This window comes from Sinohyriopsis cumingii, chromosome 9 (assembly GCF_028554795.1).
Source record: "Sinohyriopsis cumingii isolate HCF-2022 chromosome 9, ASM2855479v2, whole genome shotgun sequence".
Taxonomy (NCBI): Eukaryota; Metazoa; Mollusca; class Bivalvia; order Unionida; family Unionidae; genus Sinohyriopsis; species Sinohyriopsis cumingii.
In genome coordinates, this window is record NC_142969.1 from 28,327,126 (window position 1) to 28,432,316 (window position 105,191).

The 105,191-nt window shown below is 34.3% G+C and overlaps 2 protein-coding genes across 2 annotated transcripts in view; both read right to left on the reverse strand.

Annotated features, from left to right (window-relative positions):
• Positions 1–3,244: 3,244 nt before the first annotated feature.
• On the reverse strand, positions 3,245–84,516 carry LOC149791455 (uncharacterized). Its single transcript, XM_089971362.1, has 13 exons — positions 84,486–84,516; positions 81,596–81,768; positions 61,336–61,552; positions 54,364–54,624; positions 51,816–51,974; positions 42,342–42,505; positions 38,158–38,409; positions 25,260–25,381; positions 24,520–24,680; positions 20,943–21,052; positions 17,340–17,903; positions 10,528–10,543; positions 3,245–4,431 (listed from the first exon to the last, which is right to left on the reverse strand). Exons 1-13 carry the CDS (start codon positions 84,514–84,516, stop codon positions 3,794–3,796), a joined length of 2,868 nt encoding a protein of 955 aa, XP_089827488.1. The 3' UTR covers positions 3,245–3,793.
• Positions 84,517–93,585: 9,069 nt separating this feature from the next.
• The window catches only part of LOC149791456 (transient receptor potential cation channel subfamily M member-like 2), a 67,321-nt gene continuing 55,715 nt past the window's right edge, over positions 93,586–105,191 (reverse strand). The window contains exons 9-10 of the mRNA XM_089971363.1: positions 103,227–103,317; positions 93,586–99,774 (exon numbers count right to left, since the gene is read on the reverse strand). Of these exons, the coding sequence (XP_089827489.1) occupies positions 99,770–99,774; positions 103,227–103,317 (96 nt within the window). The 3' untranslated portion in view covers positions 93,586–99,769. The remainder of the gene's footprint in view (positions 99,775–103,226; positions 103,318–105,191) is intronic.

Genomic DNA, 105,191 nt, shown 5'->3' on the forward strand with positions numbered 1-105,191 from the left:
CACATATACTTACTCAGTATTATATAAGGATTTAATCTGTACAGAAAGATTGGACACCTAAAGTAAAAGTCATACAGGTCATGTATGGGTCAAATATCAATTATTTCAGTTAGTGAGTGTCATTTGTTAGAATTTGACTTTACATAACTTTAAGTGCCAATTATTTGCTTTAGTTGTATCCTCACAGATCTATATTTGAAAGGTCATTATTTACAAGAAGTACACATGGCAAAATCAATGCTAAAGTAAGTTGATATTTTAGGACGAGAGCAACCTAATGGTGTGGTCCAACACAATCTAGATTTTATGATGTGAAGTCACAAATGAGAGCTATGCATATTGATAAATAAATCTGTTAAAATTATTCTCAACATGCTCTTTTCTTGATGCAGTTTAGTATATAGCTACCAAATGTAAAAGTTCATAGTGACTGATACTTTTTGGATTGAAGTTTCTTAATGAGAGTTCAGATGCAAACATTCAACAGACAGGACTGAATAGAATTCTGTTAAACAAAATTAGTATTATATTTTAAAACAATTTATATTTATTTTAAGATGAGTAAATGCACATCCATGACCAGTATGACTTCTGGTTTAGTCTGTCCCATCCCTTAAGAACTGACTTGGAAACCACTCAGAGTTGTGGTGGCTCAGTCAGTCTGGCATTAGGTATGTGACCAGTAGGTTCTGGAATTGACTTCCACCATCTGATTGGTCTGGAGACTATTATTATGTGTGGAGCTCACCCATAACTGAACTTATCTGACATCTTTAAGATACATGCTTACATAACAATTTTGGTAAGAAATATGAAAGTGTTCACAAGCTTAGCCAATCAGATGCATGATCACCCTAATTATGTGTTTATGGATGTCACTCATAATCTAACCCATCTGTGATCTTGATGATACAAATAAAATCTAATCAGTAACATGACTTCACAACCTCAGTCAGTTAAATGCATAATCACATCATCAACATGCTTTGATGTTGTTCATCAACCCATCCAAGGACTTGATGATGTAGCTTACACACTAAACCTGATCAGAAATATGGCATCTAATATGTGCACAATCTTTGCCCACCAGATGCAGCAATATGTGTGGATGCCACTTGAAATGCAACAGCTGTCTCAGACAGATTCTCAAATTAAATAATAACAAGGCAACAAGCAAAAGAATAATACAATTTTTGACAACTGTTGAGCATTAAAATAACCTGCACACATCAATTAGTGATTTGTGTCAATTTTCCACCATTTGTATTGATATGTGTATCATTACAGCAAAAGTATCAATGCATTGATATACTGATGAATAGCTTCACCCCTAAAAATAGCAACAACTTAGTTTGAAAAACACACATTTCAACATCAAAAATATTACATAAACATTGTTTCCAATATTATAAAATATCATATAAATACCAAAACATGATTGCTCAAATATAACTGACCACTACTGGGTGTGATAGAATTTATGGTCAACTGACAATTGCTGAGAAAATAATAACAAACAATCTGATACATGTTCGAGATATTTCAGACACTGAGACATGTCCTTGCATTTACACTGTAGTATACACATGTACAATACTAAAAATTGTTAAATATTCATAAATCATCAATTTGTTAAAAAATATGCTTATTTATTAAGTCATATTTTGGGAAAGGATATAAAAATAGACATTATATGTCCGTTTATGTAAAGGATCACCTTTCTCATGCCCAACTTAATAATATATTCAGTACCTTAAATAGCTAATCAAGATCTGATAAAAAAGTAAGACCATGTGAGCTAAGAATAACACCAATTTAGTTAGAAAAAGTATACATTTCTGCTTTAAATATATGAATTTAGCAATTACATAAATATAATTTTCAAAATTACAAAACCTCATAAAATACAAAAATATGATTGATCAAATTCAATTGAGCACTAATGGCTATAAGATAAGCTATTGAAAATGATGGAGAAAACAATATCAGAATAATCTAACACATATGGATATATTAAACTGTATTATATACATGTACGACACTGAAAAGGTTTAATATTTTAATAATCATCAATTTTTAAAAAATATGTTAATTTATTCTCTTATTTGTGAAAGGATATTAAAAAACTAACATTCCATTTCTGTTATTGTAAAGGAACACATTTTACATGTCCACTCTGATAATACATTACTTTTGTAAAGGATTCATTTGTGGTCAGTTCAGTGACTTTGGTATATCTGCAGTCCTTGATTTAATCCCAGGTGCCAATATGTAAAGTGACAATGACTGCCTGCACAGTCCAGTGGTTTGCTTTAGGTTCTATGTCTCTATTTCAAATGCAAGCCTGTCTAACTATTTGCATGTGTAGATAATGAACTTGATGTCAGTCATTATTTGATTATAGTGGGCTGTTCAATCAATGCAAGGAAATATACAAGATTTTTGATAATTAAATTTGAGAGTGCAATTATATGTACCCGTGTGACAACACCATTAGACATTTAGTGAAATTACTCCAGATTTTCATACACTATAAGCTCTGTCCACTCCCTTTCTCTCAGATGTCCATTGCCTTATATCTATTCTTGCACACAAAAGAAGGACGGGTAGCTCAGTGGTTTACATGCTGGACTCCTGACTGAAAGAGTGCTGGTTTGAATCCTACCATCAGACCAGCATGGGTCAGCTACCATGATTTGTCCTAGGGCAAGGCACATTGGTCCAACTGCCTATGGCACTAAATAACCTATTTGTGCTACTGTATCATAAAACAGAAAATGAACAAAATAACTAAAGTTTCCAAAATTGTATGATAACAATACAAACATATATAAAATCTTAAAGCTCAGTGGACTACAATCTTCATGATCCAAAGTCAGCATAGTACAGACAACAAAAGCATATGGTCATTACAAATGATAAACAGAAACACAATAATGCATACACAAGATTAGACAGCAAATTGGAATCTTCCAGTTGCTTTATACAAATTTCACCTTATAGTATAAATCATTTCTGAATCTGAGTGACTTGAGATTCTAGCTTCTATAGATGATTACAGCTTTACTATAATCTGAATCTTTCATCAATTTCCATCAAATATATTTTCTTCAACAGCAGCTTAATTTAATAAGAACTTTATATGCCTCTCTGGTTTGCTCATTTCACCTTTTTAGACAAATTCTACCCAGTTCTTGTCTGGAACAGTTTCTCCATAAATCAAACAAACAACATAGCAATGGTTGGATATATATACCTTAAAATATAGGACAAGTCTTCAAAGAGAGTAATTTTAAATTTTTGGAAACAATTGCTGGTGGTAATCAATTGTCAAAATATATTTTTAAAAAATCTTCCAAAACAATAGGCCATGAATATATCATAAATTGCAATAAAAATAGATTGTCTCCTACTGGTATTCAAAAGATATACTATGAAACAAAGCACACCTGTTATATGAATGCTGAACTGGTTCAGTACAAAATGGTACAAAAAGAACAATAGGTATTTTCCTTTCTAGCCTTAAAGTTCATACCTTGTGTGCACTATCAGGCCATTTGTGTAAGGAGCCATGGTGGCTCAGTGGTTAGTGTGCTGAACTCATGACTGAAAGGGTGTGGGTTCAAATACCATCAGATCAGCCTAAGAAAGTTACTGTGGTGTATCCTTGGGCAAGGCACTTTACTCCAGTTGCCTCAGCACTAAGTAACTTACTTGTTTTGCTGTGCCATAAAGTTAAAAACAAACTAGTTATGTACAGTTTAAGAAGATATCATTTATGAAAAACCACTTTCTACTGTGTCTGATCTCCTTTTATTATGTCCCCAATAATATTTTCAATCTTCTGTACCCTGTGTTCTATATTCTTCAGGTCTTCTTTGTATTTACCAAACATGGTCTCCAAGTCACCTTGCCCAGGCTGCTCAATTCGCTTAATTGCTGCCTGAATTTCTTTCTCCAAATTGGTATCTTGACATAGCTTGGTTAAGTCTGTTAAGATTGTTGTAATCTTGGTCCATTTGATCTGAAAGTTTGCTGTTGGCATCATGGTTGATGTGGCATGTAAAAATTTATTTCTTTCTTGTCTCAGATCATCTATCTTCTGCTTATTCTGTTTATCAATGGCAGGGACAATATTACTCAGCAGAAGAGAAGAAAGTGTAATGTCATACTTGTTCAGATCTGTGGGACCTTGTTGAGGGAACAATATGTCTCTTTCATTTCTATGTAGAATCTTGTCCCTATATTGCAGATCTTTTAGGACTTTTTCATAATTCTTCAGATACTGATCCAAGGTGCAATTTGGAGTTACAGTATAGTATCTCACAATATGCCTAAGAACTTTTGTTCCAACGTCAACCAACAAAGAATGAAGCTTCATGAAATTATTCCTGTCAAGGTCCAACTGTGCTGTCTGCATGCTGGATGGGACTGTAAAGTGAAATGTTACATAAATATATTTGATATGAGTCATATTCAGTCTACTGTGATGCACAATCTATCCTAATTAAAATATATTATGTATATTTGATTTAATTTAAATGTTTGTCTGATGTTTTAATTTTGTTATTATTTCATTACATGTTATTGTAATGTAATATTGTTTACTGGGCTTGATTTTGTTTTCATTATTACATTCAGTTCTGTCTGACCAGACCTTTTTATTTCATTGATAAATACCTAATAATAGAAACACTATATCTAGTTTCTAACCTAGATTCAGAACCAGTGACAGTTTTGGTAAAAAACTTTTTAAAAATCATTTTTATTCTTTCCCAGAGTAAGAATTACTAAATGAAGTCAAGGCCATACCTGGACGACATGATAATTATCATGTAACAAACTTCTATTCCTTCTGGAAAGATGAACTTTTGACCCCCATCCGGGAATCTGTTTTGAGTTTTAGCTAGTCTTATAACTGATGTAATTTTAAGAATTCTTCAGTCGTGCCTTAACACTTTAAAAAGTCAAGTTGTTTTATGTTGTGACCAGTTTGGGCTAATTATTTTATTTTCTTCAAATTATCTGAATTTCAAGTGATTCTTTTCCTTGGAAATACATAAGTACTCTTACAAAATAACTGGACAAAGACATTCATTGAAATCTATATGGAATTCAAAACTGGAATAATATTTTCTGTGATTCAACAAGAAACTGTTGACATAACAGCACTTCACAGTTTACAACAGACATCATCTTCCATTTTGGATTCATCGGGATTTGAACTCAGTTTCATTCAGGACTTTTTATTACTCGGACTTCTAGTTTTTAATTCTTGGATAATTTTTGGATTTGATTCATAAAACTGTAAGTTCTTTTTTCTCATTTTCACTTTGTATTTTAGGGAAATAAATTATTTGTTAAATTTTACAAAGCTTGTTGTCATCACTCTTTTCTGTTACTTATTTTAAGAGCATAGACTTGTAACAATGTGTTTTTCAATGTATCAAAGAAAATGGAGTACAATATTTGCTTAAACAAATACTTTCAGTTGCTCAACGATAACAGTCTGTCTGTGTGCACACAGGGGTATGAAGGCAATAGGTGACATTTTTTAATGGTTTTTCTTGCAGGGTTTAATGCCATTTCTCAGTGCAAGATAGGCTACATACAGAGGCTAGTATAAATATTGGAGGAAGAACCCAGGAAAACCCTTGTAAGAACAACCAACCCATGGGAAATTACTGGCAGCTTTCTTACATACCAACCTTGGCTAAACCTGAGACTTGATCCCACATGGACAGAGGTGAGAATTCGCAGATAAGGCAAGCATCCTGGGCCTCAATTTTCATTGAAGAAAATACTTTACAATTACCCTTCATACTATTTTAAGTTGTAATTCTGCTTATGTAAATGTAGACAAAGGAAATACAGGTATTTGGTTTTCACTAAGTAAATGTGTTCTGTTTTCTTCTATATGGATTAAAATTGTGAATGACTTAGATAAATGTTAACCTTAGTGCTTGATTGAGGTGTTCTTGTTTACAACTGAGGAGTTGACAAAATTAAAATCAAACACTCTGCTTCCTTCCATGCCTATTAGTCATTATTCCCAAACAAAGTCTGATAATTAACACATATCACATAAGGAACATCTGAATTATTTTATTTTTTGCACGTGCATTAGCATTCACCGTTACATTTTACAAACTCTTGAGGTCTCAACTACAAAAAACTGATCAAAATACTGAGTAAAACCCACCAACTACACTACTTAGTACAACCTGATGGGCCCTACCAAATACAATTTGATTGTCAGATTCTTCAACAGGTGAACATATGCTGGGAAACAAAGTTAGAAGAATGGGCATTGAGAGCTCATAACTGCTGATGACAGTGTGGATGCTGAAACTTAATCCAACTCATTCAACAAAAGCAGCAGGTTAAATATCACAGTAATACAGCAAACCTTGGTAATGTTACAAAAATCAACTCAGGAGAACAGGCAATCATGGCCATAACAATTCTAAATGATAATTGGAATCTTGGAAATTTATGGTTTCAGCAATATTTCTTCTCTGGACTCATGGGGTTAAAAGATTGGAAGGTATAGGACAAACTTGTTTGCTATGCAACACTCGACACTATCAGTGAAGTTAACATATACCTATAGGTCTTCCATCTGCTGTAGTTGGGTTGACAGTTACTTCTCACAACTATTAAGAAAACCATATGCTTTTTGAATTAACTTTCTGAAAATGTTGCTCCTAAGTCCTAAGAAAACAAAGTTGAAATAACACAAATCACAGTAACTTTGCTTGTTTTAAAATACAAGTTTGGTGGGGGTATAAACCTGTGTATATACTGGGTTGCAAAAAATCAAAGTCATTTAAGGTGTGTGCTAAATATGCTTAAACATGTTTAATACCACAGTCCTCTGTGTAAATATTAGTAGGGTAATGGTCTCAATGAATGGGAACTTTGGTCAAGGTAAGTGGTCCTAATTAAATCTACTAAGGCCATTTTTTTCTTATTAAATTTACTATAACCATAACCACTTACCTTCAGACACCTGAACCTATTGGCTTCTTTATACCCTAAGTGCAATTCATCACTAATTTTGGCCCAGTAACTTACTCCAGAACAAAAGATATCATGCATGATCTGATCTATTAATGACCTTGACCTTTGGATGCTTGAAACCCGAATCAAATAGCCTTATTTACACCCCAAGGGCAACATCTCCACAAATTGTACCCACGTTAAGTTGTCCAGAATTAAACATATTATATGAAAAACATTTCTTCTTTTTATAACGGTGATCTTTGGATTCAATGTTCTGACCTCATATTGGCCCATTTTTACTTAATGTGTTGGTCATTCATAAACAGATGGTTTAAAACTGAAAAAACTGGGCAGAAATCATCTTTTGTTAACCACACTGACTTTGAACATTGTACCCCTAAATCAATAAGCATGATTATAATCTAAAAGTGCAAACCAAATACTTGACTGTGAAGTGAATGTAATGTTATTGTGCAGAACCAGTTTTTGTATTTCAAAGTTATCCTGATATTTGACCTTAAGTTTTTTTCATTTCTTTTTCCTTATTCAAGTGCAAGCTATCCACATACTTGCATCGAAGTATGTGATTTAGAACAGCTACTGTGTGAAACCTATCAACCTTATTTTAGTCACAGTGACATTAACCTTTAGCCTTTTGAACCTAAGAGTGACTGGCTTCTTCCTTATTTGATGTGCAAGACCTAAGCAAAGCTATTAACTGCAGATGTTAGATGACTTGAGTTATTGTGAGGAAAGAAAATTGATAAGAGATGGACAGTGTGTGTGTGTGTGTGTGTGTGAGTGTGAGTGTGATTTGGATTTCTAATGTAGCTTTAACAATTTGTCAGTCATATCGCTACGATGTCTGCAGTGTGACAGTTTATAGTGATGTCTAGTACTGAGGCATCATGCTGCAGGAATGTAGCATGATGTCCCACCCAGTCACATTATCCTGATACCAGGTCGACCAGTCCTAACACTAACCTCTTAATGCTGAGCGCCAAGCGAGGCAGCTGTTAGTACCATTTTTCTAAGTCTTTAGTATGACTCGGCCGGGGATTGAACCCACAACCTCCCGTATCTGAGGTGGACGCTCTAACCAATAGTTCACCTAAGCGGTTAAGAGATAGACAGAACAACAACATCATATAATAATATGGGCACATACATACCCTAAGTTAAATTATGCTGCAGAAACAATGGTTATGAGGATGGAACACTTTTTAATGATACTGATTGCTGAATACTGAACAGTGAACTCATTCAAGATTTGACCATTATAAAGATGTAAAAAAAACCTGCCATATATGGTTTACATAAGACACTCTAGTCAAGTACAAATCAGTCAGGATAAACTAACTTGGCAAATGATTTCTCCAAATAACATCTTGGAAAGCTTGAAATCAAATTCATTCAAGGTTTCATGAATAAAGCTGGTTGAAATCTTACAAAAAAAGTAACATTTAAGCTGCAGACACCAAAGTTAGGAAAACATGCAGCAGAACTGCAACAATTTTGTTGTAGAATCTTCAAAATCAAGGACTCATGAATAAAGATTTGCATAATAAATTGGGATAAAGTCCATCATTTCATAAAGTTAAGTTGTGGAAATGAAAGTTGGGATGACAGGAAATCAGGGGCCTTAACTCATAATAACTCTTTTCATGAAAACCACCTACTGATAGGACAATTCATTCAGGTGGCGCTCTCTAGTTTCGTATTTTGCATAGGGTTAGGATTTTAAGGAAAAAGAATTTTCCTGGTTTTCCTCAATGGTTATACTGGCTATTTAAAAAAGACCTTGTATATCTTAGGCATAATTCAAAGAACCTTTAATTCCCTTTATTTTGGTATATGATTGATGGATGTAATATGGGGTATAAGAGTATACAGCCTTACTCCAGATGTGCACCTTTCAAAAAAGTGCTAGCTCCACTTGGTCATTTTCACTTCCTGAACTTCAGAGGTTAATTGTATAAAAAAAAACGCAGAATACTTTTTTTTACATTTTATATATTTGGTAATTCATTCATTGCACTTTCATAAGCTGGTATTGTCTAGTCTGGCAAAATTCACTTTCTCTATTTTAATAGCTGCTATGGATAGTGTACTTTAGACTAATTCAGGCTGATTTTTTAGCACAAGGGAGCATTCATTTTAGTTAGCAGTGTATAAATCTTGTACAATTTCTAAAATTACAATATCCAAAGAAATATCATCCACATTACATTAATGTAGCATAGAGGTATGCCACCATTCTCTCCATTGTGCATGTTTTAAATGCAAACAACTTCACCTTACATACGTCACTCTCTCAAAAGTACATAATAAGTGGTGAGCGCCCCCTCAGTTCTGTGTTGTCCCAATCTATATTTGAGCATTTGTTTCTTTTCCACTTTTGGTGGTGATACAAGAGTTAGATTTAGGCATTCTTTGTATGGATTTAAAGGTAATTATTTATTCTGTAGAATATAAGCTTATGGATTGGTTCTGCGTGTGTGTTTCGCCGACAGTGCACGGTGACTAATAAGACCATGGTGATGATCTGGAAGTGAAATCTGTTCCATTGCACATTGATCTGTTTACAGTCTAGCCCCTCAAGAAATGTCAGTGAACCTATGACAAGAACTGGAAAGTTCAGTACTGAGAAACAAATGCAGAAAATATATAGTAAAATTAATTGTGTTCTGATTCCAGGAGTAGTGATTGATTATATGAAGGACACTAATTTCATGTGAGATCTACTAGATAAAGTCTTTTAATAAAAACCCTCTTTTGATACAAATATCATTCATTTAGGAAAAGTAGCAATATACAAATTTCATGGCAGCCATAATTAATGTTAGACTGGTACTATTTTTATTTAGGAAACACTACATCAAAACATCTTTTCATACAGCCCTATGTCATTTCACCATCTGCTTAAAAGCATTGGTGATAAGGTTTTCAAGAACGATATCTGATGATGCTGATTTGATTTAGGACCATCTCTGGAATAATATATATATGTAAAGTTTCATTCCCTTCAGACTAGGGGGAGTAGCAATAAAACGTTAAAAATGCCTGAACTCCCATCTAAACAGAGATGCTGGTCCTTACCAGATGCAGCGCATGTAAATGGTAAATTCAATAAAATTCTCTATGTTTCTAATCAATATTGCTACTAGATGCTGCAAGAATGTTTCATCAACACAACTGTCACATGACCTAACATTTGGCAATACTGGTCCCACCAGAAACAAAGGGGTACATAAACTTCTCACTGATAAGATAAAGTGATTAGCTGAACAAATGAATCAACCAGATTAATTCCCTCTGGAGAGTTACAACAGTAATTAAACCGGTCAGGGACCAGAAGTGACTAGGTCCCCCCAGCAAATGGAAGGGTATGCCTCCACATCCTTTCAGTCATCACTTTTGAACAGGATTAGCGATAAGAACCTTGCGCTAAACATACACTGTAAGACAGGCCATCAAATAAGCTCATTTGATGTATGACCAGTAGAGCTAAACTGTACTTACTGCACTGATCCTCTCTCTGAAAGAAGTAAAAGAAAGTGAAAGGATTAGCTTTAAAAATATATCTGGATATAATATTTAATGCATGTCTGTCACTATACCATTATAAGCAAATATACATACCAGAAAAGAGCTATCTCTAGATTCTACAGGAGGATGTGATAATATGAAGGCATTTCAAACATTGTGTCATACAGTGTCATGTCTGTGACAAAAATGAAGAATCCATCCTTGGATACATCTTTTTTGGATTTTTGTATAATACATTAACTTCCACTGAGTGCCTCATTAGTCAATTTCATTTACATCTAAGTTAAAAGTTAATAGTTTCAGTCTACTGAAATGGAATAATTTCTTGAATTGTTTTTAATTAAAAAGTTGAAAGAGCAACATCAACAATTTTCAAGATTGGGTATTTCACTGACTGTTGAAGCATAGTCAAGTGCTATTTTCAACACATATTATTTAATAACAATCTCTTTCATTTGCAGATCTAGCCCAATACATAACAGCCTAAAACTAACCAAACTGGGTGGTATCACTATGATTATCTGACTCTCTTCTGAAATTTAAAATTAGTAAACTCACACCATAGAGATGAATTCAAAGGTCATAGGTAATTTCCCTTCCTTAATATTCAAACTGCTTTCTTTTGGAGTACAATCTGATGAGAGATTATCAACACTTGTATAAATTGTACAGACCTATATGCATGCATGCTTTATATCAAACTTAATTAGATCTGTTTTGTGATTTTCTGTGTTTATTAATGATGGCCCTACATTTTGGAGAATAAATTGGTATCATTTGAACAAAACTTTAAAGGTTTACATGTTAAGATACTGTCCACCAAGTCTGGTCCAATTTTAGTCTGTTGTTTTTGTGATGAAGTTGTTTAAATGTTTTTCTATTATTTTGTAATGGAGTCTTTCATGCTCTGTGCAAATAGTCCTGTGTTTTTAAGAAATTTAAAATAGCAACTGCTGATGAACACAGGACATACTGCACATAGCAAATGCAGAAACATGACAATTGGCCTAGTGAACCATTAATATATATCCATAAACAATTAATGAAGCTACCATTTCTGTAGCATTATATTGATGTAACTGTATATGAGAGAGAGACAGTAATGTGTGATGGATGAAACAAATCAAAACCACACACACACACACACGTGCATATGCAAATTGTATAGGCAGGTGATAGAATCAACAAATTAAATACTTTTTTTACCCTATGTTTTCACCACTAAAAATTCTTTTTTATGTCCAAGAAATGGTAACAAAGAAAGAGTTTCTAGCAGGAGTGTCATGAAAACTTACACTTTGGGTTTCAGTGGGCAAGATCAACATGTGTTTTGAAGTCAGCTGATTATAGGACACATGGTACTAATTCAACTCCAATAGTAAACATATGGAAACACCATCATATTCAAAATTCAATAACTTAAAATTTCTGGGTGCTGATGATGAGACCTATAATTCTCCATGCACATCTAACCTTTGTGCAAGCTTATGTGTGGAGAACACCATATGACCCGTGGCATTTTGTTTACATGCTTTTGCATGAAACACATATTATTGATTCTGCACCAAATGAATCAGGTGCTACTTTCATTATTGAGTACTCCTGAGTCAAGCCTGTAAGAATGCTAAAATTGCATCAGTAGAAATTTGTCTATATTGTTAAAAAATTAAATATAGGATAAGCTCACAAAAGATATTTTTACCAAAATTTTAATTTTAAATATTAACCAATTATGGACCACCAAACCCATAAATACTCTATTATTTCTTCACCCATTTCTAGACTGTTTCACAGTTCTTCTGTATAATTAGTACCGTGTGTCCTTAATGAGTAAGTTTTAAGTATAGAAAGCAAAACCACTGTGTTCTCTCTCTCCAGGAGGAATAATGATGAAGAGGTTTTTAACATGGTCACTATTGTTACATATTTGACATCAGATCAATACCATTTCCATTTCTGACCAAACATAATAAGCCTTCTGGTGAAAACTTGACATCAATATGACTTTCCATTCATGAGAAGTAGTGATAATAAAATATTCAAGATGTCCTCTCTTGTGTTGATATACTAGCCTTAAGATTAGTATCATTATTATTTAGGACAAATTTGACACAAGAAGTCAATGCCCATGAAAATATTACTTTTCATTCAAAGAAGATTAGCAGTAACAAGAATTTCAAGATGGCCCTTGTGGTGACCATATTGGACATCAGAAAATTGCCATTTTTATTTCGGACCAACTAGACATAATAAGAAGTCGTTTAGTGAAAACCCCATGTCAATATGGCAATTTAATGAGGAATAGTGATAGGATTTCAAAGATGTCCAATGTGGTGGCTATATTGAATTTCCAAACAGCACCATTTTCATTTAGGACCAACTAGACCATGGGATGAAATGTATGTGTAAAGTTTAATGTCGAGCCTCCAATAAGTTTTGGAGGAGTAGTGATAAAAATCTTGCGGTAAAGGTCAGAAGGATGACAGACACCAGATCGATGATGGATCATGGACAAGAGACCATCTCATAAGCTCTTCTAGTCTATGACATTAGAGCTAAAACTATGGTTGATTACAAAGTGAGAATAGAAAGACAGAAGGATTTACTGAAAATATGATTACTATAGGACTCATGTAACTTGATGCAGGTCCATAGCAAAGTCTCAGAATGCAGCTTTATATGGCCTTGATGGTCACACCTGCTTCCATCCCCATACAGACACACAGACAGCCAGACTGACAGCCTGATATCAAATATTGCCTGCGCCTGAATTCTTATACACCTTGGTAAAGTTTGCTGAAGAAACCAAACTCAGCAGGATGGTCAATCAAGGATTTAATCTCTGTTAAACAAAACAAAGTCCATGAAAGTCATATCTACGTCTAAGAGAAAATGCTCACACCAGATTGCATCAGAATTTATTCAATGCTTTCTGAGCTATGCTTCATACAAGGATGGGCTGTTGTAAATATTTCAAGTCAATGGAGAAAGGGCACAAATCAATAACAACTGGACTTGAGAAGACAAAGCCTTTATGCAAGGAAGTCAGTAACCAAATGGTATCAAACTACGTGTAATAGTTGCAGAGTATAGTTACAAGAAGTGGGAATAGATGGCATATATGCCAACTTTCTAAACAGTGGTAGTGGGTTTCTAAAACTTATTTATGTTTGAAATGTGCATGGAGGGTTGCAACTGCACATGACTTAGGTAACTGACTTTTCCTAATTAAAAAAAATGATATAATTAACATGGTATCTGGCCCTAATAGTCTTGCTATTCTGCTGTAACTTTAAATAGATGTGAAAATAAAATAATGACAGATACATTGAAATGAACTGTTCTGACCTTAGCATAATTTAAACAAATGTCACAAGAAGCTATAATTTGGTCAGTATTAATATCTCTTGCATTGCAACTTATCTTCTTATGAACGTTACTTAATCAATGATGGCAATATGGCAATTCTTTATTTTGTCTTATTTATTTAATTTTAATAAATTTCTTGAAGACAAATGCTGACCCATAATAGACAGTTACCTCCCCTGCAAGTTCATTTTTACATGACTGGATGAAATACCATGGCAGCTGTGCATTTTCCTGAAGATAAGTTGCAAAAAAAACACTTGCTACTTAATATTGCTGATACTTTGCTGTAAGCATCAATAATCTTTGAAAAAAACATTCCCTGTATTCTTTTAAAGAGACTATATTTTATTAGTATTTGAAAAGACTCCCCCTTTTCTCCATGTATGCATATTTAGGAATTTGCATATTGCAAAGCATAATCATGTATGTCTGTTTCAGTTTAAAATGGTGTTTGCATGTGACAGGGCATGACTGGGCATGCATGTTCTGAAAGACAGCTGGATGGATGGAAAAGGTGATTACTATAGGGATCCAGCATTTCAATGTGGTGCCTTAATAACAGCAGTTCAATATGGTGCCTTAATGACAGCATTTCAATGAGAAGGCCCATATTGACAGCATTTCAATGTGGGCTCTTAATGACAGCATTTCAATGTGGGCTCTTAATGGCAGCATTTCAATGTAGTGCCTTACTGACAGCATTTCAATGTGGGCTCTTAATGGCAGCATTTCAATGAGAAGGCCCTGATTGACAGCATTTTAATGTGGGTTCTTCATGTCAGCATTTCATTGTGGTGCCTTATTGACAGCATTTCAATGTGGGCACTTGATAGCAGCATTTAAATGTGGGCCCTTACTGACAGCATTTCAATGTGGTGTCTAACTGACAACATTTCAATGTGGGCTCTTAACAAAATCATTTCAATGAGGAGGCCCTTATTGACAGCATTTCAACGTGGTGCCTCAGTGACAGCGTTACAATGTGGTGCCTTAGCGACAGCATTTTAATATGGTGCCTCATGACAGCATTTCAATGTGGTGGTTTACTGACAGCATTTCAATGTGGGCTCCTAATGACAGCATTTCAATATGGGCTTTAATGACAGCATTTCAATGAGAAGGCCCTGATTGACAGCATTTCAATGTGGGTTCTTGATGACAGCATTTCAATGTGGTGCCTTATTGACAGCATGTCAATGTGTTCTCTTAATGACAGCATTTCAATGCGAGGCCTTTGTGACAGCATTTCAATGTCAGTTTTCAATGTCAGCATTTCAATGTAGGGTACCTTAATGACATCATTTAAATGTAGGGCCTTACATGAAGCATTTTAATGAAAGGCTTAGGAAAATTTCAAAATTTTTCAATGCTCATGAAAAATCTTTCTGTAATTGACAAACTGTTTCAGGATTTCTATGATCATGGGAACACTACCTTAATGACATCATTTCAATGTGAGGCTTTAAGGACAGTATCTCAATGAAGGCCCTTAATGACAGCATCTTTTTAAAGTGGGGCCTTAATGACAGCATTTTCATGTGAGGCCCTTAAGGACAGTATTTCAACATGTGTCACAGAATAAGAAATGAAATAACTTGGTTTCACCTTAGAACAATTTGATCAGTTTCGTCGTACATGCCTACAACATTACCTTGGGTGGTTAATTGTTTTTCTAGTTAAGTTAACTAGCATGATTCTCATTGTAGATCGCTTGCGTCGAGAGATACGAAAAGCATGGTATGCACAGGTATTTTACCATTACTAATACTCATTGTCCTATAGATTTAAGGCAAGTTTCTTTTCTAATTGACACATTGGATCTTCTCAAGGAGTGTACATTCTCCATTTTTGTTCTACAGCTATAGGGCTGTCAGTGTATATGTGTGTGCAGGTATATCAGGCTGTCTGTCTGGCCATCTGTATGTTTGTATGGGGATGGAACCAGGTGTGACCATCAAGGCCATACAAGGATGAACTGCTGATTTGTAAACTTGTGCACATGGTGGATCAATGAAGGATGTGTGTGGCCAATAAATGAATTCAGGAGAACTGTGGTGTTTGACAATGGACACGTGAACCAGGTCAAAATGTTTCTTTAACAAGTTTTTACAAGTATTTATATGAGTAATATGTTATGAATCTACGGACTGTACAAATGACTGAGTCATGAGTCATATGCTTGGTACAATTGCTATGTTGATTAAAATTGAGCATATTTGTTTCAACTGATGATGTTTCAACTGAGTACAACTGAGTTACTTTCATTACATGAGATTATTTGAATCTTACTTTCATTACACGAGATTATTTGACTCTCACTTTCATTACATGAGATTGTTTGAATTTCACTTTCATTACATGAGATTATTTGAATCTTCCTTTCATTACATGAGATTATTTGAATCTTACTTTCATTACACGAGATTATTTGACTCTCACTTTCATTACATGAGATTGTTTGAATTTCACTTTCATTACATGAGATTATTTGAATCTTCCTTTCATTACATGAGATTATTTGAATCTTCCTTTCATTACATGAGATTATTTGAATCTTACTTTCGTTACATGAGACTGCATGAATCTTACCTTCATTTTGAATGTGAATCATATTTTTGTTTTCCATTTTTGAATGTTTGTGTCAAGTAACTGAATGAGTCATATGTTTAGAGCGTGAAAGAATCACACTGTATTTGTAAAGTATAAAAATACTATTAGGGGCCCCGAGTGGCCTAAAGTGCTCTCCATTATGGATCACTGCCATCTCACCTCTGCCTGCATGGGTTAGAGTCTCAGATTCAGCCAATGTGGTATGTGAGAAAGTTTGACAGTAGCTTCTTGTGGGTCAGTGGTTCTTTCCGGGGTTTTCCCGGGTATTTCCTCCACCATTAATACTGGCCGCCATGTATAGCCTATCGTGTGCTGAAAAATGGCATTAAACCCTACAACAACAACATCTTATTAATTCATTTCATAAACTTCCATCTTTCATCACTTTGTGGCGTGTTATTTAATCCAAGCATCCATTCAGGTCAGTCCTGTTACAACATGGTGCCTTTAGTGATAGTATGTCAATGTGGAGCCTTAATGACTGCATATTAGTGGGACCTTAAGGACACCATTTCGATATGGGTCCCTTAATGACCACATTTCAACGTGGGCTCTTAAGGACAGCATTTCAATATAGGGCTCATAGTGACAGTATGTTAATGTGGAACCTTAATGACAGCATTTCAATATGGGGCCTTAATGACAGCATGTTAATGCATGGCCCTAAATGATAGCATGTTAATGTGGGTCCTTTACCGTTAACGACAGCATTTCAATGTGAGACCTTTAATGACAGAATAAAGGTACTACATAGAGATTTTAAAATATTTCTAGTACAGCAAATGAGCATTAAATAGACATGTTACCTCCCAGAACCGAAGGAGTTGACCTGAATCAACACAGTGAAGAGGACCATCCTTGTGTGAACTGCATCTCATTTCTTTCATCTTTCGTAGGTCTGTGATTTTGTGTAGCCCTTCATTGCTCTGTATTGGAGACTTGTTACACTGGATACAAATCTCAAAACTACAACTTGGACATAGGCAATCTGCAATCTCTTTTAGAGCTGTCAGCATGTATTCACGGATGTTGATACAAACAGAAATCTCAGGATCATCTCCTTTTGTGCTAAATCTGATCACTGTAGCCTGGATAATGTAATCGTTCAGTGACAATATGAGGTTGTGGCATTCATCAAGTTCAAACTCACAAATCCCATTAAAGAGGAGATATTTCTCTCCCATCTTGATTGGCTGCCATTTTGACAAAAATGATGCAAGCAGGCGATGGAACACACCAACATGGATGAATTGTATCTCAGACACAAAGCAAAGTGTTGGTGTCTTGGTCACATCTTCTCTTTTTGGATGTATTTTCAGATATTCAGCAGCACTTGTCTGGACCATGCAGGGGACCCAACAGTAGTCATCCTGAATTTTGAGTACAAAATTAATATAAAAATCTTAATTTGCTTGACATAATAATATCTAACATCTTTTACAAGAATGCATGTGATCAGAAAAGCAAAATAATTTATGATGATGTTTTTAGTCAAAGTAATTACATATTTTATTTTGATACTGAGTCTGATATGAATCAATTTCATTGATTTTATTATGGAAATTTGTTAAACAATTGTTAGGTAATAGTTTTTTATTGGAAAATGATTATTGTGACCTGAGGTCAAGTAAAGGACTATATAATCTTGTTTTTCTATAAATTATTCACTTGTGTTCTAAGATCTTATCAGAATCAGTTGTATTATTGTCATGTCCAGAAATTCATTTGGGCTAGAATTTGTTTATTCAAATTATTTATCATTATTATTTATTCAATGGAAATACAAAGTGCTCTTCAAAAAATACAATTCTTCGAAATTGAGACTTTTATTTATAGTGAAATTTCAAATAAGGATATATTCTTGGATTGGATTATTGTGATCCAACACAAGACTGTTGGCACATCACTACTACACAGGCCACCACTGGTACATCAACACTTCTAGCATTAGATATAATTTTGATATCCCAAAAAGTAGTAGGACTTGTGTCTGTAATTCTAGGATTATTTGGGATTTATTTTGCAATACCCTATTTTCTCTTTTTTTACATTTTCATCTTGTAACCAAGGGAAATAAATTATTTTTTATATTACTTACTTTAATTGGCAGCTCATCTGGGAAAATAATTTCTCTAATATTTCAGAAAACATTATATTTGAAATTTAAATTCACCCTGTTTTGGAATGTTCTATGTCCTAGGTATTATTTAACATCTTAGAAATTTTTACTGAAACTAACAAGCTTTCACCATGTTATATTAAATGGAAATCTTTATTTCAAATCCTAACCAGGAATAGTTAGACTCCTTGAAAAAGAATGAATTGCTTCAGCTTGCCAGAAAATAGGATCTTTTTGAGACAAAGACTTCTTTAATGAAGCAAGACAAATATATTTTGGTCCATTATTTGGTAGAAAAGAATGTTTTGGATTAAAGTTCTTTGAATTTGATTAGTGAGTCTCCATCCAGCTATAACTTGAAATTAAAATACAAGAATGAAACTGAGTTAGGAAAGCTTGAGCTTCAGAAAGAAGAACAACAAATGCAGTTACAGAAAGCAAACAAAACAACCCCAAAACCCCCAAGGTTTTTAAAAATAGTTTGGAGAAATTCATATCCAAAGTATTAGTGCTTAATTTTCTATTATGACTCTGTGGTCTTAAAACACGTAAGAGAAATGAGTGAGAAGCAACCAGCTCTGTAAAATTCGACAAATAATTTCTCTAGCATACAAAGAGAAAATGTATTAAAAAAAAGGAACTGCTGGTATTGCAAATTAATTTCCAAATAATCCTAGAATTATAGACACAATTTCTCATGATTAAAGTTCTGAATAAACTTTAGTGGAAATTCAAATTAAGTCCAATGCGTAAGTTATTTCATGTGCATGTCAGTGTTCACATCGTAATGAAGTTACAATAATTTCTAAATTTTTGCAGCAAAAATATTATACTTCTCTCTTTTAATAACAAATCTGTAAAATAAACACACAAGAACATAAACTATATACAAATAATCCCATACATTCGCTTGTTTTTTTCTTCAATGGACACAACCTGCTGATATGCCAGTCGAGCTCTTTTTGCAGCTTTGGCAAAGATTTCTTTAGCCTTCCTTTTTGACTGACTTTTTTGGCTCAATGTGCAATTGTTTCTTTTCATTCTCAATGACAGCCTTTTTCCTTTCAGGCTGGTGCTTGTATTGGCGACGGGCAGTGCGCATATTCTGACAGACAGCTACATCTGTTCTCTCATGTAAGAAATCTTTCTTCTTATAGTAATTAACTGCACTTTTTCCAGATGCCTTCTGAGCTTCAATTTTTTCATATGCAGCTTCTTTTGTAGGTGCTGTTCCAAAATGCTTCAGACCACTATTACCATAGAGCAGAGGTCACAAAATGCCAGTCCTCTAGCGTTCACATTTCTTATAAACTGACCAACTAAATTTCCGTAGACTTTTTGCTCCAGCCATTCCCATTTCCATACATTTTTTAAACCTTAATCTAAACTTCTCATGTCATGGTCTTTCTCAACAATTTGTATGTCATTTTTTGCAAGCACGCTTCTTCTTTCCATTGCCATCAGTTTCCATACACGAAGATTCATTTGATGAATTTAAACTTTTGACCAATCAGAATACTCTTTATGAGAGTCATGGGCTAACTAATATATGGAATACACTACCAGGGTCGTTGTAGAATGGGACTGAACAGACAGTTTTAAAAAAAAAACGGATCGGAGATGGTAAAAATAAATGGACTATATCAAGAAAAATCAGATTCAAGTCAGGAGAAAAGTGGAATTCCACTTTAAAATGGAGAAAAATCATGTCTGAATTAGGTGCAAGATCACTTGATGGATCTCACTCATTATTCAATTCCTCTGAGATGATATAAGGAAGTATTCCAAAGCTGATCAAATTCAGATCAGACATATGGCCTCTGGGGAAGTAACAAGGTTAGCAAACTAGGTATAAGAACACCTCATTAATATGCATTGATCTCACTCATTATTGACCTGATCCAGGAGTTTGTTTATATAAACACATTTTCCAGGTTTGGTTCAAATTAGATCAGAAATGTGGACACAAGAGTGGCACTAATGAAAGTGGACCATATGGACTACACATGATGCACAATGGATGCAGGTCCATGTCAAAAACTACCATAGCCTTACAGTCTAGGGAAATTAAAATTGGTAAGGATACAATGACAGATGACTCTCAGACATACCTTTACACCTCTGAATATAAGTATTGTATCATTGCATAATATTTTCCTTTAGTTTAATATGCCTCTAATTAATTACAGCAAATAGATTTAATGTTAAATGTAGAGTCTGGATCTTCTACTTTCTTAGGATCTACTTTTAAAAGGAATAGAGGTCAAAAATATAATACAGTTAAACACACCTCGTCCGACTTCTTCACAAAGGGCCTCGCAATAATGTTAAGCTTCTCCATCACATCTAGGAGATGCTGCTTGTGTTGATCAAACTCTAAGTGCTTTGACCAAAGCATATCTGAAAGAAAAATATCTTAAAATGTATCTCTGGCATATCAAGATGTTGCCTGAGTGTATGAGAGTCTCAAGGAAAAAAGTAAGGAGCAGCCAGAAATGTTACATACATGCTGGAACTCACACTGGAAGTCTGCAGAAAAAATGCATCATCCCCATGTTTTTTTTACAGTTATCGCTAGCTCCTCCATCATTTTGCACGCATATTTAAGTTTTCCCACAAACACAACTTCTATTGCCAGGAGATGGATCCTAATTCTGAACCTGTTATGATCACCTGTGGACTAGCCCTGATTATATTCCGAAGTCTGAAGTTGACATCTCAGATTGTGCTGCAGGAGTTGTGCAACATTACAAATGCATAAAAGCATGCATGAATTGATGGACAGAATAATATAATCCTCACCTTTTTGTTAACCTCTACCCCCAGACAATGAAGATAATGAAGAACTCTAAATGAATAATGCAACTGCATATATTAGGCCCAACAGTGAAATACCTAACTCAACAAACCAGGACTCTAGGCACTATTAAGAACATCATTCCTTTTCCAATAATAATACTAATAACGATAATGTAAAAACATGAAACAAAGTCAGAGAAACATGATGCTGTTCCCTATACTGTAATACCTTAATGATATTGTGAATGAGGTTTTGCATGCACAAACATTGTCCTTTTAATGTGTCAAGATTATTTGATGTTAAACATCGAGATGTGAGATGAAGTTTGACCTACAAGACTGACATATTTGATCTAGTCATTTTTATCCATCAATGAAAACATCTACCAAATGTGAATTACTTCTTCCATTCCTGAACGTATGCTGATTTTAAAATGAGATAAGGTACATCTGCAAGAGAATAGACTACTGATGATGCATGACACTGACAGTCAAACACAGGCAAAGTTTCTTCAAAATAGAAAGCTTCATATAAAATCCAGCGGACATAATTTCACTAAATGGTGTCAATGAAAGCTTATAATCAAATTTCATTTTAGTTATATCAATACAGAAATTTGTATAAAATTAAAAAATAATTAAGGGATTATCATCAGTGGAAACATACATTTGCACATCCAACAATCTGTAGCCATAACTCTGTTCAATTATCATAGAGATGACATGCACAAAATTGCAACAAAGCCAATGTGTAATCAACACAAACTCTGGGTGAAATCCAATATGTATTATTGAGTTTTCTCCTATAAAAGGAAAAGTCCAAAGTAAAGCATTCTGTTGATGTTGCATGCTGAACAAGTATCACTGACAATGAACCTTTGATAGGGTTTCATTCATATCAAGCTGCCTAATAAATCTATTTTAAGTGTGATAAAGAAGGCGTTGTGCAGAAGAAAAATTGTGTGGGTACGATAATAATGAGCAGGTAAATGATATAATGCTGACCTGAGTGGACGTCTCATTAATATTAGGCCTGATACCAAATTTGGTTGACATCCAATTAAAATCAGTTTTGTTTTTGTGAGGTGAAAGAAAGTAAACTGGGCCAAGACCAAGGCAATGAGTGGCTGCTGGGCAGTTTTGTCTTAAATCCCATTAATACTAATGTGACTACTATAGGTAGCCAAGAATACAGAATAATGTTTCTTGATTTTATGAGCATATCATGCTCTGTAAGATCCAACTTAATAAGAGGTTGGTAAATGTCAGGCTTGGAATTGAAAGTGGATCCACATATTATGAAATTGGATTTTTATGATGTTTCTGTGTACCTCAAAATTTTTAGTATAGCTAAAATGTATGCAGTAAAAATGGATGTTTTATCTGGTAACTACCCCAAGATGGTGTCGTGGGATGTTGCAATGATAGTTGTCTACAGAGATGCATGGCTACGAAAAGGGGCTCTCATTTTATTGGATTGACTCAGAAACACAAGAATGTCACTTTTAGTGGTTTTAATAACCAAGGTGTATACTTTGAAAATGAAAATGGTGCAGTTTTGGCATAACTGACTTTTGCTGGTTCTGTATGAGGATGAATTTGTATGCCAATAATTGTTTCCTCCTACAAACACCTTTTAGGTGACCCTATTTCTGGCAGTTATTTTGCTACAATGGATATGGGATGAAAGGGTCTACTGACAGATAAATCACTACATTGGATATGGGATGAAAGGGTCTACTGACAGTTAAATCACTACAATGGATATGGGATGAAAGGGTCTACTGACAGTTAAATCACTGCAATGGATATGGGATGAAAGGGTCTACTGACAGTTAAATCACTACAATGGATACGGGATGAAAGGGTCTACTGGCAGTTAAACCACTGCAATGGATATGGGATGCTTCAGAAACTGGTTTTGATAGATACAGGCAAAGTGGTTGGTGAAAACTAATTTATCATTTCAGCAAATGTTGATTTGTTTCACTTGAGAGATGTTCTAAAATCTGAGATTTTCAACCATTTCAATCTCACTCTAAATACCTAGATTGCACAACACAGCTATGTCAGAAAGATTTGAGCAGAGGTATCCTGATGGGTATTTCCACAAACTGCTTTGAGCAAAGCTGATTATCAGAGTGATTTAAACATTTATATTTTAAAAAAATAGTTGGCCTAACCTGAGGTTTTCTTTACACATTCTATCTCTTCAGCCAGACCATGAAGGACTTTAGCAATGAAGGGCTTTAGGAGAGACAAACTGTTGTGTGAGCTTATGTTCTTAACAGTCAATTGTATGCTTTTTGATTCTCATCAGCCACTTTTATGATGGGAAAGCACTGCCCAATGCTGTCAGACTGACAATCCAGGGAATGACAATAAAAACACTGCCTTACTTAGAGCTGGAGATTTATCAGTAGAACATGACATTTAAACTTGGGATAATAGGTAAACAACATTTATTAATGCATAATAAGAAAAGTAGGTAATGGTGACCCATATTCCTCTTCAGTAATTCATAATTATGAAATATGTACTCTGGCCAAGTTCCATTTACATATAATGCCTGCAACTGGAATTCGTTTATTAAAAAACATGTATGCTTCAGTTAACTGTTGATAATTAAGCCATTGTGTAAAAAGGTAGAGTAATATGACCTACATTTTTCTGGATTAGTTCTAAATGATGCAAGGAATACCTTATGTTCCTTGAAGATCTAATGCATAAAGCATAAAACAAAACATTTATACAATTAACCTGACTGCAGATGATACTGACAATGCCAACAATGCCAGGGGAGTCCCATTACAATAACTCTGACATCAATATACATGTACATCTGCATTACAGAATTGTAGCTTATTCTGCAATTTTATCACACAGAATGAAAGAAAAGTAATGCAGTCAGTAATTTTGTGACTATCAAAATATACTGTACCAGCAATCAATAAAATGCATTAAAAGTGTACATACTGAAGAGTTTCTGCATAGCTGGTCTTTAAGGCAGGTTGAGTCCTAGATCTATTTCTTAGATACATAAGAAAGCATATAAATTGCAAAAATACCCATTAGTCTTTTTGTGAGTTGACCTGTATCCTTAAATCGGTACCAATCATCATGCAAGTCAGGATGTTTCTTGATGACCTCATCGGATGTGATCCAGATCTTCAGTCCTTGTATAAGCCACTGTGGATCTAGGATGACTTTGGTTCCTAGTTCCTGTGTTCTGTATATCAAAGGATACTAAGGCATTGATATCAGTTGGTAATCATTTTCAAATATGAGGTAAAAGGACTACTTGTAGCAATATAAAAGCTGAATAATAATAATAATAATAATAATAATAATAAACACAAACAATAACTGGTACTAGAAAGATGGAAAATTCTGAATTACAAAACTCGAGGCTTAAAGTGCAATATTTTGAATGTCCCTCAATTAGTATTTGATGCAATTTTTACATGACTTTACATTATAAATGGCATGTTAATTATTGGTTAAAAAAGAGAAAATACACAAAAACACAAATAAAATAATAAATTAGTAGTATTCTGAATTTTTTTAAGCCCATTGAGAAATATGACAATCAAAATAAATATTCTTACAAAAACAAATCCTGTTTCGATTTAGGTTATTTCCATTATCATATACATTAACCTGGATATACATGTTTGCTGTCAAATTTCTTATCATATGGTATGAAAATGTTTATGGATTTTTGGTTAATTTCAAAGTGTCAATAAGACCATTAATAAGCCTTATCTTGAGAACCTAAAACTGACAGAGAAAAAGATATTTTTGGTACCCGAAAAAGATCACATTTCCCAACTCATGTTCAAATTTCAGGAATAGATCCAATTCCTCCTTGCTTTCAATTTTCACTGGAAGGGACTCATTTAGACTCTCCACCTCAGTATAGTCCATCACCTGGTACATAAAGAGCCTATTTTTATATTACAAATAATAGCAACCTCTCATTTCAATCAAATATTAATATCATTAAAATCTATTCATGCCTCATTCAAAGGCTAAGATGCTTTTACTACCGGAATGAAATAATGATTAATATAGTCCTGTTAGATTTAGCTGTTGTAATGCCCTTTTATCAAATGCATTTATTTTGTTTTTTAGACTTGTTTTAAAAGTAATTGTGCTCAAACCTTTAAAATAAAAAAGGGTTTTAAATAAGACACATAAGTGTGCATAAAATCACTCTGGTTGCTTTCATTTAGTTTGAAAGCAAAATGAAATAGTATTTGGCAATCAAAAAATGGTTTTCCATGTGGTAGCTAAACAAACCAAACAAATGTAAGAGCTTTTAACCATAGCTGAATGGCACAAAATGTTTTCTAGTTATGATGGCAACTCCACACTGGCAAAGTGGTTTTAGAAAGGATGTGTAAAGTATTCAAGAAACCAATATGTTACTAGGGATTCCAACAATAACATAAAAATCCAACAAGAATACAATGAATAATTTGCCCAAATTTTTGCTAAAACAAATCTTTGTGAAGTGTCATATTTTTTAAGTCAGCCATTGTTTTAGGTGGCTAATAATTTATGATAATGCAAACACATTAGAATAGTATGTTGGCTGTTACAGCTGCATCATCTCAATTGTCATGCGAGTTCAGAGGGCCACATGACACATAATATGTAAAGTTTACTCAGTTGATTTCACACACACACACACACACACACACAAACATGCATATATATATATATATATATATATATATATATATATATATATATATATGAGATGACATGGTAATCCATTCAACATACTATACTGAATTATGATTTTATTAATATCTACCTTTAAAATGGACATTTATTGTGATTAATTTTTGTGACTATTTATTATAAGTTGCTTATTAATAGCTAACTCAGTGCTGTTCAGACTTTAAAAATATGTTGTTTTATTTGCAGCGCAAAGCTTGCATGGATATGCCATCCTATTTCTGGTGTCAGTGTCAGGAATCTGAATTTTACATTCTGAAGATATCAGTTAATACAAGTGACAGTGATGCTGCAATTTATCAGTTTTGTACACTGAACTATTTTAAATAATTTTTATCATTCAAACTGGATGAAGACAATATGAAACTCATATATAACCTGTGATGACCACATAACTTGTGGGTCGTTATGTACTTATAAACATTGATGAAAACACTATTGGACTTTTTGTTGTAGGAATGCAGAAACTGTATAATTTGAATAATCCACTAGCTTTGATGCTATCACATTAACTTTTTGTGAGTACCAAGTGGGGTGGGGGTAGCTCATGTGATACCATCAAGTACTTTCAGTTTTTCAGATTCTGATTATACAGAATTAGATAGCATATAGTATATATATACATGTTCATGGTTTATGGTAGGGATCAAAAAAGTTTCAAAGATATCAGTTGGGCTTGAGTCCTAGATTATGGGGAAACTCTAGAACTGTTATTGTTCATGCATATGAATACATCTTTGTATTTCCTGCAACGTAAAATATAGTTTACAAATGTGATTTCAATAATTTCAAAGATTATCCTGTATTAAATCATCTTGTCTCACCCAAAGAGTGTAATTAATTTTTAAAACTCTAAGCAGAATCTAAACCTATAGTCCTATATTATCTACATTAGTAAAACGCTTTAAATACAAATAAGAATTATTTTTCAGTTGACCCCGCTGCAGCCAATTTAGATCAGATCAACATTAATTTCAATAAGAACCAAGTTGCATTGTAAAGAGGTGTTTTTAATGCATATCCTGTATTGATACGATCATCCATACTTAAACAAACTCTTAGCCTCTGGAACATATGGTAATCTAATGGTAATCTAATACTACTGATACTTAGTTTTAGCTATGGTGTAGAACAGACAAACATTTGACTTACAAAGATCTAGCCTAGATTGGTAGTCAGCATATTGTGTACTAAATTTGCTGATTTCCAGTGATATTTAACAACACCAGTATTACACTATGATTCAATGTCCAGTTGCATCAAAGCACCTTTATCACTCTTTTAAGATATTTAAAAGATTAAAAAACACATTTCCTTCAATTTATAGGAACAAATAAGAAATGTTAAAAGTCTGACAGGCTAGTGCTGCATACATATGGCCAGCCCACGCATAAATAAAATTGAATCTGGACTTTAAACTGACATAATTTTCAGGCCCCAAAACTGCACAAGGAGAAGCAGATGGTGCAGACATGAACAAAGTGCAGGTTGGCAGAGAGATTAAAATTTGTAAGTACTTGCATGAGACTGGGGTGGTTTCTTTCTAAGCATCTGTTGAAAGGAAGACTTATTGACAAATAAAACTTTGTGAATCAAGGAACAGCTTTCAGCTGTACATACAGCATTTTAGAGAGTAACTACCTGGTGTTCATCAAGGTAAATTTTGATATTACAGAATAAAGACAGAGCCATTCCAAATGCTTTTATTTCTAAGAGGTCAAGGTCATGTACTGAAGGGAGTACACTTGATGGGTCCCACTCTGATCTTATTATGAAGAAAGTTGTAGGGTTCTATATAACTTATTGGTGATACTAACAATCATATCCCTATTAAAATGTTAAGGTACACAGGAGTTTTTCAGAGTCTTTTATTGTCAGGTACTTTCATCTTATCAGAGAAGTCTTCCAGTAAATGTGTTCTTATTCATGGAGTAGAGTGTGGCTTTGTTAATGTTACTCTTCATCGTGTTAAGGTGTCATCAGACTTAGTTTCAGGACCTGTGACAATTGCAGCAGTAACTTCTTTGCCCATTGAGGGTGTTTCTAGGCAATGTCTCCTATTTGTTTCAGAGGGCTATTAGCAAAGCTGATGTCACAGAGGCACCAACTAGCTATTTTCTGAAAATGGAGTCCTAATGAAAAAATGGAAACCACATGAACATGCTGTTGATGAGTGGTCAAATTGTTGTTCCAATGTTGTATAGACAGGAAATTCTTAGATTAGGCCAAGAAACTCCCCTGACTGGCATTTAGGAGTAAATAAAACTTATCACAAGATCTTACATCATGTTTTATTGGCCAGAAATGAAAAGTGATGTTTCCAAATATTGCTGATCTTGTTTTATTTGCCAAATGGCCAGTTTTAGTTCTTTGAACTATCTTTTGGACATACTGTCACTGGACCATTTAATTACTTAAAAGAGAAACTTCTTTTAACAGAGGATTTGGATATAAATTTTTTGATTATCTCTCTCACTGTGTTGTAGCAAGACAATCTTTCAGTCTATCCATTCACAAATCAAATAAAGGTATGGCAAAACCAAAAAGGAAAGAACTTCACAACCTGCTGATAAAGTCCATTTCAGGCTAGGTATTATTGTTCCTACACATGCTAAAAAGAGAGTAGGTTAAATTTACCAACGACACTCCTGAGAGGTAGAAACAGAAACAATTCTGCCACATATATATATATATATATATATATATATATATATATATATATATATATATATATATATATATATATATATATTAAAGGATCATATTGATCGAAATAACCCTCAATATAATTTACTAACTTTAGATGTCCCTGTCCCACACAGTCAAAATTATGAATCTACAGCATCAAGAAAAGAACAGGTTAAAAGAGCTAATATATGATTATGAGCACTTGTTCCCAGATGCTCCAAACTGTACAAACATAATCTATCACAAAGCTAAAATTTTAGATTCTAGACCTGTAAAACAACACCCTTACAGAATGAATCCTCTCAAGCAGGTATGTCGAGAAAAGGAAATTAAATATTTGTCAGAGAATGACTTTATTGAACCAAGCAAAAGTAACTGGAGTGAACCGTTTATTCCTGTACCAAAACCATATAATAATAATAATAATAATAATGAAGACTTTGTATAGCGCCTAATCTTTAGAAGCTCTAAGTGCTTTACAACTTTAGACAACACCTATAAGATAAAAAACATATAATGAGATTATTACTAAAACAAATACCATGAAATTAGAAAACATTAAAAAAACATGCAGAAAATATTTAAGGTAGGAAACTTTATTCAGTCTTTTAAGTTTGTTCTTGCAGTTGAAATAAGTGAGTTTTGAGAGCCCTCTTGAATGTGATTACTGTGTCCTTGTGTCCAAGTTCAGTGGGCAATTCATTCCACATTGCTGGTCCCTGGTATGCAAAAGAACGCTGTCCATATGACTTTGTTTTCATAGTGGGAATAATGAGTATACGATTGTCAGTAGAGGAGCATAAGTATCTTGCTGGTATGTACACATGGGTGAGGTCAGATAGGTATGTTGGACTAGAGTCCGACAGTGAAATGTAGCACAAAGAACAAATTTTGTGTTTGATTCTGGATCGAATGGATAGCCAGTGTAGGGTACAGAGCAGCGGGGAGGTGTGCTCTGATCGTGGTACTCTAAGTATGATCTGAGCAGCTGTGTTTTGAACTTTTTGAAGTTTCTGGAGCAGATATTGAGATGGACCAGACAGAATTGAGTTACAATAGTCCAGACTTGAAAGTACTAATGAACACATAAGTGTTTTAGTGGCATCAACTGAAAGATATTTGCGAATTGAACTGATGCGTCTCAGCTCAAGATATGCAGCCTTGCATATGTTCATGACATGTTGGTGCAATGTGAGAGTACTGTCCAGAGTGACACCTAGGTTTCATACTGATTGTGTGAATTTAATGTTGGTGTTGCTGATATTTATTGTTTGAGGTAAAGGATTGGAATGAGAAAGTCTTTGTGTTGTGATCAAAATGGTCTCAGTTTTATCATCATTCATCTGCAGCTTGTTACATGTCATCAGAATTGCACCTCTCTACACCTTGGATGGTAGCATCAACTTCAGTTGGGTGGCTAGATTTGTATATTTGGGTGTCATCAGTGTACAATTGGTGAGACACTGGATGATCATCTATGACACTTGAGAACGGACGAGGGTACAGAATGAAGAGAACAGGTCCAAGAACAGACCCCTGTGGAACACCACAACATAGATCAACTGGGCAGGAGTGTATTCCATTTGCAGATACAACTTGTGTCCTGTTGACCAAGTAGTACTTGAACCACAGTAAGGCTGTATCATGAATGCCAAATACATGCTGGAGACAGCGAAGTAATATATCATGGTCTATTGTGTCAAATGCTGCAGACAAATCAAGGAGGGTGAGGACTGTAACCTTTCCGCTATCCAACGCTGAGAGAATGTCATTAACTACTTTTAGAAGAGTAGTTTCAGTACTGTGGCAAGGGCGATATGCAGATTGTACATTGCTAAAAAGACTGTTTGAATTTAGACGAGATACAAGCTGGGATGGAACAATCTTTTCTAAGATTTTTTATATGAATGGGAGATTAGAAACTGGGCGGTAGTTCTTTAAATCGTTATGGTCTGGTGTTGGTTTCTTCAGCAAAGGCTTTACAATGGCAGTTTTGAAAAATGATGGGAATTCCCCAGATGAGAGAGAGGTATTAATAACATCAGTTAGTGAAGGCAATACTGGATCTAAGCACTCAGTCAGTAGTGATGTTGGAATTGGATCAAGTTCACATGACTTCGGTGCACTCTTCATCAGGATTGAACGTACAAAATCCATAGAGACAGGTTCAAATGCTGCTAATAGTTGCTGCTCAAATTCTGTATCCCAACTGTATGGTGACGATGAGTCAACTGAAATTGTGGTGTCAAGCTTATCTCTGATGGTTTGTACTGTCACGGAAGAAATTTGCAAACATGTCCGGAAGGTCGACTGGAGAGAAGGTAGTTGGAAGTGGTGTAGATTTGTTTCTTGACATTAGCTTGTTAGTAATTTCATAGAGCTATTTGCAGCTGGAACGTTCCATGATCTTAGTAGTGTAGAGGGCTGATTTCACCGCATGGACTATTATTTGTGACATTCTTCTTAGCGACTTCATAGATTTGCTTATGAATAGTGAGTCTGGTGGAAAGCCAGAGCCTCTCAGCTTTAGGGCGGTCTCTTTTAGCAGTGCGAAGCTGGTCCCTAACACTGCTATACCATGGAGAACACTTTTGAATTGATACTCTGCACTTAGTAGCTGGGGCATGTTTGTCAAGCAATGAACGCAGGCAGTTATCGAGTTCTGTGGTAGGAAGTAAGCAAGTTGTTAGGTTTGCTTAGATGTCTTGCATTAGTTTGGTTTTATTTATCATACGGAGGTTTCTCTTAGTAGCAGATAAAGGTGGAGGGTTAAGGACTGATACATCAAGATGGCATATAATGCAGAGGTGATTTGATGCAAAGTCATGGGATACCAGGGAGGACCGTAGAATGTTATCATCAGGTCTATGAAGAATCCAGTCTAAAATGTGACCATGTTTATGGGTGGGTTGGTTAACTGACTACTTTCAGGTTGAAAACATTAATGGAATCTATGAGTTTTGATGTGCATTAGTTTCCGGGATGGTCAAAGTGAAAGTTTAAATCTCCAAGAATAATCAGGTTGCCACCTATCGAATTTCCGAGGTCCAGGAGATTCGTAAACCACTCCAAAAAGAGAGAGTCAGCCAGCTTGTTTTTTCTACTAGGAGGAGGGCGGTATAGGCAGAAAAAATGGACTGACCTTTTCTCCAGTATGAGTGTAGTTTTGCACTAGTTCAAACGATGTGTGGTCGAAACTGAATGTTGTGGTGTGGTTAAGACATTTTATCATGGAGTTCTTTGTGATGACAGCAATTCTACCTCCGCAAGAATTACGGGGGAATGACTCATCGCTTGATGTTTTTAGCCTTGTTTCTGTCAGAAAAAATACGTCAATTTTCTGGTCATTGATAAAATTAACTATTTCTGTGCGCTTTTCCAGTGGTCCTACTGACTGGGCATTGAATAATGCAATGCACAGAGGCATTTCTTGGATAGTTGACACAAAGGTTGAAGAATTAATTGGGATTTGAATTAGGTTATCTAAATTAACGGTCTAATTGTTTTTAAATTGTTGAGCTGAAATAAGGGAGATAACTGGAATTCTTCTTCCTGTTCTACGCTGGCCAGTTTTGAAACAAAGTTTATTTTTTCACTTCTGTCTACATGTAGGTAATGATGAATGTAGTCCCAGTTTGTTTAGTCTAGAGCACAATGTAGCGTGGAGAGCCAAGGAGTGATCATTTAAAGCAATTAATGAGGGTCCATCATAGCATAAATGATTTGACTGGCGAGTATCACATGATGGCTGTTTGTTCAAAAACAGCAGAGCAAGACAGCTTAGAAAAAGTATAATTGTTCTCATTTCCAAAACAAGGAGATGAAGAAACACATACGAATTTAACAGCCAATACATAATGAACACAATAACGATAATGACACAGGTAACAAGCACAAATATCATGAAAACGACACTAAAAAACAGAACAGCTGCTTCAAGCCGGTTAAGCGATAGCAGTCATCTTGTTTTCAATTCAACACTTTCTGTAGTGAACTGACTACATAAAAGTGAGCAGTATCACCAGAACACACTCATTTCCAATACCATGAATTCATGGATAGCACTAAAGAAATGTCTGCCTTTGCAAGTGGCCCCTAAAAATGCAAAGTGTTGCCATTTGGTACAAAAGATTCTCCTTCAAAAGTACAGTGCTTAATGACACTGGTAACATTTGGTATAGAATAGGTGTGATGTCAATGATGTCATTATACAAAGTGACATCTGAAATAAATCAAATGGAAACTATCCAGAAATCCTTTATTCGACTTTGTGAGGCGAATTTGACAATCAATTTCCGTAAAAGAGTTTTGCTGAGCTTCTGTTAAATTTTTAGGACATATTGTGGGACAAGATCAAGTTAAACCTGTAGAAGCTAAGGTTAAAACTCTCTGAAATCTCTGTACCTAACAGTAAGAGAATGGCTGGATATTATCATAAATTTTGCTTAAATGTTTCCATAACAGCTGAGCCTCTGACTTCAACCCATCATTTTAAATGTCTTTTGATGCAAGTGATATATAGGTTGGTGGCATATTAATTAAAGAAGCTAAAACTGGCGCAGTTCATAAAGTGTGCTATTTCTCTAGAAAATTAAATAAGCACCAGAGAAATTATTCCACTATCGAGGAGTGTTTGGCTTTAATTTTGGCTTTACAACACTTAAGAAGTATGTATCAATTCAGCTCCTTCTCCAATTATTGTATTCAGTGAGTGCAGCCCCCTAACTTTCATCAATAAAATGAAACAGTAAAGTCAGAGATTACTGGTGTGGAATTTGATTTGTAGGAGTAAAATATCAACATTAGGCACATCATGGGAAAACAAAATTTAACTGCTGATGCACTTTCTTGTGCATGGGAATTTTATATTGCTTTATTTTGCATATATTTTTGTATATTCATTATAAATCCTCTTGTGTAATTTCATTATTGTCATTTGTGTGTTAGATCATTATCAGAAAAGAAATCTTTATTGCATAAATCTTTCTTTTCATTTATGTGTGGAGGTGTGATGTATATCTATAGTTTTCGTCATTCTGAATCCTGACTGTAAATCACCTACAGCTAGATTTGGCCAACGTGAATAAGGTCTATTTTAGGATGCTAAGAATGTAAAATTGGATAGGATCTATACATAGATGTTTATGTATGTGTTGTGTTGACAATGTTGTGTTATTTATGTGTTGACAATTACCATAGTAGTAAATATGTTTATAAGTTTTAGGCTGTTTCCGATTGGACATCTATATATGCTGACAATTACTTAAGTAGTAATTATGCTTACAAATTTTGGGCTGTTTCTGCTTGGACAGTGCAGTTAGATGGGTTCCTAGAAGATCTAAGTTATTTCCAACTGGATGGGTTAGATTAAGTGAGTATCTTTTATCATGTTAAAAATCTGTCATTGGACACAATTCTGATTCTTATTTTTTGTGTTCTTGTGCTAACATCAGGTCTGCAGACAGGTTTTATGTTGTATTTTTTATATAATTTGAGAGGAAAATGTTTTGTTTGATTATTCAGTTAAAATAGAAAGTGCTCAGTGGATTAAAATATTTTTCTGGAATTGTTGTGAATTATTCATAGGTGTTCTGCTGGACAGCGCCATTTTGACACACATCATCATTGTTGGCAGACCAGTATATTTCATTCTTTGGACATCAATAGAATGTTTTCAGGATTATTTTGGATTCAATTCATAATACATTAGGTTCCTCTTAAATTTTCATTATATAACATTGATAATTAAATTGTATATTAAGTTTTACAAAACCTGCTGGTTTTTCTTCTTTTTGTTACTTAGTTTGTGACTACCGAGTCGTAACACTACAGCATTAAAGGCACCAATACATCAAAAGATAGGATACCTGTTGCACTCAATGCAACTGTCAAATTGAAACCATATGTCAACACTAAAGTCAACAGACCAAGGTGTCTTGGCAAAACTTATAACCCAGACACAATTGTAAATCTTGGATGACAAAACATTTCATCGATAGGTTGAATAACTTTGATAGATGAGGGAAGCCACATGCAATGTCAGCTAATGCTGCAACCACACACATGGGGACATTTGAATATGCAATGTAAAACTACACTTCCTTCCACCAAATAAAGTGGCACACATTCAGCCAATGGACACTGGCATAATACATGCATTCAAGGCTTACTACAGGAAACAACTGGTTAGTCATTACATTGACTGTGCTGAGCAAGGCAAGGTTTAAACTGTGGACATTAAGCACACAATAACACATGGTAATGACAGCGTGGGGTTCAGTGACTCAAACTGTTTTAGACATGTACAAGATCATACAAAAACCCGTCACTGCTGTCAAGGACATTGATGATGGAGATGACATGCTTAGAGGCCTAAAATGACACCGTCCAAACCAGGCTGAGGTGAATGGCAAGGACTACATAGGGATGGGGAATATGGAAGAGACTGGGCAACAACTCAATGACATTTTGATCATGGTATCTAGAGACGAAGTTCCAGACAATGATAATAAAGAGGACAGGAAAACATTACCATCAATCAAGTCAAGGACAGCATAACAACACTCGTTTCATACTTTCTGCAGTATTCACCAGTGATGACACAAAACACAATAGTGAAACACTTGAGAATCTATGGACCGTGGCAAAAATTACTGCAGATCAATCTGCCAAAGAATACAAGCAAACAAAGGACACAGATTTTTTCAGGAAATTGACATAATAAATGTATGTATAGTGTTATGTTTTTGATGTGTTGTATAAACTTATATTACAAATGCAAGTTATAATAAAGTGAAATAAACACAAGTCAATGGAAGTATTCATTATTTAGACCAATACTGAATATACATTACTAATACAGCTAGTAAATACTTGTACAGTATGTGTATAAGGTATGATTACATTGTGAAATAAAAATGTGCATGTTTCAAATATCTGGAAAACTCATTCATCTGGACATATTCACTGGAAACAAAAGTGTCCAGATTAATGAAGTTCAACTGTAATATATAATGGACATCTTAACTTGCTGCACTAAACCAGAGCAAGATTTTTTCAAACTATAAAGGTATTAAAAAAAGAATACTAAATGAATAGATATACTGCATAACAATAACCAGATAATAATTGTAGTTGTCATTGTCACCATTATCATTACCACCACCCCACATGTACATGGATTTTATATGGTTAAAAACAAAATGACCAGGAAGGCTTTGTCTTAGAGTTAGAGGAGTTCAGGTTATCTTTGTATTCACTTGTGCCCTCGCTGTCACCAATGTTGTCACTTTTTTTAGCATTAATGTCATTTTTATCACAAGTCCCCACAAAATAATAACAGCTTTTCTGACTCATTTTTAAAAACTGTCTACTGATAATGAAAGTGCAGTCCAGATTATACATACTTATGTAGTGGTTATAATTAAGAAATGTTGATGATTTTACAAAACTGTCCCCAAAGTCGAACTACCAGTATTAGAAAGATTTGATTACTTTCATGATTTATATATGCAATGTCACTATTTAATTACTGTAACAACAAAACAAGGACTCATTTGTTTGCTGAACAATCTCAAGTGTTCACCGTAAATATAAGTGCTTACTTACACATTCTGCAGAACATCTATTTGTCTGAAGTCACATCAGAGTAACCTTCAGAGGGGCAGTCCTTTTCACAAGATGATTACAGTGAAAGGATTATCTTTTAATTCAGTGCTATCCAACCCACATCCCACAGGCCGCATGGGGCCAGCTGTCTGATTTTAAATGGCTTGCCAGAGCTCGAGCAGCTATATATTTATTGCTTTTCAGTTTTCTGCTGCGGCCCTCAGCTTCAAGAAAAACATTTTTCAGTGACCCATGGTGTCAAAAAGGTTGGACAGCACTGTTTTAATTAGCCATACTGGTGTCATGTCTGTTGACTAAAGTCTAGCCTTAAACTATTCCACAGTTCTGCCAAGGTTGACCAAAAGGTAAAAATGGGGAGCGTCTTGGGGAAAAATGAAGCGCATCTCAAGGAAGCACAACAGGCAGAAATGGTGCATCCCTTGAGAAATTTACAAATACTGGACTCAGGAGTTTGGGTTTCTGATAGAAAAATCAGAGTCTATGTAATGTACAAGAAGGATTTTGAATCAGGATACAGTAATATTGTGGGGGACTTTTTATGTTATTTTTGGTTAGATAAATAGCTACACTAAATACATGTACCTTGATAGCATAATACTACTGCTCATAATAATACATGTGAAATAACAATGATACTAATGCTAATACTAATGCTATTAGTTGCGTAGTACATGCAATTGTCATAAACCAAGTTTGAGAATGCAACCTGCCTTTAGAGGTTACCTGTCTAAAAAGGCCACACTAGCCTTTTCTGATAGGTGGTGACTGTATTTAATACAGCTGATATTAAGCCTGTTTGCTTGAAAATGCATGGAAGTGAATGAAAGCATGATCTTTAATGGATATACATCACAGCCAATATTAGACGATGGTTTTCTTCATTTCTCATTTATTTGGCAACTGACAAATCCATGAAATAAAGTAAAAAGCAGTAGGTAATTTTTCAACCAAACCAGATATTTTTATATTCATTAATTTCAAATAATTCACAGTATTTACAAAGTCTGGTAATGATAGATTGTAGAAAATAATAGTTATTTTGTGGAAGCCAACAAGGAAGCAAACATATGGATAAACAATGACACAATGCAAATATGGTCAACCATAACGATGGAATATCAAATCGCACATAATATTGGCAAGCCCCACATTTCTTTACTTTGTGTAAAAGTTTACAACATTTTCATCCTAACTGTTATGGAAGCAAATACAGGCCACCAAAGTTAAGCAGAACATGTCGGAACTAACGTCTAACACACCGATTATGGTGCAATTAATTTTCTACAAGTGGTTGTAGAGATTTCAAATACACATTTTCCATCTGATTACTTATAAATTTGTATGGGAGGCTAAAATTCTAACTTTCAAAGAACAGTCACAGATGAAAACCCTGCAAAGTGCTTAAACTTTGTTAATCAAATGCTGGAGAAGAAAAATATATTAAATGTTCATTGATACACATGAGGCTATGTATGGTGGATGGCCATACTTAAAAGCTCACATGGATTTTGGATAAATCAGCATAAACAATCCCAATTACTTTTTCTAGTATATTATAATTTAATCATTGTTAATATGATCTTTGCACAACATCAAACATGTTTTTAAAAGAATTCTGTAATTGATCTAATCATAAAGTATACCAGTTTTCCTTCTATCTGTTTTACTTCCAACAGCTTTAGTCGGAGAAACAACCATCGGGCTGGAATTACTTGTCCCCAGTAGCTCTGAGTTTTAGCCAGCTTGAATATTTTACTCTTCAGAGCATCGATTGTAGGATCTGGCTCTACATTGCTGACAGCAAATTCATCAACCAGATAATTGCGGAGTGGCCTATTCTTCAAAACTCTGCGTATGTTGTCAAAATGTGTCTTCGTTTTCTTCTCAACAAGGCGCTAAAGAGAAAGTAAAATGGTCTGAACTGACCACTGCTAAATGCAAATTGATAACTTCAGCATATGGAATTTTAATTGTATGATGTCTACACCCTGCTATAATTCTGTATTTATACAAGACAAAAATAAAGATCATGGTAAAAACAAAAGATACTCTGGATCACATTTGTTGAAGCATCTAATTATCTGTACATATAAATCTCTCTCTCTCTACACATGCATGCATGCACACACACACACATACACACACACAACCCATCCAGGGTCTTATCTAGAACCAGTGATATCCTCCCCTATTTATCAAATGGGGGGAAGGAAATTTATTTCCCCCATAAATTTCAGTAACAGAATATTTACTAAACCATTTATATATGTTTCACTGGCTTGCTGCAGAGTATACATGTGAACTGTGATTACTAATGAATCAAACAGAGAAGCATATATTTCTCTAGCTACAAGCAAATGTGGGATGTAATACCAAAGAATCATGCACAGACAATGAAAATATTTAATATATACTATGTAACTGAATTGTAATTAATTTCATTTTATCTTCCTGAGTGGAATATGTGCATATGGTCATTGGACATCAAACCCTAGTGTAAAGGTGACTGAAATCTCAGTGAAATTCGCTGAAATATGAAAGGTATAATCTGTACCATTATGGTATTTCACAAGATTTCACTTAGATTTTGCCAAAATTTCTGAAAGTACAGTAGAACGTTGATTATCCAGCACCAATTAACTGTCAGTCTCTGTTAACAGTCCCAGCATTGTACATCAAAATGTTAAAAACAGTTACACGTACATATGTAAAAATGATTTTTTGATGACCAGGTCTACTGAATAATATTTTTTATGTACATATTCTATTATCCGTCTATTCTCATATCCATCATGATCTTGGTCTGATACCCTGATGGATAATCAAAGTTCTATTGTATCAGTGAGATTTCTGACTGAAATTTTACTGAAATTTCATTGAATAAATATCAATGAGAAATAGTACTTTGCAAATTAAAAATTGAATCTTTATTCCATTTTAATATAATTCATTTTTTCTTGCGACTGCTCCAGTGACCTAAATGTAAGAGCATCTGCCTTGTATAAAGGAGCTTGTGGGTTCAAACCCTGGTCTAGTCATACCAAAGACTTATAAAAATGTTACTAAAGGCTCTGTTGCTAGGAACTCAGCATTAAGAAGTTAGTGTTAGGACTGGTCAACCTGGTGTCAAGATAATGTGGCTGGGTGGGACATCATGCTACCTGTCTGTGGCATGATGCTCCAGTGCTAGACATCACAGTAAATTGTCACACTGGAGACGTCATAACAATATGACTGAAAAACTGTTAAAGCTATGTTAAAAATCCAAATCACACACACACACACACACACACACACACACACACACACACACACATCTTTTATTGCATGTTTTGAATGATTTTCCACCTAACTTTCCAATTTCTAATTGCTCTAATTTTATTGTTCATTGTGGGAACAATAACTTCCTTTCATGCTTTTATTATGTTTATTTAATAAACTTGAATTGGATTTAAATGCCCTCAGACAACAATATTTTCCATCTTAAAGCAGAATTCCATTTTTGCCTGACCTGATTCTGAATGTCCTCATTTCTCATCAAGTTTTCAAATAATGGTCTGTCCAGTCCCATTCAGAAGTGATCCATAAAACAGTATTTGTTCTATATATTCAGGGCTGAGCAAATCCCATAGCCCGACGTCCTGGACTAGTAATTTTTGAAGTTGGACAAGTAAAATTTTCCAAGTCGCTAGTTCAGGACAAGTGCTTTTTAAAAAAGTTGGGCTAGTCCTTATTTTCGTGCTTTAATCACTATATCTACCTTTATTTGGCCAATCATGCCCTCTGGGCATACTGAATACTTGATTCTACCCCTCTTTGTGTATACATTTACATCCTGTTACCGATAGACTGCATATTGGGCTAAGCAACCAAATTATCGGCAAATCAAAACATGTCAAACAAAAGAAAGCCAGTATGATAAATTAGCAGTGCTGTAAGCAGTTTTGTTGCAGTGAGTTTACTCAATCTAGATCATAACGAGCGGCTCACTATGATTTTAATCCAGTGAGTCAGTGTAATTAAATTAATTAAAGGTACTTTACCGACATCAGTGTTGGTTTCCTTTATGAACTGATTAAATGACAGTAATGATTCTTTAATTTATAATTGATTATACAGATGATTAACGTACACGTGCGATATTGTGTTTGAAGCAAAACAATTACGCTAATTACTGAGCTGTTTCAGTTCATATTTAAATGAGAAAATTGATGTTATGATCACTTTAGAAGTAGTTGTCAAGCAAGCTGAAAGTTACTCTGTGGATAAAATGAGTTTGCTAAATTATTTTTGCAAGGAAGGTAACAATGGCAATTTGGTGAAGGTAAATTTGTTTGAAAATGGAGGGATAAAATGTAAGACGGATACTGAGTGTGCGGTAGCTATTTCTGAGTGTGAACGAGGATTTAGTTCAATGAACTTAATCAAGACTTCTTTAAGGAATTCCTTAAATCAAAAGAGATTACAAATGCTAATGAACATTTCTGCAAATGGACCAGAGCTTGAGGACTTTAACCCAGACACAGCTATCAATTACTGGCTTAGTGCTGGTGCAGGTGGCAGAAATATACACAGACATATTTTCAAATCCATCATCTAAAACCTATATACATGAACCTGAAGAAGCCAAATGTACAACAACCAATGTTTTTGACAAATTAAATTCTTTTAAGAAATAATTATGTTGTATATTATTTTATTTTTTCTTCTATGGATTAAATACATACATCTCATCAAATCTCGGCAAGTGATTACCATTTTGGGATTTGTGAAAAGTAAGGTGGGACTAGTGAAGAGTAAGGTGGGACTAGTGAATTTTCTCTAACTACTTGTCCTGGACTTGTGGTCAAAAAAAAATTTGGCTCGGCCCTGATATTATAAATGGATTGGAGCTTACTGACTGGTCAAGAGATTGTACTTGCCCAATGACTCTTCGCCTAATGGAAACTGTTGAGAATGAGCATGTTTGCCAAACATGTTGTTTTTTTGTTATAGAGTGGGATATAACAAGTTTGAATAATGTTTTGACAAATGTGTTGCAATGAAAATGACTTGAATGCAAAGTTGATGGGAACACAGTTGGTAAATTTGTAAGAAAACTTAACACCAGGACTTGCATTTTGTGATTTCTGCCATAAAGATGTGAACTACTAGTACCAGCTCTACAGTAATGTCAAACATGTTAAATGAAAAGCAATTGGACCAGGATGATTTGGAAGTTATATAATTTCAAACTGATTCCTTCCAGAATTTAAGGAGGGACAGTGTATAGATAACTGGTGGGGAAGATGGCTCACAAATATTATTGTCCTTTAATGTTGTGAGAGATATTATTATTAGCAAAATATTCAAGTTGTGTTAGAATTCTGAGTAAAATCAGTGTAATTACATCATGATAAATTTCTGTCATGGCAACATTTGGGCCTATTCATTCAAGCAAACATAACAGCAAGAATTGGTACATTCAAAAAAGTCCAGTGCTGTACAATTCCTTATGTATCATGTATGCCATATAATAATGGTTAATACAGTGCTATAAATTGAAATCATATCCATTGTTTTATCTAAAACCTTCAGAAACATCTTTTAAACATTACTGAAATTTTGGTCAAATTTCATTGGAATTTCAGTCAAAATTCATAGTTAATTAAATGAAAAATTTCAATATTTTGGTCAAATCTCACCAAACTTTCAGTGAAATACCAACAAAATTTCACTGACATTTTAGCCACATTTTCACTAAGACACCCCAAGCCAATTGCATTTGCTCTTAAATGTAAGCATGTCTTTGTCTAATTTTCATAAAAAGTTAAACAAATGGTCTTACTTTTGGTATTTTATCACGGTGCGTTCCTACAAGAATAACAGGTGGAATTTTCCTGTCTATCTTGGGAAGACTCTTGTTCTTTTCTTCCTGGTACTGGTCCAATTCAAGTCCAACAGGTAAGAAGGCATGCGAATGAATAGAATTGAACCAATAGGTGATATAATCTGCAAATATATAAAGATTATCATTATCCCTATCATTGTTATCATCATCAATGCTGTTTATGACTGCATCACTCCTGTTACAAGTGTAAAGAAACAGTTGAGAATATTTTCCCCACCAAGGAGGAATTTCAGTAAAATTAACAACCTACATTATCCGCATCAGAACGAGTTTCTCGGAAAAGGGCAAATAGTATGGAACACAGAGTCATGCATGCACACTGTATTATGAGTATTGTACTACATCTTACTTTAAACAGGGGAGTTCCAAACAAAGCCTTAATACAGAAAACATCATTTCAGGTGGAGGAAAGGCAAAAACAAGAGTCTCTCAAAGGGGCTTAAACTCTACAGGACAAAAAGAATCTCCAGATAAGACCCTTTCTTACTTTCAAATGAAGAGCAGTCAAACCATCTATGATATTCTTCAGTGATAACAAGATCTTTAATTTATCTACTGTAGTGGACATACTGCATATCAGATTGGCTCCAGTTTCATTTAGGGTAGGGCAAAGTAAACATCATCTGAAGTCTGAATGTAAAAATTCATATCATGATGAATATCAATTCAGGGAGAGTAGTGACAACAAGATTTTCATGACAGCAATCATGAGAGACATACTGGTTGTGTGACTGGCACCATTGTCTAGGATCATAATATGTTTATTGTGAAAACACCATCTTTCCATTTAAGAGTAGTGAGAACATGATCTTCAAGATGGCCACATACTGGGCATCAGACCAGCAACATTTAAGTTTAAGATGAACAAAATATTATAAGAAGTCCTTTAGTCAAAACCTCTTTGGATATGATCAATCATGCAGTATAAATAGGGATAGCAAGATTTTCAAGGTAGCTGCTGTGGCAGACATATCAGATTGGCACAATTTTCATATTACACCAGTTAGATATAAAGAAGTCTTTTTTGTGGTATCCCCATGTTAATATGACCATCCATTCAGACTAAACAACAATAGCAAGATTTTAAAGATGTCCACTGTATGCTGACCATGTTGGATATCAGACTGGCATGATGTTCATTTAATACCAACTAGACATCATAAGAAGTCATTTGGCAAAAACCCTATATCTATATGACTTTCTGCTCTGGAGGAGATGTGATAAGATTTTTGAGTCAATGCCATAGTGGCCACATTGGATTTCAGATCGGCATAGTTTTCATTTAGGTCCAACAAAAATTATTAAAGATGTACTGAAGGATTACATTATTAAAGTGTACATTTTAGGAGTATAGTAAATGATTTAAACAAAAGATGTATTGAAGGATAATTTCAGGAAAGTGTACATTCAAAAAATAAAAACATTTGTGTTTATAAAACACGTATGCCCAAATTCCATTTGTCTGTCTCAAGCAAATTTCTGTTAATCATGCTAATGCTAACAATGATTTTGTCAAATAAGTTCAAAAATGTGAAGTTGCTGTTCATTTGTTCTACCGAAATTGTATTTGTCTGTTCTAAGTGTTTTTTTGTGCAAACTCTGGATGGACATTCAGATTTACAGACATGACCAAATTAATGGACCCCATCCCCAACTGTTTGTGGCAGCATAAAGAAATAACTATTTGAAGACTGTCTGATTTTCTTGGCCAACCAAACATATTATATACAGAACTTTGCTATTTCATGTACAATGACTTTGTCCTTTTATTTTACTGATAGCAGACAACAACAGAAGCTGCCTGTACTCAATGTTAACCATGGCTAGTCATTTTTTATATAGGTCAGCTTGTCTTGGGCAAACTGACATTAAAAGTGAACTTCTTGAAGAGCTGAATGTCTGTCATGGAATAGATTCAATTATAACTTGCATAAGTAATGTAGTAAGAGAAATGTTATTCTGTATACATATACACCTCTCCCTCGATAACTCGCAACAACAGGTTCCTCAAACATACGCCGCACTATAAGCGAGCAGCAAGTTATCAAGGGACCTCCAAAAATTTTAAAAAATTGCTCTGACATAGAGAAAACCGGGGGGGGGGGGGAATTGGCATTAGGGAACTGGACTGTTTATTGACGGAATCCTCATTTTACAATCATGTCAATAATAATTTTTAATAAAGCGCTTTTTCTAATAAAGTTGTTTGTTATTCTGTTTAAATAACATTTATTTTCAAAATGTCCAACATATGAAAGATTGTTCCAACTGGTTTCAACCACAGGAGTCTGATGTTTTATCAGTAAAGTACAGCAAAATCTCTGACAACATGAAATCACCTTATCAGTAATATAAATGAACCATTTATATGAACCAGCTTTTAAATGAACCATTTATATTACCGATAAGGTGATTTCATGTTGTCAGAGATTTCGCCATACTTTATTGATAAAACATCAGACACCTGTGGTTTCAACAACCATCACGTGTACACATAAAATATTCTGTGTATTAGATCACTGCTCTTTGTTTTCTTGATGAGCCTGGTTCCTGTAGTGGTGTTTAATATTATCCTGCCAAATCGGGAGTCCTCAGAGCTGGGAACTAGACTAACTGTTGATACACCACCAAAGAAGATTCCATTTTTTCAAAAACACGTGACATTTATTTCGTGAGACAATCGTCTACACTGAAACTCAATTTTTGTATTGCTCAATAAGTAAAATATTGATGTCATGAATTAATTAATTGGAATTAATAATGAAACTTCTTATCATCTTTGAGGATATCTCTAAATGCCAGTTCAAGAATTCTCTGAAACTCGCTTGCAAACAATGGTCCATATCTGTGAAATCAAACTCTTTATTTTATGAAGTATTCGTTTTGCTTGGCTGCCCTGTTATCTTTGATCACAGTTACGAAAGAGTCGGTTAATTTAAGGTAGTTTATGTTACATAAACAATAACATTTTAAAGTGTTCGATTGATCAAATAAAGTGAGTTCACCCGACATACAACCGGTGCCGCTAGATTTTAAGTTTGTAGGATTTTCATGCCTTTTAACTTTTGTTTTTATCTCACCTCCTTTATTTGATTGAAAAGACATAATTAACATGATAATACAAAGGAGGCCAGCTTTTAATTCAGTGCAACAATACAACAAATACTTCTGGAAGTCAGTTATCAAAACACGGTCGGCATTTAATTAGGTTCTCAGAGAAATGCTCGTGGACATAGCTGTTATGGTAGATGATGCATTTTACGTTTAATTACAAGAAGACACATTGCATTTATGGTGATTACACTTAAAAGGAACTAAAAGATAGAACTAGAACACAAATTTCAATTATTTAATTTGTATTTACTTATTACAGTACTGCCTCCACTCGGCATGAGTGACATTTTCATTGATCGAAATTTCCTTACATATCGTTAATTGCAGTGTACTAGGAATGTCATTTGGAAAGAAAATGTAAAAAATTGTATGACCTATTTTTAAATTTGATATTTCATAGTGTTGATTAAAATTTCCAGGTCCTATCTACTGTTTTCAATGATAAAACGAGCGATACATCAAAGTTTCCATTACCAATTTTAATCGCGATTTTCTTCAAGTTTAACAAATAAATATCAATTTTTGGGGTATTTTCTGGTTTAAAAAATGGGATCCATGCCTGCCCTCGCATTATAAGTGGATTTGCGAGTTATCAGGGCTCGAGTTATCATGGGAGTAGTGTAAGTTCAGTATAAGTGGAAACAATATTATTAGATGCCTTGTCCATGTTTCACTTGTAAACGAGAGATAAGTCATTCATAGATGGTATAAGTGTTAATCAGTTCTGTACAAGGCAACTTGAGTTAATGGACATTGTATTATTAGTCAGAAAATGACAACCTTCAGTCCAAGGTTTACCATTAAATACAATCCAAGTCCAACAAAAGGTTCCTTAAAAAATTCACAACTTCCCAACAAACTCATCAATTACAGTGAGAGTTGGATACAAATATTAATTCCTCATACTTTATTGTTGACCCCCCCACTCAAAAACATTGAAATAAAGCAGCTAAATGGCAAAACAAGATTAAAGCTACATGTATGTATACTGCAAAATGGGATATGTGTGAGCTTGCACATTTATATATTGTTGTCAAACCTAGAAATTACTGTGTAGTACTTACTCAGCATCCAATAATAAATTAATTTCTATAATCTCACTCAAAAGCATTTATTCAGTATTAAATGTTAAAATCATAAAAAATAATGTACTATTGGGTGCAGACAAAATTATTTGAAGAGACAGTTCATTGGCAAATATATGCAGACTGAAAGATCCTAGATGTAGTCTAATATAATCTGAACTTGATCACTCTTCCTCTGTTTCTGGTATTTAAATTATGGTGGCCAACATCAATGGAATTATGTTACACCAACTTGTTCCCAATGGTGGTTTTCTTTTTTTTTTTTTGTTCTTTGTGGTTTCCAGCATCCAGTATATACAAATATTCATGGGTTCAGATGCTGACAGATGAATTTGGGACAGTCTTTATTTACCAAATAAAGTAGAATGGTCGTCAAATTCTGAAAGACAGCTATAGAGCAAACATCTGTTAGTGAGTTGTAACCCATTTTTATTTCTTTCGGTCAACATAATGGTGAAGAATATTTTTAAGTGCAATGCCAAATTTTCGTATGAAATCCTAATCCTTTATAAGTGTCTAATATAAGCTACCTACAAGCCAAACAAGTATGGGTAATTATCTAGTAAAATGTGTAACTTAAGTAACAAGAAATATTTAATGAAATCATGAAGTTAATGGCAACTAAAATAATTTTAAATCCCATGTGTCACTTATCTAGACAGATTTGTCTCATTGTCTTTTCTTATGACCGCCATTTTGTGCAGGCCAACTCATGAAAATTGTGGCTGTCTAAAAGGTGAGGCCTGAGATGAAATATGTACATGATAGTCAATGAACAACAATGTCTATAATTATTTCAGTGGATATTTTATAATGGTGACTTTTACTTTCCAATAATAATAAACCAAAAGTATTCAGGCCCTGAATTAATAGAACTGTGCTGTTAATTGGATTTGGCAGTCATGGTTTCGATTAAAGGCAATTAACAGCGATGATCCAATACTGAACGATCTTAGTAGAGTTCACATCAAATAGTCAATTTGGCTTAGTGAATTTACATTATTTGCCCACACTGTGCCCAATAATTCCCCATGTACGCATGACATAGATGAAATTGATTGTGTGATGACTCTTACCTTTTCACCTTAGATTTCTTTAAACATAAATGCAAGCCATCCAAAAGTTGGATGAAGGAACTTGGACTGGAACAAAAGTTAAAGTTCATCTGTTTTGCCATAATGACCTTGACCTTTGATGCAAATCTGGTCTAAGTAGATGGTCTATAATTAAAATAATGCAAAATTTACTTTTCTACTTTCAGTCCTTGTGACCTTTGACATGTTCCTTTTGAATTCTAAACAAGATTCTTCATTACCTCATGTGCAAGCCAGCCACAAAGTTTATTTTATGCATGTAATGTTGAAATAATGTTATTGTTTAGGAACCATTTATCCTTTTTCTGCCACAGTGACCTCTACCTTTATATCCCAAAATAGATTTCTTCTTTACACCAAGAACAAAGTCATTCATAAAGCTTGATCCAACTGTCATGAATAAGGCAAGAAAATAACTTGCTTAGAACGATAATTGATTTTGTTGACGCATACAGCGTTACCTAGAATAGTTTATTTTGTTTTTACTTTGACTAATGGTGACTGAGTGATACATGCATCTTGTAGGTTGCTCGCATGATGTGCATGGGTATTTTACCCTTGGTTCTTGTATGTTTTATTTAGTACTTATAGGAGGCATATTGCTATGTACAAGCATAGTGATCACCAAACCATGTCAGGAGATGCTTAGACTACTTTCTACTGCCTGAGGGCTGCAAGGGCTGGTGACATAGCAGAAAGGGCTGTCAGCATAATTGACATATGGTTGTTTGAACTGGAAGTGTGTCAGCACAGGGCTGGCAGTAGCACAGGACTAGCAGCATGGTAGCATAGAGCATAACCAGCAGTGTGGCTGCATAGATATTAAACATAGCATCATGTAACTGTCAGTTTAGCAAATTAGTTAGCAGTGTGGCAGTTTTATTTGTAGCAGAGTAAATTCGTTCAAGGACATGAATTCCAGAATGTGCATAAGGATGTTGAATTATGAATTATAAGACATATGACTGTATAAACTATTCATTTTTACATCATATGGTTATATGAACCGTACTCATTTATATATCATATAGAAATCCTGCACAATTTTACAATATTGTATGGTTATATGAATCAAACTCTATTATTTTATACACACAAGGTGGTTACATATCATTTGACAAGTGTTTTTTTTTTCTTCATGTGCTCGTGAATCTAGTTATGTCTATTGTATTGTTAGGGTCTACCTGTTTATTTGTTGTCCTTTTTGATCCAAGTCAGATAGGGATCTTCCTTAAGCTAAATGTATGCAATCCACAAAGCTTAGTAACTGTACATGATAAAGCGCTCAACTTATTGTGCAGATCTCCCTATTTGTCCCAAGCTGACTTCTCTGATCTGTCATATGTGTGTATTTGCATTGTCCTGTCTTCATGGTTCACACTGAACTTGGGAAGTAGTATTAAAGGACTTTTGAAGTACAAAAATGTCATTTTCAGGGACTTTTAACAACAGATTTATTTACCTTTTAAGTAACATAATCCTTATCTACATGAATATGACCTTTAAGTAACTCTTGAAGTTAAATCATATATAAAGTAACTGTAAAATGAACAAACTTAATTAATAACACATGTGAAGATAAAATACTCAACATTTCTACCTCATGGGTACTTCATTACTGTAGGTGCTAATTTTAATGCTGGTCAAGTTCTCTGTTACTGTTTGTTTTCTTACACCAAATTAAGTACCAGTAGCTTATTATTTTCAGACAGCAAAGAAAATTATTATATTCTACTGCATGGCTGGCAGAAAAATATGCAAAGTTCTTTCGGCTTACCAAAGATAATAACTGTTAATATACTTGCCTTGTATACTGTCCAATTTTTTCCCATTCACTTCTATACCACAGCTGTCCCCTTTTATTAAATCAGTCAAATCTAGGCTCATGTCAGTTACCAGCAGGTATATTGTCCTCCAGGACATAAAGGTCTGATGAACTGTGTAGTAAAGGAACTGACCAGCAAAGTCCAACATTGTAAGATTGGATGAAAATTTCAACATGGGAATCAAAAACTGCTTACAAAACTTCCTTAAGTCCTTGTTGCTTTTGACAGTACAGTTCTCAGTCCTTTTATTTTCAGTGACTTTTTTTTATTTTCTTTGGAACCGATGCTGCTATTTCTCTTTGTGGAGATGGAAAGCTTTTTTTTTCTGCCAGATGATTTATTAAGTGTTGAACTTTCTTCTTTATCATATACTGCCCCTGACGTGTGCTTATGTCTTCTATCTATATTTTTTATATGCTCATCAAATACCAATATCATGCGTATGTTGACTGACCTTTGCGGATCTGAAAATATATATAGATACATATGTACTTTGAGTCAAACTGCCATGTGGTTAACAATATGGTTGAGGAAATCTCAACACCTGCCAATTAACCAGTACTAACAATACAAATGCTAAAACTGTACATGTATCAAAAGGCACTTGTTATTTTTGTGATGTCATTAATATTTATTTTGATATCATTTTTCTCTTCAAATAAATATTCACCAAATAGTTAACATAAGTGTTAGTGATCGTCTGAAAAAGAATCAAACCACTCAAATCATTATCAGAGCTTGTCTCATTGAAGAGGGGCTATCAGAATCATCTTGTCATTCTGACCCTGTAACCTCTGGCTTATTTTCAGTATCAGCAACGTGGGAGGTGAGGCAAAAGTCCACAACCCCTCCCAAATAATTGACACTGCATCCATGGCCAATAGCGTTTGGGTCTAAAACTCAAGAGATGAAGGTGGGGAGCTTTTGATTCTACCTCGGTGCCAACAGGTCGATCATCAGATGTCCTAAAAGTGCATAAATTTGAAAAAAATTTATTGATGGAGGGACCATTCCATGTGATGGACGTGACTACCTATGGACTGATTTTCAGCCAAGAGACCGATGCTGCCAGGACTCATGCATAGGGCTGTTTGCCTGGCTCCCTGGTCTGGTTGACACTAGTGAAGGTCAGCAACAGGTGGGCACCTTCAGTGGGATTCCAATATTCAGCTGATTTGGATTGCCCCAACGATGTGGGAATGATCATGACTGTTTGATTAAGAGGACATAAAATGAGGCACCAATGTGCTGGCAAGGCCTGCATAAAGAGACAGCCAATCCATAATCTAAGTGGAAACCCAGGGGCTGATGTTGAGGCCAAAGGTAAAAATGGTGAATTGATAAACGGAAAGTTTTCCGGCAAACTGGAAAAACTTGTAAGACGGGGTGGAAGGACGTGAAAGTATGCATCTGTCAGATTGAGACTGACAGCATACTCGCTCCATCTGACGGAGAGGTGGAATGACCTCGCCATCTACATCCTGAACTGGTCCAGCTGACGATGGGCATCACCTGCTGTTTGCGTTCTGAAAAAGAAACAGCCCTGAATAAAATGCTGGGGATTGTGGCCTTTGCATAAGCTCCCATCATTTAAGTGTTGGAATTGCAGATCTTAATCCCTTTTGTTCCTAAGTGACAAAAGGAAGTCAGTAAAAGAAATTACAGAGGGAAAGTTTGTATGAACATTGTTTCCAACTGTACCAATCACAAAAAACTCTCCACCTGGTGTCATAGACAATGTATGTCAAAGCCCTCCTGGCTTGAATGATGCAGCTGGTAAACTGGTCAAAACACTTGTTCTGGTGGACAGATCACTTGAGACAACCCAAGCATGAGGTGGAGAATGTGTGCACCATTGTGTAGGAGAAAGCCCATTTTGTGACAGAAGATCCCTCTTGTTGGGAACAGACCTGCGTGGATATCAAGAGGTCTAAACTACTGATCAAGGACAATTAAGGCCATAGTGTGGCTATGAGATATGAGCAGTGAAAATTCAGACTTTTGCAGAACCTGACTAGAAACTGAATGCATCCACTGCCCATCCTCTATGGTCCAGGACTGGAGAAATGTTAATAGGAAAGTTTGTTGTTGAATCTGGTGGCAAACAAGTCTACCAGAGACTTTTCCCATAGTAGGAAAAGGGTCTCTGTTATGGAGTGGTGATCAGTCTATTCCTTGAGGACTGTTGCTTGTCCAGGACAGATTATGTGCTAAAACATTCCTTTTCCCTTGTAGTGGTCAACAAATAAGTGGTTGATGAGTCATACATGTTCACAGTAGTGTGTCTCCAACATCCAGGAGTCACAAATGACCCTTCTGTTGTGTGGAGGTCTGGAACTTTCTCTGCTGGGCCACCTTGAATAAAGCCAGGATCTGAGTTCATGACGTACAAAGGACTATTTGTAAGAGTAAGTAAGCATTTCTTGAGAGAATTCTGGCCTGTGCTCCATACTAGCAATGAAACAAAATTGTATATATGCAGTTAAAACCTCATACTTTCATAATGCATGTGTTATGTGTTTGTACATTGTTTACATCTAGGTGTAAATAGTTAATTTTCATGAGAGAGAACAATTTGCACTATTTATATTTATTTGTATAGGGCCTCAAGGGTGATTAGTTGCATTTGATCACTTGAGTTACCCTCTTTAAATGAAAACATTCTTATTAGTATCATTATTATTATTATTCCACTATCAACAGAAATCCCTAGTCTCAGTTGAACCTGTGCTGCAGATGATTCAGATAGGCTATTTTGTTTCCATGAGGACACTTCGTTTCTATCCTAAGACATCCAAAGAAAAAGAAAGGGTAGGAAGCATCTATTGCTCCCCCTCAAGGGCTGAGTATCTATTTCAAAATGGACTGTCACCATGATCAAAAGAGTGTACCAGTGTCTTACTGATTGAGACCTTTCTTTTATGAAACTTATAGCCCATGAGGTTTGAGCTGTTGCTACGTTCTGGGCCTACCTTGATCACTCCTCCTTGGAGGACATCATGAAGGCATCAATTTGGCGTTCCCATACTCCTTTTTCCACTTTTACCACCGCTCCTTATCATAACTAAGTGCAGACATTTTTTCTCTGGGTCCCATCATTACAGTACAGCATGTGGCCTGAGAGAAATATCAACATTTCATAACACAGACCTCTCCACCAGTGGTGAGTACTTTTCATTTTCTCTGATAAGTTTAAGTGATCATCAGCCAACCATCCTTACTGACAAATTCAGCTAGACAGTAGCTATGGGTAAGCTACTGATGCTATTAAAATGTAGTGTTTTGGGGATAAAATTAATTTAATCATGACATACTTACCCAGAGCTATTATCGAACGCCCTCCTCCTGACCTGCTCTGATGTCCTGATGTAATAGCCATTTATGTAAAAGATGAACTATTCATGCTTATTTTGTGCCTAGTATATCAAGAACAAAGCGAGCTGCACAATGAATTGCATCCTACTGACAATTCTTCACTTTAAGGGAGGATGTATGCACACCAAACAGATGGTGCATTATTTTCAGCAATAGAAGAATACTAAACTATGGGTAAGTATTGCATAATTCAAATTAATTTTACACCTCAAAAAAAACTATATGTTTACAATCCTAATCTGAGACTTCTATGGTCAAATTCTCCACATCACTGGAGGTAATCACTTCAATTTTTAGCCAGCAACAGAGAGGATTTCCCTAAAGATAAGTTAAATTAGACATTCAGGGTGAGTTTGATGGAAAGACAACCATTTTTTTAAAAATAGTTGTGAGCTGAGAAGAAACACTCTGCATATTAGCTTCAACTGTTTGGGAGGCATTTCCAAGTAACAACTCAGCACTTTGTCAGCATTTTAATGTGCTGAGGCATTAAAACAAAATACAAAATTATCTGAAAGTATCAATTAAACGATAAAGGCCATTCCTTTTTAGTGATATGTAAGCAGCATTTTTTATTATCTTTGGTTCAAGCTACCATGCAACTATTTAATTGATTGTCCATCTGTCAAAAATTACATATTCCAATTTGCAATGACTAACTGACCAAATCTATGAATGGCTCAGTGACATTGTTACATAATCTCACCCAGTCAGCTGATCTGGCATTTTGATAACTCTCACTGTATATTACAAAGTTGAGTCAGCCACGACTTCTAAATTTCTCAGCAAACTTTCGATAATTTGTTTTGATAGTTCCCGTGGCTTAAGTGGATAGAACATCTGCCTTGGATGCAGGTTCGAACACCAGCTCAGTCATACCAAAGACTTATAAAAATGGTACTAGCAGCTGCATTGCTTGGCCCTCAGCATTGAGAGGTTATAGTTAGGACTGGTTGACCTGGTGTTAGGGTAATGTGACCAGATGGGACATGATGCCACATGTCTGCAGCATGATGCCCCAGTGATAGACATCACTATAAAATGTCACACTGTGGACATCATAGTGATAAGAATCAAATTGTTAAAGCTACATTAAAAATTCAAAACACATTCAATATATTTTTGTACATCAGAATTAATTTTACATTCAGTGGGAGCTTTATTGCCATAATAGTGACTTTGATTTTACATATCCTGCAATGATAATGAGCAAAGGGGAGCTCTGGCCATCCATTAATTCTGCTGAGCAAAATGAGGGAAAGCATCAATGTTATTACCTTTGCTTGCCTCTTGAAAGTCCATAATTTAGTAATTGTAATATTAATGTATTTTGTATCGCATTAAGTACAATGGTTTTCTAAAGAACACAAATAGTGTCAGCAGTGACTGGAAATTTTCTTAGCATACTACTTGATCATTATTAAACTGGACTGAAAAGTAAGTGAGAAAGTGTTAACATGCATACCTGGTTCTACTCTGTTCCATGTTCCTGTTTCATGATCTATTGTGCAGCACAGAGAATGCACTTCAATCCCAACAGTTGGTTCAGTTTTGTCTTCCCTAACATCCTCTCCAAGCAAACGTTTGACAAGAGATGTTTTTCCTACACCTTGATGCCCAATGACCATTAACCTAATGTCGTAGACCCTTTCTGTTCCAGCTAAGAGTGCCTTTCTGAACAGTTGCTGAGACCTTTCATCCAAATGCAAAATTTCAGGAGGTACTACTATAAAAATGTAAATAAAGTACTTTGAATTCACTTTAATTTGTGGTCATCCATTGATCATCTATATATTACATATATTTCATTTCTGACCAATACACTACAATAGCAATATTATTATTGATTGCAGGTGTACTGCATAGATTATAACTTTTCCATGCACTTAATATGTAGGGAACACTGTATTCAGAAATAAAGAACAAAAATAGCTGCATTTGCTGCCTAAGTTATTAATATTAAAGCTGGAGTTTTGATCTGTCTGGCTTAAAAGCATGTTGAATCACTAAGAAACATGTGAGATTATGTTAATTTACATGTATTTTGTATTTTTGTTATGATTTTTAAAAAACATGATATGTACATACCTGCCAACCCCTAGTGAGGTATAAGCATGTTTGTCCTACTAACCTGATTATGCAGATGATTACAAATCTTGTCACAAATGGGCAAAATCCATGTGGATTAATACCAGAATACAAACACTAAGCATGTCTACCTTTCGTAGAATGACCTCAAGTCAAGTCCTCAAATTCTGCAATGAACATGACGATGTCCTCAAACTGAGTACTCGTGTTCTTCTTTTAACTTGTTTGATTTATCCTTTTTCTGATCCAATATGTTTTAAGTTTAAATAGATCCCTCTCCTCAAACATTTTGCAGTTACATTCCATAGATGACATGATAAAGCCCATTTTGCATAATATCTGGTGCCATGTTTTTAAAGTATAGGCTGGTCTATCTAAATATATTATAATATAATGAAATGTGCAACACGTTTTCAAATTGACGAAACCTGTTTGTTTTCTTGGAAATGTGTCATAAATTGATACATTAATCAAGCTAAGGATTGTATTGGAACAAGAACAACATAAACTGGGTTAAACATTTAATATGAAGTATGAAAAGTCACTCTATGATATTGTGCAAGAAAAGTTTAAGTTATTGACATTAATCAAAGACAGAAACTTTAGTAAATACATCAATAGTTTTAGTGAAGGCAACAATGAGCAAATAAATTAGATAGACCTTTTTAAAAATAATATAGCAATAGCATCCACACCCAACTTCCACAAGGTATAAAAATTCATCTACAACATTGAAGAAGCCGAACAGAGTAAACAATGTTGTAATTATTTGAAAATATTATTTTGAAATTCAATAAAGCAAGAAGCCATTGTTGCGATATACAAGACATTTGATATTGCTGGACACAAAAGTGCAAAGTCTAATCATATGTGAGTTGGTGCATAATCTGTGATGGTCATTTGAGCATTTGGGCAGAGAATAACTTGGAATATATTCTATTCAGGCTTGCAAGTGAATTGTATCACCCTATTGAGAACAAGCATATGTATTTGGAAAAGGTTGGTCTAAACATTTGCATTACCATTACACTTGATTGGTTCCATTAATTCAAAATATAATCTAGATTTTAGCTTTGGTATTCAGATACCACCATATACCTATATAATAGCAGCAAACTTGAAAAATTAACCATTTATTAAAGTTTCAGCATACACTGTATATTTAAGAAGTTCAATAACATTTGGCTGCAAGGAATGCAAATGTGCATGCCTTTGAAAATGTGAGCTATGTGGAATAACACATTATGAATGCTGTAAATCACATCTGCTCACATTCAGTGTTGGCCTCGGTGCTCAACCATACCTAAAGTGTGATATCAGAGTAAAGTTGCGTAATCAGCTTTGCCAACCATGTGGATCTGTTCACGAATATTGTCATGCGCACAGGCAAACACTCACTAGCACAGTTATGGAACTTATCATCATGGAAAAAGCTGAGAACACCACTGAGAAAAGATACACAAGTCATTAAAATACGAGACCAGACTGAAGCAATTGAGGTTTCTGATCCTGGTAAAATAAAAATGCTACAAAAATGAAGTTATGGAAGAAGCAATTAGATGATTTTCCTTTATATAAGAGCACGATCACTGAATCAGCTCACACAATCCCTGCGAGAACACAGAATAAGGATTTTTAGCAGTATGAGAAAGGTAGATATACTTGTATTAGGTACTGCTGAGCCACAGCTGGTTGTCTCAGACGAATCATAGCTGGTAGCACTGGAATCAGCAATTGTTAAAGAACTCAAACAATCTATGTGAGAACATGGAATAATGATACTGAGAGACAGAAGAAAAGCTGACATAAGATGACCATGCAATGGCAGAAGAATTTGTATTAAATTCCTCCATGGTCCATGCAGGTTGATATTGCATCACTGTTGTTGATGAACCATAACCATAGAGAAATTGCATATAACCATGCTGACAAACTGCTGCATATTCAAACTAAGCAGAGATGCTGTCAAGCATAGCTTACATATGCAGAGAGGAATTGTATCAAAGTTGCATGCCATCCATATTCAAAGGTAGACATTGTTCTCATGGTTGAGTGAAGCTCAGCACCATCTATAACAGCACAACCACATTTTCAAAGTGGTACCCTTGTAGTCTTGAACTAAAACGACACCAAGAGCATTACTGATGAAATCAATAATGGTTATGCAAAGATCCTCGAGAAATTTGAAGCACACTCTAAAGAAGGTTCAGGCTGGATGCTTTCCAGACGCATGGAAATTCGTCTTCATATTTCTCAATACAAAGGGGTTCTAGAATTTTGAACTGTAATCTAATGGCAAATCTGAAACTATTATTAGTATTACACTATGAGATAACACTAGTCTCTCATGTGTCACATGCATCTGTAATTTAATGTTAAAAAAGTGCTGTTCCTCCAAAGAAAATAGTTTGAGTACAATGGTTGATACACAGGCTTATCTTTTGATAATATGTGTAGTCCTAAATTTTACAAAAATCAACTTGAAACTGCTAGTGTAAGTTGGATTCACATTATGCTATCATAAAATAAAAGAAGCTGAAAGTTAAAAGGGGCTTCTAAAATAAAACCATGAGCAAAACAATTTGTCAATGTGCACATCTTCAGATTATAAGCATAACATGCAACAAAATTCTGGAATCATTGAAAACTGTGAGACTAGTTGCATTCACAAGATTCTCTCATATACTACATCAACTTCCGCAACTCAAAGTGTCAGCAATAAATCTAACAACAACAGGCCCAAGACCAATATTGCTTGCCGGGCTTACATGACATATCATTTGATCATTTCAGTATGCAGGCTTACACAGTACTGAAGGACAATCACCCACTCATACAGTCATGGTAAATTTGACCTATTGTGTTATATCCTGATAAAAGTTCTTCTTAAAAGATAAAGGCAGTATTAATTTGCAGTCTCTTGCTTATAACTGAAGTCATCCAGATCATGAGAGATCTTGAATATGGTACCACTCCAGTGGTCTAGTGGTCAGAGTGTTCACCTCGAATGTGGAAGGTCACAGGTTCGAACCCTGGCCAAGTCATACCAAAGACTTATAAAAATGGTACTAATAGCTGCCTCGTTTGATGCCCAGCATTAAGAGGTTAGTGTTAGGACTGGTAGGCTTGGTGTCAGGGTGATGCCCCAGTACATGCTAGACTCTATAAACTGCCACACTGCAGACATCCCAGCGATATGACAGAAAAATTGTTCATGATACTTTAAAATTCCAAACACAAATGTAATCTAGAATATGGCTTTAAGAGTGGCACAAATATTAACTAATCAGATACCAGAACACCTCATTAATATGTGTAGGTCCTGCTTACTTTCAAAATTGCCCACAATCTCACTGATAATCCAATTTTTGATGAAAATCAGATCCAGGGAGGCAATAAGCTCAAAAAACACATGCAAGATCACCCCAAACATGCATGAATCTTGCTCATTGTTGACACAGATCTTGATGATACAAGCCAAATCTGATCAAAATTTGATCAAAAAAGTGGCTTCAGAGGGGTATCAATATCACATCCAAGATTGTGTCCTTAATATAGGTGGAGGTTTTTTGGTTTGAGGCCATCCAGGATGTTGATGATATAATCCTGTATTTCCATCTTGACCTTCCCCAAAGATGGAAAAGTGTCTCTGTTACTCAATAATATAAAGACCATTCAGTAAGGACTGATCAGTCTTATCTGGACAAGCTGTCAGCCAGAATATTCCTCTTTGAACCTGCATTTCTGGATTATTATAAATGAATGAAAGCTTCTTCACGAGACGTAAAGTCCTCCAGGTCTACTCATTCATACTCTGAGTGAGACCACCCCTCTTACACATCACTGCACAGGAAAGAGTGAGGTTTCATAGTATGAATTGGAACTCTAATAGGAACTGTAATGGTGTAGTGCTAACAGAAATGTGCACAATTATCTAGTCTGATGATCCTATTATCAACAGAGCTTAAGAAACATACTTAAAACACACAATTTTACCAAGGTCAGTGACATGTGAAATATGGGTCACAATGACCAACCTTTTAATGAGGGTGTATTGAATAACTGCAACCTGTTCATGGTTGTTCAAAGGATGTTTTTGGTGTGGGGGTTAATGCCATATTTCAGCACAAGATAGGCTATACATGGCAGGCAGTATAACTAGTGGAGGTAGAACTTGGGAAAACCCCAGATAAGCCACCAACCCAAAGGAACTTCGTTGGTAAGCTTTCTCACATAATACCCACACAAACCCACACAGACAGAGGTGTGAAGGCAGTGATCTGACAGTCTAAGGGTGAGCACTTTAGACAACCCAAGGCCCCTTCTCTGAATGAAATGAACATCTCTCAATTACACAGCTGATATAAATCTATATATAAAAAAGTATTTAAAAAGAAGCACGGGAAAATGTAAGTTGCCACATGATAGGGTAATAATAAAAATAAAATTCCGCTGTTTTATAATAATGCATAAATGAAAAATAACCAAACAAAAAACAAATTAAGAAAAGATGTAATGTAGAACTGGTAAAGTCATGGGTATATTACTATATTACTTTATATGTGTTGAAAATGTTACATATTATAAAATAATTACAGATTCACATAAACGCTAATTGTTGGTAGCTGACTCATATTGCGTATTGTATGTGCTATGATCTGTTGTATTTAGGTCAATATGATATCAGAATATATGATATGTTGATCACCATTGAAAGTATTCATCTGTTGTATCAGTAAGCAGTATGGAATGTGAGCCGTCTTAAGATGACAATTGTTATTATATTATGTACAAATCTCTTTATATTGGGTGCTTTTATCCTTATATGATGTGCATGCATCCTTATATGGTGTACAGACTTCTTTATATGCAGTGCTTTTGTCCTAATATAACGTGCAAAATTCTTGATATGATGTACTTTCGTCCTTATATGATGTGCAAACTTTTTTATCAGCAGGCTTTCATTTTTATATGACCTCTAAACATGTTTTGCTTTACATCTGTAAAACATTATGGCTGACCACTACATGTTTGCCCCAGCCATTCCAAAAATATTTCTGCAGACGTCCCTGGTGGGGAAGAATCTGGTTACATTCCCAATGAAGAAAAATGTTAAGATGCGCAGAACATTGTAGCCTATTTGACATTGGGATGTTGGGTATCATCACTTGAGATATTTTGGGGCTTCGGAAAACAACGTATATTCAAGTTGAAGAACATATACACAGATGAAAGACTGTAATATAAGGAAGTTTCTCCTGAATATAAGATTTTTCCATTTTACTACATTATATAAGGATAATAGCACCACATACAACGAAATTTGCACATAATATAAGGATGAAGGCACCGCATATAAGACCTTTGCACATCATATAAGGACGAAAGAACCACATATAAAGAAGTTTGATCATCATATAAGGACGAATGTACATCATAAAAAGAAGTATACAGATCTAATAAGGACAACATCACCGTATATAAAGAAGTTTGCACATTATATAATGACCAAAGTACATCATATAACAAAGTTTTCACATCATATAAATATGACAGCACTGCATATAAAGAAGTTTGTACATCATATAATAACAATTACCATCTTAAGACACCTCTGGCATTCCATACGTTAGCATATTATGTTATGGTTCTTTGTTCTGCTTTTCACTCTGTACTTCATTATAGATTCATGACTGAGCATAGTAGAAAGCTGCATTCATAACTTGCCAAAAAATTCACAAAATAAATCTAGAAAATTCATTATCATCACATTACATCTTATGAAAGAAAAGAACAAATTGTTTCTGTCAATACTATATGTCAGGATGAAAATGAAGAAAGAAAAAAAAAACAAGATAGCAAATAATGTGCAATTGAGACTTACGACTTTGTATAAATGGAAGACACAACGGACAGTCGATATGACCACAATCGGCAAGGTGTGCTATGATTTCTTTTGCAGCTACACAATGAGCCACTAAATAAGACAAGATACAAGAGACATGACTACACTGTAGTTTCTTACATTATCATCTCACTATATTATTATTTGAAACATTTTTTTCAAAATACACGACTTCTAGTCAATGAATTATGTCTTGCTATTATCAACAGTAGTCCATAAATCATATTTCTTTAAAGCGATCCAGTTGTAAACTTGTTTTGAAAGTTTAATGATAATTTACTAATAAAAACACATACTTAACTTTAATTAAATTGAGACAGACTATTAACGTTCTTTAATTGTTTTCAAAAAGCCATCACATTACTTATATGTACATTCAACAAGGTTTTTTCTTTCAGCAGCAGCATTTCTTAAAGGATTAAGAACTTAACAGCATGATATTACCTTGGCATGATTTGCCAGCATCACAGGTTTCAAAGTGGTCCAGCATGTTTCTGATGGTGTGGCATTGTGGAAAGGAACATGCCTCCCTGATGTTTTCTTCAGCCTCTTCACAGATGAATGCATGAATTATCTCCAGAAACTGGGTGAACATTTTTTTGTATTGGGCAGCAGTTGGTGGCTTCTGTACTTTTACTGGAAAATTGCCTTGTTGACCAGTCTGAAGGAAAATGGGGAAATAAAATAAAATAATTAAAATAAGAAAGAGTCTCCCTTTTGTTTCAACCTGCCTTTCAATTAGCCAACATTTTAACACTGACCTTAATTTAAAGAAACTATCATTGACTTTAAAGAGACTAGGGATGGAAGTATTGGCCTATGGATGTATATACCAATACACAAAAATGTTAATCACTATGCTTAGCTTCCACCAAGGCAGGCTAAAAGAAAAACACTTGCCAGAGAAAATACTTCAATCTTATCAGTGTTTCAGCAGGACCATGGAATAATTAGGCAATGGCTTGATGATTTTTCTTTACAACCCATTCAGAATCAGTTTCTTAGAAACAATATACTAGAGAAACAATATACTAGAGATCCTGCATTAAAATTATCACATTCTTCATCCATTTCAAATGAAATAAGTAGCTATAAATATGTAAGTCATTTGCAGTAATACCAGCATGACATGATTAACCAGGTTCACTCCAACTGTGTTAAAGTTTTTAGACTCCACCAACTTCTAATAATTTACAAAAACAGCTTTCCCACCAACTCTCCAATGAAATCTGCAGTTGTTTGATTTGATAATCAATAGAATTCATTCCTCCAACCTCAACACACATATTAATCAATCATGTAAGTTTAGACAATGAATCTGGAACAAAAAACTGGTGATGGTTAGGTCAATTATTTAGCAAAACAAATGCCAGGGTGACTTTTCCCAAATAACATCTTACCCAAAGCTACACTGATACCAAAAATTACAGATTAAATTGAAATAATGAACAATACAAATCACAAATGCCAATCTGTCTGTCTGTGCGGCTAAGACAAATATTGTCTATATTTGACTAAGATAAATATTGTCTATATTTGACTAAGATAATCATTGTCTATATTTGACTAAGATAAATATTGTCTAGATGTTTCATATATACAATCATATTGTTTTCCAGTGTATGCAAAATACAGTATTATCTGAGGTTTCAGTGATAGCTGCACACTTTGCAAAAAGTTCCACATCTTTCTAACTGATACTGCACAAGAATGCATTCAAGAAATAAATAAAAATTAATAAACTTTATTTGGCATAATTCTGGATTATTCACTGAGTTATCCAATCCTAGCCTGATATCTTTTTTTCTCCTCAGTATTTTAATCAATTTTAGGTGAGCATACATCAGCTAGTTCCACATTTGCAAAGGCTCTTTTGACAATAGTCACACTAATTAAACTGATGCATGGATTAACATCAGTCCATTTCTGCTGCAGGCATTTATTGTACTTCATCTGGTGCTGGTGTTGACAATTATTAAATTACCACAAGAAACAGATCAATTAGCCTTGAAAGGTAATGACATTATTCAATACATCCAACACAAGACCACTTGTCAACTGTTATGACAAAAATCAGAGGAAATTTTGTACAGATTTCCTTTCAGTTTTTCATTATTATGAATGAAACCTTTGTTTTCTTTATCTGTATTTACGAACATGCCATTTTCATAGCACTGTATTTTAAGCTTGTTTCATGCCATCTGAAGATAAGTTTCTAATTCAGTTTTGCAGCTGTGTTCATCAGAGAAAGCAGTATCATCAGCATATAGATCAGTTAATGATACTGTTTCCAATGTGTTGCAGAAAACTGAGGAACACTGTTTATAAAAATTAAAAAAAAGTAGTTCTGGTATAGATCCTTGTGGCACACCACATTTTATTTCTTATTTTCCGATACATGTCACTATAAAGTCACATTCTGAAATCTGTCATTTAATTAGGAAGTAAACTATTTGTGATCTGTGTAGATTTTTAATTTTTCTAAAAGTTCATGGTCACCAAGAGCAATCAACCATAACACTCACAATTAACTTTACTTCATCTAAAGCCATCAGCCATGTGTCAACCAATTATATGAGTGCATTTTACAGGAATGACTTTGCATAAAACCAGATTGGTTCTCATTGAAACATTTGTGGTTACTGAGATAAATCATATATGACTCATGCACTTGCTTTTCAATTAACTTTGAAAGAGTTGGAAGAATAGAAATTGGGTGAAAATTGTTCAATTCATCTTTGGCCCTTGCTTTGTGAAGTGGAGTTACCTTTGCAGTTTTCAATGACTGGAAATTTACCTGTCTGTAGACTATGATTACATATGAATGCGATTGTCTCTGCAATAGCAGGTGCTGCTTATTCAAAAGCCTTAGGCCTATTATATCAAGTCCTGTTGATTTTGTTGTTGTTGTTGTGGGGTTTAACGCCATTTTTCAGCACGATAGGCTATACATGGCGGCCAGTATTAATGGTGGAGGAAGAACCCGGAAAACCCCGGAAAGAACCACCGACCCACGAGAAGCTACTGGCAAGCTTTCTCACATGCCCAATTGGCTGAATCTTAGACTCGAACCGCCGCAGACAGAGTGTTGATTTTGTAATATTCTGATTCATTAAATAGCCTCCAAATTGTTGTAAGTTTTGATTTTTTTATTTTCATCAATAATCTTTTGATAATGTGTCTTTTTTGCAGGTTGAATCATTTTTGCAACTTCATTTCTCCAAATTTGATACCCTTCACTGTCTGAAGCTTTCAAGTAATCGAGGCTAGTTGATGATCGTGCTTTATTTGTTTCATTTTTAATGGTGTGTGTTGATTTACTACATTCAAAAACAAGTCTGTCCATGCAACTAAGATATCATCCATGCCTTCAAATACTGCCACAGTATCCCATGGAAACTATGTTGATCAAAAAATTGTCAACATGTTTAAAAGATCTGTATGAGCATGCTTGTTCTGCTATAATTTCATGTAAGAAGATGGCACAGTGGTCATTCAATCCAATCTTAGAAGCATGAACTTTAGAAACATTTTCTGGAGTATTCCATTCCATCCATCCATCCACCTGCATAGGTTTTTTTGGAGGTTCATGGCACAAAACAATTACAAAATTATTTCCATTGTACAAAATTATTTCCATTGTAAGCATAATATTTATTAAAAACCAACTGCTTAGGCTGATTAAGTTAAGTTCTAGATTAGCCTGTTTTCTGATTCATTTAGGAATGGTCACAGTAGTAAACTACAATATGAAATATAGTCGAGTGTTTTAGTACATACAGTAGCATTGGTGCACAGCAGAAGTCCATGACAGATTGATTATTGCTTAAATTAAGGAAAATTAGTTTGATCAATGCAAGTTGGTCTTAGAATCTTGTTCACTACGATATTCTTACCAACAAACTGAACATTTAAACAGATTGGTTTATATCATATCTAACAATGAGAAATCTGTGTCAAAATAAATGGCAGTTTTTCTAAACATGCACCAATTACATGTGGAGTAACACAAGGATCAATCATGGATCCACTCCTCTTTCTCATTTTCATAACCGATCTGCCAATGAAAATTTGAAACTATTTCACTTGCGGACTTATATGCAGATGGCATTGCTATATCAGATTTCAGACATCAAAAATCAGACCTAGAAGTCAGATAGCCTAACTTAGAACAGATTTCTGGTGTATGGAAAATGGCATGAAAGTAAATGCAGACAAGGCTAATGTATTAATAATTACTTCCAAAGAAAACAGCAAAATTGGAAAATAGGAATTTGAATATTAAGTTGAATGAAAGTTACATATAAATAATTACCCAAGACAAAATTCTGGGTTTGATGGTTAACAACAATTTGCAACAAACTCAGCATATTCAAGTCATATGTCATAAAGTTAATGCATGTCTGTGGTTATGAAGCAAGACAAGGCCATATATATCAACTAAACATAGATTAATGTATTACAAATGCTATAAACAACCATACCTAAAGTACTGTAATGCTCTTTGGGGAAACACCACTGACAAGAATAGTTGCAAATTATTCCACTTGTAGAATCAAACTATATAATGCTGAAAACATCCCAAATGAAATTAATATTAAAATGTTAATGGTTGTGAGTGAAAAAAATATGAAAATATATTTTGTGACAGGTTAGTATTATGTACAAAGTTTCAAACAATGTGCTCCATTATATCTCAATGAACTATTTCATGCTAGAAAACAGGGCAAAACTCCCTGTTCAATTAAAAGTAAGGATCTTTATATCCCAAAACCAAACAAAGAACTTGTCAAGAAAAGTTTTCAATAAGGTCATTAATCTGTAACAGAATCCCAAAGGAAAGTACAAATCTAAAAGCATTTAATTATAATCAAATTTAATGGACTATAAAGTGGAAAATGTTCAACTTGACAAATACATTAGAACTTAAGAGTATAAATTCACTAACCATCCACTTTGTTGCCTCACTGCTTTTGTACTGTACATATAATGTACCTAGCTGTAGCATGATTACCGAAATTTTCTGTTGATTATGTCCATATATAAATATAGCTTATTATCAATGCTGTGTGTGTACATACATGTACTCTGAATGTAAACATGCATATAACAGAGAGCTACCACGAGGATTTAGTTCAATGCCATTAACTGCGCCACCCTCTTTAAATAAATTTATTATTGTCACGGAACTGGGCAAGAGTAATATCAATAATATGAATATGTATATGCTGTCAAAAATGTACTCTGGTTTCGTTGCCGCGTACAGCGTCACCAGAGGGTGGTATATTTTTTCGACTTAGTTATTTTGAAATCCTGAGTGAAACTCAGACTATGCTGCACGAACAAATGGCTTGCAGCGGGGAAACTAAGTACCTAGCTGCGCATCTGTCACAGCTAGTGTACTTATAGAGCAAATTCTCGAAAAACATCACATTACACCAAGTCTTGTCAGGACGCTCACCCCTTTACAGGAGCAAATCTCCAGCTGTAGAGGTAATGAAATTCTTTATTATTCTTCGTCTATATGACAGAATTGTTTTTATACTTTAGATGTTTTAGAACCTTAATGTTTCAAAAAGACTTCTATCTGCAAACATATTCATTAAATGCAGTAGCTAACGAGCAGGAAACATATATATTTATTCTAAATTCTACGGAGAGTCAATACCTACGTTATACAACGCTATATTATAACTACTATGGTCTGGTTCGAGTTAGCTATTTGTTGCAACCGAACAGACAACTTGTATTTAATTATACAATGTTTGCATTAAACAATTAATGTATTGGGTAATGAACTCATGTGCACGCATGCGCTACATATATGACTGAAGAAGTACTTAACCGTGTCATATGTACTACATGGTTTAGTTGTATCATTTTAGCTGCCTAAATGCCATGCCGTATACATCGTTTGTTGTGGTGTCACCAGCTGTAGAGCTGCTTTATACATGCCTGCCATGCCTTGTACATCATTTGATGTGGAGTCACAGAACTCTGTGGGGGGTCCTGTGATGTATGCGCTGTGTTTGGTGACGTTGGATCGGAAGAGGGGACTGGTTTTCTCAGTGCGAGGGACCAGGTCTTAGCAACCAACGGGTCTGTGATGTGAGGGATCCTTCAGCAGACCGAGAGGAGCAGACCATGCGTGGGTGCTTCTCTGACCATTTACTAGAGCGCGTGGAACTGGAGTTAACATCTTGGTCATCAAATGGGCGCCAAGATAGTGGTAGTGTTCCATGTTATTTCCACAATTGCATTTATGTCATTCATCCCTATTGCTATGTCGTTATATGAACGATCGATAGGATCATGTCATTTATCCCTATTGCTATGTCGTTATCTGAACGATCGATAGGATCATGTCATTCATTCCTATTGTTATATCGTTATATGAACGATCGATAGGTTCATAATGTCATTCATCCCTATTGCCATGTCGTTATATGAACGATCGATAGGTTCATGATTCCATTCATTACTATCGTTATATGAATGATCGATAGGTTCATGATGTCATTCATCCCTATTGCTATGTCGTTATATCAACGATCGATAGGTTCATAATTCCATTCATTACTATCGTTATATGAACAACCGATAGGTTCATAATGTCATTCATCCCTATTGCTATGTTGTTATATGAATGATCGATAGGTTCATCATTCCATTCATTACTATCGTTATATGAACGATCGATAGGATCATGACATTCATTCCTATTGTTATATCGTTATGTGAACGATCGATAGGTTCATGTCATTCATTCCTATTGCTATGTCGTTATATGAACGATCGATAGGTTCATAATGTCATTCATTCCTATTGTTATATCATTATATGAACGATCGATAGGTTCATGTCATTCATCCCTATTGCTATGTCGTTATATGAACGATCGATAGGTTCATCAATCCATTCATTACTATCGTTGTGTGAATGATCGATAGGTTCATCAATCCAATCAAAGCTATCGTTGTGTGAACGATCGATAGGTTCATCATTCCATTCATTACTATCGTTATATGAACAATCGATAGGTTCATAATGTCATTCATCCCTATTAAGTTGTTATATGAAAGATCGATACCTTAATAATTAAACGAAGTGTTATATCGTTATATGAACGATCGATAGGCGAATAATTACACATATTGCTATATCGTTATGTGAATGATCGATAGGCGAGTAATTACACGTATTGCTATATCGTTATGTGAACAATCGATAGGCGAATAATTACATGTATTGCTATATCGTTATGTGAACGATCCATAGGCGAATAATTTTATTCATTCATATCGTTATATGAAAATATCGTTATATGAACAATCAATAGGTTTATGTTAATTCCTATTACAAAGCCGTTGTGTGAACGATCGATAGGTTTATAATGTTGTTTATTCCTATTGCAATGCCATTGTGTGAATGATCGATAGGTTTATGTTGTTCATTCCTACTGCAATGACGTTGTGTGAACGATCGATAGGTTTATTCCTGTTGCAATGCCGTTGTGTGAACGATCGATAGGTTTACGATGTTCATTCCTATTGCAATGCTGTTGTGTGAAAGATCGATGGGTTTATAATGTTGTTCATTCCTATTGCAATGCCGTTGTGTGAACAATTGATAGGTTCATCATTTCATTCATTCCTATTTCATTATCTGGTTACGATTGGTAGGTTTGTAATTTGCACTGCTTTTCTAAATCGTTATTTGAACGATACTTAACGATTCTTTTCTAAATCGTTATTTAAATGATACATAATTACATTCTTTTCTGAATTGTTATTCGTTATTTGAACGATACATAATTACATTCTTTTGTAAATCGCTATTTGAACGATACCTTCAAGACTTTTTATATTGAGGTGTAGGTCACTTTTATTTTGTTGATCAGTGATAGGAATTCACGTTTGTTTTGAAATTCCATTCGTTAAAAATTAATGTGAAGTTTTGTTTTCTTTGTTGAGTTAATTGTTGATAGTTCCATGTTAGGAACTTTATAATTTTCCTTATCTTTTGATTATAATGGTGTCAGATTTGTTATATTTAAACTGCGTTTATAAATAAACATCTTGCTTTTGGTGTTTTCCCAAATCCAGTCCCAACCCGGCTTCATCCTGTGACATTATTAATATTATTATTATTATTTTATGATCAGACAAGATAGCTGGCTTATCTCATCAATTGCTTTAACAACGATGAGAGCTTAATTGTTTAAAACGACTTACAACTGAAGGACTTGTGAAGACTTGTTTGCATCCATCTACTAAACAGTTGGCACTACTCACCACAAAATTGGTGACATCCATCAAAACAAGCTGAGACTGAAAACACTTATTTTGATCCATTTAATTAAGCAGTTAAGTATGGAGTAATTTCCTGTAAGTATCGCAAAAGAAAAAAACAATCACAGACACTGTGAGTGCTATGTTTCTGATACATTTCTCATGCTTTGAAAGAATTCCTTCTGGTACTTAATAATTGGAGATAAGTGCCTTTTATTTCCAAACACACTTGTCAAAGATTTCTCACGAGTTATAGTACTGAGTAATAATTAATGCTACTCACCATAAACTTGGCTAGATTAGGACCTGAAAGTCAGCAAATTCTGGATATATACAAATAACATTATCAAAATGTAACTCATATATTCCTTATTTGTCAAAACGTGCCTTAAATATTAAATACTTACATCATGTATACATGAGAAAATTGGACTGACCTTGACGTTGACAACAGCATGGAAATGATATACAATAGATGAAAGAGACTAACCAGTTATATAATAAAGAATGTTGTACATATAAACACAAAAATGCAGACTTTGAATTCTCTTATTATCTGGAGAAGAATGAAGCAAAACCATTTTTTCTTAGGTCAAGCTGGCAAAAGGATGAAAGCACTGAAGGATTCACAATACAAATTCAACTGTTAAGAGTAAACCTATGGAATATTGATTGTACTGAAAATTCAATAACTAAATTTTCTGAATGGTCATGATCAAACCTATATTTTTCAGTATGGACATATCCTTGATGCAAACTTCTCTAGAGAGAAAACAATACGAGCTGTATCATTTCAGTAATGAATTTTCTAAGCTCAAGCGTGTAAAAGATTGAAATTTCATTAATAAAACATTATCTCTGCTTGTCACAGTTGCAGCTAATATTAACTCCCAATAGATTCTTTTCACTAAAACATTAGTAATAAACACTAAAACCCATATACAATGTATACTTAAGTTCATCCATTTCTAGACTGGTTACCATTCCTTCTTACCATTGGTATCATGAGTCCCATAACCACCAATGATTTATCTGACAGACAGACCTATATATGGTGTGTGTGTGACTTAGATTTTTAATGCAGCTTTACCAATTTTTCAGTCATATCGCTATGATGTCTGCATTGTAGCAGTTTATAGTGTTGTCTAGCACTGGGACATCATGCCGCATACATGTAACATGATGTCCCACCCAGTCACATTATCCCGACACCAGGCCGACCAGTCCTAACAATAACCTCTTAATGCTGAGCGCCAAGCGAGGCAGCTGTTAGTACCATTTGTGTAAGTCCTTGCTATGACTCAACCAGGAATCAAACCCACAACCTCCCACATCTGAGACGGATGCTCTAACCACAAGGCCACCAGAGAAGTTGACCTATGTATGGTACTAAAATGCATAAGCAGACAATGTGCATAGTTCTGTTTGTCAAAGATTACATTAATGAATATTAGATTATACTGAAAGTACATGCATAGCAGCAACAGCATTTCAGGCACCATTTAAGTATTTGAGCTTTATTGCACACAAAAAACAATTAAAATAAATCTGACTAATTAAAAGTTACCTTGTTTGCTAATACCATTTATCCCATTATCAATTTAAGACTGAAATATATTATCAGCCTTGCCAAATTATGCAATAAATGAGAAAGAGGTCACTGTGACCATATATATGTGCATATATTACTGCAGAATAAGAGATTTAAATGATAGAAATTACTTGTAATTTCTCCAGAACATACATAATTTAAAACTAAAGTAAGGTATGTTAATTTTTTAAGTAAATAAAAGGAGAAAGAAACCACATGCATGTACTGTTAGCTTATGTTTTGTTATTAAAATAAAAGATGTGAGACATTTTGTACCTTGTGACACATTTTCTCATGAATGAGATTTGTATTTTTTTACTTTGGACCCATCGATTTTATGCAGACTCTTTGAAGCATGTGATGCTGCATTCTGTAAGCTTAACAGCTTAACAAATATACTTAAGATTGCTGGTTTGGTTGTCTGACAAGTTTAATATTACCAAATGAATCAGTGAAAGTATTTAAAAGGTGTAATCATTTGCTATAGTTTCAGTATGAAATAAACTTATCTGAATTATCTTCAGTTAATGTACAAACAATTTATCTGGTAGATCCTTTCAATCCACATGATAAATACTGCAAACTGTACCCGAATGTCATGTGTAAGGATGCAAATTTATGCCGCTCTATGGACAACACATTAACTTGGGGCCAGAGAACAATTCATTAGATTTATGGGGACAGGTGCTTGTTAAATCGCTATACTGCAATGATTTCTAATGTCTGTGTTGGGAGAGGAAGTGATTCTTAATTAAGCCTTTGTTTACATAGCCGTTAGATCACTAGAAATGGGACAGCTAACTTCAATTTTATATCGGAACTGTAAGATTTGAAATTTTCCATATCTGTTGTTTGGAATTCTATAAGTCATGCGGACCGCAATATTTGTGCCTAGTTATAAAAGGTGGTAAATATATTTAATCCTGATTGGTTATGCTAAATAAGGGGCATGGTTCCAACACGAAAAATCCTTGGGGGTAAATTGCCCTTATCGAAAGAAATCTAGTCAGTCTGCAATATTCCTGCAAGAGTGAAAATATAAGGGACACCGAGAGTAAATTTGGAAGAAATTCTCTTGTAAAACATTGGTCAAATGGACCGGATGTCTGAAAAGTCGACAGACACAATTTTGGTGGTAGAAGTGAACAAAGCTTGAGAGCACAAGGGGAAATAGCTCCACGGATGTATCCACGGAAGTATTCACTGAAGTATCTACTTACGTATCCACCTACCCACACAAAGTTTGAGGGCCGAAAAGAGGAGAGATAGTAGGTAGGTCGGAAAAAGGGAAAAGCAAAAGGACCTGGTGGAACCACCATAGTGAAGATGGAGAGGACTGGAATAAGCAGGTTATGAAGTTGTACAAGGCAATGACTTTGATCGTTCACTTGATTATATGACGAACTAATTCTATCATTTAAACCAGATTGGCTATTGATATAAATATATTTGTGTTTTAAATTCGGTGAAAGATTTATTCCAAAAAGAAGTGTATCTTCCTAATGTAATGTTTTATCACAGTTTATGTAATCGATTAAATTTTTGTTTTCCATATACAGGGGCTCATGTCATTCTGTTCTATATATCTGCTCAGATCTCTATTTATTCCATTTATAACTTTACACTTTATTTTAATATTTACTCGATCCGGGCAACAATACCAAGGGCGATCACCCTCTAGATAACAATAGCCAAATAAAGCGGACACTTTGTAAGAAGGTACAACCTCATAATACCACACCACACCACCAGTAGCAACTGCTGCATCAAGAGAATATTATCTATTAATTCGTTACATTTTAAATTGATGTAAATACAAATAAAACATTTTGTTACCAAAGAACATGGATCAAATGCATATATCTCCAGGGTTTAGCAACTGTGAAGTTGCTGAAATTATGCCCAAAGGTCATTGAATCTTTGGGAACCAAAATTAAGGTTTCAAGTGAACAAATTTGGGTCTAGTGCCATTAAAAGCAAGAATGTAAAAAGGTAGGGGTCAGCTAGTGTGTGCAAATATGGGAAAAATAAATTTCTCCAGTACATCCACTATAATGGCCGCCACAGTATGAGATTCTTAACCAGCTCCTGAAACATTCGGAAATACAGCTGTAGAGAAGAAAATATTTTCGTTCTAGGTGCTACCAGCACATAATCTAGGCTGTGCATAAAGTGTAAGGGTAACTTAGTAAGCTTAGTCTGTGGATATAAGTACAGATTTACATGTTTGCATATTCAGACAAAAGAACAGTAAAACAAATATGGCCGCTTCTTCACAGTCTCAGTGGATCTACTCATTTTTCACATTCATTTTCAAGATTTACCCAAGAGGATCTTTTAAATGATACAAAGAATATAGACACACAAAATACTGAACAGAAATATTCACCTGAAATAAATTCATCCTACCAAGACTGTGTGACACGTTAATCAAACATGGCTGACTCCTCCTCTTCAGTGCCAAGCTTTCTTAAACTCCAACATAATATGAAGAGTATAACAATCACAAAAAAATTACAACAAAAGAGAAATTCTTGGATGAGAATCTACACTTCCAGCAGGGATACTCACATAATGGACTGATCTATAAATCCGTGGATACAGATTCGGCCACAGTAACTCTATACATAACAACTGGTAAAATTCATGTACAAGGGTCAGGCTACACAGAATGGGCAAATTATGTTATCAACACTTGTCAGCAAATGGTAGATAACACCAGTTCGAAATTAATTACCTCTTGGCCAAGGGATTCAACACCCATCACTGAACCCCACAGATATCTCAAAATCCACTCAACAGTAACACAGCTTTACATGAAGTAAGCCAGATTGCAATCAACGTGGAGGAAACTCCAGGACACCAGTTTATGATAGGTGCAACAAATTCCTTTGAGTTCCATGGAACCCGTAACCAGCCTTGTACCTCCATACAGTGCTTAGTAGTGATAGGTATTCTCCAGGCCCAAGTAGAAAGGTTAGAACAGGAACTCTCTGCACTAAAATCAAGTAGTCTAAACTACCTTCAAATGGATAAACCAGGTGCAAAAATGGTGTGCAAGGAAACCCAGACAATACTATACACAAACATGTCAAAGGACCAAAACACAAGAGCATGTCAAGGCATTCAGACCATATCAAAAACAGCTATCATAAAAAAATCATTATACACACAAACAGATGCAACCTCACCAATAAACAAGATGAGTCTCTTCTATTGATATTAGATGGGCAGAGCCAAAACTCAGTTAAAGCACATACAGTAAACACTGACCATCATGTGTCTCACTCAACATCAAATCCAGGTACAAAAGTTACTGCTCAAGAAATAACCTCCAATTACCCACAGCAAGAAGCTAAATTAAATACAAATACCAAATACAGCAGTCCCCAAACTCTCAGTCAGTCTAGTCATGGAAATCAAGAAGTCCAAGCAATGCATCTGAATCCCCCACATGTCGAAATCAGTAACATAGTTAAAGACAAGTCTCTTCTCATAGGATCATCAATAATCGAAGAAGAAAGAACAAGAGGATTATATAAAACTGATGTAAAAAAAAAAACAGAGGTGAAACTATTAATACTGTTACAGAAGAACTATTGGAAATGGATATGTCACCATATCATACTGTAATTCTTCTCATTGGTAGCAATGATTACAGTAATGGCCAATCTTTAAAGGGCATTGAGGATGATTATGAAAACTTGTTGTAAGCCATCATGTCCAAAAACACAGAGTGTAAAATAATCATCTCAGGTCTACCGCCAAGAAGGGATGTATGACTCCACTAAATTATACCCTAAGTACATTGTGTGAAACTTTCCAAATACTCTTTGTTCCACAATACAGGACCTTCTTCAAAGACAATCAAGTGAACCAACAATTACACCAGCGAGACCAAATCCACTTGTCCAACAGAGGTACTGCCTTGCTCCTTATTAATATAGACTAGTACATAAGACTCAGAAAAGGGGTTAGGCATGAGTCAGAAAACTGCTTGTATTGTGGAGAGCACGTCAGTCATGTAACACAGCAATGTCTACATGGAAAACAGATCCGTTGCCATCTTTGTAACAAACTAGGACATAAGCAAAAGTTGTACACATAACAATAGGTAGAAGGCAATGATGTGCAGGCCTATGCAACACATATCCAGCAACAAAATGTGTTAGAATTTGTGTATACATTTCAACGTAATAATTATAATACTATAAACAGATTTCAGGCACTATCTGATTTGCGTAAAAAGTGCAACTTGTTAACATGTAAACAACTATGTGATATTGTTCAAGTTACTTCTCCCTCTGAGGCTCCTCAAGTGTCTAATATATCAATGTCTTTTTATAGGTATGTAAATCAGTCTCATATTGAACATTTTCATGTATCCACTACATAAGGTCATGGTACAACAGATGGATCTTGTATGTTATCTTCTTCATGTGTTTATGTAAATAATCAAGGTGATGGAAAGAAATCTGTCAAGTATAAAAACAATACATTACATACTACCTTGTCTGAAAATCAATCCTCTGTTCAAAATTGTTATGTCTTTGGCCTCCTCAAAAGAGGTCTGCAAGTAATCAACCTAAATATTCAACACATCCTCCCTAAACTGAATGAGATAAAGTTAATATTACAGCAAACTAAATCAGTCAATATTCTAGGTCTATGTGAAACCTTTATTTCTGATGATACTGATGATTTGGCTCTCCAAATACAGGTGTTCAATCCATGGGCGGGTGGTGATACTCTTCTCTATGTAGACAGTTCCATTAGTTATAGCAGACGTGTTGATCTTGAGACTATTGGGGTAGAGAGTATCTGGATCAAAGTAACCCTTGCCCAATCAAAGCCAATACTCTTATGTTCAGTTTACAGGCCACCTAGTTCCACAGCTGATTGGATTGATAGATCTGAGGTGCAAATTCAAAAAGCATTACTAAAGCAAGATTTAGAAACTAACATATTAGGTGATTTTAGCATTGACTACATGAAAACTCCACCATTAACATGGACAAGTAACTTTGAAACTTATAACTTTACTCAATTAATTAAAACCCCAACTAGAGTAATAAATAGAGTGCTACTATCATTGATCATGTCTATACTAATAAACCAGAAAACATAAATGAAATTAATGTGCCAGTGTATGCATTGAGTGACCACTACCCAGTCTGTATAACCAGACATGTTCCAAAATCATGTAAAAATGGTCAACACATTGAAATACAATACAGGGACTTTAAACAGTTTGATGAGAAAATGTTCTTAAATGATTTAGTTAGCAAACCCTTCCAATCAGCCTGCAATAAAGCTGATGTCAACAATGCCTTGGACAAATGATATCAGATGTACCATGCAGCCTTAGACAGGCATGCCCCAATTAAAAAACAAAAAGGGTTAAACACCAAACTACACCCAAGTGGATTACCCCTAAGATCAAAGATCAATTAGGCTAGACACCTAAGAGATAAAATCCAAAAGAAAAAAGACATGAAAAGCTATAGAAAGTGGAGGAATAAAACTAAGCAACTAATAGATAAGGTAAAAGAGAACTACTATAAACAGGCTATTGATGAAAGTAAGAGGACCAAGACAATGTGGAAGCATCTAAAAAAGCCGAACCCACCCAAGAACAGTTGTATTCCCAATAAAGACTTAAGAAAAATGATGATATAGTAACATCTGCACAAGACATTGAGAAAATGTTCAACAATTTCTTCATAAGCATCTCCTGTAAGAGTATTCAGAACCAGACTAACATCCCAATTGAACTTGATGCTCTTCTATGATTTATAAGAGCTAAAATTCCTGATGATACTTATTTTTCAATAGCTAATGTTAGTGAAGCTGATGTTTTTGATATGCTAATTAAAGTGAATATTAATAAATCCTCTGAACTGGATGGTATTGGTCCACTAATTCTTAAAAATTGCTGCAGCAATAATAACAAAGTCACTAACGCATATCACAAACTTAATTATAATGAGTGGTAATTTTCCAGAAACACTGAAATGTGCAAAGGTTACACCTGTCTTTAAGAAAGGAGAAAAGGAGGATCCAGGGAAATACAGACCAATATCAATTCTACCTGTATTGTCAAAGTTATTTGAAAAGATGTAGCCATTCAGATCTGTAAAATTTTTGAAACATACTATTTCATAAAGCGCAATCAGGATTTAGAAAGTACCACTCATGCCAAACAGAACTTACTAAATTAACTGATCTTTGGCTGAAGGAAATGGATAATGGACATATGACTGGAATTGTTTTCCTTGACTTCAAGAAAGCCTTTGATCTTGTTGTGCATGAAATTCTTTTGCAAAAGTTGAACTGTTACAGGTCTGATAATCCTTCTTTAAGCTGGTTTAGATCATACCTAAACCAAAGGTCTCAACAAGTAAACATTGGCAATATTAGCTCTCAAACTCCACTATTCATCCAGGAGTCCCTCAAGGCTCAGTTTTAGGCCCCCTCTTCTTCCTTATCTGTATCAATGATCTACCATTAAATAATCAATCCACAAATACAGATTTGTTTGCAGATGATGCAACCTTGTATACATCTAGTTCTGATACTGAAGTTATCCAAACAAGATTAAACTCAGAGTTTATTAGAGTTCAAAACTGGACACAACAAAACAGGATAGTAATTAATGAAGGTAAAACAAAATATATGATTTTGGGGACATCACAAAAGCTACACAAGTCAGGGAAACCAGAACTATCTCTTGCAATAAATGATCTTCCATTAGAAAATGTCAAATATGAAAAGCTTGTAGGTGTGTCCATAGATCATAATTTACAATGGGATGGCCATATTGATAAGCTTAGCAAAACACTGTCATCCAAAATTGCCCTACTCAGCAGAATCAAGACATAAATATTTACCTATGGAAACTTGCACTCTATACTACAAGTCATATATTCTTCCAACAATCGATTATTGGTCAAATGTATGGGGAAACTGCTAAATCTGAGCTTGACAGGATTGACAAACTTCAGAAACGAGCAGCACACATAATTTTAGATGCATCTACTGATCATCCTTCATAAGCATTATTTACTGAACTCAAATGGTTCACAATATATGACAGGATAGATTTTCACAAGGCAGTTCTTTTATATAAATGTCTACATGGAACTGCACCAGAGTACCTTCAGGCCTTTTTCAACAAAATACCAGTTGAGATCAATATCACAAGGAAACTTTCTAGTACCAAAACTAAGAACAGCAATTTATAAAGAGCTTCCAACACTCTGGTACAGTTCTGTGGAAAAAGCTTCCACTACATGTAAAATCTGCTGAAAATTTAGTATTTAAGAAGAGATATCATGAGCATGTATGTGCTTCTAATTGATAATGGAATTTAGAATTTTAATACAAAACATGTCAAAATAAACTGTAATTATTGCTATCTTCATATAATGTGCATTGTTATACTCTCCTTAAGAGGACCTCAAGGGAGAATATTCCCTGACTAATGAGTCACCCTCTATAAATAAAGCATTGTTATTATTATTACTATATCATCATCTTCTTTTGCAATTCAGCCAAAATGCATACTATTATGCAAACATAGTCATGAAATAGGTGTGTGCAGTAGATTGGAATGTTTTTGCTGTACAATAAAGATAGCTTCCAGCTTTAAATGTTGATTTTATTTTAGCTTTAACTAAGTGCAATTTTCTCTTGTTCATACTTCTCTCACTCGCACACACATCGTTTAAGTTGTACAGTATTACAAGTCAGAGAAAAACATCATATATATCAATGACGAGACTGATGATTTATGACTCTGTCATTCTGATGTATAGATTATATACTATTATGCGCATCCTGTGTCTTCTTTACTATCTCTTCTAGTGTATGGGTACCAATATTTTTAATAAAATTGTCCCTTCTATTTTCCTACCATCTCAATTCTGTGATAATGTATTACTGTAAATGTGAAAATTTGCTTAGTTTTGTGGTAAAAGCTCAGACTAGTAATTAACAAGAAGTGACTAACAGCAACAAGTTGGTCAACTTCATGTAATCAGCAATTATTGCCAAATTTCAGAGTGTTACTAGAAAGAAATGAATAATTAAAAACTGATGTATTTTGGAAAACTGTAGAATCAGCAATTGTATCATCACCACATATTCCATTTAAATAATATGATTAAATCAAAGTATCCCCCAGGGATGTAAAACTGGGGGTAAAAAAAAAAAAGAAAATTGGTGTCAGAACTGGGGGTCAAAAATAAGAAATGGGGGGGGGGGGGGTCAAATTGACAAATTTTCATCTGACCTATACTTTTTCAGCTTGAAATAGGATGTTGCAACTTGCACAACATACACTCTCTCTCTCTCTCTAAACATACAAATAAACCAACATGCACAATTAACAAACAAATGCACTGGCTATTCAAAGAATAATTTTATTAGTTCATTTCTTTTAGTTTAAAGTCGTACTTTTAACAGTCTCCTTATAATATTTTTGAAGCAATATTATAGACCAACACATTACATACAAGCCAATACAAAAAGTCAAATAAATCTTTTTAACCTAATGGCAGTTAATTTACTGCCTATCGTATGTGTACTATCATTGGTTTAATTTTACTTCATCCTACAACAGATTCATCCAAAAATCAAGGAGGAGGCAAATGATTTATCTTCTTTCTAATAAGTTACACTTGACTTTAAGATCTTTCTTTTATTGCAGCAAAGTTTTTTAAAAAAAACTAACCAAAATCTGCAATAACCCTTCTGACTTTGTAATCCAAATAACATGTTGTCTCGGCAAGTTTAGTGATTTCTTTGCTGTGAAAGAATGTCTTGGGTTATAATGTGTTCTCCAGATATCTTGTGGAGAACGAGGGCAGATTTTTTAAAAATTCGTAAAGGATTATTTACTTTTGCAGTCTTCGCAATCATGCGATCAGAAGTCACACCAATAATCCTAATGGATGTGATGTATTACAGTCAAGGGAATTATTTCCTCCATTTTTCATTGAAGTTAGATCCACAGTTACTCTTTTGTGTTCTGTTTCTTTCACTTTCTCTGCTAATGATTCTTAGTGCATGTTGTTTTAATCTGGAGATCACTTTCTAGTGCAGCAAGCATTGATGTTAAACATCTAGACGACATCTTACTGAGCTCGATGGAAACTGCATGAGAGCTTGCGAGATATGGGGAAGCTACTCCGTCATAACATTGCCTATGCTAGTCTGGTTCCCTGTTTTGTATGCTTCCTGCGTTGCTCTCTGCTATACGAATAGGTGTGCAACGCAGGGAGCAAACAAAAGCATAGAACCAGTCTATGCCTATGTTCAAAGTATACACGATGCCATCCCTCATCCAAAGCAGTGGATATTAAATAAATCCTGATCGCATTATGTGAATCCTTTGCGTAAAAAAACCCACACGGCAACAAAATGTGTGTGTCGATTTTCTCCAGCCTGCATCCCTGACACACAATTGTGTGTAAAGGGAAACAATGGATTATTATTTCCGAATATTTGTATTAGAATTTTTCCAGCAATCTAATCTGCTTAGCTGGGGAAACAGATTTTTTTTCTCTCCAGTGCACAACATTTATTCTTATGTGCATGGATTTTCTTATTTCATCTACCATTTCAGCAAGTGCCAGGTTTTAATAAATTTGTACCACACTGATGTGCCTGTTAACTTTTAAATGGTGATTATCAGATTTTGTGCTGACGGCAATGATGCCAAAAATGTGACCTAGATTATGCTCATTCTTGAACAAAAATCTAATTATAATCCACAAAAATATTCTCTTATCCATTCTGATGATCAGAGTTTGATTTCAGATGCATGGATTAAAGGGTTACCTGCATTTGTCTGTAACAGAAAGAAATTGTTTCTTTTCACTCCTTTGAATCATTTCATATTTTAACTGGACATATGTGACTGTTTACAGCTGCTATTCATGCAGTCTGAACATGGGTCACCAGAACCTGGACCTAACCCTTATGGTTCAAGATGGAGACTTATTTAAATAAACAGGAGTTGGTTGCTACTGTTGCCATTCAAAAATGGAGAAAGAAATCAAGATGGGAGATAACTATGTATGTGTAGGGTTTAAAAGTATGTAAACACAATCATTACTATATGATGTTTATTAAAACTTCAGTTCTAAAATATAACTATAAAGAATTGCAAAAAAACTTTAGGAAGATAAATCCTTCCAAATAAAAACAAAACTGAGAAATTATATATAAAAGATAAAATGTAAATAAATGTACTATAAAGGTCATTTAAATATGTAATCAAAATTTTATACAAAATGCAGTCACTCAAACAGTCCAATATGTTTTCACTTTATACATTATCATAAAGTTCACACAAAAAGAGTCATGTCTCACAAGGTGCGAGTCAATACACTTGACAAGAATGCATTCCACTATCAGATGAAACATGAGATTGAGAGGGTTGGGGAGGCTGATTAAGGTTAAAGGACCAAATATAGTACCTGCTGGTCATCTGGTATTGACCATACTGGGCTGATAAACATGACTGTTTTATTGCTGACTTGTAAAAGCTGACTATCGATGGAAGTTATCTTTGCAATATGACCACTGGTCATCTAAATCTGACCATACTAATTTGTCAAGGTCTAAGGGAGCATGGAGATGAGATTATAACTCTTGTAAACATCCTATATGGGCTGGGATGGTGGGGATGGCACCATGGCTGAAAATAATAAATGAACTGGTGTAGTTGTTGTTATTGCTGCTGCAGCTGTGCTTGATTTGGATGCAGCTACCGAAATTTGTTGTAGTTAGCTAACCTGTGATGAGCTTGACTCACCTGACTGGTCTGAAGTGTAGCTTGTCTTGGCCGTAATTTCATCTGACTTGTTTGTAGCTGTGCTGCCTGACCTGGGAAAAATGAAGTGAGCTCTTGAGGCTGGTAGTGGGATGTAGATTGCTGTTCCTGGGTAGGAGGTGGACCTGTGCCTTTGTTCGTTTGACTTCCATGTCCTGGAGAAAGAAGCAAGGATTCAAATTAACTTCAAATAGACGCATTGTTATTCATGTACAAAATAAAACTTTCTACAAAATAATTAAATGTAGAACAAAAGTTCTTTGAGCAGACTGACACACTAGGAATTAAATCCAAGGCCATTTCTTCATTTTAACTGCTGAATGTTGAAAGTCATCAGATATTCTTTAGTGATAACAAAATTCTCAACTGGCTACTTTGCAGCCCATAATGGATGTCAGATTGGCACCATTTACATTTAGGATCAAGAAGACATCATGATAAGTCTTTTCGTGAAAACCTCATGTCCATATGACCATCGATTTTGGGTCAACAATACTGTCAAGATGGCAGCGATATTGAATGGACACCTTTTTCATTTAGTACCAACATGGTATCATATGTTTATATGCAAAAAAAGTTGTTGTTGCCCTAATGAGGGTCAGTTTGCAACATTTTCATTTAGAACCAACTAGGAATCAGCACTCAACAGTTTCCTATTCAATGACAAGGCAGAAAGGATTGTGTTTCATTCCACACATGGGAGAGTTTACTATTCTATTCTTGACATTTACATTTTTCTTTATTCCATGTACTATACCTTCATGTATGAAGATGAAATAGGATACACCCTTATCTAATAAACCAAATCTAATAGATATGCTGATCTGGCATCTTTAAACAATATCATAAGTATAAAGGAATCTCTAAAAGTCTCTTGTATACAATAGTCTACTTAGAATTTAACTTCTCCAAACCCTATTAAATCCTAACCCTGCTAGTGCAGGAGTCATATATTTATGACAACACCTGCCTCTGTATGCAGGGACCATATATTTATGGTCAAATGGAATCCCAGTCTGTGCATGGATACCATAAAATTATAGATCAGACCAATGTCATCTAAAGATGTCATATCTTGGCCAATCATAACTCATCTGCTAATAATATCAGAGAAATAATCATAATAATAATAATAATAATAATAATAAAGAATATTTTTAGAGAAGGTAACTCAGTTATGGAACTAATCTACCTTGAGGCCTTCTATCTGTTATGTACAATATATACTGTATATACAACATGATATGACAAAATCTGGCTTGACACTAAATAATTAAGTGATTCTAAAAATCAAAGTAGCAAGCCTGGAACATATGCACAGGTATCTGTGAACACATAAACATGTATAAAATATAAAATAACATCATGCATTGAAAAATTCAACTGTGAAAATGACGAAAAATTACAGAAAAGCAGGCGACATATATTTTACTAGAACTGCTTAATTGTCTAAAGATTTCATCCATTTGAGACATTGATTATGAAAAGATGAAATGCTAGGAGCCTGCCTTATGCCACTGGGAGTGTTGTTCCATACCAGTGGACCAGTATATTGAAAACTTTTTTTTAAACAATTCCTTCTTTGGCCTTGATATAATTTTTTCTTCTTATGGACCTTAAATTTGGAGTACCATCAGTATCTCTTTGGTAAAAGATATTGCTTAGATAGACAGGAATGGATTTTCTGGATACTTTATACATCAATTTGGCCTTTCTAAGAAATCTTCTGTCATGTATTGTTAAAATCTTTATATTATTCATTGCATCCTGAAAATTGTCCAAACTTTGATCTAGAATTAAATGGCAAGCCCTCTTTTGGAATCTTAAAAGTTTTGTTATATTTGAATTAGAAGTATTATCCCAAATTGCATTACAGTAGTCCAGATATGGCTGAATATAACTTTTATAAAAGATGACCCTATGCTGAAGAGGAATGTACATTTTGATTTTCCTCTGCAGCCAAAGATAAGAATTAACCTTTTCTGAAATGTGTTTAATGTGAATAGACCAAGTAAGATTGTTATCTACGAATACACCAAGAATTTTATCATGAGAGGTCATATTAAGGCTCACATTGTCAAATAGAACCTGGAGTACGTCGCTATCTAGCCTTGCTCGTTTTTGTTGTGTTGTAACTGGTAGAGATTTTGTGTTTTCTGTACTTATGATCATACTATTTTCCTTGCACCATACCTGAAAATTAATTATAACAGCTTGTAAATTACTTTCAAGTACCATTTTGGTTTTACCCATCAGTGTAGTATCATCTGCATAGAGGTCAGTGGAAGAAATTGAAGTTCTATCATAAGAGGTGTGTGATTTTGATTTTTATCATAGCTTTAACAATTTTTCAGTCATACTGCTACAATGTCTGCAGTGTGGCAGTTTATAGTGATGTCTAGCACTGGGGCATCATGCTGCAGCTATGTGGCATGATGTCCAACCCAGTCACATTATCCTGACACCAGGCCGACCAGTGCTAATACTAACCTCTTAATGCTGAGTGTCAAGAAGGGCAGCTGTTAGTACCATTTTTAATCTTTGGTATGACTCAGCCGGGAATCGAACCCACAACCTCTCGCATCTGAGGCAGATGCTCTAGCTACTAAGCCACCGTAGCGGTCTTAAAGGTAAATCATTGAAAAACAAAATGAGTAACAAAGGTCCAAGGATATAGCCCTGTTGTACTCCACAATTAATATTTATACTTTGAGAAAGTTGGCCATTTAAAGATACTTTTTGCACTCTATCAGTTAAGTAAGAAGCAAACCAGTTTAGGGAGTTTTCACGGCACTGATTGAATTTTATTTTTACAAAATTTCATGGTCTACAAGATCAAAGCATTACAAAAGTCAACCATAATAGTGCTTACCATTTTTCCTTGATCTAATGCTTTTGGCCATTTATCATATCTTTTTATGGATGATTTAGGATTTAATTCATAATATTGTAAGTTCTGAAATTTGCATTTTACAACTTGGAGAATTAAATTAGTTGTATTGTTTTACTAAACTTGTTGGTTTCTCTTTCTTCTGTTGTTTAATTTAAGACCATTGCTTGCAGCATATATTTGATGTGGATTCATAATTTGTAATGATGATAGAGCAGTCCAATGAAATCTGGAAGATAGTGCCATCTTTCCAGTCTTTCAGGGTAAGAAGAAGTTAGATCTCAGTTGACGCAACAGATCGGTCCTTCCAAAGTACCACTTCAGCACTTGCGTTTGGTTCTACGTAAGACCTTGAGATATAGTGTCCAGAGTAGACAAGAATTTCATTACACAAGTCTAATTCCGCAAGAACGGATGCATTTTCCTGACAGACAAAAGAGGGCCGATATGAAGGATACTGACCCTTCTTATTGGAACTGCGTGTGGTTTGGTTCGAATTTGCATGGGGGAAAAGCGCAACATTTTGACAGTTGGTCGACTTCTATATGATTGAGAAAGATTATGACAATTAACTAATATTAGTCGAAGAGTTCATGAACTGTGTCCATACTGACTGCAAAATGTACCTTGATGATAGATAGATATAGCTGACGAATATTCCTTGGCCCACAAAGTGTAATTTGTGAAATTGTATTCATCTCACCAGATGGTTATTAAGAAGCCAAACTAGTCGCAAGCAACTACTTCCAAATTTCAGTCTGGTAAAACTAATAAGAATCCAAAGTTTGATCAGACTGATCAAAAATCCTTACCTATTTCTACGTGCCCATACTGCAAGAAACTGGGATACATTATTTGTTCTTGATTTAAGTTGTTTGTTTTAAAAAGTACGCAATAAAGACAGGTCAGTTCCAAATGCAGCACCAAGAACAAAATGAACTAAAACTGCTTTACTTAAATATGAGCAGTTGTTTCCTGATGTTCATATAGGAACAGTTAGGCTCTGACATAATTTTCAAACTGTGAATTTCACGCCTGTTAAACAGCATCCCTACATGATGAACAAACCCAAACAGGTATGTCAGAAAATAGAAATTCCGCATTTGCTGAAGAATGATTTCACAGAACCATGTAAAAGTGATTCGAGTTCACCGTGTTTACTTGTACAGAAACCAGATAATACCTTCCGCACGTGCATATAATATAGAAAAGTGAGTCGTGTAACTAAAATATATTCATTTATATTGCCTGCATTCATAAAATTGTAAAAGCACATTGGACTTTCTTAAAGGATTCTGGAAAATTCGACTGACGAACTGGGCAAAGGAAATTTCGGTATTCGTAACTCCAGACGGACTTTATCAACAATAAGTGATGCCGTTTGGGACAAAATGTTCACCTTGTACGTTTCAACGTTCAACGAACATGGATACATCTGATCTAGATAAATGTGTAGCTTAAAGCAATGATGTCATCATCGACAACTACACCAGAAAATATCACTTAGAGAGAATTTGGAATTCCTTGACAGACTCACAGATGCATATTTGACAGTTAATTTATCCAAAGGTGATTTACCCGTGCTTGTGTTACATTTATAGAATGTATTGTGGGACATGACCGTGGTAAACGTATATATGTTAAGGACAAGGATATTTGAATTCCCTGTGTCTATCGGTACAAACTAACTGATGTCTGTTGAGTCACCGGAAAAATTACTTTACAATCAAGAAGGAATGTATGGCTTTGATACTGGCTTTGCAACACTTTGAAGTGGATATTAGTTCAGCTCCTTCTCCTATTATTGTATTTAGTGATCACAGCTACCTTACTTTTATTCGCAAGATAGAAAACAAAATCAAATGAAAAACAAAAATAAATAGTATTAAGGTTATTAAGATTATTATGATGGAGAATGATGTAACAAGAATAAAATATTGACATCAGTCACGTCATGGAAAAGGACAATGTAATATCAATGCACGTTCACTTGAATATAAGTTCATTGTACTTTTTATCATTAATAAGATTTCATTTCGTGTAATTTTTTTTCACATGTACGTGTGATTAATAGTTGAAAATAAAGCTTTTATTGCATAAATCCTTCTTTTCCTATGGTAGCGGAGTTGTTTTAACTGCATTTTATGTAATTTGCATTATTTGTTTGTTTTTTATTTCATTATATGCTACGGCTAATTGTAATTTGAACTTGAGTATTATCTTTGCCTAAGTCAAGGACATTGTGCTTACCGTGTTGTTTATTATACTTTTCGTAATAGACTTTCTAATTATGACTACTTTTTATCTTGTAAAAGTTTTGAGTTTTCCAAAATAGAATGGTCCATTAGTTAACAGTTTTGTTGAGAAAATGTTGTGATTTGAGGTGAAATCGACGACCATATAATCATATTTTTCTAAAAATTATCCATTTTTTTATCTATGAACAGAATCAGCTTTTATTGTTGTGTCAAGTACTTCATTTCGGTTGGAATTTATTTACTCAAATTATTTAATTCAAGTGATGTTTTTCAGGAAATGCAACGTACTCAAAACTATTAGTTTGGGAAATAGAAACTAAGATTCAGAGAGAAATTCAACTAAAGATTTATGTTTGGCACATCACTACAATAAATTCCAATACAGACGCATCAACACTTAACGCTATTGATTTATATTTGAATATCACTACAAACGTTTATTCAGAATTTTAAAATTTGGGACTTGATATAGAAATTCTAGGATTATTCGGGATTTAATTAGCAATACCACAAATTCGCTTTACACTGTTCACTGCGTATTCTAGGAAGTAAATTATTTGTTGAATTTTGCAAAACTTGTTGGTCTTCACTATTTTCTTTTACCTAGTTTAAGAACAGTCGTAAAAGTACGTATGGCTGGATTGTAAACCATAAAACGGTAAATATCTACTCATCAGGTACTAAGCTGTAGATTGTTACATTTATTTGAAACACAAAATTAAAGTAGTAAAGTCATAGAGAATTATCTAAAACGAAAGAAATCCTAACCTAGTATCACTGGGATTGACATAAAGATGTGCATATATCACTGGAAAATGTAATACAGATTATAAATTGTTTCCATAAGCAATCGCATGACTTTACTCCACCAAAAATGTACAGAGAAAATAACCTAAATACTAACTTTACCCTCTATGTTGATGCCAGCTAGACTGGTGGATTGAGGTTTTGTTTTCTTGTGAATGGAACGTAATGCAAATTCATTTTTTGTGTGTCATATTTCATTTTGTTGTGAAAACTTATATATACAATTTCGTGCATTTGGCACATGACACATTTTTTCCACATTTCGTTTTGGTTTATGGCAAACTTGAAATCCATTTAAACTGGTTACCAAGTAAAATACTGAATTTATCATAGGACATGTGGCATTGTTTATGATAGAGTCACAAACTTATCCGCCAGCATATTAATCCACTGAGAGTCATTACATCTCTGTACAATGCACTATTATTCTTAACTTAATCAGTGTTCTCTTTCTGAAAGAAAGTATTATGTATTTTATGCATGTCTATTCTATATTGGATATGAGGAATATTTTCGTAATATCTTCAAAAAAGTATCCATGTCTATGTTGTTCATTATTTTGATTGCGTCATATAACACACGCACACTCAACTGGTCATTTCGTCAAGGAACGACATATATGTGAATGCGTAGTGTATAGTTTGATGCGACTTGCAAGGAAGTATATATGATATGTGAAATTCAGAAAGTTCTGTGAGATCTGATTCTTTTTAACAGAGGTCATGCATGTTCATTAATGCAGTATGCAAACAAAGTGTCCTCGATATCCACTATGGCCAAATTGAAATATGCATTTATAAGAATGCTTCTGGTAGTAGTCCATTCTGATTTAGATTTAAAAATTACAGAGCATCCAATTTTACTCACCCCACCAGGGAAAATCAAACCATATATAAAGCATTTTTGAAGTCTTTGCGAAAATAAAGAAAAGCAGTGAGATAATGAGATGAGATGCTGAAAGTCTGGGAAACGTTTTCTCTCTCTGATACATATACATCACTGGTCTATAACATTTGGCACAGGAAAAGAATACGGTGTATGTTGCTCTCACAGGTTGGAATAATTATTGCACATTAAAAAGGAGATCCAATTAAGTGTCCATTGTCTGAACTACAATCTCGATAGTCGCATCCTTACTCCACGATTGAAAATTTAGCTAATTCCACCCCTACCTACATGACTTAGAATAACATCTGTACTGAGCCATATCAAGACAAACACAAACATTAAGTAATTGCAATATACGCTGACAATTAGGCGACATAATCTAGCTTTCGTAAGCAACACACATCTTTCATAAAATGCATCACTTGATAACGGACATGAAAATATAGACCGGAAGTAGACATGAGATGGCTCCTTATACTTACATTAAGCTAATATTAAAGTCTAATAACCATTTACACTTTAAATTACGTTCGGTTATTTTTTTTGCTATTTATCCTATCCTCGTTAACCTTAGGAACAGCACATTTCATTTTCAAAAGGGAGGGCGGGAGGGGGGCTTTGATTCTTTTCAAATATAATACTTTTGGCTCCCCGATAGATAAAAAGAATATTGTTGTTATGATTTATGGACATATATAATTTGTTCTGTTCATTATATTAGCTGACAAAATAAAGTATGTTGAGGTAGCAGCAAAAGTCTGTCATAAGACAAAATTCATAGCTTCTCCCTTAGCAAATAATTTTAAGTTCTGCAAAGATGCATAACTTGACATTGATAATTTTATTAAAAAAAGGACTGAAATAAATTTCCATCTAGTTGATGCAAAGTATCAATTTGTTTTACTGAGGCTTTAATAAATAACATTACTAGAACATGTCACATGGGACATTACTCGAACGTTTGGAAAATGATGTGGTTTTGGATAAGATATTACAAATATATTCCTCACCCTAATGTCATTAAAATCAAGAGATATTCATGTGCATGTATCGTCAGACATTGTTTCTAGAATACATCGTTAAAAGTTTGGGGAGATATGAACAATATATTTTATACCTGATTCCAATGGAGGCTGAGTGGCTGTTTCGGACGTCATTAGAAGAAAAACGTACTAGAATTATTCCTGGACTGTTTGTCTATTTGCCCAACTGTTGATCTTGCTGTTATGGAATCAAAAATGATGTCACTCACCAAGTTTATGCAGTGCATACGATAAATGAATAATATATGACACTGTATGTGTCATGTCGCACATTCTATGAAATTCTTAGACGTTGGATCACCCTTCATAATCTAGGCCTATTTTACAAATACGTTAATGCGAGGGCATCTTTGGTATCAAAGTGTCATATTGAACTTATGTAAAGTTCATGAAAATTTCGCGACAAAGGCGTTTAAAGCACACATTCATAAAAACCTGAAATCGCAAATCAGTATCACATAGGTTCATAGTAAAATCATGTAAAAATAATCAGTTAAAGTGTACAGTTTTACTATTAAAGATGGCACCAAAGTAATAGATGCGACATAGCCTTGCGACTAGAAGTATAAAGTAAGAATAACACAAATCACATTACATGCATATATCATGTCCCTTGTCCTACCGGTGACGTTGAACGTTGAGCCATACACATACCAACTGAATGATACGGTGTTGAGCTCGGTAAACTGTCATCAAAATAAATTGTTTTAAAAATTACAATCTGGATAAAGAAGCAGTCTACTGACTTCTCTTTTCGCTCACCTCAACTTTGGGAGCAGAGGGCGTGACCATGAATACATGGCTACGGTATGTGACATTCTCTCTAGTTATGATATATAAGTGATCAAAGTTTCAGCAAAATAAATTCCCGGCAGAACAGAAGCTGTCCTCCAGCAATTTAGAATTCACATAATTACATTTCCCTCGCCTTGCTGGTATCTTAATCATGTGTCATGGGGCATGTCTATGATAATCGACACACACTCTAAATGCGATATAGATATGGTCAGTTTCATACAATTCTTTCCAATTGGTACAAAGTTATTTACTGAAAGATGCGTAGGCATTGCAATATCATAATGAGCCGAATTTAAGATGTACAAAATGCATCGATAATCACATCATAATTTCATCTCAAAAGACTTGATCACGCCTTGAAAATGACCTTGAGAAAACACGTATAATATCATAGAGATCACAATCGATATATCAGTAAATATAAACCATTATCAATATATGAAACAGTTACATAGCTGCAACAAACATTTCATGCCTAAACCTTCGATATACAATCGCGAAAGAGGTATCTAAAATACTGACATATCATCAAGGACACAATGAAATTCATATGTATATCTCAATATGGAGTTTTAGCCGAAACATTCACAAGAAAAATATTTATATTAGCACCTGACCATAAACTTTTGGCCAGATTACAATGTATGATGGTTCGATTGGTGGCAGAGTGGTCTAAAGCTTCCATCTGTGCCAATCTTACCTATGCCCGCGTGGGTTCGGTGGTTCTTTACCGGGGTTTTCCGGGGTTCTTCCTCTACTAGTTGTTCTGGCGCCATATACATTTTTGACACAAATGCTTGAACATTGTGTCATTGAATACTTAATATCAAAGACAAACTTTAACAGCCAAACATTTTTAAATTAAATATTTGATATCCTTAATAAACACCTGGAATTATGAAACTTGTCGGGGTAGTGCTGTTTGATAGGCGTTACATCAAAATCACAAAATTAGGTCACTTTGATTAATAGCTAGCGCTTGATTAACATTGGGCTATTTAATTTTCAATTTTTCACGCTTGAATCATTACATTACATAGTTATATAGATATCTGTTATTAACACTCTTGTGCATAAGGGTAACTTTGGCCTTTACTTCACATTTTGTTGGATTAGGTTAAGGGTTAAATTTATTTCAGAACCTATATTTTGTTTGCATGCTTTGTACATACTACCCAATCTATCATCATGAAACTTGATGTAGGAGTGCATTCTGAAAAGCATTCTTCCACTATTTCAATAATAGATCATTTGATCCCATAGTATTTATGTTTGATGTTCACACGAGACTATTCATGTTATATGCATATTATCCACCATGAATCCTGAAAGTTCGTGGGAACATTCGACTTGACAAGTACTTCACTTTTGTGGCACAAGGTTTATAGACCTATATTTCATGTTTCAGTGACTATTTTGAACTTTTGAGGTTGAAGTTCATTCGTTGATAACTGCGTATCATGTGAATCATGAAAGGTTATAATTATGTCATTTATGTTCAGCCTACGCCCTTACAATAAACAGAAAAGCATTGTGACTTATATTGTATGCTTTACTAACATGGCAAAAGAAAGTGTGTTTTTTCATGATCACATAGCTTTGTCCACACCATATCCGCTTTGCGTACACAGACGTTGTATGTAGAAGTCAATAAAATCAGATCTCCACTTTCTGACATTTACCACGTAGGGGTAATGCTCTGGATACCGTTGAATTAGCTAATGGAAATCAGCTTTCAGACAACTGAAAGTGAATCAAAGAGTTCGGCACACACTGATGCTATTGAGCCATACTGCTCAATCTCAAAGATGTCAACATATAAAACTTCATTATAATTGCTGATAAAATTAGCGATTATGGTAATAGCATAGGTCACCAGAACATAATCCCTACTCAGTCACTGTCAGATTTTCACGTGGAAATCTTATGTTAATCATATTTCTGAAAGCTTGTGACTTTCATTCAATTTATTTATTATTTTCAGACAATTGTTTTACAAAGCTATTGTTACAAACTGTAGTAAAATTACGACAGTTTATACTAGTATCTCTATCTAAATTATCTACAGAGTTAGTTATATTTTGTTCCCTCTAACAAACTGTTAGTGTTCGGTGACCAGGACCAATTTATTATCCTGTGTGCACAACAATCTGCAAAATATGTACTCTCATAACTTTTTTGACAATGTAACCAAATGTATACTAATATGGCCTCTTTGAAAACTTGAATTACAAGTATACACCTTTGCCTCTTTGAAAATGTAGTTAAACGTGTACTCCCATAGTCATTTTGAAAAACGTAACAAAATGTATTCACCAATAACATCTTTAGAAATTGTAAGAAAATGAGTACTCTCATAGCCTCACTCAACCATGTAGAGAAACTTGCTAACCATTCTATTTAAAAAAGTGCAAAAAATGGAACCATTACTATAATATATCTATTTAAAAAAGTGCAAAAGATGTAAACATTATTATAATAAAACACTACATTAACAGAGAAAAAAGAAACAACAATGTCATATATTTTAGTTTCAAAAAAAAAAAAAAAACTAGACCAGAGTATTGTAATTGCTACTTCTTTATTGTGTTTCACCTAGTGTCCAAAGGGCAGGGGAAATACTCCAGAATTGGGTGACACACAAGATGGCGAAAGAGACAAAGGAAACTTGTAACACCTATTGCAGCAGAAGTTCTTTAAAGATGAGATAACGTTATTGCCCTCAAAACGTTTTGCGACCTTAACTTTGTCATATTTAAGTTGGACGGTTACATAATTGTACTACACATTTCCTCATGAGATCAGGTAACTCATAGAAACATTAACTTTTTGTAACATATGGTTAACCTGAAATGAGCTGCACTATGTAATTGTCTGTTCCACTTCTTGTTCTCATTTCACTTAAGCGTTCACTCATTCTCTACCAGCGCATATTATAATGAATACCATGTTTTCTTAAATCAGTTTCTTTTGAAAGTAATAAATAAATCAAGGTTCTTTGAAAAAGTGTTCACCTGCATACATTGGTTTCTTTAATCATTAACTTAGCTTGAAAATATAATAAATATTCGTTGTTGAATGTTTTCTATTGCCAGTTTCATTGTTTTGTTATTGATATTCACTGCCATCATACAGTTATTATTACCTGTACTGATTTTTACCGTTGCTAAAACCAAGATAGACGTGGATGTGCATACGCTAAAGCAAAGTTGTATTCATGTTTTTCAAAATTTTATCCTTAACAATATAGCTTGCTTTGTGGATATAGGACTCAAAAAGAATCTGCACTATATGTCCAACAATGTCTTTATGTAGGCGTAATTTTTGCTTACTGATAGCATTTATACGACACAATAAAACATGTTTAGTCTTTTGCAAAGTATTCAAACATACAGAGAAGAAAGTCAAAGTAAGATCATATAACAGCATGAACAGTTTTACAATAATTTCAAAGGTAAAGAGCAAAGAACAAAAACATCAGGAATTTCACAACAAGGCATAATAAAGAAAACAACTTGGATATTCAGAATTACTAACTCTAGTTATCCACACTCAGTGAAAACAAAGAAAACCACGGTTGCGTTAAAACCACACATATTATTGCTAAATTAATTACAATCATACTCATAGCAACGTTCCTTATACAATTAAAAATACATAAAACAGCATGATAGCTTGCATACAGGTGTACAATTACCTATACTATAGTCAAATCAATAAAAATAATTGAATTTAATCGACTGTTTGTTGATTTTCTGTGCCTTTGTATCAAGAACTATGCCTAGTTCTTTTTATGCTGTACATGATTTCTCAAATAATATCTGTATTACATATTAGTCACATGCATCACATAATTGTTTTGTGTGATTTGTCCATAAATATTAGTATGTCGTATTATAAAGGAAGTCTCAAAAACGAGTTTACTCATATTTACATCATACATTTAAGTACCTAAATAAATTCCACCTATTCCCAATAGTAGCATACATTATTACTAATTAAAACATGTTATTATGGTAATATTATATCGAGGATCTAAAATAAGTAATAGTTTATTACTGGACATATATAATGATCTGAAGAGCATTCAACATTTGTGACCCTTGGTCAGTACAAGACAGAAATTATTCTGTATAATCATCTGTGTATAATGTCAACAGTCGCATCATTGAATTTACTGGTATATACCTCAGCAATTATCCAGTCTGAGACTTTGGAGGTAAAAAATGGTCTGTCGATATGGGGGATATGCATAATGAATTAATGTGAATATGATGCATTTGCCTGTACTGGATTATGTTCAGTTGGCTGTTATCATGGGCTTATTTGGATCAATTAAACTCACAGAAAAGGGGCATTCTATCATAGTGAAAATAATAACCTGGAAACATTGAATGTAAAGTCTACCAACCATCTGATAATAGCATCATCACCCGATTGTATTATGCAAGCGACTGGAAACTAAACCTTATTACACAACGATAAATTATGTGTAGCAAGTAATCATCTATCCAGGGGTTACAAATGTTGTAAGTAGCCTGACTAATAGAAAAGTAACCTTTTGCAAAATTAATCAGTAAGCAATTGTTACATATGAAAAGACATAAAGGTATTGCTCTATTGTATCATTTTGCTCTGTTAAAAAATTATTTCATATTTGCATCTGAGATCTCATATAGGATCTTATAATGTTAATTCATTCAACTACATTCCCATTTACCATTTAGTTGAATACGCATTGAAAACTAACACCTGGCACTTGGTAAATGCTGGATGCTCAACTTTTCCATTTCATAAAATTATCATATTGACTAGAAAACCTTGACTACACAACTTAATGCGTCTTAGTGGAAATGGATTACATGCATTTAACTGTTGTACAAATAAGGCTTCAAAGTAAGCACTATAACTGTCATGTAAACTTGGTAAATAGGATGTATCCTCAGACATATTTTATATCAGGACAAACTGTCTTACACAAGTGCTAATGTCAAAAATGGCATATAATTGCATATGTTCTAAATCTTACAAGCCACAAGCCTAGGCGAACAAAAAGCTACAGTTATTCAACTAGTGTCATACATTTTATTTGGGAGTAGCATAAACTGAATATTAATAAAGGTTTCATGGTATTTAGTCATCGACTTTATTATTTCTTAATATTATACGTGAGTTCACGATACTAATATATATGCATGATATATAATTATTGGGTTGATAAACTATGGTATTACTGACTTTTGAGGTGCGAAATACATTACAAAACGAGGCACATATTGCGATAATCTTGTTGCAGCATGTTGTGTGCAATATTTCTGTCAACAGTGTAGTGCAGATTGTTGATTTCTCATTCAGAATTAAATGAAGACATGGTGTGCAGGAAGTGTCAAGGCATCCAATGTCCCACACGAACGGCATCATGGCAGGAGTTAGTTCCAGATTGTTCATTCCAGACTTAGTCCCCCACCATATTTTAAATGTAGTTGTTATTGTTGTTGTGGTATTTAAGGCCATTTCTTAGCGATTGATATCTTATATATGATGTCCAGTATAACTGGTGGTGGATGAACCCTGGGAAAACCCCGATAAGAACCACCGACCAATGAGAAGCTACTGGTAGCTTTTTCACATGCCCACATTGGCCAAGTTCGAGATTCGAACCCATGCAAAAAAAGCTGATAAGGCACTGATTGGTACATGCGAGCGCTTTAAACCATTCGGCTACTCTGGGAACTACTCTATGGACTTTTTCCACTAATAGAATGTTTATTTTTGTTTCTTTCTCCTATTTTCATATAATTCTTATACACAACTTATGAGAAATAATGAACCTTCAGTGCATAGGTTTATAAATATATGCTCCCTACATAATTAAGTGATTGCAATGTAAACTGTTACATTAATGTTGTTGACTTTATTGAATATTTAATATGAATTATTGACTGTAATACCTAATTTTGCACCATCGACTAGTACCAATAATATCGATTTCGTACCTCCGACATATTCGGGGTGATTGACTGAATGTTTAACTAGTTCACCAGATCTATACCCAGGATATACAGATACATAACCGAAAGTTCAGAATACACTGAAAAAGGTCAAATGGTAGAAGAAAAAAATTGTGATAGTGATTTTCAACCAAAGTGGAAAACTCTAACATCACTATTAGATCTAATACTTAGCGTATATATCAGACACTGAACATCAGCCCATTTTCAATAGACTGAAGAAACTCTTGAAAGTTCCTAAAATCTAACTTTGTTTGAATTAACGTAGCAAATTGTCAAATGTTTTGAACTTGGATCTTGAGTTAAGACGCTTCAAGAATATAGAGGCATGAATAGAGCATCACTTACATGTTACTATCTTAACTGCTAAGACTCCACTAGGAGTAAAATGTTAACATGAAACTCAAGCATAGCTGTTATCGAAAAATTTGCTTTTTACTGGGATCAGACTGGTTGTTGGGTTAAATATGTTTGATATTTGCACATTGTTTGAGATACGTCGAAAATAATCAATCGATGCATGTCTTTCCATTTATGGTCCTAAGAGTTTATTTTAAAAAACTGTCTATTAAGAAAGCAATTAAAAGCCCACTTACACAATGGCTAAAGAGGAACTGAATCCTCTAAATGACTTAAGTTGTTTCAAGTTCTATCAAAACATTCACACCTGAGCAATTGTATGAGTGTAATATGCACACGCATTCTGCACAATCAGTATTAAGTTTTATATTTTGCACGTCGGTCAATTTATAACTTCATTTTATAGATCTTTTTCTTGTTGTCAATACTTAAACTATATATTTAAAAAGGGAAATGATTAGAAATCTATATTAAAACTGCCACGTATTTTAATATGGCCTAAATTGTGTTTAAATTCATAGTTTCATTTTGAAAAAACTTAAGATATGGACAAAGACACTTTGTCCGAGCTCGATGTGCACCAGCAACAGATAACCCATGGAATGAGCTACCTCGGTCCACATGTAACTTTTTATGTATGATATTATTTTACAAATATATAATTACATGTGTTAGTTTACGATTTTACAACAAAGTACGTTTCAACAAAGCTGCTTTATTAAATATACAGATAAATATTTCTGGTATATCACTTGTTCTCAATGAAACGAATCCTTTACAATAACACTTCACTAAAATTGAATAATTACGACTTTAACAATTGATGACTATTCAATAAATTTGTATTGATTATTGAATTAAAACTGAAAATGTTGATATGAACTGAGAACAGTAATATACGTTTCCAGTTTCTCTTTTAAACACTCAAATAATTTAAATGCCGAAATATAGTTTATCACAGTCATATAAAATGTGTTTTATAAACATAATCTATATTTGTTGTGCAATCTATATTTGTTCTGCTCTACCGTTTAATACTGAATATTGGTTTGATGTTTAAAGATTTTTAAAGAAAAAGAATTCTCAAGTTACTCTGGAGCTAAAGAAACAAAAGATATATGCCCTATCCAAAACAAATTCAGAACTACACATTTTAAGAGTTTTGAAATTAACTTTTGATTCCATTGATGTTCACGTATGATTAAGGGCTGCTTATGCTTGATACATACATGAACTTCTGAAACGACTACCGGATCTACTCGGCCATTTGTAATTAACTGAGTTAAAGGTAAATTGAAAACACGTGACGATAACAGTTTTTGAAATTTCTATGTATTTTATAATTAATGTCCTGCCCATACAGAAACTAATATTTCTACCCTTGTAAAATTTTTTTCTTTTTATAAAAACTACTACATCGGGGTACGTTGAACTTGCACAATCTCATGTTTCGATCACAAGATCAGGCATCATAATCAAAGATATGCTGTACATTTACAATACTACCACATACAAAGCAATATCAGTCACAGTTCATGAAAGCAGCATGCAGACATGCCAAAAATCTTTCCACCATGCATGTTCATGGAAAATTCACCTTATAATGACCACTCTCGCAAAAGTTCGTAATAACTGTATAGCGGAACCTTTGCAGATATATTTAAATAAACAATGAAAAACTATAATTCATTAGTGATTTACTGTACACGAGCAATATATTCATAAGTGCTGATAACGTTGGAACATCAGCATGTCTTTATATGAAGATGTATGTTCAAGAATATGAGCTGCATGTCCTAATTTGTCATAGGCGTTTCTACTGATTATGTGTTTGAATGTACAGATTATGTTTTCAAAGGTACAACAAATCAAAGTAAATTAATTAATTACCATTTTCTTTCATAGCTGAATTTGTCAAAAATTATATGAGAGAAAAATTAAAATCGTTATACATTAATGTTGTTTGAAATATTTGCAGTGTATGAACAATTAGGTGAAAAACTGAGTTTGGGGAACCTTAGAATGCATTAATAATTAGAGTGTGTAAGAAATGTTACGAAGATTGTAGTATGTACGTGGCCAGAAAACAATGATACTTAGTTGTATAACAAAATATTAAAACAGAATGAAATTTGAACTAGTATATACACCATCAAGTGCAGAAAACTTGCTCATATAGCCATTAAACCAACATTATTTAATTACTCTCCAAACTCTAAATAATAAACCTGTCCAAACTACATAATTTCGAGGTCCTTTTGAGTCCGTTCAAATAATGTTTGCTGACTATTAGCAAAGTTTCAATATTTCCCTGCATATCATTCAGCAACTGCTGTTAAACAAATTTTAACTTATACATCCATGCAAATTTACCAGGTTAGTAAAAACAACGTCAAAAACACCTTATTATTAGTTAAAATTCCAGTATAATTTTTACAAGGGACATATTTCCAGAAAGAAGAATATGTTAAGATCCCATGAGTGTTCGTTATTGAGAGCTTTCACAACATAATCATAACATCTTGCCATAAATTGTTGTTTATGATTATGTTAATATTGTTACTGCCAAATTTTAATTTACATGAGAAAAAGAAATATAAATTTTCAAGCCTCATTCTCTGAGGTTAATGTTCACTATACTTTTATAATGGAAATAACTGTCAACAAACTCTAATTTATAAACTGCACATAGAAAGAACAGAGGTCCAAAAATACATTCTGTTATTATAGATCCAAAACAGGAAATCAGTTAGCCTATGATATCATATATATATATGATATTAATCAATAAAATAAGATATTATATCGGTACCAGTTAATGTAAAGTCTAATACTGAAAATTACCCATTAGTTTAGTGCTCTCAGTTTATATACTATTGATACTACAAATTTATTTCTTGGTAATGTACAACCATCTAGTGCTGACATTTCTAAAAGGCACGCCATGCAACGTGCTTAACATATGCACACAGTCCATAAAAGTTATAGATGTATTATCCTCAGAACCAGGTATTCACTGATTTGCCACCGAGGTCAGGATGTTACTTGTAAATATGAGTGGTATGGAGTTGCAGGGCATAGGAAACATAATATCAGTGACACTATCCTGGAATAAAATAACAAATAAAATAATTAGGTTAAACAGTACAATAATGTATTAATAATTGTAGTACATTGATATATATCCGCACCACAATTTCATTTCAAAACCGTAAACATCACACTTATTTAGCAGTCACTAACATATATTACAGGGCAGTGCACAGGATGACCTCACAATTCTGGCAAACGTCCTTACATGTATCTGCAGTTGGGAGATATATTCCACATCTAAATTAAGACAATAAGGACATGTATATACAGCGGAAACGTTCACGAGATAAGTCATTTTCAAGGTATCTGTCCTAAACTGATCTGTCCAGTTTGAGAATTTTCATCAGGCTACACCTTCATTCATTTTTAGTACAATACTAGTGGCAGTATAAATAATGGCAAAACATCATAACATGGCACAGAAACTTTTCATTTGGAATCTTGAGTCATGTTGTTACTATTTGACTACATCGATAAATCATCACGACCCTTTTATTAACTCTAGCCATTTGAGACGCTCCTCGTTGCTCAAGATTTCATCAGGTTTTATTCAAAGCAAGAGAATCAAGAGGAATTAACGAATACCTGACATGTTAGATGAATAATTAAGTCAATGAAGATTTGAACGACAGACAATGGAAATACGATGTATTTAGAAACTTTTGAAAAGGAATTAAAATAAATAAATGACAATGATATTGGGGATAATACCTATGTACGAAACAAAATTTAAACTTTCGTTTCATTTTGATAAGTGTGTACCAGCTAAACGAAACATTCTAATCGAGTTATGCTTAAGTATCATACATGCATTATTCAATTATTTTACGTTGCATATTAAATAAACAAAAGTAACTTAGCAACATTTTCTTCAATAAATACTATTAAGAGTGTTGGCAAGTTTATAGGAAATACTCGACTGAAGGGCATGAACTCTGACAGTGAGAACGGCCTCCTAAATTCAGGATAGTTCTCTTAACGAGATTTTGACTGTACACCGTAGGATCTGATAATGTTAACTACACCTCTTGCAGATATATTTTTTATAAAGACGACGATGAAGCGGATACTTTCATCTCGTTTCTACGAGTGTTGGGTGCATCTTCCAAATCCATCACTATGTTTGACTATAAAGCACAGAAAGTACATTATGCCCCTGCACATACACTTTATACATGCCAAGCAAGTGAAATTACTGTCCCTAGGAACCTTTTGTATGGTTCCATTTATCAGCACCTTGTGGCATCCTAAAGGCTAAATGAAATGTAATACAAATACAACCTGAACTAATGTTCAGAAAAGAATACATACCTTAGCAAATCTTCAATCAGGGTTTTAAAACGAAGTAGAAATATATGATTAGTATATGCAACGAAACCCTCGATATTATCATAAAACGTTACACAGTTAAAATAAAAACATGCAGTGATAATACTGTAGCACACACATGTATGCAGTATACGAAAAGTGCTCACATATACATATATAAATATAAACAATTATTAGGAAACCGTCAGACTGGGATTATGGTTGTAATTCTTGCTAGATATTCAATTATATCTCTCGCACTTGAGATCTAAGACAGAACGCATACCAAAAACACACATGATATATAATATAAGATGAAACCTAATGAATAAGGCCCAGATCTTGGTATATTTCATATAATATACAGCCAGGCCACATCATATGCTGATTTTAATACAGCATTCCCTCATTATAACACTGTTCAATGGAACAAAAAAGTGGATTGCCTTTCTTGCGAAGTTCCCTAACACTGAGGAATTGTAAGAGCAAAGTACCATTGCATAATTCAATGGGGTCTGTGCAACATTCACCCTCTAACAAGTATCGTTTTATAATGGAATCTTACACCGGATCCGATTTGATATTCAGAATTTTTAAACCAATGAGGTATAGTCACTGGTCTGCGGGGCATTATGTCACACGGGTCACGTGTCAATCATATCTCTATCTACTATGGAAGGTCAAAAAAATAATTTCTCTACTGGAAGTTTTTAGCCAGTTCTGGCCACTAAGAAGAAACTGTTATGTGGTCTGGCACACATATGTGTAGGATTTACATTCATATAATCAGGAGACTGGTGACACTGTTTTGTAATAACGAATATATCCGATATGTGATGCTGCTCTCATATTTCACAAGTGTTTTGAATGAGTTTTTTGAGGATTCCAGGTCATGCAATACATTGATATCTGACCGGTGCAGGATTTGCATTGACACATCCAGGTGATAGAAGACACTGCGAAGCAATTCGGAGTTAGATGTCACATTACGATATGTTTATTCAAGATAACTTGTACATTAAAATCTAGTAAGACAAATGTAATTATCAGGAAAATAAAGTTAAGAGTTCTGCAAATGCTTCTGACTATTAATTTTGACAACCATACTATTGTTCTTTATATCCGACACAGACTGCACATAGTGCCTATATAACATGTTTACAGATTTGTATCATTACTACAAATAGCATATTTAGTGCCTACTTGCAGTAGTATATGCAGATAATATATACAGATATAAGCTGTATAAATAATAATTGATATTCAGTAGCTTCATAACATTACCATACAGCGTGTATTTATAGACCCTGTTTAAAATGCACCCAGCTTCATAATTACAGCACAAATCATACTTAATGCCTGTAAATAACACGTACTGAACTTCACATTATTACCACAAATACTATAGCATAGGCTGTATTTAGTGTATAATGTTCACTAAAAGTAAATTATTTCGCATACTAAATACGGTTTAAGTGAGTTATTTACCAAGTCAATACTAACTGGAAAGAATTAATGACCTTTGCAGGCATATATTGTAGCACCTATACTTAAAATGTTTAGAAGCACGAAATAGTTAAGGTTGATGAAATAAATAAGCTAGAAATATTGATAAGGTAGAAAGAGAATGCTTCCCCGTCGAAGGGAAATTCCTTTATGTTTGCATCCAGATAGTCTTGGACTGTTCGGTCTCGTTGATAGAGGAAAATATGCTGTTCAGCTCGATTGGAAGTAATAAATAAAATATATTAAAAGCACATCACTCTGACCGCCACATATGTGATCAGCCACGATTTACCTCCCATAGCTAAACATCTAAATAGAAGGGCAGAATTTATTTTCGAGCTAGTGACCTGAGGTATTATAATAAGGTAATGTATTTGAAGAAGAACGATATGAGATGACTAACTTAATGAACGCAAAGACCTTATCAAAAGCATCATTGATGCCAGTGTAACAGCTAATATGAGGTATTTTAAAAAATGTCATGTGAAGTTGAAACAACATCCTAAACTAAACGTTAAGAACTTGTAAAAACATGTATTTAACAGATGAGTATGAAAAATATATTTCAAAATATTCATCATTATTTTGATAATTACAAATCAGTAGCCTCCGAAACTAGTGTGAACGAAAATCAAACGACAATAATAATACCTTCTACTTTTACACCAGTTTCCCCGGGGATATGTTGTTGGGATCCAAGTTTGTTGTTGATCGATTGCAACACATCAGATATATTATTCAACTGTAAGATACAAAATAATTGCTCATCTAATTTCATTGAACTAGAGAAGTAAAGTGTTTTTTATCCATTGGCAATGTTAGAATGGGTTAGGGTTATTCAGAATGTGAAGTGCTTGCAAGGATTTGCTATGTAGTGCTCATATTATGATTAGAAAATTACTATAAAAGAAAACAAAAACAAGTAGTATCTTCATGTACTTTATTTCAATGGGTTTCAGAGTACATGGTTTAAGTAAAGGTACATATCATTGAGTAACCATTTATCCGGGTATATCAATTAAATCAAAATATCAACACCAAAATAGAAGACAAAAAAGATAATTAAAGATTACACCGATATCTATATCCAGGCATTTGCCAGCAAATAGGTTAATCCAGACTGCAATAAATAAGCTGATAAAGTTATTCACTGCTAAAATCTGGTGTAAAAATATTGCCGACTTCTTTTTCCAAACATTTAATTGCATTAGTGGAATCATCAGTTTTTAATGATATCAATATTTTAATCATAAGTAAGTAAGTTCTCAGGTGTTCTCAAAGACTGTTCTCAAAGCATATAGTTCTCAATAATTAGGCTTGAACAAAGACAAAATACTGGATTTTATTGTCACTTAAGTTGTAGAAAGCAAAGTCAGTGATATGCACGCCTTATTATTTGATCCGAATTATCAGCAGTTCTGCCACAATGGTTCAATTTATAGTGCATATGTGACTGATGACTTTGCTAAGAACATTGTAACGAGCAAGTAAACCACCACGTTAAGGCATTAAATAATTTCAAATATACTTAGCTGATCGTATTGGTAGACAGAGGTTAGGAGTTCCATTTCTTTACGTAGTTGCTTAATTGGGGCAGGTTCTACTGAAGACGAATTGGTGAATCAACCAGTATTTTTTAATTATTTGATCATGTATGGCTAGTGGACACTAAGCATACCTCTCATTTTGCAAATATTAAATGTGAATTTGTCCCCCAAGATAATACCAGATAACATTTCAATTAAAACTGCAGCAAATTTGGAGTCTGTTAATCAATTACCCTATTACAAAACTGACAAAAATGGCGTTATGCAAAATAATCTTCATGCTCTTTCCTGCCATCATCTCAGGGAATTTACTCGAGAGTCCTGTTTGCTAAGATGGAATGTCATTTATTACAAAACTATGACAATTTAATCATTTGAGTAAAGTTTTGGCCACTACTGACACATAATAGTCATCTCATAGCGTGTATGGATGGTCAGTAGAAAACAAGAAGATCCATGACGGCAAAATTTATGGGCTGAAATTCAGCTCTCTCATAAATGGAAGACACCCTGATATAGGATACATTTCACATTCTTGGTGGAGGTAAATTTGATTTAGATAGAGGATTTGATGACATGTCAAGATGAATGATTTATCTTCTGGCGATGGTTAGACATTGGTTGGCTTGGTGATTTATGGCACAGCAACACAAGTAAATTATTTCGTGCTAAGAATGGCATGATTCGAAAGTCCACTAAACTAACGGAGTAGCCATCACAGTTCATATCTCTTATAATATACATCGTTGAACATAAGGCTTATTCTATATTACTGTGGTTAGAGAGATAGCGAGATGAAGGAATGGATGGGTAGTACGATCTGAGCTTGACAGTTTTTGTATGAAGAAGTCAGAAGATAATATATAACATTTAAAACATGACAATTCTTTAAAAAAGTAAAAATGTAAGAGATAAAACATAACATTCTAAAGTAAAGGCTTAAGTCAAGGACACAACACTGTTCCAGGAAATTGGTACATCAGCACAGTCAAGGTTGGAATTCATTCGGAGCAACATTGGAAATCATTCAAAATAATTTATACTTTTGGAATTGTGATATATTTTGTAT

What these genes read in the sequence shown, in the direction of transcription:
- LOC149791455 (XM_089971362.1), bottom strand. Translation starts at nt 84,516, where the DNA reads ATGGCCAAAAGCATTAGATCAAGGAAAAATG. An exon ending in ACCGTGATAAAATACCAAAA is followed by an intron (nt 38,410 to 42,341) that starts GTAAGACCATTT and finishes CTTTCTCTTTAG; the next exon opens with CGCCTTGTTGAGAAGAAAAC. An exon ending in GGAAATGTGATCTTTTTCGG is followed by an intron (nt 24,681 to 25,259) that starts GTACCAAAAATA and finishes TTTGATATACAG; the next exon opens with AACACAGGAACTAGGAACCA.